Source organism: Lepus europaeus, chromosome 3, assembly GCF_033115175.1.
Source record: "Lepus europaeus isolate LE1 chromosome 3, mLepTim1.pri, whole genome shotgun sequence".
Taxonomy (NCBI): Eukaryota; Metazoa; Chordata; class Mammalia; order Lagomorpha; family Leporidae; genus Lepus; species Lepus europaeus.
In genome coordinates, this window is record NC_084829.1 from 41,924,226 (window position 1) to 42,066,824 (window position 142,599).

The window sequence follows — 142,599 nt, forward strand, 5'->3', positions numbered from 1 at the left end:
TTTCCACTGTTGAGCAGTACTGCGGGAAGAAGCCGTTTGGTGTTGCATAGCATTTTAGTGCACCACGTGGGTTCCAGGCCCCGGGGGCCTTTGCTGCTGGAAGAGAGTGAGGTGTGGCGGCAAGAACAGTGCGGTGAGGTGGAGGCAGTGCTGAAGGAGGCCTGGGCAGTGGGCGGCCTCCTTCATGAGGAGACCGGTGTTTGTAACCCTAAGATGCACAGCAGGGCCACTCTGGGGCTTTGGAGTCTTTGGAAACTGAGTATGTGAGGAACTGGTATGGAAAGACTCAAAGCTGTAGAAAGGCAGGGGCAGAGACAGGTTCCCCAGGGCAGCCTTTTTCTGGCCGCTTTACACTACTAGGTGTTTAAAAAAATACTGCTTTTCTGCACCAAGTCTCCTGTAGAGCTGGTGTGGGATTAAAGGACGAGAATCGGAGAGGAAGGTCAGTCTGACCACAGTGGCCCTACAGTTTGTTCACTAAAGGTGAACAAGACAGAGTGGTTTTTCTTCATCCTGCCAGCACAGATCTCATGAAGAAAGTTTGAGACCTAGCCTTTTTTTTTTTTTTTTTTATGTTTAAGAAGCGCCAATCTCTTGTATTACTCAGATGCATCCTGATAGGACGGAGCCGTGAGCTTGTGTCATTTTAGGCCTGTTGTTGACCTATGACGAAGCCAAGAACCTTCAGGCTCTACACTGGGATCATAGACATTCTGAGGCCATCACCCCTCAAATGGTGACCAGGAGGAAGTTTATAACCATGGCCTGGACGCTAAACCCCATCAGACAACTGCTGACATGAAACAGCGGCACTTGCTATTCTTTATGGGAAGGAAACTTAGATCCTGAAAGTCTTCATCCCTAAGTATGAACAGTTTGATTGGATAAAAATTTACAAATTTGAAAATCAAAACCCAACCAGTATTATAGCAACTTGCAAAAGCATAATTCTGGTTTCTCAAAACGTAATGTGTTAGTTTCAAAGTGATAGTGTTTACTCTTGGTTGGTTTTTAATGCCGTAATGCTGGTTGGGTACTGTTTCATTTACACTGACTTAACTCTCCAAAGTGATACGAATTTAGTAGTCTGAATCTAACAAGTGCCCAAATCAGTAATTGTGGAAGTGCAGGTGCTGGCTTTCATCAGCGCCAATGCAACATTGTCCCCACGGGAAGTCCATTTTGTATCACATCATACTTAGCCTGGGCTACTGAACGCTAGCACAGTAGAACACTTTTAGCTAGTTAAGATGTTAAGCATTAGTAGGTATGGAGAGGCCACAAAAACGAGGGCTTGCCTCGGCACTAGAGTAGCTGTGGTCTCTCAGAGCCATGAGTACCTAGTGGTTACAGTCACAGCCCTAGACGCAGAGAATGGTTATCAAGCATGGAAGATACAAACTAAACTCACAGTAGAATTTAGAAGGTGCTTTTCAGCATCAGTGCTGAGTTTAAAAAAGAATTAGAATAGCAGGGAGAAGCGTACTTACCTGGTTAAAAAACCAAAACCAAAAAGCCTCAGGGAGAAATCTCTTCACCTATGTAATGAGCCCAGTAACTAGGTTGAGGGACCCAGTTATCAGTGTGCTTTATGTGGCGAGCTTTTTAAACACCCTTTGGTGAGATGTCACATGCTCGGTGAAAAACTGAAGGTTGGAGAAAGAGAAGAAACAGGCTGTGCAGAGCCCTGCAGTGAGCACACCACCGACCCAGCCAGCACCTGGGGAACCTGTCGGGGGGCCAAGTCAGAGGCTGCGCCCTCCTTTGCACGATTACCTTTGCATATTACACAGTGCACTGCTTTCCTTCCAATCCTGTGTTCATGTGTTATAGGGGACTTTGCTACACTGCTTCCTGGCATTTTGTGAGAGAGAGCTTCAGAACCAAGGGAAGGTACCACTTCAAGAGGAACCCTTTTTGTCTGACATCTAACCAGCCTTAGTCACTGTTTGGATAAAGACCAAAAGGCTGTTTTTGTGCTCTTGCAACCAGCTGGTAAAGCAAGGCGTGGTCCTAGTGAGGGCCATGGTATACAGTTAGAAAGGGGTGGTCTCCCAGGCTGGTTTGAAAAGGCCAGAGCTGATGTCTGGAACCGAAGAGGGTGGAGAGAACTACACAGTCTGCCTTGAAGAGCAGCTGTGTGATGACCAATCACAAAGACAAAGAACTTGGAGATCACAATGACATCGCAGAACTTGCTGGTAAGAATAATTTGCATTCACACACAGAGATAAGAAATGCTTTTCGAAAGTCTGTGATACCAAGCGTCCTTTAAACACTGTACAGACTCATTTGCCACTTGAAATGACAAAAAGGAATCCTTTCCCTTAATCTTTTCAATCCCATGCAAACCGTAACTGGGTACAAGGCACCAAATTTTAGGAATTGTATAAAATTAGTTCACAAAACTTTATCAATAAGTAAAACAAATTCCATTTCTCCCTCCCTGCCTGCCCACCCCCTTCCCCACCCCCCACCCCACCCATCCCCAACCAAGTTTTCTTCTGCACTACTGTTGACCTCTCGGCCTTACACTGGGGCATGCCCCACTGCCAGCCAACCCACCTCATTGGTTCTTTCTTGGTACTTGGGTGGAGCTGTAAGCATAGCCAGAGTCGGGAACTCATACAATCATTGGCTCCGAAGCCTTGCCATTAAAAAAAAAATAAACTCTGCTATTGAGTCCATAGGACACATTAACATTTTCTACAGTTTCCAATCCTATTAATGACATTGTAAGAGACATCTGGGAATTCCTTCCAGTGTGGCACTGCCCCCGCCCCTCAGCCTAAGAGGGGACGTATCAAAGCGGGCAAGAGTTCTGTCCACCATTTACTAAGAGCTTCGGTTCCTGGCTGCTGAGGTCATTCCTATTGTTTGACACTAGTGTGGATGCCCTCCTAGAGGCAACCAAGGGTGAGGGTCAGGCTGGGTTGAGGTAAAAATCCCTTCTGAGGGCCAGGGTGCTTTCACTCGGCTGGCGACAGCAGCAGTAAACATGCCAGCCATCTGCAAGGGCTCCTGAAGGAGACTCCTAGCTCAGTGCCCTGGGAGAGAAGCAGGCCCGTTAAGGTCCACTAGGAGATCCTGGGGACGACTGGGTAGAATATGGTCAACTCCTAACTGGTTCTTATGTTCTTTTTAGACTGTTTCAATTTAACCTAAGATGCAACTGAGACATTCATCTACTTCAATATGTAAATAAATTAAAGGCAAAGGGACATTTCCCTCCCAACAGCCATCGGCTTATGCAGCAGGGAACTCTTTGAATAAACATCTCCTTAAATACTAACTTTGTAACAGTGTCTAGTGCTGCTGCCGCTGGGTACCTGAGGTGTCTGGGACCGTGGCGAGCACCTTCGCGAGTCGAGTCGGGCTCCGCTGGAGAACGCTGATGTTGGCTTCTATTCCAACTCATTTTACTAATTTGATACATGGGTGCCCAGCTAAGTTAAGCACTCATTTTACAATGTGCTTAATCTGCTTAAGAATCCTTAGAATATTTGGTATAAAACTACTTGTAAAAATTAAGTTTGAAGATCTTTTAGTTTTCCATTACATGCTTGTGTTTTAGTAAGTATTTCCCCGTGGACAGCTTACGAGGTGAAGGAGATGCTCTAGCTTTTCTCCATGTTGTAAGTTCTCTTTTTCTAGAGGAATAAATAATGGGATTCACGGGAAGATGAGGCACAACTTGTAGTTTCCTTTCCCTTTCACTCTCCGTAGTGTTCGGAGTTAACGCGCTTTTCCACTGCCGCAAGAAGTCTTCTCCCAGTCATGCTGACTTACAAACGTGGGTTTTAAGAGAACGGGGTCACATCCAAGCCTCTGGCAGCGTGGGCAGCTGTGACACTTTAAAACAGTGTCCAGGAGAGGCTGAGCCCAGGCAGCGCTTATATAAAGAAGCCTGCAGCAGATAATATAAACCAAACAGCATAAAACATGCCATACGCTATCGCTTCCAAATAAAAGCTAAATATTACAGAAACCTCACAGTGTTGGCAAAAGCAAGTTTAATTTAAAATATAGTCACTCCTTCCCTATCAGGGTGAACTATTTTCTGTCTGAATTTCCTCCATGTCTCAGTGCTGTCTGGAAGGTCCTATGGGAGAGTTCATCTCAAAAGAGGTCAACGGCAACTGCTACCCATCTGGGAAATGTGGCCCGTCAACATGGCTAAAGCTATATCCCTCACTCTTTCGCCTCGCTTTCCCCACTTCCCACCCTGCCCCTAACTCCCTTCCACATCTATTCCCTTCTTCTACCTGAATTCAAACATTAACATGGTACACTCAGTCAAAAGATGAGCATTCATAGTGGTAGGCTGAGGCTCACTGCAGTAAGCAGAGTTCGGGTTTGCGTGCACCTGCACCACGAGCCTCAGGGAAGCGCTGAGAAGTCAGTGGTGTGGATGGGGAGGAGGGTTTTTGTCCAGACTATTTCATTCCACTTAGAAACTAACTCAATCTAAAGTTTCATTTCACTAGCGCTGGAGTAAAGGACAGGGCACTCTTGTTTTTTTCTCCGATGGACTGAGTATTGGTGGAGTTGAGATTTGGGAGGAAACAGGCCAGGGCCATCAGTAATAAACTGTCAGGCAGGAGGGGGTGGGTTCCTCTGTAGTTCCCAGGCCCTAGCAGAATAACATCTCTCGGCACTTGTGAACATGACCATTCCAGCTCTCTAGCGGCAAGAAAGAAGCTGGATGCTGCACCAAGGTAAACAGAGGTGCCAGGCATTGAAGTAAGCTCCTGCCCACCCTCAGAACTGAGTGCTGAGAAAACCTTAAACATGCAGCTGAAGGCCCAGCTTAAACCATACATTTGCTTGCCCTAGACCTGAACCAGGCATCTGCTATAGAACTGGGATAGTCAGGAGCGAGTGCCCTTTGGCCTAGCATACAACCAAAAACACATACTAGTCTATTGCTTCCTTATATGAACTGCCCCTGCTTTAGAATGAAGGGATATTCATGCCAGTCTCAGAAGAATGGAATGATTAAATGACAGCACCAGCCAGAAAGGGTGGCATGTGAAAACCTCCCACTTTGCACAGGGAAATTTGCTCATTCTTCAACTGCTAGCCCCTATACAAGAAGTCTGCAAGTCTTCAACCCTTGAGGGTTACTTCCATCGTGGGAATAAATCCTTAGACTTCACTTCCCACCTTGGAACCAATCCCATCCAGCCGGCTAGCAGTGCAGGGCCCTCCTCACGTGCTCTGTCCAGGGCTCCTCACATCGGGAGGGTTCTTCTGGGGCTCCAAGAAAGTCCCAGTAGGCAGGGGAATCACATACTGGATCCCACTGTCCTGGCTGGACGTGACCAATTTGCTCCCTCTTTTCTCCACCCAGATCCCTCTAAATTCAGAAGCAACAGATGAAAGGATCTTCATAGAAGTTATTCCTTTTGATGTGTTTTATGGTAGGAGGGAATTCCCAAATCCATTCAAAGGAAAGTAATTCCGAATCTCATGAGAGGACATGAATCACCTGGCACCTTCTACTCTAGACCCAGTGAGGCAAACCTAGAAAAGTCGTCTGTTCCTGCAGTAAGCCTTATCTCCCATGAGAGGAGACGTAGACACCTTTAGTTCGAAAGCAATCCAGTCTTTGATGCACGCCTCCCGTTCAGGGGAATGTCTGGGGTCTGCCTTCACCGTTGCTGCGGGACTGCACCTGAGCTTGGAGTTGGGTTTCTGAGATTCTTGCATTGCCCTGCACTGTTCTTTGAGTGTAAAAAAGGATGTAGGCCTGGGTTTTGCACACTTCCTCGACACTGCATACATTCAGCTTTGAGTCATTGCAGTGGACCCAAAAACCTAGGAAACCAAAGGAGAGAAAGAGAGAAAATGACTACTTAACTTAAAATTTCTGTCAGCAGGCAAAACCAGGAGATGAAGAAAGGGACAGAGGAGTTCTGAATAGAGCCAAGCCTTGCTTCCTGGTGGCAGGGAAGGGACAAGTAAAAGAAACCAACAGACTTCCAGTGACCACTGGCTTTCACCACACCAACCCGCCCATGACACTGCAATACCCACTGACTGTACTTGTCCTCATTTTACTCAGGCTTTTCATGGTCCATTAGAGCCTTCAACCAAGACAGCCCAGATAGTGGGGGCTATGCAACAGGAAGAGGACAGGGAGGGGAGGAGCCCTGGAAATGGAGGACAGTGATAAGGGGAAATTTCGAAGCAATAGTGTATTTGTCTCCAGGCTCTGGCCAGCCCACCCTTCTGGGTGATGGGTTCGAGATGAGTGCCCTGCTGCAGGCACACCTGCAGCCCATCTGCCTGAGTGCAGTGGCCAGGAGGCTCTGCTCTGCAGGACAAGAACCAGAAGCTCCTTTGGAGGGGTCCCTGCATCGCTACACTTCCCATAGTAAGGGAAGTTGTAAGGACATGGTAAGTGCTCATTCAATGTCCTCAGCTTCGTTGTAAGCTAAAGCTAATGAGATTCATACAGTATCCCAATGGGGTTACTTCGGTACTACTGTTTCTGCATGACCAAAAAGGAAACGGTCCTGCAGAAGCAGCACAACGGTCACAATAGTAATACTACTGATAACCAATACTGTAGCCTTTACTACAACACCCTCCGACCATTGCTTTAGTAAGGACTATGTCCTGGGGACTGTTCAAAGCATGTGTAAACACATGTCAGTTCCTTTTAATTCTTAGAACAGCCTTGTTACTTAGTGAAATATTCAAAATTTGAATGTAATTTTCTTAATTCTTTCCACTGGGTTTTAATGTATGTACTTTTCCCCTAGGTGACCTGTGGGATGGAAATAAAAGGAAAGCAATGAAATGTGGATAAACCAACCCTTTTCCGTGTCCCCCACCCCACAGAGTAAAGCGCACGCACCTCCCTCTGTGTTGTAGCAATAGGCTGTGTAGTGTCCTGAGCCAAACCCTTTCCCGTGATGCATGACCACTGCGGAGAGATCATAGGCAAAGGTCTCTTTGTCAAGAGAGGAGAGCATGTCCCTGCAGCAGTAAGGTTCCATGGTTAATACCTGGTCAAAGACGACATGGACCCCAATCTTCTCTCGATGGTTACGGCCAGACCACCTGGAACACCAACATACAATCCTTACTGGTAAAAACTGGCATGTGTGATCACAGGCAAAGATAGATGAGACAGGGAACTGATAACACCCAACTTTCCAGCTTTGGTTTTCCCATCAATTAAAGGTGGTAATCAAGGTCCACATATAATTACTTTCCTGTTCCATGGAGAACTCTGAACCAAGAAATTCCTAAACAAGCAACTCGGGCAACCATTTTCTGGTGGTTTCCTGCCTGTGCTGCTTTTTGTTGATTGTTTTATATTTCACTATGAAGATGAAGCCACAAAAGCCCAAGTGAGGCTAGAAAATAACACAGATGCCAGGTGCCAGCTAGACAACTGAACAGGGCCACAAGAACTGAAGTCCAGTTCGCTGGCCCCAACACCAGCTGGCCTTACTGAGGCAAACCATTTCATCTCCATGGAAAGTGCAAGGTTTCAAGGGAATAAACTTCTGCGAAACCCCTCCCTCTTTCCCAACACCTGTGGAGACATTCACCCTCCCCAAAGCGCTGCAAGCGACTATTCCCACAGCTCCCAGCCCTCTGGGAGTGCCAGAGCAAGCTCACCTGAATCTTTTAAGGTGCAGCCGGAGGACCTGAGGTAGTCTGTAGATCATTAACTGCTTTCTAGCTTCACTCAGAACCAGGGGTTTTGGATTGGATTTTCGTCGTTTGCCTGTAAGGTTTGGGAAGGTGTAAGACACAAGTTGTGAGAAGTCTTGTTCTTTCCTAGCTATGAGATAGACAATGTCTTGCCACTCAACATGCATTCACCTTCTCTCTCAGAACTGGGGCCTCAGTTTTGTTTGGGGCAGCACTGTGATTTTCGTTGAGACTGTATTTCTCAGCTTCACACACCTGCATGGGATGGCCATGGTAGTTCTGGCTAAGATGAAAGGGGTGACAGTGTGGCACTCAGGATGGCTGCTTACAGAAGGCTGACTCAGTGTGAGGTGCATCCCTTTGGCCTTTCCACTGTAACTGCTGGAATTCCTCTTGGGTTGTGAGGTGACTCTGTGGATAGACACCTTGCACTGGTTCAGTCGAGTGCAAAGACAGAAGAGCTTGGGTTCCTGATGACCAGACATCTTTTATATAACATAACAATAAAACTATGTCTCATTAAAAAAATTGTTTATTACTTTCAGCAACTTGAAAGCAGAGCAACAGGGCAGGTGAAAATTATCTTCCATCTGCTGGTTCATTCTCCAAATACACACAACAGCAGGGCTGGGTCAGATCAAAGAGGAGCCTGGAACCCCATTCAGGTCTCCCATGTGGGTGACAGGGGCCCAAACACCCAAGCCATCATCTGCTGCCTCCTAGGCTGCATTAGCAAATATCTCATTTTAAGTCACTGTTATTTGGGTGTTATTTGGTTACCTAACCAAATACCTTGATACCTCTGCTTTGAAGTTTTTGCCCTCATCAACTTCCAGAATTGTTCGATGGGTCTAGGATGATATACTGCTGATATCACGGATTTATTAATGAGATATAAATGGACAGTCACTATAGCCTATGTAAATAGAGTAGAAGCATAGTTAGGATTCTATGCCATTAGATATGGGCTTATAAGTTACCATGTACCATAATATAACCGTATAAAACTTATTTTCACTAGATAGGCCTAATTCTATTTCCAGCTCACAGCTAGTTATATGTTAATGGAAAAGTTATTCAGAACTGATGCTCAGTTTTCTCACCAGTAAAATGGGGAATAATGCATTTATTTTAGGCTTAATAAGATAAAGGAGCCAGTGTTGTGGTGCGCAGGTTAAGCCACTGTCCAGGATGCTGGCATCCCATATCAGAGCACTGGTTCAGGTCTTGGCTGCTCTCCATTTGGATCCAGCTCACTGCTAATGCACCTGGAAAAGCAGTGGAAGATGGCCCAAGTGCTTGGGCCCCTGGAACCCACATGGGAGATCTGGATAGCATTTCAGGCTTCTGACCTTGAGCGAACCAGCAGATGCAAGATATCTCTATCTTGTGCTCTCTTTGTGTCACTCTGTATTTCAAGTAATTAAAAAATAAATCTTTAAAAGCAAAGATAAAAAGGAGAATATTATTAAAGGACAGAGTAAACAGATTCTTTAAAAAATATTTATTTATTTATTTACGTAAAAGGCAGAGTTGCAGAGCGAAAGGGAGAGACAGAGAGAAAGTTTTCTATTTGTTGATTCACTCCCCAAATAGCTACAACAGCCAGGGCTGGGCCAGGCCAAAGCTAGGAGCCCAGAATTCTATCCAAGTTTCCTGTGTGGGTGGCAGGAGCCCAGCACTTGGGCATCTCCCACTGCCATCCCAGGCACATTAGCAGGGAGCTGGATGGGAAGTAAATAGACAGAACGTGAACTGGTGCTCTGATATGGGATGCCAGTGTCACAAGCATCACCAAGCACTGGCTTAACCTGCTGCGCTACAATGCCAGCCCCTAAACAGAGTTTTTTTTTCCCTGCATGATTTAACTAGTGGATTATAATTTTGTTTCTACAGCTACTAAATTGTGGGGGAAATGCATTTCTAAATTCGAGCAAATAAATAATGGAAATATTTCTCTTAATTTCTATCAGAAGCCTTCTATCTAGTTCATTTACTGATAACTGCTCTGTTATTAAACTAGTAAATGGATGGAAATATAAAATTAGTGGTTCAGGCCGGCGCCGTGGCTCAACAGGCTAATCCTCTGCCTTGTGGAGCTGGCACACCGGGTTCTAGTCCTGGTCGGGGAGCCGGATTCTATCCCGGTCGCCCCTCTTCCAGGCCAGCTCTCTGCAATGGCCCAGGAAGGCAGTGGAGGATGGCCCAAGTCCTTGGGCCCTGTACCCGCATGGGAGACCAGGAGAAGCACCTGGCTCCTGGCTTCGGATCAGCGCGATGCGCTGGCTGCAGCGGCCATTGGAGGGTGAACCAATGGCAAAAGGAAGACCTTTCTCTCTCTGTCTCTCTCTCTCTCACTATCCACTCTGCCTGTCAAAAAAAAAATTTTTTTTTTTAAATTAGTGGTTCACAGTGGTGCCCGCTAATTGTCCCTGAGCCGTTAACACCGTGGCCCCAGTGTCTGAAGCGCTTGGCATCTGACTCCAAGTCCTGTCTGTACCACTTGTGAAAGGAGCAAATCACTGCAGATGACAGCGCAGAGCTTTCCGTGATAACGAGACGTGGAGGCGCTGCTTCTCATCGTACGCGGCATCAGAATGAGTGCACCCAGGACTGCGGGGCTGCCATCACGAGACGTGGGGGCATGCACAGGAAGAGTTCAGACAGGCCTGGCCATCTTTTCATTCCTAGTCAAGATTTTTTAAAATTATGGTAGCTGTCCGAGAACCCTGGCAGTGACTGCCACCCTCAGCAGAGGGAGTATGCGAGCTGAGATGAAGACCAGATAGGAGCTGGCTTTGTTTCCGTAAAATGAAATTCACAAAGAAAGAGAAATTACTGATCCAAATGAGATTGATCAGTTCTGTCTCCATTTGATTAAGCTGGCCACACAGACAGGCAGAAGACTGACAATTCTGAAACTTCACAAGCAACAGATCAATGCAACTCAGCCCCTCACTACAGCCTCCCCTCCCTGCTATTAGGTGCATCTGCCTAAAGGAACCCTGATACTCTGGTACATCTGGCAACCAGAAAAACAATCCTTTCTTACAAAAACACTTCTCGCCTAATCTATCATATCGAAGAATGGTGGAATTAAAGCTGTTAATATTCTTTTGTCTCATACAAGGAAACAGCTTTATGAGTTACTATTAAAGAAAACAAAACAAAACACAGACACTGCTCTAATAAAACAATTTAACTCATCTGGCTCTGTACCTTAAAATGGGATAAGACAGATGGAGAGATTTCAAATTTTCTTGCTTAATTTATTTTCATTTTATTTGAAAGGCAGAGACACACAGAGATCTTCCATCTGCTGGTTCAATTCCCAAATGCCTGCAACAGTCAGGGCTGACAACTCCATCCGGGTCTCCGACATGGGTAGCAAGGGTACTTGAGCCTGCTGCCTCTCAGGGTGTGCATCAGCAGGAAACTGGATTGGAAGCAGAGGAGGGACTCATACCCAGGCACTCATATAGGATGTGGGTATCCCAAATGACATCTTGACCACTGAGCCAAGGCCTGTCCTAATTTTATTTTAAAATGGCAAAATGGGGGCTGGTGCTGCAGCATAGCAGGTAAAGCCACTGCCTGCAGTGCTGGCATCTCTTACGGGCACTGGTTCAAGTCCTGACTGCTCCACTTCCAATCCAGCTCTCTGCTATGGCCTGGAAAAGCAGTGGAAGATGGCCCAAGTCCTTGGGCTCCTGCACCCGTGTGGGAGGCTGGAAGAAACTCCTGACTCCTGGCTTCAGATCGGCGCAGCTCTGGCCATTGCGGCCATTTGGGGAGTGAACCAGTGGATGGAAGACATCTTTCTCTCTTTCTGCCTCTGTCTCTCTGTAACTCTTTCAAATAAATAAATAAAAAGCTTAAAAATAAAATAAAACGGCAAAAATGCTATCAAATATGACTTGATTTTTGTCCTGATTTTTCAGAGAACATGTTTCCCATAATTTACTATTTTAAAAATTCATGAGAAAAATATATGAGAAGAGTTATTATAATTTTTAAAAAATTTGTAGCCCGAATTTTTATAGCTGTAAATTGATTTCAAGGTCTCTGCACAATTTGTGTGTGTGTTTTTTTTTAAAAAGATTCATTTATTTGAAAAACAGTGACAGAAAGAGGGAGATTATGTATATATAATGGCCACAACAGCAGGGACTAGGCCAGGTTTCCCATATGGATGGATCCAAAGGACCTGGGCCATCTTCTGCTGCTTTCCCTGGCACATTAGCAGGGAACTGAATTGGAAGTGGAATAGCCAGGATTTGAACCGGCACCCATATGGGATGCTAAGGTCAAAGGCTTTCTTTACCTGCTGTGCCACAATGCTGGACCCTGCAAATTTTTATACACCATAAAAACTAGACAGGAGCTTCTACATATTTGCTCTGCCTTTTCTCTGCGCACACTGGGTTAGAAAAAGCATTGATTGATGTTAGTATGGTCAGGGAGAAGGGCCCTGCACATGATGCCCATGTAACCATATGAAAAGTGTTCCACTTTAAAATGAAAGCTATTAGAAAGAATTCCCTTATGACCCTCTTTGAAATGTGAACACTTCAGATATATGAAAAAGGGGGGAAATGCAGAAAATATCCCTGAAGCTGTCACTGAGAAATGTACCTTAAGACTTGTGCTTTTGTAAGAAAACTTTGTACCAACTTTAGCAAAACTTCTGGCAAACTAAATTAATCTCCTAAGTCAGTCTAAAAGCCTGCTTTTCTGACAGTACAGTCCTCAAACACGCTGTGTCACCTGAATTTAGACAACTGTCAGGCTCTACCTTCATGAATTTAAGCAGTACCCCTGTAGCACTATGTAGCTAAGTATTAACATTCTCAGAGTTGCAATTTCAGGAGCCACAGATTCAAATGCCTCTCAAGAAAACAACTAACGTCCATCAGGAGGGGTCAAAGAAGGCCCAACACATAGGCCTTTGTTTTCTTTCCTAATAAAGGAATAAAATCCTTATGCTTGTTTTTCAAAAAACAGGAGAATAAGATGTTGGTTAAAAGATGCTTTAGAGGCCAGTATTGTGGCATGGTGGGTTAAGTCACTGCCTACAACGCTGGCATCCCATACTGGCATCCACTGGCATCCTGGCTGCTCCACTTCCAATCCAGCTCCCTGATAATGGCCTGGGAAAGCAGCAGCAGATTAGCCCAAGTACTTGGATCCCTGGATCCCTGTATCCATGTGGGAGACCCGGATGAAGCTGCTGGCTCCTGGCTTCAGCCTGGTCCAGCCCTGGCAGTTGCAGGCATTTGGGGAATGAAGCAAGACAGAAGATTCTCTCTCTCTTTCTTTCTCTCTCTCTCTCTCTCTCTCTCTCTCCCCCCTTCTCTCTATAACTCCACCTTTCAAATAAAGAAATCGATCTTTTTAAAAAATAAAAAATGCTTTAGAGCCATTCAAGCCAAGTTACTTTGGACTCAAGGGGCAAAAGAAGCATTTTGAACCCAGTTGCACACCCCCACGGCCCACCCCCACCTCTCCACATAGCACTCACTGTTACACTGGTCACAAGCGTAGATTCTCCCTTCCAGGGCCTCTGTCTCTGTAAACTTGGCCAGCATCTCAGTGAGCAGGCACTCCGTCTGATTCAAAGGGACAAATCCCTTTTCTATGCAGTGATAGCGTTCTGGAAATTCCAGGGACAGATCCCAAAAGGGCTCAATGGTATTGGACTTGTAATTGCATGACACACAAGTGACCTAGAGTGAAGAGATTGATTTACAGGTTATAGACCATCTATGCTTCCCACATACATTTTTGCTGGCTTTATACAAGACACATAGCTTTATAGAAACTAAGGGTATAATTTTAAAAACTGTAACATTAGAATAAACATAATTTTAATAAAAGAGTTAGAACACATGACTTCCGGTATACATGTCTAACTACGTGATGCTGGCTGGAAATGAGGAGCCACACAGCACAGAGATCACAGCTCCCTTTCTTCTCTCTCAAACTATGCTCTGCCATTCGACGCTGCAGTGGGACAGACCGCACGCCATCGCGGAATCACAGATGGAGAATTTGCAGGTCCCTGTCCACTTCTGTCATCTCTGCGTTCTGCCTCTTGGCTCTGTCCTTTCACACTGCCCAGCCTGCCTCTCTCTACGCCCTTGTTTCTCGCAGTCCCCACCCGGTACACACAGCCTCAAAGTACTATGATTCTCTCCACTATAACCTTCCCCGGAGCATGTTTCTTTCTAAGGGAAGGGTGTGCAGAGGTAGTGTTGATAAATAGTGCCCTTTCTATGATGGAAAAAAAAAAAAGCCTCAATGAACTCTCTTCCCATTCCACTCAACATTATTTCAAAATCCTAAAAACCAAGACATAAAACTCCAGTAGCACAGTACAGAGGTTTTACACGAATTTCTAAGTTGCCTACCTCCCCCACTTTTAGAAACATTTATTGAGAGGCAGAGAAAGAGACAGGCAGGCACTCCCACCTGCTGGTTCACTTTCCAAATGCCCAGAACAACCAGAGCCACAGCCAGGCACTGGGAACTCAGCTGGGATCCCCCACGTGGTGGACAGGAACCCCATTACTTGAGCCATCACTGCTGCCTCCCAGGGTCCACATAAGCAAGAAACTGGAATAAGGAGCCAGAGACCAGTACTGAACCAAGGTTTTCTGACTTAGGGGCACTGGCATCTTAACTACTAGCCTAGCAGTCAAAAAATTCTTTTTCTGAATCTTTACACAAGGTCTTACCTATGAATCTTTGCTTAGGTCTCTATATGGCTAAAGATCCAGGAAATGGAAAAAAAAAAAAAAAACACAACAACCTGGTGTTAAATTGGAAATGGCATAGAAAATTAATTTTTAAAAAATATTATGTAGGATCTCTGTCTTTAATGTGCTGTACACTGTTATTTAATGCTATAACTAGTACTCCAACGGTAGTTTTTTCACTTTGTGTTGCTATATGGGGCAAACTGTTGAAATCTTTACCTAATATATACTAAACTGATCTTCTGTATATAAAGAGAATTGAAAATGAATCTTGATGTGAATGGAAGGGGAGAGGGAGCGGTAAAGGGGAGGGTTGCGGGTGGGAGGGAAGTTATGGGGTGGGGGGAAGCCATTGTAACCCATAAGCTGTACTTTGGAAATTTATATTCATTAAATAAAAGTTTAATAAATGAAAAAAAAATGTAAAAAAAAAAAAAAAAAGATCCAGGAAATGAAAACGTTAGTAAAGCAGCAGGAGGGAGGCTTGCTTGGGTCTTTGGCATGCTCCCAGCCACCTCCCTTCCTTGCGTTTACAGCAGCAAGAATGCTATTTCAAACTACTGTGGAAACAGGATTACAGGTAAATTCTACTCGATTTCCTAACACGGATGAAAGGATGGCAGGCCAACAATGAGCACTCAATCATATACACCTGTTAATGGTTAGTCATTCACTGATAATAAAGCCGTATGGCCAGTTAAACTAAAAATTTGGCAGGAAAGAAACAACCCAAAAGTTCACCAACAAGGCCATCAGCGAGAGGCACAGTGGCCACCCTCGGTCGGCACTGTCACAGCCAACGCTGCCTACGCTGATTAGCCCAATACTCCGGGAGAGGGCTCACAGGGAGCCCAGTCAGACACCCAATCCTCCCTCTGGTGTGCTGGCCAGTTTTGTGGATGGGGTGGGCACAGACCTACCTGACTGAGCAGCTGCCCGTGAAATATAGTGTTCACCACCTTTAAGACCTGTTTGGTGAGCTTCCTCTGGGAGAAGGGGATGAGGATGCGGCGTGCGGCGCCCTCCGACTCCAGCTCCTGCTGCACTTTGTGCAGCAGCTCGCAGAGAAATTCCTGCGCATCCTGCTGGTCGTAGCCGCGGAAGGCGGGGATCAGGCTCCACACCGAGTGAAGCATGGCGAAGGGCGACACCAGGGCCCACTTCCCCGACCACATGACTCGGAAGAGGGTGTGCAGCTCGTGGCAGAGGGAGATATGCTTCGAGCTGGGCTCCTTGTTCTGGATGAGCTCCAGGCTCCGGCTGATGGAGGCTCCCCCGTTCCAGCAGAGGCCCTCCCGCTCGCACGCCTCGGCCCTGTGGCTGCGCGCCGACAGCTCGGTGGCCGAGCTGCTGACGGGCTTGCCCGAGAGCTGAGCCCTCCCGTTGGTGGCTTGGGGAAACAGGTGCTCGGTTGTGGAAGGGTCGAGGTTCAGGAAACATTCTCGGAACTTCTGCAGGTGGCTGAGCACCTGGAGGATGGAGTTCATGTAGCAGGTGTTGCCCAGGTTGCGCAGGCCCGTGACGCCCGGGGCCACCGCCGGCTGGCGGCGCGGCTTGAGCGCGGCGGCGGGCGCTCGGCGTGAGGTAGGCAGGCCGGCGGGGCCGGCGGCGGCGCGGGGCGCGTGCAGCAGCAGGCGCGCGCTCTTGCGCGGAGGGGCGCTGGCCAGCTCCTCCAGCAGCCGCCGCTTCACCTCGCGCCGCCGCTGCCGCGCCGCCTCCTTCTTGCGCTCCAGCGCCTCCTCCCGCCGCCGCTGCTCCAGCTTCGCCCGGCCCCGGGAGCTCTTCTCGAACCACAGCCGCAGGGTTTTGGCCAGCAGACGCTGGCGCCGGTACCACAGAGCCGTGAGCATCTGCGGCTGTCCCTGAGGAGCGCGCTGCGGCGGGACCACGTCCTCGCCCGCAGCCATGGACCGCAGCGTCCGCCCGCGCCTCACCGGCGGGTCCTGCTCCTGGCCGCGCACGGCCAGCAGGGAGCTTGTCAGCAGCTTCAGGTCCCCCTCCGGGTTATCGTTGAGCACGTAGTCCTCGCACAGGTAGCAGAACACGTACAGGTCCCGGACTTCCATGGCCAGCGGGTGTCCAGTCTCCTCGAAGTGTTTCCGGGCGTGGTCCTCGATGTAGCGGCCGCAGGCCACGTGGGAGCACTTGAGGCAAGCCCACACGGACTCGGTGGTGGCGCACTCCAGGCAGCGCCACTTCTGAGGGTTCAGGATCGAGTGGTCCTGGGCGAGCCGTAACCGTCCTACATGTTTGCATCTATCCATGTCTCAGAGAAGTTGCCACGCTCTTAACCTGGCACGATAAAGTCCGCAAGAAGGAAAAAGAAAAAGAAAATGAAAATACTTTCAGCAAAACTGGTTTCTTAGAAGAAGGCTTGCCACTGGCATTTCACTGTGACTCTTAGTTTCAATTCGAAATTGGTACTTTTGAAAGTTCCTTTGAGAGTTATGGTATTTCAAGTGCCAACAGGAGAGATGAAGGGCCTCAAATAAAAAAGGCAATATTAGGTGGAGTTCAATGCACTCAAAGCAGAGATAACAAGATAAGGTAAAGATAAGCAAAAGCCTTGCTTTATAGAACAGAGTATCATTTTAATGATACTTGGCTAAGCGGAGGTGACTGTGAGCCTCCATTTAAATAACATTTAATGTGTCTTTTGCAAAGAACAATTAAATCTTGTAGAAAGGGTGGACTTATTTTTTTTAAACCTTTAGTGAAAGAATATGCAAGTAAGGAATGAGACATTTTATTTAAGACAAGAAAGGCAGTGGCACTGGTATTAAAGTCTTTAACTACTGAGAAAAAAGAAAGCAACAAATCTTCCATATGACCTATGTGAAAATGTTTTTTAAAATAGTGTTCAGGGGCTAGTGTCGTGTCCACTTGTGATGTGACATCCCATGTCAGAGTGCTGCTTCCAGTCCCAGCTGCTCTTCCAATCCTGCTTTCTTTTAATGTGCCTAGGAAAGCAGTAGAAGATGACCCAAGTGCTTGATCCCTGCCATCCACTTGGGAGACCATCATAGAATTCTTGGATCCTGGCTTCAGCCTGGGCCAGTCCTGGCTATTGCAGCTATTAGGAGAGGGAACTAGCAGATGGAAGATCTCTCTGTCTGTCCGTCTGTCTCCCTCCCGCCCTCCCTTCCTCTTCACCCCATTTCTCTGTCACTCTGCCTTTCAAATAAATAAATAATTAAAACAACATTGGTATATATTGAGCTTTTTTTTTTTTTCTTCCTAACATTTCTTTGGTATTTGTCAGAGAACCCTAGTGGATGGAACCCTAGGGGACAATTTCTCCAAGGGAAATAAGCCAGATGACTGATTTTTAAGAAAGATTCATTCATTCATTTATTTGAAAGGCAGAATGACAGAGAGATGGAGAGAAAGGGGGAGAAGAAAGGAGGGAGAGAGAGAGAGAAAGATCTTCTATCTGTTGGTTCATTCCCCAAATGGCTGCAACAACCAGGTCTGGACCACGCTGAAGCCATGAGCCAGGAACTCCATCTGGATCTCCTATTTGGGTGGCAGGAGCCCAACCACTTGGGCCATCTTCTGCTACTGTCTTCAGCAGGAAGCTGGATTGGAAGTGGAGTAGCAGGGACTCAAACTGGCACTCCAATATATGGGATCACAGGATGCCAGTATTACAGGCAGCGGCTTAACCTGCTGAAGCACAATGGTGGCCACCAGATGACTATTTTATTTTAAAAAAAAGATTTTATTTATTTATTTGAAAGGCAGAGTTACAGAGAGATACAGATAGAGAGACAGACAGAGACGGAGAGACAGAGATCATCCATCTATTGGTTCATTCCCCAGATGGCTGCAACAGCCAGGGTTAGGCCTAGCCAAAGTCAAGAGCCAGGAGCTTCATCCAGGTTTCTCATATGGGTGGCAGGGGCCCAAGCACTTCTACTGCTTTCCCAGACACATTAACAATGAGCTGAATTGGAAGTGGAGCAGCTGGGCTCAAACCAGCACCTGTATGGAATATTAGCATTGCAGGTGGAAGCTTAACAAACTATACCACAACACTGGTCCCACAGATGACTATTTTTTTAAAAAAGCTTTTTACTCTTTGGAATCATGACCTCTTTTTCCCCCTTCAATACCAGGATTTAAAATCCCATAAAGATAGATCCTCTTATTAAGTGACTTTCTTTCACCTCACTTCTCCCCAGTTTTCATCCCTGTGAGCAAATACAGTTCAGTGATTATCAGGTGAGCCCAGAGAAGAGCTAGACCTAGTGTACTCTGAGCTGTCCCTTTAGTTTTCAGATGCCACTTTTGGCCTGTTCTATTAGGAAAACCCACAGAGCAAGCTCATGTACTGCAGGATCAAACTCCAGGTGCTTATCCTTTTCACTGCCCATTCCAGATGGCAGAGCCATGTCTTTGTAAAGGAAACCTCAAACCACGCAAAGGAAAGCAATCTAGAGTATTCCCAGACAAGTCAGGGCATGGTTTTCCTTTGTGAACTGCCAGGATTTAGTTTCTACTATATTATGTAACTAATTATTACCCTTTATTATTATTCCAAATTATTATTTTTATATTGACTTGTTGCTGAGTGCCTTACAAGTCATTTCTCTGGATATGTTTATCCATTTTCTTTCTTTTTTTTTTTAAGATTTATTTTATTTATTTGAAAGGCAGAGTTACAGAGAAGTAGAGACAGAGAGAGAGGTCTTCCATCCACTGGTTTACTCCCCAAATGGTCACAATGACCAGGGCTGGGCTGATCTGAAGCCAGGAGCCAGGAGTTTCTTCCTGGTCTACCACGTGGGTGCAGGGACGTAAGGACTTGGGCCATCCTCTGCGGCTTTCCCAGGCGCATCTGCAGGGAGCTGGATCAGAAGTGGAGCAGCCGAGACTTGAACCACCGATGCCAGTGCTGCATGCCTGGGTTTTAACCCGCTGCACCACAGCGCCACCCCCATCCATTTTCCGACTAGTTATAATCTCCTTCCATAAAGAAATCGGTGTTATCTTTGTTTTTACTCTTTTATAATGCCAGGACTTGTCAGTATTCAGCTCTTAGTAGTGAAAAGTAGTCTGTCAGAAATACCCTCACACACATTCCAGAAGAGTACTGGAACAATCACTTTTATTTACTTTTCTTAGGGCACAGCCAAATCAAAACCTATTTACGTTAAAAAGATGAATGATAAAAAAAGGAATTTTCTTTTTGCTCTTTAGTCTCAATGCAGAGTACAAGTTGGGTACACATGATGCTTACAGTCAGTTACTGGGGACACAAAAGATCTGCAGAGAAAGAACAAAGTGAGTGGGAAATCAAGAGATAGGCAATTCCCAGGCTTCTCACTCAATTTTCCAACTGTAGTCGTGAACCGCCTATCTTTTTCCCCTTAAGATTTATTTTATTTGTCTGAAAGGCAGAGTGACAGAGAGAGATCTTCCATCCACAGGTTCACTCCCCAAATAGTTGCAACTTTCCCAGGCGCATTGTCAGGAAGTTGGAATGGAAGTAAAGCAGTGAGGACATGAAATCAGTGCTCTGATGTTGCAGGCACAGCTTACCCTGCTGTGCCACAACAGTGGCGCGTGTGAGGGTGAGGGTGGTGCTCTAACCACCTATCGGCATCAGAATTTCCTAGGCTACTTCCTGGTTACTATTCCAGAGAATGAATCTGAGTCTGGAGAGGGGGTTCAATCTCCATTTTAATCATGCTCACAGATGATTCTTTTTTTGCATGTTATTCTAATAAACATAAGAGAGATGAATAACTCCTCATAGAAACCAGAGAAACGATTTCATTTCTCAGATTCTTCCATTTAGGGGCTGGCGCTGTGGCGCAGCAGGGTAAAGCCCTGGCCTGTAGCACTGGCATACCATATGGGTGCCGGTTTGAATCTCATCTATTCCACTTCCGACCCAGCTCTGCTAATGTGCCTGGGAAAGCAGCAGAAGACGGCCTGAGTCCTTGGGCCCCTGCATCCACGTGGGAGACCCAGAAGAAGCTCCTTGCTTTGGATAGGCTCAGCTCTGGTTGTTGCAGCCATTTGGGGAGCGAACTAGCAGGTGGAAGACCTCCCCCCTCTCTACCTCTCTTTGAAAGTCTTTAAAATAGATAAAATAAATATTAAAAAAAATTCTTCCATTTAGACCAGACAGACCAGAATAGCTTTCTGCAATGATGGAAATATTCTTTATCTGTGCTGTCCCGTACTGCAGTAACTAGTCACACATGACTTCAGGGTACCTGAAATGCAATTAGTGAGACTGTAGGCCTGAATTTTAAATTTTATCTAATTAATTGTAATCTATGGCCAGTGCCGCGGCTCACTAGGCTAATCCTCCGCCTGCGGCACAGGCACCCCAGGTTCGAGTCCCGGTCGGGGCGCCGGATTCTGTCCCAGTTGCCCCTCTTCCAGGCCAGCTCTCTGCTATGGCCCAGGAAAGCAGTGGAGGATGGCCCAAGTGCTTGGGCCCTGCACCCCATGGGAGATCAGGAGAAGCACCTGGCTCCTGGCTTCGGATCAGTGCAGTGCCGGATGTAGTGGCCATTAGGGGGGTGAACCAATGGAAGGAAGACCTTTCTTTTTGTCTCTCTCTCTCACTAACTCTGCCTGTCAAAAAAGAAAAAAAGAAATCTAAATAGTCACATGTGGCTAGTGACTCCAGTATTTTTTTTTTTTTTTTACTTTTTTTTGACAGGCAGAGTGGACAGTGAGAGAGAGAGAGACAGAGAGGAAGGTCTTCCTTTGCTGTTGGTTCACCCTCCAATGGCCACCGTGGCCGGCGCGCTGCAGCCGGCGCACCGTGCTGATCCGAAGCCAGGAGCCAGGTGCTTCTCCTGGTCTCCCATGGGGTGCAGGGCCCGAGGACTTGGGCCATCCTCCACTGCACTCTCGGGCCACAGCAGAGAGCTGGCCTGGAAGAGGGGCAACCAGGACAGAATCCGGCGCCCCGACCGGGACTAGAACCCGTTGTGCCGGCGCCGCAAGGCGGAGGATTAGCCTGTTGAGCCACAGCGCCAGCCGACTCCAGTATTAAAACAGGATGGGGGCCGGCGCTGTAGCATAGTGGGTAAAACCATTGCCTGCAGTGCTGGGATCCCATATGGTCGATGGTTCAAGTCCCGGATGCTCCATTTCTGGTCTCGCTCTCTGCTATGGCCTGGGAAAGCAGCAGAAGATGATCCAAGTCCTTGCGTCCCTACACCCACATGGGAAGACCAGGAGGAAGCTCCTGGCTACGAAATGGTGCAGCTTCGGCTGTTGCAGCCAATTGGGGAGTGAACCAGTGGATTGCAGACCTCTCTCTCTCTCTCTGCCTCTCCTTCTCTCTTTCAAATAAATAAATAAATCTTAAAAAACAAACAAACAAACAAACAAACAAAAAAAAAAAACAAAAAAAAAACAAGGGCCGGCACTGTGGCACAGTGGGTTAAAGCCCTGGCCTGAAGTGTCGGCATCTCATTTGGGTGCTGGTTCAAGTCCTGGCTGCTGCACTTCCAATCCAGCTATGGCCCGGGGGAAAGCAGTAGAAATGGCCCAAGTCTTTGGGCCTCTGCACCCACATGGAAGACCAGGAAGAAGCTCCTGGCTCCTGGCTTCAGATTGGCGCAGCTCCGGCCATTGCAGCCATCTGGGGAGTGAACCAGCGGATGGAAAACCTCTCTCTCTCTCTCTCTCTGCCTCTCCTCTCTCGGTATAACTCTGACTTTCAAATAAATAAATAAATCTAAACACACACACACACACACACACAAAACCAGGATGGGCTTAAATACACCAGGAATACTTAAAAAAGTAAAATAAAAAGCTCACCACTCAGCTTTTCTTTTTGTTTTCATTCCTTCTATAGATTCAATACTTGCTGAATCAAATTTGAAATTTATAACTCAAACCCTGATACCTGGCAAATCCCCATTTTACCCTCGATGTGTTCAGGAATTTAATTGCTACTGAGATGTTATCATGTGAAATATAGCACAGCTTCAAATCATACAGAGAGAATATTTCTGTAGGGATACAGCAACACAATACCCAGAACTCTACTGTGCTAGAACAACCAAGAGCCAAACCAGAAAGACATGGACGAACTATCCTACACCAGCCCCACGGTGAACGGCCAAACAGAAAGGGCCCTCTGGAAAAGCGTTCTTCCGATTTCATTTTCTGATCTATAAATCTGCTGATCACGCACATCCGTTCCTGCACAACCCTTTCCCATTACAAGTCTGTCGTGGCGACTCACTCACCTGCCATATGGCAGAGCAAATCCATTCAGGAAAACACAGGGCTGCTTTGCACCTCGCCCTGCTGATAAAAAGGTAGGCAGACGAGCTTGTCTAGAGGAAGAACACATCTGACCACGACATGGAAATCTTCCAGAGTGACATGAAAGAAGAAAGCCACCTTAACCAGCACACAAGCTGGTGAATACGGAGAACACAACCTCAGGTATGCTCGGCCCCAGAAACACAATGTGTTTGACTTGCCTCTCAGATGCAGTCTCATCACTTTGATACAGAGCAAGGCCTGACACTCCCTGGCAGAAAGAGAGAATTTATTTGACAGTTTTCCCCTCAATATTCTCAAAAGTCATAATAATGCTAACATTTCCACGTCAAACATACATCACCCAGGCTGGGGGGCCCCGGTATCCAAAACAGATAAACTAGCAGTGACTGGAAAAGAACAGGATGTGTCTGTCAGGGTCTACATCAGCAAGTAGATCAGCACACCTGCACACCCAGGATTGAGCTGCATTCAGGCAAAGTACAGCAGACAAGATATTGGCTTTCAGTTGTTTAACTACCATGTTTTTATTTTAAAAGTCTGAATTAACTGAAGCCAAAACCATAACCAGGATTTAAAATCATTCTACTATAGATAACTATCACTATTAAATGAAATGATAATGGGGGCCGGCGTTGTGGCGTAATAGTTACACCTCTGCCTGCAAACCAGCTGCTCTACTTCCGATAGATACAGCTCCCTGCTAATGTGACTGGGAAAGCAGCAGAAGACAGCTCAAATGCTTGGGCCCCTGCACCCACGTGGGAGATGTGGAGGGAGCTCCTGGCTCCTGGCCTCAGTCTGGCCCAGCTCCAGCTGTTGTGGCCATTTGGGGAGTGAACCAGTGGATGGAAGATCTCTTTCTATCTCTCATCCTCTCTCTGTAACTCTGCCTTTCAAATAAATAAATAAATAAAAAATCTTAAAAAAAAGAAAAGACAATGAAATCTCTCCAACTTTTGCCACTTGTTCTGACAAATTTCTAAATTTATAACATCACCTTTTAAAAAGTCTGCATGAGAGGATTAACCATTAGAATCATCTTTAAAAATCTATACCTTGAAAATATGATTTGAATTGCACTATTTACATTATTCTCAAACAACAAATTTCTTAGGAAATCCTAAATGCACAACTGCATCACCAGAAATAAAATTTCTGGAGGAAAAATCAACAAAAGGAATATAGGGAAAAATAAAGGGACTCTAAGGAGTTCCTATTTTCTCTCTCTCAATGTATTGATTTCTCCCTCAGTTCTTTAACTAAGGACATGGAATAAGCCTGCCCAGTCTTGCTAAGACCAAGTGGCATAAATTCCAGCTTCAGAGAGAGTAGACACTATGGTAACATGCTGACAGTCTTCATTTACATAAAAGAATACTAATTACGTGGTATCATCAACATCTGTGATTCTGCTCACTGCCATATGCGACAGTACTGGGTATTTTAACCCTTCAGTTCACTAAATGTACTCAGAATTCCATCTACCACACAAGCAAAGACTTCTTGAAGAGACACAGTGAATACATTTTTTACAAATAACATGTTAAAAGTGAATTTTCTTTTCTGCTAACACCTTATTTCAAGAGGTATGGGAAAAGATAATTTAATGTCAATATGTAATTATGAAAAAGAATTTTTTAAAAATCAAGGTAGAAAAGACATTAAGATCTAGTTAATAATCCAAAAGGGGAGAGTGCCACATTCTAGAGTATCGTGTAGAACTATAAAAGTACAATGACACTAGCCTTTTGAATTTTCATATTTACAGCTAAAACAAACACAGAAAAGCAGAGGCAGACATTGAGAAGGGAGGGCTCAGGGAAAGAAACTTCAGAAGTGTTTTGCTATGGGGTAGTGGGGCCCTGGGATTGGTGAACAGGCAGTGGGTCTTTGAAGGCTGCTGGATTTTCCCTTTTTCCTTCATTACTACTCTCCTTGAATGTGGGGGTTGGGTAAGTGGACGAGGGCTAACCTCTAGGTCAGTCTAGCTCAGAGGCTCCCTGAGACTCTGACTCTGAGAAGGGCTCCAAAGCCGACCTGAGAGCTGAAAGTCCAAGCAGTAGCTGTTGGCCACAAAGAACAGGACCTACCGTGCTGGGTGTGCCAGAGCTCTTGTGAAGTATGCTTTCACTCATCTGTCATCACTAAGCAAGTGCTGATGTTCAAGTCTACCTAATGCTGGCTTACAGCAGTTTTAAGAATATGCCAACATGGCAATGTCTCACTTGCATTGAGATTTTCTGTCTTCAATGAAAAAGGAGCAGAGTTCATCTAGGACACTGGGCCCTGCACACTGGTTTACCCACGGGAAGGGTCAACCCTGCCTTCCGACAAAAGACAGATGAACTGGCAGAGTACATATGCTTGCTTCACACTGCATAGCAACTTCTCTAGTCATAGGAAGAGCTAGAATTCGGCCTCTGTTCCTTCATTCTCTGCTCTCATTCGTTTGCCTTCTTCCTGGCACTACAATTACTTTCAGTTGTCTTCTGTTTAAAGGGAGAGACAGACAGACACAAGTTTCCCTTTCCTCTAGGCTATCCTTGACACTGCTGCTAGGTTTTAGCCCTCTCCTGCTTAACTTTATTTGTGGCATGAGTCTCGTGCAGCTTCATGTCCCTCATACCTCATTCCTTAACACCTCCATCTCATGCAGACTTTTCTCAAAGGTCACTGGAAATTTTCTTATAATTATTTAGCCTTTTCTCAATTCCCATCCATATTTATTCTGTATTTGACATGCACTACTCATTCTCTTCTGAATTTTATGTTATTATTTTTGAAAAAGATGTATTTATTTATTTGAAAGGCAGAGAGAGAGAGATGGTATCTTTCATTTGCTGGTTCACTCCCCAAATGGCTGAAAAGGGACAGCTAGGCAGCTAGGGCTGGATCAAATTGAAGCCAGGAGTTAGGAACTCCACCCAGGTTTCCCACATGGGTGGCAGGGGCCTAAGTACTTGGGCCATTCTCCACTTCTTTCTCAGGTACATTAACAGGGAGTTGAATCAGAAGCAGAGCAGCTTGAACCAATGCTCCTACATGGGATGCCAGCAACACAGGCAGCAGCCCAACCTGCTGTACCACAATGCCAGCCCCTCTCTTGAATTTTAGGCTACTGTATTTTTTTGGTTTTCTTTCTACATCTATAGTCACACCTTCTCTGTTTTCCTGAAAGGTAGGCTTACCTTAAGGTTCTGTTTTCAGTTGTCTTCACAATGATTTTATCTATTTCTAGAACCTCAAGTATCAGTTCAAGATTATGCATTTTAATCTCGGTAAATATTTTTAAACAATTGCCCTGAGGTATCATTTGCATACCACAAAATTCACTGATTTAAAGTGTATAATTCAATAATTTTTAGTACACTCAGAGCCCCACATAGACTTTTAAAATAAAGTCTTTCCATTTCATTCCAGTGAGGCAGTCTCGGGCTGAATTGTCACACCGTGATACCTGTATTATGGTTCACTACTATTAATGGTGTTCGCAAGAGGAAGGTGTATGTTTTGCACTTGTGTGTTTGGTAGCAGTGATGACCTCACGCTAGGCTACACACATTGTTTCATTCAGGTCTCTGGTGATCCAGATCTGCAGGCTGACTGATGGAGATTAAGGAGAAAAAGCCCAAGTTAGCTGGCCTTCAAGGGATCAGATTTTTTAATTCGTTAAACTAATACTCTTGCCAAAGAAGTCAGGGCCCAAAAGTTAACCATTTTTCCAGGATAGTAGATTGAGAACAAGGTAGCAAAAGAAGATTGCACATACTAAATTTAGGGAAATTCTGAAAATACTAGAAGATCAAACACACACACACACATGCATGTACTCATACACTCTTAGAAACGTTACATTTGACTCTTTGCAGAGAAGTGGCAGCCGAAAGTGGAGGAAAACCAGATTGGCTACCTAAGAATATGAAGGTCCATTCTGCACTGAGTAGTTTCTGCTGCCTACAAACTGGTATTGGCTCTGCATGTTCTAGAGGAGTTTTATAGCGTTGACCTCAAATTGGCACTGGGTGCATTCTGGGATACCCCAGTATTCTTTTCCTATCAGTTTTATTGCTTAGGGTTTGCTTAATACTAGTTCTCTCAGAAGCCCAGAGAATCAGCTCTACTCATTCCCTGGTTAGCAAACCCAACTTCTCTAAGTATTCCAACACATGAATGCTCCAACCAATAGAAGAAAGATGTTACTCATAGGTCAGGGTTCCTTAATACAAGAAAAGATTGTTCTGTGCAATAGAATCCTGATCTGCTTATGTGCTAACTCGTCTCGTTGTTGAAAACCAGCATCATACTCTGTTTTTAGTCACACTGCATATTTGGCCCAGTGGCACAGAAATCGTTAAATGCAGCAGAAATCTCACTTCAGGGACTGGTATTGTGATATAGGAGGTAAAGGCACCACCTGTGACACCAGTTTGAGTCCTGACTTCTCTACTTCCAGTCCAGCTCCCTGCTAATGCGCCTGGGAAAAACAGTGGAGGATGGCCCAAATACTTGGGACCCTGCCACCCACGTGGGACACCCTGATGATGCGCCTGAATCTGATTTCGTTCTTGCCCAGCCCCAGCCATTACAGCCATCTGAGTCAGCAGATGGAAGATTCTTTCTGTCTCTCCTTCTCTGTAACTCTGACTTTCAAATAAGTAAATCTTGAAAAAAAAAAAAGAAAAAGAAAAAAAGAATTTCCTTGAAAGAAAAGAAACCTCAATTCAGCACATGAGCAACTGGGTAAGAGGCTTGCGTGATGCAAATTACTTCCTGTGCCTCATTCTGGTTGGATTACTACATAATACGAACAAGCTTCCATAAAGGAAAAAGGAAAGAAGAGTTTTTATAGAAATAAAATGATTTTTCTCTTAAAAAGAATTATTTTGAGATTGTTATTTTGTGGTTTTCAAATAGAACACGAAGTCAGCTGGGAGGAGGAGCCTTCCAAAAGAAGGTTATGTTCCAAAACAGCAGGTGCATGTCTGCAAACAGGTAGTTCGGATAGCTGAATGTCTGTAAGGGGAAAATAGAGTGTTTGGCTTCATTTAGCATGATCTCCCTGACAAGCTAGTGATAAAGCAAGGACCAGACTAAAGATGTGCTATTCTTTCTTGCCATACAGAAAAATTCTCAAACACTGAGAATCAGGTCTTACTCTTTAAAAATCTGACTGTGGGTATTCTAGCCTGTCCCTGAAATGTGCCTCTCAAATACTACATTCTCTGCAGAAGCTGGTAAACCATAAAAATGTATATTCATGTATATACTTATGTTGAAGTATATATTGATGGGGTACTTTAAAAAGTTCATGGAAAATGGAATTAAAAGGTTATTTTTGACACAAAAATGTTATGAAATCCACATATATTAAATGTGCTTTCCATGAATCTTTTGAAGACTTTTTTTTTTAAAAAAGATTTATTTATTTGAAAGTCAGAGTTACACAGAGAGAGGAGGAGAGGCAGACAGAGAGAGAGGTCTTCCATCCGCTGAGTCACTCTCCAACTGGCCACAACGGCCAGAGCTGCGCCGAACCGAAGACAGGAGCCAAGAGCTTCCTTTAGGCCTTCCCACATGGGTGCAGGGCCCAAGGACTTGGCCATCTTCTACTGCTTTCCTAGGCTACAGCAGAGAGGTGGATTGGAAGTGCAGCAACCAGGACTTGAACTACACCCATATGAGATGCTGGTGCCGCAGGTGGTGGCTTTACCCGCTATGCCACAGCACCAGCCCCTTGAAGATTCTTGTATGTCAAACCTTTTTGAATTGTACCCTTTAAATATGTGTTTATAGGGCAGGCATTTGGCACTGCAGCTAAGATACCACTTAGGATGTCCATATTCCATACTGAAGTGCCTGGGTTCAAGTCCTGGCTCCACTCCCAATTCCAGCTTCCTGCTAGTGTGCTCCCTGGAAGGCAGCTGCGGATAGCTCAAGTAATGGGGTTCTGCCACCTATGTGGGAGATAGGGATTGAGTTCCAGGCTTCTGGCTTTAACCTGGCCCAGTTCCAGCTATTGCAGGCAGGAGTTAATCAGCAGATAGAAGATCTCTGTCTCTATCTATCTTGCAAATACATTTAAAAAGTAGAAAAAAATTTTAAGAATTAGAAAAATGTCTGGCTGGCGCCGTGGCTCACTAGGCTAATCCTCTGCCTGCAGCGCCAGCACCCCGGGGTTCTAGTCCCGGTTGCGGTGCTGGATTCTGTCCTGATTGTTCCTCTTCCAGTCCAGCTCTCTGCTGTGGCCCGGGAAGGCAGTAGAGGATGGCCCAGGTCCTTGGGCCCTGCACCTGCATGGGAGACCAGGAGGAAGCACCTGGCTCCCGGCTTCGGATTGGTGCAGCGCGCCGGCCACAACGCGCCAGCCGTAGCGGCCACTTTGGGGGTGAACCAACGGAAAAAGGAAGACCTTTCTCTCTGTCTCTCTCTCTCACTGTCTAACTCTGCCTGTCAGAAAAAAAAAAAAAAGAATTAGAAAAATGTCTACTTATATAAATTATACTTCAATACATTTGTTAAAATTATATAGATATATACATGTGAATAATTTATCTCTAATGAAACAACAGGTCTAGGCAGTAATTCCCTAAGCTATTTGGTGAAAACTGCTGGGAAACTTTAAAATAGTGAAGAAGGATGACACCGCCCGACTGCCCTAATTAATTTTACACTAAGTATAAAATTACACAACCAGGCCTTGCTGACATAATGCAGTAAGAGGTTCACAGCAGCATCACCTGTACTCTTTCTAAAAGACTTGGGCCTGAGACCAGTGATACCTTTGGGTATAACTATCAGGTTATAAGAGATAATAGGAATATGCTCCCATGGGCTGCAACTAGCCAAATCAACAAATCACAATGGAGAAGACACTGTAGGACCAATGATTTGGGTTCCCTGACAAATAAATGGCCTTAAAAGTGGAAGCTGGCATACCGGAGTGCTGATTTGAGTCTCAGATGCTCTGCTTCCAATCCAACTCCCTGCTAATGCTCCTGGGAAGGCAGCAGACAATGGCCCAAGTACTTCTGCCCCTTGCTACCCAAGTGGGAGACCCGGATAGAATTACTAGTTTCTGGCTTCAGCCTGGTCTAGCCCTAGCCATTGTAGCCATTTGGAGGATGGACCAGTGGATGGAAGTTTTCCTTTCTTTCTTCCTTCTTTCCTCCCTCCCTCCCTCCCTTCCTTCCTCTGTCACTCTGCCTTTAAGATAAATAAAATACATCTTATTTTATTTTTTATTTTTAAGAAAGATTTTTTTTAAATTTATTTGAATTACAGAGAAGGAGAGGGAGAGGCAGAGAGAAGTCTTTCATCCACTGGTTCACTCTCCAAATGGCCCCAACAGCCAGGGCTGGATCAGACAGAAGCCAAGAACCAGCAGCTTCTTCATCTGGGTCTCCCATGTAGTCCAGGGGCCCAAGCACTTGAGCCATCTTCTGTTGCTTTCCCAGGTGCAGTAGCAGGGAGCTGGATTGGAAGTGCAGCAGCTGGGACTCAAACCATGCCCATCTGAGATGCTGGTACTGCAGATGGCAGTTCAACCAGCTACACACCATAGCACTGGCCACAATAAATGTTTTGTAAAAAACAAAGCAAACAAACAAAAAAACTTGGTATGTCGTGGTGGAATGAGAATGCCATGCCAAGATGGCCGCAGGCAAGCTAGCATCAGTTACTCAGCAATGGCTTCGAAACCCACCTGGCAACGAAGCCTGCCTGGCAAGAGGCTATCACTGGATGGCTTCGGATACTGCCTGGCAACAGGCTGTGATTGGTTAGGGCATAAACCTCGCTTGACTGAATTGGCTGCCTTGGCTATTTAAGCTGCTGTACCAACTGAAATAAACGAGTCGCGGGCTGCTCGCCTCTGGCCTGCTTTCACCCGACTCCTGGGGTCTGTGTGGTGACTCTGCGCCTCTTGTCCACACCACGCTTCTCCTCTCAGAAAGAATCCACCACAACAGTATGGAAGCAATATCTCTGAAGTATTTATAGGTAAAATATTATGCTGCATGGAATTTGCTTTAAAATACTCCAGGTGAACAAAAAGGAGCAGAAAGAGAAAAACAAGATCACCAAAACATTTACAATTGTTGAGGCTGGTTGATGGGTACATGGAATTCACTCCACTAGTCTCTTCATTTTAATGTATGTTTGGAAAGTTCCATACAAAATATTTTTAAAGACAAAAACAATATGCTCTTTGATGGTAAGAGGAAGCCTAGGGGTATAAAGCATTCACAAACCAGATAAGTTAGGAGATAGCCTGCATTTCTGTCATCATTTTCCATTCACCCTTGTCAGTTTCTCTCAGTGACCTTACCAGATTTGTATCCACAATTCTGTCTACAAAATTTCAAGTGCTGTCTCCATTTCTGAGGGGCACAAAGCTGCTTTTAGTCAGTCTGTTGAAGTGTCCTTGGTTAAGCTAGTGTTTTCTTTCTTTCTGAAACTTACTCCTCTGCTAAGAAAAAAAATCCCTATTTTTCACAGTTCTGCCCCTTCCTCACTGACTCCAATAATCCTATACCTAAGTAAAAGGTTCAACCTACTTAAGTCTCACTGTAGTCTCAGCAAACAGCACAAAGATTATATATATTTTTAAAAATTTATTTATTTATTTGAAAGGCAGAGTTATAGAGAGGCAGAGGCAGAGAGAGGGAGAGGTCTTCCATCCACTGGTTCACTCCCCAAATGGCTGCAATGGCCAGAGCTGGGCCAATCTGAAGCCAGGAGCAAGAGCTTCTTCTGGGTCCCCTACATGGGCACAATGGCCCAAGGGATTGGGCCATCTTCTACTGCTTTTCCAGGTGCATTTGCAGGGAGCTGGATTGGAAGTGGAGCAGCCAGGACTCAAACCGACGCCCATATGGGATGCCAGCACTGCAGATGATGCCTTTATCCACTATGCTACAGTGCTGGGCCCAATGTTTCATTTTTAAAAATTTGAATATTTTTGTTTCCCTCATCCCATTTACATAAAGATTTCTCACAGTCCACATGATATTTGGTTTCAACTACTAAATCTGGCCCTATAGATCCAACACAATATTCATAAATACCAACAAACAAATTGTTTTCCATTTGAGACTTTGGTATATTTTTCATGGAAACAATGTTATGAATAGCACTTGGTCTAAAAAATCCTGCTGAACCCAAAATGCATCTATAGTATAATACTAGCATACTTGTGCTACCACTATGGCAGCTAACTACCAAATGCATTCTCTCTGAAAAAATTAATTCAAACTTGTAACTTGAGATGCTAAGAATTGCTTTCCCAGCTGCAGCCCAAGCAGTGAAATTGGACCTCCCCTCCTCCCTCTTTCTCCACATGGCTTAAGAGGGCTTTCCACACGTGGTCATTTGTATGGCAGACAGACACATGTACACATTAGAAGCTGACTGCAGAGATAAAAAGGAACAATTTTTGTGAATAGGAAAAAAACCTGACAAGAGTTTACAAATGGATCCTCAGCATTAGATGCTGGTGTTGATTATTCTAGTGGCTGTTCTAAGAAATAGGAATCCCAGGGCCAGCGTTGTGGTGTAGTAGGTTAAGCTGCATCCCATTGGGCACTGGTTTGAGACCTGGCTGCTCCACTTCTGATCCAGCTCCCTGCTAATGTTCCTGGGAAAGCAGCGGATGATGGCCCAAATGATTAAGCCCTTGCTTGCATCCATGTGGGAGACCTGGAAGAGCCTCTAAGCTCCTGGCTTTGGCCTGGCCCAGCACTGGCCATTGTGGCCATTTGGGGGAGTGAACCAGCAAACAGAAAATCCCTCTCTCTCTGTACCTCTGCCTTTCAAATAAACAAGAAAGAAATTTTTAAAATAAAAAAGGGAACCCCAACTTCCTGATGTCCTGCTACTTACATGACAGCAGCACACTCCTGTGACTGCCCCACGACACGCCAAAGCTTATCTCGGGATGGAGACACATCGATTTTGTATGAATGTGGACACAACTTTCAAGAACAAAGATGACAAGTGTCCAAAGAACAGGGCCCAAACTCATAGGAGTTTTTGTTAATTATTTACCAAAGGAGAAAATTGTAGGTGACAAAGAAAATACTCAGACTCTTTGATAGGAATGGGCTAACTAAATAATAAATCAGCCATATATAGAAACCACCAGTTGTTAATTTTTTTTAGAGGCAGGCCTATGTGTACAACAATTAAAAATACATCATGAGACAAAAGCAAAGGGGCAGAACAGTATAGTACATGTGCATCACTATTTTATACACACACACACACACAATCTTATGCAGTGAAGAGGAGAAATAAGAAACTGGTAATACTACATGCCCTGTGAGGAACTGGGGGTGGAGATGAAAAGGAAGCACAGTGGTCAACCTTTGTACTTTTTGGAGAAACATTATGTGTTACCTAATTTTTAAAGAGAAAATGGCAATGAGGTGACTCAGTATTCTGGCAGTCTTAAAAATCCAGGCATCGGCAAGCACAGAACAAATAGGATCTATTATGTTTTCATTAGAAAACATGATTTAGAGATAGGCAGTGTGATGATATTCAGAGTATCCTAGGAATTATATTCTAGTAGCACTAGTCATGGTATAAGGAGCCCCCTGCCCGCTATCGCTCCATTAGCTTATGACTTATGAAGTGCACGCCTCTTCAGCTCACGGAAGAGTGGCAATATAGCAGAACCTCAGTCAGCCAAGTGTCAATCATTTCACATTTCATATCAACCAAGGTACCAAGATAATTTCTACTCTTCTTCCCCAGGGGTCACTACCAAAAAGAGTCAATAGAAGTGAATTCATTGGCAAACTCATTCTCTTCCCTGAATCTCAAGAGATCTTTCTTTCCTTTGTTGACTAACTCCTAACATTATTCCAATTACTGATAAGTAAAATAAATCTCTCAACATCCAACCAAACTTGCTGAAGGAGTTGGGAAGACAGAAAGAGACAAACATAGCAACAGAGAATGATGGGGGAATCAGCTGAATAGTGTGTACTATCCCAGGTACAGAAGGTACTCTAAGAGGGTACTCAAAAGTTCATGGAAAAAGGGAATTAAAAAATAAGTCTAGAGGTAGTGTTTGTGCAGTGCTTAGGATTCTGCTTGGAATGCCCACATTCCGTGTCACAGTGCCTGGGTTTATATTCCCAGCTCCACTTCTGATTCCAGTTTCCTGCTAATATGTACCTTAGAAGGCAGCAGATGATGGCTCAAGTAGTTGGGTTCCTGCTTCCCACATGGGAGGCCTGGGTTAAGGTGCAAGTTCTTGGCTTCTACCTGGCCCAGCCCTAGCTGTTTGGGTACTTGGGGACTGAACGAGCAGATAGAAGATCTTTGTCTCTGTCTGCCTTTCAAATAAAACAAAAATTTTCAAAAGATAAGTTTGTTTTGGTGCAAAACATTTAGTTCTAAGACCCCTTGTATTCATGGATTTCAGACTTTTTTTTGCACCAAATGAAGTTATCTTTTAATTAGATTTTCTATGAACTTTTTTTTTTTTTTTTGACAGGCAGAGTGGACAGTAAGAGAGAGACAGAGAGAGAGAAAGGTCTTCCTTTTTCCGTTGGTTCACCCCTCAATGGCCGCTGCGGCCAGCGTGCTGGGGCTGGCGCACCGCGCTGATCCAAAGCCAGGAGCCAGGTGCTTCTCCTGGTCTCCCATGCGGGTGCAGGGCCCAAGGACTTGGGCCATCCTCCACTGCACTCCTGGGCCACAGCAGAGCGCTGGACAGGAAGAGGAACGACCAGGACAGAATCCGGCGCCCCGACCAGGACTAGAACCTGGTGTGCCAGTGCTGCAGGCGGAGGATTAGCCTATTGAGCTGCGGCGCTGGCCCTCTATGAACTTTTTGATGTCTCTTAAGCTCCAGTGTGAAGTTGGGGAACAACACCTATTCTAAAGACTTGTTCTGAGGGAGGCTCAGATGAGATGTCTGTGTACTCCATGAACTGTGAAAAAAGTTTAACCAAAGTACTGGTCATCCTCATCACCCACCTCTGAAAACAGGGTGCTGGGGCCAGTTATTTCTGCCTCTACAGAGCCCAAGTCAGCCTGGTTAACTGAGCATCTTACAGTAACTGAGTCTCTGGCCTTGATTTTATCCAGATGCTTTCATGTAATAAGGCATTCCTAATAAGATATTCTTAAACAGAAAATTAGATGATACCTTCATGTTAAACATGGGAAAAATCATGATCTTCTACAAGCAAATTGAAGGGCTTTTCTAATATTTCCAATTTTCTTAGGTCTTTAAAATTTGTGCAAGGATAGCAGAAGTCCAATTAAGATGTTAAATACAAGCCCATAACGTCACAAAATGAAGCTGAATTAAAGAAGCAGATTCAGCGGCAGCTCACTCTGCAGTGGGGGTGTGCCCATTGAATGCTTACAGGTCCAGCAGAATGTGCTGTGTGGCAAAAATATAAAAGGAGCCTTCTTTCAAATAAGGCATAGAAGGCATTTCAAAGACATGAACTGTGGATGAACCCTCATCTCTTGTGTAAGAATAAAGCAGAAGTACTTCTGGGAACTCAGCTATAGTGAGCAGGCACAAGAGGTGAGAGGACTGAGTCCTAATTCGTGCAAGGATAAAACTGAAAGAGGGCCAGTACACACCCAGCAATGAACTTCGTAATTTAAGTCCCAAATACTAACCACCTCAACACACATTTTCTCTAAGTTTGTATTTACTTATTTATTTTGATGCTTACTTATTTCTACCTATTTGAAAGGCAGGGGGACAGACAGAGAGAGGAGAACAAGAGATCTTCCATCCACTGGTTTACTCCCAAATGCCCATAGCAGCCAGAGCTGAGCCAGGCCGAAGTCAAAAGTCTAGAACTCCATCTGTTCCTCCCCTGTGGATGGCAGGGGCCCAAGCACTTGGACCATCATCTGCTGCCATCTATGAAAAATGTAGTAGAAACAACAATCCATTGGTTAAAAACACCAAAACCCTGAGGTCTGAGTGACTGCAGAGTTCTGGGGACCCCCAAACTCAATCAAAGTAACACAAGTATAACCTGGGACAGCCAGAGAGAATGTGACTGTTGAGGACTGTCAGCCTGACCACAGACTGGAGGTGAGCAGTATGTAGGGGCATCCTCTGAGCCATGAGTAGGCATCCTCTTTCTATATAGTTGAGGGGATCATGTCTCCCAACTCATATACAACTGCTTGAGAATGGTGCTACCATACAAGTCACTAAAACCATCCAGCAGACTCCCTCTGCATCGACTCCTTGCACAGAAAACCAAAACCGATTTTCCATGTTGCCTGACTTCAAGCAGAGAATGCAATAATCACCAAACTCAAGTACTAGTCTGTGTAACAGTTCTATTTCTCACTGTAAAGGAATCTCCACTCTGATGATTTTGATCACATAAATTAGTTCCCAGGAGAGTGGTCAGCATACCTTTTCTAACAAAATTGAGGCTTTGCATCTTTAGAGTTAAGATTTAGGCCCTACTTATGACTTCACCAAGGTAATGCCATGTGGGAAGGCTCTGAGTAAAAAGCCAGTTACCTGGTATGCTCAGGGGTGTATGATAGGCAGCTCTCAAGATTTCCCCAAGTAGAATACAGTTGGACAGAATTTGGCTGGGGTAACATAATTTACAGTATTTCCATATTAATTTGCATTACACATAGTTAACCATAATTTATTGAACACTTATCATATCTAGACACTGTTTTAAAACTTAGTATGTCACTTATTCCTCACAACAATCTGATGAAGCAGTGATTTAAACAGAACAGATAGGCTTAGAGAAGGAAAGAGCCCTAGTTAGGAAGTACTCTTCCTACATAGCTGAGGGGAGCAAGTCCTCCAATTCATAAGTACAATGGCTTGAGACTGGTGCTATCATTTGAGGGTCTGAGACCATTAGTCACTATAAAACCTCTATAAGGTTGCATTGCTGGTATTGAGCTGAGCTGTAAGATAGATTCCAAGGCTGGTTCTTAACCAAATGTGATTTTCTACTACTTTCCCAGGCATATTAAGCAGAAAGCTGGATCAGAAGTGGAACAGCCGGGAACTGAACCAGAGCCCATATGGGATGCCAGCACTGCAGATGGAGGTTCAACCTATGCCACAGCACCAGCCCCCATATATTTATTCTAGTGTTTAAAGACATCAAATTAGTCCCTCAGTCTAGTTAAGTGATATCTTGTGATATTGCCTAATCCTGTATTAGGTGGTTTCCACATCTTGAGCATAGTGCTCAGTAGGTGAGCCCTCAGTAAATCATTAGGACTAAATTAACTCCTAGTGATAAAGTGCCAAAAAAATACCCTTGGTGGAAGCTGGTATCTTTGAACACCATAGTCCTCATAATAGCACTGAGTTTCCAGTTGGAAGAAACTAACTTGATTTAAACGTGTCACATTGTTGGGAGCCATTAAAAGTGGCATCCTTACTGAGCTTTTATACTTTCTTTGCATGCAAGCAGCACACCATGTGTGTGAGCCAAGTTTTTTTAAACATTTGCCTTTTTTGCCAGCACAGACTTAAATTTGTGTATACTAGGGTGTAGGCATTTGCCAGTATGTCCATATGTAGTGAGGAAAGCATGACAGTCCTGTACAGTGCCCTGCATCAGAGCTGGAACTGAGAAAGAATGGGTTAATGAGCAGACAGCACAGAATTTCAGAAGGTAATTATCTCTTCTTGATGCAAAGTAGTTCAGCTTTCTAGCCAATGAAGGAACTTCATTTAGGACAAGGAGGCAATGCTGAACTAACATGAGTAAAAGATGCCCAGTAAAGAGATGGGACCCAGCTCTTTGTTCTTTGTTTCAGGAGTCCTGGGCAGGGAATGAGTGGAAAACAACATTATAGCCTCTCACAAGGAGCCTGGAATACGGTTAGTAAACCAGAAAAACAACTGGGGCTGTGGGCAATGAGGTGTTCTTTGAGGGAGAGAATCACTGTGTGTATGGCGGTCAGCAAAAGCCTTATGAAAATGGTGGGACCTAAGCTAGACTTTGAGAACAGGGAATGATAGCATGTCAAGGAAGTGAGTGTTCAGGGCACTTCCAAGGAAATGGTGAGTAGACCAGTCTGGCTGGTTAGCTGCATACCAAAAAAGATAGGAGATAATATTGCTAGCTAGTTTGGAATTAGATTGTCTTGAAATTCTTTGGAAAATCTGGTTAAGGAAACTGGACTGGGCCAGGCTGAAACCAGGAGCCAGGAACTCCATCTAGGTCTCCCACGAAGGTGGCAGCGGCCTATGCACTTGGAACATTTTCCACTGCCTTCCCAGGTACATTAGCAGGAAGCTGGATCAAAAGCAGAGCAGCATAGCCAGCATTGTGGCACAGTAAGCTAAGCTTACGCTTGAGGCACTGGCATCCCATATGGGTGCCAGTTTGTGTCCCAGCTGCTTATCTTTTGATCCAGCTCTCTGCTATGCCCTGGGAGGACAGCAGAAGATGGCCCAAGTGCTTGGATCTTTGTACTCATGTAGGAGACCCAGAAGAAGCTCCTGGCTCCTGGCTTCTGCCTGGCCCAGGTCTGGCCATTACGGCCATTTGGGGAGTGAATCAGCAGATGGAAGATCTCCACTCCCAATCCCTCCTTTCTCTGTATCTCTGCCTTTTAAATAAATAAATAGACCTTAAAAAAAAGCCAGAATAAATGTAATTCAATATTTTATTCTTTTGTGATTGAAGATCTTATAGTACTTCTATCTTTTTGGTCTTTTTGTGGGGGTTGGAGAGGAAATGTCTTTCACTTGAATTTGAGTTAATAAATAGAGATCTACATTAAGGGAAGTAAATTTTTGTTATTACTCAATAAATATGTACCCTGTTTATATTCACTTAGTTGAAATAAGTGATGAATAAAATGTTTAAGCACTGTCATGCAACATTATTCTAAAGGCTTCCTTCATGCCCTAACAACATAAGACCTTGAAAAGGACTCCAGTTTGAAACTGAAAAAGTATAAAAACTCCATGTAAAGCACCTCCCATTGCTTCTGTCTTACTAGTTCTCATTGGTATGGGTGACAATTCTCTTAAACCTGTTGTACACCACAGGTTTGAGAATCTAGGCTCCAATAAGGCAGAGGTGGGTGAAATTATCCCATATGGATTTAAGGGACACACAAAAATCAGTCGAAAGATTTCTATATCCTTAAATGTGCTAGGTGATGAAGAGTGGAGTGACTGACAATTCACTGGGAAACCTCAGTTACTGACCCAGTCCAGGCTCTTCAGTGCCTGATTGCAAATGCTTTTAGAACCTCTAACCCACGGAACATCACAACTTACAGCATCAGTTGTTTACCCTCAGGATCGTGTGCCTGACTGAAAGCTGTGCTTCAAAGCCGCTCCCTAGCATCCTATGTGAGTATCTCACCAGATACAGCCAGCCTGGGAAAAGATCAAAATTCAAACTTTGCAGCATGGTTTCTTCTGAATGTGTATCACTTCTGGACCGTTTTCAGTAAAAAATTCCCAAGTCAAGCCATTTTAAGGTGGGGACCATCTATACTTGGTTGTACTTAAAAGAAGAAGGAAAAAAATCATCTAACAGTAGAAACAGGGAGGTGTTGGAAAGATGTTAGAGAGAGGCATCATTCTAAGACCAAGGCACCAGTAAAGTCTTCAGAGTCCCTGCCCACCATCGAAGGGGCAATTCTTTGGTGAGAGAACACAGCTTACTTCTAAGCAGCAGTGTCTTATTTATTTAGTGCTTTCTAGAGTGGCAAAGACTCCAAACGCCTTTTGGAAAGAAGGATGAATAGTTGGAAGAATGACAAATACACATTTAGTATGCAAGGGAGGTTTCAGCCAACTTAAACAAATGCTCGTGCTATTAATATTTTCATTACAGGATTCTGAAATGCAGTCGTGAAAGCCAACTTGATTACAGTTTAATCTTGCTAGGTTACTCAAGTATGAAAAATGGAAGGTTGGGGTGGGCATCTGGCCTAGAAGTTAAGACAGTGGTTAAGGTGGCCCTGTCCCATATTGGAGTACCCAGGTTTAATACTTGCCTCTAGTTCCTGACTCACGCTTCTTGCTAATAAGAATCCTGAAAGGCAATGGGGATGGCTCAAGTACTGAGGTTCCTGCACTCACGTAGGAAACCTGGATTGAGCTCTTGCCTCCCAGCTTTATACCAGTTCATCCTTGGGTCATGGCAGACCATTTGGGCAGTGAATTAATGGATGGGAGTTCTCTTACTCTATTTGTCTCTCTCCTTCTCTGCCTCATAAATAAATATTTTAAAAATACAGACATTAGGAAGTCAACACAAGTGGTTTTTCTTTAATTTATTTGAGGGGCAGAGAAACAGAGAGAGGGAGTTCCCATCTGCTGGTTCACTTTCCAAACACCATTAGTACAGCACCTAGGCCACTGTAAAACCAAACATAATGATAACAAAAGGGGGTAGGGATATCTGGGGCATCTGGCATGGCCAATGATGTCTCTCACCCTACACAGCATAGCACAGGGCAACCAGGAGGAAACTCCCATACTGGGACTCCTACCTTTAGACAGAAACACAGTGAATTGATTCAACATAGGCTGAAAGGAAAAGGATGGAAAAAGAGGTTTGATACACATGGTAACCAAAAGAGAGCAAAGGTGGCTACACTAATGCCAGATTAAAAAAAAAAAAAAAACTTAGACTTTAAATAAAAAACTCTTATGAGAGGCAAAGAGGGCTATTACATAATGATAAAAGGGCCAAAGCTCAGAGCTTATAAATATATAAAACAAATTTTGATAGAATTGAAGGGTGAAACAGATAGCAACACAGTAATAGTATGAGTCTTCAATATTCCATTTTCAATAATGGATAGAATAACCAAAAGCAGAGGATATAAGGAAATGCAGTATGTGAACACCACTATAGAGCAATTGGACCTAACACACACATACAGAACCCTTGACTCAACAATATCAGTACATTCTTCTCAAATGCATATGGAACACTCTTCAGGACCACAGGCCACAAAATAAGTCTCGAGAAATTAAAGACTGAAATTACATAAGATATCTTTTCTAATTGTAATGGAATGAAACTAGAAATTATAATACAAGGGGCTGCCACCGTAGCTCAATAGGCTAATCTTTTGCCTGTGGCACCGGCACACTGGGTTCTAGTCCTGGTCGGGGCGCCGGATTCTGTCCCAATTGCCCCTCTTCCAGGCTAGCTCTCTGCTGTGGCCTGGGAGTGCAGTGGAGGATGGCCCAAGTTCTTGGGCCCTGCACCCACATGGGAGACCAGGAGAAGCAGCTGGCTCCTGGCTTTGGATCAGCACGGTGTGCCGGCTGCAGTGCGCCCGCCGTGGCAGCCACTGGAGGGTGAACCAATGGAAAAGGAAGACCTTTCTCTTTGTCTCTCTCTCTCACTGTCCACTCTGCCTGTCAAAAAAAAAAAAAAAAAAAAAAAAAAGAAAAGAAAAAAAAAAGAAAAAAAGAAATTATAATACAAGGAAAACTAAGAAATCCACAAATGTGTGGAAATTAAACAACATACTTTCTCTTTTTTAAAAAAGTAATATTTATTTATTCATTTAAAAGACATAGAGACAGAGGGAAAGAGAAACAGAGACAGAGAGATCTTCCATTTGCTGGTTTACTCCCCAAACACCTGCCTGCAACAGCTGGGGCTGGCCCAGGCCAAAGCTAAGAACCAGGAACTCAATCTGGGTTTCCTATGTAGGAGGCAGGGACCTGACTGTTTGAGTCATTACCTGTTGCCTACCCGGGTGCACGTTATCAGGAAGCTGGATTGCAGGAGCTGGAGCTGGGACTCAAATCCAGGGAGTTCTGATATTGGGATGTGGGCATCCCAAGTGGCATCTTAAACATTGTGCTAAATACAAACTCACTTGTATGGCAAAAGTGTCAAAGTCACAAGGAAAATTAGAAAATACTCTGAGATAAACTAAAATGAATACATACCAAAACTTATGGGAAAAGCAATGCTAACTAGGAAGTTTGTAGTTGTAAAAGCATGTGTTAAAAAACAAGAAAGATCTCATCTTAACTTTACACACTAAGAAACTAGAAAAAGAACAAGTTACAGGGTTGGCATTGTGGTTTAGTGGGTAAAGCTGCCATCTGCAACCCCGGCATCCCATATAGTGAGTCCTGGATGCTTCACTTCCAATTCAGCTCCCTACTAATGTGCCTGGGAAAGCAGCAGAGGATGGCCCAAGTGCTTGGGCCCCTGCACCCACATGGAACACCTGGAAGAAACTCCCAGCTCCTGGCTTCAGACTGGCCAGCTCAGCCATTGTAGCCATCTGGAGGAGTGAACTCGTGGATGGAAGATTTTTTCTCTCTCTTTCTCATTCTGCCTTTCAAATAAATAAATAATTTTTTTTTGACAGGCAGAGTTAGACAGTGAGAGAAAGAGAGACAGAGAGAAAGGTCTTCTTTTTTCCATTGGTTCACCCCCCAAATGGCCGCTACGGCCAGTGCACTGCGCCGATCCGAAGCCAGGAGCCAGGTGCTTCCTCCTGGTCTCCCATGCGGGTGCAGGGCCCAAGGACTTGGGCCATCCTCCACTGCACTCCCGGGCCACAGCAGAGAGCTGGCCTGGAAGAGGGGCAACTGGGACAGAATCCGGCGCCCCGACTGGGACTAGAACCTGGTGTGTTGCCGCCACAGGCGGAGGATTAGCCTATTGAGCTGTGGTGCCGGCCACAAAAATCAGCATTTCTATATGCTAACAATGAAAAATTCAAAAAGGAAATTAAGAAAACAATTCTCTCTACTGTACCATGGAATAAGCTTACCAAAGAGTAGTAAAAACTATAAAATACTGCTGAAAGAGATGAAAGAAACAAAAACATGTAAAGAAAGAAAAGTATGAAGACATCTTGTTTAAGGACTAGAGGACAATATTATTAAAATGCCCATACTACCCAATGGAATCTACAAATTCATAAAATTCCTATCTAAATCCCAATAGCATGTTTTGTAGAATCAGAAATATTCATCCTAAAATTCATATGGACTCTTAAATGACCTCAAATAGCCAAAATGATTTTCAAAAGAAAAGAACCAAGTTGGAAGACTCATACTTGCAGATTTCAAAGTATATTATAAACTACAATAATCAGCATACTAAGGTAGAGGTACAAAGAAAGACAGATCAATGGAATAGAACAGACTCCAGAAATAAACTCTGTGTAAATACATAGTCAAATGATCTTTGACAAGGTTATAACCACTCAGTGGGAGAAAGAATAGTCTCTTTAACAAATGGTGCCAGAAAATTGGATACCTAAATGTAAAACGATTTGGTTGGCCTTTACCTTAAGCCATATATAAAAATTAACTCAAAATGGAAGGAAGACCTAAAGATAAAAACTAAAATTATAAAACTATTAGAAGAAAACACAGGGGGAAAGCTTCATGACATTGGATTTGACAATCATTTCTTGGTTGTAACACCAAAAACATAAGCAAGAAAAGCAAAAATGAGTAAATGCAACTATACTAAACTCAGGACACAATCAACAGAGTGAACAGGCAACCCAGGAATTAGGAGAAAATATTTGCAAATCATATATCTGATAAAGGATTAATCTCCAGAATACACAAAGAATCCCGACAACTAAACAACAAGAAATCAAATAGCCTGATTTTTAAAAAATTGGCAAGAGGGTGGGTATTTGGCACAGTGGTTAATATGCTCATATCCCATATTGAACTGTCTGAGTTCTAGTCTTGACTCTGCTTCTAATGCCAGCTTCCTGCTAATGAATACCCTGGGAGGCAGCAGATGATGGTTCAAGTACATGGGTCCCTGTCATTCACATGGTAGACCTGAACTGAGTTCCTGGCTCATGGCTTTGACCTGGTCCAGCACTGGCTGTTGCAGGCATTTGGGGAGTTAGCAATGAAAGATTCGCTCTCTCTCCTTTCCAAATAAAGTGAAAAATAAATAAAATGTCTCTAAAAAACTGGCAAAGTACTTGGATAGATATTTCTCCAGAGACGTTATACAAGTGGCCAACAAGCAAAAGATGTTCAGAATCCTAATCATCAGAGAAATGCAAATCAAAACCACAAAGAGGTATTACTTCATATTCATTAGGATGGTTTTTATCCAAAATACAGAAAATAACATGGGTTGGTGAGAATTGGAGAAATTGGAACCTTTGTGTTCTGTTGGTAAGCCTGTAAAATGATGAAACTATATGGAAAACAATGTAGAGATGCCTTAAAAATTTTAAAACAGAACTACCACATGATCAAGCAACCCCATTACTGGGTTATAGTCAAAAGAACTGAAAGCAGGGTCTTGAAGAGATATTTACATCAATATTCACATCAGCACTATTTCTAAGAGCCAAGAAATGAAAACAACTGAAATGTCTATTAGTGAACAAATGCAGAAACAAAATCTGGTGTTGTGTGTATGCGCATGTGTGAATGAAATATTATTCATTGTAGACAAGGAAAGAATTTTGACATGTTACAACATAGATGCACCTGAGGACATTATGCTAAGTCAGTCACAAGACAAATACTGTATGATTCCATTTATATAATGCTGTGGATTGAATGTTACTCAGAATTCACATGTTGGAAACTTCATCCCAAAGTCACATGTTAATAGTATTAGGAGGTGCAGCCTTTGGAGGATAATTAGGATTGATGAGGTAATCAGGATGGGACCCCGTGATGGCATTAACAGCTGTATAAGAAGAGGAAGAGAGACGTGATCTAGTACACTTGTTCTGTCTCATCTTGGGATGCTCTCCATCAAGTTGTCATGCAGGAAGGAGATGCTCACTGGATGCCAGCACCATGGTCTTAAACTTCCCAGTCTCCAGAACCATGAGCTAAATAAACCTTTGGTCTTACACATTTTATAACAACAGAAAATGGATTAAGAAACAGGCATTTGGGGCTGGCGCTGTGGCATAGCAGGTAAAGCCACCACCTGTAGTGCCGGCATCCCGTACGGTTACCAGATTGAGACCTGGCTGCTCTACTTCTGATCCAGCTCTCTGCTATGGCCTGGGAAAGCAGTGGAAGACAGTCCAAGTGCTTGGGCCCCTGTACCTATGTGAGAGACCTGGAAGAAGCTCCTGGCTACTGGCTTCGGATCACCCCAGCTCTGGCCATTGCAGCCATTTGGGGAGTAAACCAGTGGATGGACTATCTCCCTCTCTCTGTGTCTGCCTCTGCCTCTTTGTAACTCTGCCTTTGAAATAAATAAATAAATCTTAAAAAAAAATAGGAATTTAACATAGTCAAATTCACAGAAACAAAAAACAGAATGATGGTTGTCAGAGGCTGGGGAGAGGGGGAAATGCAGAGTTGTTTACTGGGCATAGCATTTCCAATTTGCAAAATGAAAAAGTTCTGAAGATCTGTTTGACAGCAATGCAAATACACTGAATATTAATGAATTGTATACTTGAACATAATTAAGATTAGTAAATTTCATGGAACATATTTTTTACTACAATAAAGAAAGGATAGAGTATTAACATTTGTCCAACACAAACAAGACCTGTAAACCTGAGTTTACAATCTCATACAGAAAATGAAAAATAAACACAGAGAACCTGGATAGGTAAGCCATCTCATGGTGCCAAGGTAAACATAAAAGCGTTACCAAGAAGCAGGCTAAACTATAGGTCAACTAGCATGTCCCTGAACATGCTATCAACTGGTAAGATGGTATCACTGGGGAGTTTATTCTATTCCAAGGTAATTCACCCTAACCCCAAACAGAATCTAGCTCCACCACACCAGATGAATAAATTTGCCAACTACTAATCTTCAGGCCAGGACTTTCTTTGGTCAGAGTAAGATTCATATTGGTTTTGTTCTTGGGAAACTTAGGTTTTTTATTAAGAGATTTCATCTCTGCAGTGTTCCTGGTGTTAAAATGTTCTTTTTTTTTTATGGTAAAGACAGTGGATGGCAGTTTACATGCTGTGTGTGTGTGTATCCATGTGTGTATTTTACAGATCCATGCAATTACAAAAATCTGGGAACCTCTGTTTCAGATAAAGTCCTCTTAGCACAAAGCTTTGGAGAGCCTTTTAATCTTATAATTCTACAATTGTAAACATCACAAATCTCTAGAGAAGAGCTTCTCTTTGGTGACTGTCCACAGCAGGGTTGGGCTCTTCTGCTCTATTTTTCTTTTGTATGGTACTATTTCCCCATGAAAAGTGCTTTTATTATTTCCTTTTCTGTTCCCAATAACTATCTAAAATAGTTAAGGCAGACACTTAAAATCTGTCATTTACAAGAACACACCATCCCCTCTGGATTTTTCCTTCTGAAACACACTGGCCTGTGGCTCCACGACGGTGTGATTGAAGAGAAACTCCGAGGCGTGGCCCAAGGGCTGCCCACTTCCATTTTTCCATCACCAGTGACAAGTATTATTAATAAAAAAGACAGTACATCTTCAAAAAAAAAATCTGTCATTTATAAATGAACTGAGAAGTAGTATAGCAAGCTCAAACCAAGCTGCCTGTGTTGAAATTCCAGTTCTCTCCTATTAGCTGTATGTGACCTGCAGCAAGTAAGAGTTCCTTTGGGCCTTCGTGTCCTCATCCATAAGATGGGAAGAATAATACTTAAGGTTTAAGGACTTGAAATAATATGAGCTCCAACACTTCTGCAGCCTCTCTCTCAAGCATGTTTACTGAAATTCTCTGTTTTACCGTCCCAAGTAGTTACTGTGTGCTAAGTTGAACAGAGATAACTCAAGAAGAATTTGCAAAACAAACACTCAGAAGATACACCAAAGCACAATTTCAAAGGATACCTCATCACTGTATCATTACGGCCTTGGAGAAATCACAGTGGCAAATAAGCCTAAGGCTAATTGAGGAGACCCTGGATCATTGCTTTCTTTCTGAGGATGGCAGATACAAACTATGCCACCCCCTGTACACGGAGTCTGCAGCTACAGATCATGGGTCAGTGTGTGTAGCTGGCAGGGGATCTGCTGGGCAGTGACTCATCTGCATTCAGCTACAAAGGATCAGGAGTAGCTCTCTGCAACAGTGCTCCTCAACTGGTTATTTATTTTAGTATTAAAGTGACAGTTGGCCTCAAGGCATATTTACTCATATGCATAAAAATAAAAATGGAAAGGATCATACATGAAGAGAAAATACACAGAGGGCTTAATAAATTGTGCATTGAGCCACGTGACATGTTATCTCTCCTTTCAACTCTGTATTTCACTGTAGCCAAGTCCCTTACAAGTGCTCAAGTTAGACAACTAAGTTTTATTAAGTCTGAGAGCAGGAATTTTTTTGGTTTGTTTTTCACTGTATCTGCTCTTCTTCCACAAGGCCATGTAGATCTGGAAAAGCTGACAGCACTGGCTCAGTCCTGAGACGTCTAAGCCAGTTTGTGCACAGCTCTCCCCTCCCCCTCCGCCAATGGTCATTGGTCCAGTCAGTCGTGCACATGACGCAGCCTAGGCTTGCCAATCAAACGGACAGCAAAGCCACAATCCAAGTGTAGGGTACAGGACTTAACTCAGCAGTAGCATCAGTTGGTTTTCTTTTCCACATGAGTTGAGGCTATTCTGGTTCTTTGTAGGCTGACTAATTTTGTATCTTGGACATTTTGAACATTATAAAACTCTGTCTTGGTTAAGCCATATTAAGAATGTTGATATTGTTGTTTTGGTAAACCTGTTAGAGTCAAGTCACAAGTTCCAATCAAACTTCTGTGTGTAATTTAAATACTGGTTCCACATTCAAAGCTTTGTTGAGCTATTCAGATCTATCTGGCATGAGCGCTACCCAGTGGCCGGGTAGTGATCAAGCTTATAGCTTCATTCTCAGTCTTTTGGGATCGCTGTTTAGGATCAGATCCACACATGTGTTATCTGAAGGTGGGCCCAGAAGTTTGCAAACAATTTAGGAGGTCTCTTTCCTGAGCTTCTCTCTCTCCACTTTTTCCTATGTACATTTCACTTTCCTGGAGCTTCCTTTTTCTGTCATCCAGCCAGAAAGCTAGGGCATTAACTACAACTGTATAATATTTTTGGGGCTAGGAGAAAGGAGGATAGAGAAAAAGGAAAGTAACGGATCTCTGCTCCACCCTTTTAGGACCATAGACTCTCCAACTGGAAAGGAAGGTTCAACTGCCTTAGAGTTTCCAGCATTCACGGGCCCCTACTGCTGTCACTGCAGCTATCACCACAAGATTGCCTGGGCACTGTGGCACAAGAGAGAGCAAGGTTTCCAGGGGAGGAATTCCTCTCACTCTCCCTGAGTGTTAGAAGTCTCCTTTCAAACCCAGACTAGGACTCCAGGGTTTATTCTGAGCTCTCTATCCATGTTTGGTGCCCACTTCCAGGTCTGGGTTACCTTGAGTCCAGGACAGGCGACAGTAAAGAAAAAAGAGGAGCAAACAGCTGGACTGGAAGTGCTTCAAATCCTGGTCTCCTCTAACCCACCCAAGAATATTTCCTCTTCAGAGTTCCCAAACTGCTATGACGTGTGTTCTGTCTGCGTTCTTAGCGGCATTCTGTGGGAGAGACTGAGTAGGAGGGGCTGACTCTTTTTTTTCTCTTTCATTTAAAGATTTATTTATTTATTTGAAAGTCAGAGTTACAAAGAGAGAGGGAGAAACAGAATCTTTTTCTTTTTCATTCAAACTAATTGTTCTTTCTTCCTTTTTTCTAAGATTTATTTATTTATTTATTTGAAAGGCAGAGCTAAAGAGAAAGAAAGAGAGATCATCCATCCGATGGTTCACTCCCTAAATGGCTGTGATGGCCAGGGCTGGGCCAGGCCAAAGCCAGGAGCTTCTTCGGGGTCTCCCATGTGGGTACATGGGCCCAAGCACTTGCGCCATCTTCCGATTCTTTCCCAGGTGCATTAGTAGGGAGCTGGATCGGAAGTGGAGCAGCCAGGACTCCAACCAGCACCCATATGGGATTCTGGCATCATAGGTGGCGGCTTTACCCACCACACCATAATGCCAGCAATCGTAAAATGGTGACGTGTTATCTGTGGTGCTATCTTAAACTCTTAGGCCATGGCCCCATCGCCACCTTACACAGTAAGCTCTGGTCCTAAGCACAGCCTGGCTTACTAGAAGTCAGGTGAACAAATGGCCCAATCACAAGCGTCAGCTCCACCCCCATCCTAATGAGATTTGTTGCTCCCACTTCCCTACCCCCTGCAAGACTAAAACAGGACATGCTTCCCAGCACATGTGCTCTCTCTCGACCTCCCCTTCTTTCTCCCCTTTTTCGCCCTCTCTCTCTAGACCCCCCCCTTTTTTGCCCTCTCTCGCCCTCTCCCTCCAGCCTATTGGGTTTCCCTCCACCCAACAATAAACCTTTTCCCTTACTCTGGTGTTTGGTATGTTTTGTGGTGCCTTTAAGCCAGCTCAACAGCTTCTCTGTCTTATCAAGAACAGAAACTTCCAGGAGCAAAATCTTTTAATATAATGTTTTATAAAATAACAAAATCCATAATTCTGTGGATATTTTTAGCATGAAGATTGAGCAGGCTTGTAGGTTAAAAAATTTTGGTTTACTCCGCCGTGGCTCACTAGGCTAATCCTCCGCCTTGCGGCGCCGGCACACCGGGTTCTAGTCCCGGTCGGAGCACCGATCCTGTCCCGGTTGCCCCTCTTCCAGGCCAGCTCTCTGCTGTGGCCAGGGAGTGCAGTGGAGGATGGCCCAAGTGTTTGGGCTCTGCACCCCATGGGAGACCAGGAGAAGCACCTGGCTCCTGCCATCGGATCAGCGCGGTGTGCCGGCCGCAGCGCGCTACCACGGTGGCCATTGAAGGGTGAACCAATGGCAAAAGGAAGACCTTTCTCTCTGTCTCCCTCTACTGTCCACTCTGCCTGTCAAAAATTTAAAAAAAAAAAAAAACCTTTAAAAAAAATTTGGTTTACTGAAAAATATTAAATAACTTGTACAGATATTACTAGCATGTAGCAAAAATCATGAAAGTGGCACAAACATGACAGAAGCAATCTGAGAAAGTGTTCTACAAGATAAAAGCCACTGTGTTTTTCCAATGTTACTTTTATAAATGTAGTTCTAGTCTTATAACAGCATTATTAATTTTAATTATAAGATAACAGAAAGTAAACTCCATATGAAATTGCTTACATGATTTGTCTTCTGTTAATTGACCTTCTACTTGTTCCCCTCTGTCCATGACAGTCTATAGAATACTGGGGAAAATAAGAAGTGTAAGGAAAATGGCGCAGTTTTATCTATGGCACCATCTACACCCTGACACTATCCCAGGCTCTAGCCCCCACTGCCATTGCTGGAAGCCAGGTGGCTACATGGCCCAACCACCGGGGTCAAGCTCCACCCTCATCCTAATGGGATTCGAAGCTTCTGCTTCCCTGCCTGCCCTCTGGCAAAGTTTTATAAGGACCTGTTCCTGAACACGTGGCTCACTCTCTCTCTCTTGTCTCCTCTCTCGCCCATTCTCTCTTCTCTCTTGCTCACTCTCTCTTCTCTCTTGCTCTCTCTCGGCTCCTCTCTCCTCTCGCTCTCATCTTCTCTCTTGCTCCCCTCTCTCGCTCTCCTCTCTCCTCTCGCTCTCTTACTCTCTCTTTTCCTTCTTCGCCCCTTCCCTCTGGTCTGCTGGGTTTTCCTCAATAAACCCTTTCCCTTACTCCGGTGTTTGGTGTGTTTTGTGACGATCTTACAAAAAGGGTATGAAAGGACCTGTGAAGATGAGTCTGTGGCACTGAGAAAGGACAGAGGAAGAAGGGCGTGTGACAGTGAATGCAAAAGGCCATGATTCAGAAGTTACCCTCTTCTAGAAGTCTGCCTCACTTAGCCTACAGTGTGAGAACTCCTCATTAGTATTCCTATAATACCTTCTTCACACCCAACACTATGGCATGTGTAACTTGAATCCCTAGTTTCCTTTATCCACCAGATTCCACTCTGAGGTCCTTGAGACCACACTGCTGTCATCTGTAACCCAGGCAATGCACAGAGACTTACACAGTGCATCAGTAAGTGAGCACTTGGAATGAATGAATCCTTGAAACACTATTTGGTTCAGTCATGGCCTCTCTCAGTAGAAGCAGTTTGCCCGCCTGTTCAGCTACTTTCATATCAACCAGGAATGCAGCAGACATCTTGAAAACTGAGGATAAGGACAAAATGTAAATGGGGTGTGTGTCTTAGCACGCATAGTGGTAATGTGTGTGCGGGCGGGAGCAGTTTCAGGATCCTAAGGGCTTCATCCATATCTAGCTTTGCATTGCCGTCCCATTACTCAGGCATTCTCCTGCCTGCTGAACAGTCAAGTCTTGTCTCTAGAGAGCTCCCAGAACCAAGACCATGCCATGATGGGAGACTTTTCCCCTTTCATAATGGTGTAATCAGTATTGCCTCTTCCCCAAGGCTGTAGTAAAAGAGAGATTTGCATGATAATACGTATCTAAACTTGCCTGCTCCAGCTGCTTTGTTCTCTTAAATGAAGTCACAGTGTTCAGATTCTGAAGTCACTATGTTCCCTGTCTCAGTGAGCAAGACTCCTTCCTCCTTACCACCTCCTGTATCCCAAATGCTACTGATTCTTCCCTAGGAACTGTGGCTCTATTTTTCTCCATCACATCTTTAAAAAACATATACATTTTAAAAATATTTATTTTCATCTACTTGAAAGGCAGAGGGACAGAAAGAGAGAGAGAGAAGAGGAAGATCAATCTTCCATCTGCTGGTTCACTCTCCAAGTGCCCACAAAAGCAGGGCTGGGTCAGGCCAAAGCCAGAAGCCTGGAACTCCATCCAGTCTCCCATGTGGGTTATAGGGGCCAAAGCACTTGAACTGTCATCTACTGTCTCCCAAGATGCATTAGCGGGAAGCTGGATGGGATGCGGAGCCGACATCCAACCAGCACTCTCCATCGCATTTGTCTAGGAGGGTCCTATGTGTTCAGACCCCCTGATCTCTCCGACCGCAGCTCCCATTATCCCTCACTGATCCTTCACCAGCCACACCGGCCTCCTCACTGTTCCTGCAACCACCTAGGCAAGCTCTCATCTCAAGACCAGTGCAGTTGTTTCTTCTGCTCTTCCCTCAGACATTACAAGAGCTTCCTCCTCACTACCTTCTCAGTAAAGCCTTCCCTGGTCACTCTTCCCAACCTCACACTTCCTTATGCCCCCATTCCTTCCTGATTTGTTTTCCTCCCAGGAAATTTCCACAAATTTAGTCTTTCTCTCCCATTAGAAACAAAGGCAGAGAGTTCTATTTTTGTCACAGCTGTATCCCAAACACCTGGAACAACACCTAGCAGGAAACAGATGCTCAGTCATTGTTTTCTGAATGAACAAAAACACTTCCATCTCCATTGTCACTGAGTTAATTTAGACTCTCATCAGTTCTAGTCCACATTATTCTAACAGCCTTTTAATATGTCTTCCTGCATTCAGCTTAAAACCCAAGTGCCGGCCGGTGCCGTGGCTCAACAGGCTAATCTTCCGCCTTGCGGTGCCGGCACACCGGGTTCTAGTCCCAGTCGGGGTGCCGGATTCTGTCCCAGTTGCCCATCTTCCAGGCCAGCTCTCTGCTGTGGCCCGGGAGTGCAGTGGAGGATGGCCCAGGTCCTTGGGCCCTGCACCCACATGGGAGACCAGGAGAAGCACCTGGCTCCTGCCTTCGGATCAGCGCAGTGTGCTGGCCGCAGCGAGCCGGCCGTGGCGGCCATTGGAGGGTGAACCAACGGCAAAGTAAGACCTTTCTCTCTGTCTCTCTCTCTCACTATCCACTCTGCCTGTCAAAAAAAAACAAAAAAAACAAAAACACCCAAGTGCCATTTCTGGTCTGATCCTGAATACCTCTCTAGCCTATTCCTCTTTCCTTATGCCACAACTAAGCTCCAGCAGTTCTGAATTATTTTTAAATTGTTGTACTTATTTACTTCAAAAGGAGAGACAGAACTCCCAGCCACTGGTTTATTCCCAGATACCTGCAACAGCCAGGGCTGGACCAGGCTGAAGCAAGCAGCCGGCAACTCAATCCAGGTCTCCACGAGGGTGACATGAACCCAAGTACCTGAGCCATCACCTGCTGCCTGCCATGGTGTGCATTAGCAGGGAACTGGAATTGGAATTGGTGCCAGGACTTGAACACGTGCAACAATTTAAGCACTGCGCCTAATGCCTCCCCCAAGTGTACCTTTTATGTGCTCTCAGAGCACACATGTGTATTTCCCCTTACTCAGAATCTACCATGTGGCACCACAGTCAGCTGTTTACTTGGCTGTATCTCACTTATAATGAACTTGAGACAGATATGGTGCCAAGAACACAGCAGGTAATTAATAAACTTGGTTGATAAAAGACAGTAAATCAACAAACAACTTTCTATTTCAGTGTCTTCTTTGGCAAGTTATTTTTATATCTAAGATTGCTTTCAGGGCCAGCACTGTAGCATAGTGGGCTAAGCCTCCACCTGTGGTGACAGAATCCCATGAGGGCAACAGTTCGAGTCCTGATTGCTCCTTTTCCGATCCACCTCTCTGCTGTGGCCTGGGAATGCAGTGGAAGATAGCTCAAGTGCTTGGGCCCCTGCACCTGTATGGGAGACCAGGAAAAATCTCTTGGCTTCTGGCTCTGGATTGGCCCAGCTCTGGCCATTGTGGCCATTTGGGGATAGAAGACCTCTCTCTGTCTCTCCCTCTCTCTGTTGTAACTCTACCTCTCAAATAAATACATAAATATTTAAGAAAAAATGTTAATTTTGGTACAAAAAAATTGAAATCCATGCATAGTTTTTCCTAATATACATTTTCTAAGAACTTTTTGAAGATCCTTCATATGCATAAATTTCAATTTTTGTACATCCAAAAAAATTCCTTACCTTTAATTTCACTATCCATGGGGCTCTGAGTATCTGCATACATGTTATACTGTGTCTTTCTTTTTTAGAAATTTAATATATGTAGGATTTTTTTTTTTTTTTTTTTGACAGGCAGAGTAGACAGTGAGAGAGAGAGACAGAGAGAAAGGTCTTCCTTTGCCATTGGTTCACCCTCCAATGGCCGCCACAGCTGGCTCGCTGTGGCCGGCGCACCGCGCTGATCCGAAGGCAGGAGCTTCTCCTGGTCTCCCATGGGGTGCAGGGCCCAAGCACTTGGGCCATCCTCCACTGCACTCCCGGGCCACAGCAGAGAGCTGGCCTGGAAGAGGGGCAACTGGGACAGAATCCGGCACCCCGACTGGGACTAGAACCCGGTGTGCCGGCGCCGCAAGGCGGAGGATTAGCCTGTTGAGCTACGGCACCGGCTTATATGTAGGATATTTTACTATACATTTTTATTTCATTCTTTTTTAAAACTACCATAGTCTATGATATGGACTGCATAATTTATTTTATTTTTTTAAAAAGATTCATTTATTTATTTGAAAGTCAGAGTTACACAGAGAGAGAGAAGGAGAGGCAGAGAGAGAGAGGTCTTCCATCTGCTGGTTCATTCCCCAATTGACTGCAACAGCCAGAGCTGCACCAATCCAAAGCAAGGAGCCAGGAGCTTCTTCTGGGTCTCCTACATGGGTGTAGGGGCCCAAGTCCTTGGGCCATGTTCCACTGCTTTCCCAGGCCATAGCAGAGAGCGGGATTAGAAGTGGAGCAGCTGGGACTTGAACTGGTGCCCACATGGGATGCCAGAACTGCAGGTGGCGGCTTTATCCGCTACACCACAGCGCTGGCCCCTGCATAATTTATTTAACTAGCTCTGTTATAAAAATAAAATTTTGCTATGTTCAGTGTTTCATTATTTTTTTTTTATTTTTTATTTTTTATTTTTGACAGGCAGAGTGGACAGTGAGAGAGAGAGACAGAGAGAAAGGTCTTCCTTTTGCCGTTGGTTCACCCTCCAATGGCCGCCGCGGTAGCGCGCTGCGGCCGGCGCACCGCGCTGTTCCGATGGCAGGAGCCAGGGGCTTATCCTGGTCTCCCATGGGGTGCAGAGCCCAAACACTTGGGCTATCCTCCACTGCACTCCCTGGCCACAGCAGAGAGCTAGCCTGGAAGAGGGGCAACCGGGACAGGATCGGTGCCCCGACCGGGACTAGAACCTGGTGTGCCGGCGCCGCAAGGCGGAGGATTAGCCTGTTGAGCCACGGCGCCGGCCAGTGTTTCATTATTATAAACAGTACACCATGGATACTGTTGGACATATATCATGGCACAAGTGCGCAAACATTTCTATAAGATAATTTACAGAAAATGAACTGCTGTGTCAAAGGATAAATGCATTTAAAATTTGGATAGTTATCATCAAATCACCTTCCAAGGTAACACTAGTCTCAATCCCCACTTCTTACTCACTACCAGCAGTATGTTACAGGGCATGTTTACTCAATACTGGGGATTGACATATCTTTAAGTTTGTTTCAATATGACATGTGAAACATTATGTATTTATATATATATATATATATATATATATGTAGTTTAATGAACTCAAATTTCTGAAATAGTGTAAGATTTAATTAAAGTACATTCAAATAAATGTCAAAAAAACCAAAGGAATACAGAAGACATGTCAGATATTCATATCTTTAGGTGCGAATTCTCACATAATATTCTTTAGATTTACAAATTTTTAGTGTGGTCATTTGGCACAGTGGTTAAGACATCGCTTAGAGTGCCTGCACCCCTTGTCACAGTGCCTGGGTTTGAGTTCTCGCTTTCCTCTCCATTGCAGCTTCTTGCTAGTGCCCACCCTGGGAGGCAGAAGGTGACGATGCATGCACTTGGGTCCCTGCTATTCACACGGGAGACCTAGATTGAGTTCCAGGTTCCTAGCTTTGGCCAGGCCTGTCCTGGTTGTTGTGAGAATTTGGGGAGTGAACCAGTAAAGGAAGATCTCCCTGTCTCTGCTTTTCAAGGAAAAAGAAACTTAGTAATTTTCCCTGAGTTCAGCATTCTAACATTCCCTTGTTCTGGATATTGGCATCCCTAGTCGTCTGTTGAAAACTGACATCTTCTTTAGCTTCAAATTCATGTTACAGTCAAGTCAATTACCAAGGCCTACTAATCTGTGCTCAAAAAATGGGAGTACCAGACCCTGGTCTAGGTTCTTATTACCATAGCTCATTTAAGGGAATGGATTCAGAGGTCTCCCTTGGTTTTGCTGTGGCTTTTTTTAATTTGAAAAGCAGACACACACAAACACAGAAAGAGAGAGAGAGAGAGGGAGAGAGAGAGAGAGAGAGACCACATGCACAAGAGAGCAAAAGTTCTTCCATGCACTGGTATACTCCTCCAATGCCTGCAACAGCTGGGGCTGGACCAGACTGAAGCCAGCAGCCAGGAATTGAATCTGGGTCTCCCACATAGGTGGTAGGGAACCAGACACTTGAGCCATCACTGCTGCTTCCTGTGGTCTGCATTAGCAGGAAGCTAGAATCAGAAGCAGAGTCAGGACTTGAACCCATGCAGTCTGATATGGGATGTGGGCATCCCAAGTGGTGTTTTAACCACTGCACCAAACATCCCCTTCCATTGCCTTGCTTCTTGAACTTTGTCACCCTCCCCATTTCTACTGCTATCCCTTCCCCTCAAAGAAGGCCCTTAAAATTGCATGTTTACCTTATTATTGCTTTACCTGCTAGGTATCTTGATGCCTGCTACCTTCTGCATCTACTATAGTAAATTTTAATTATTACTGTATTAAACAAAAACAGCCTTTTCATCCTACACTGTATTGTTCCCCTACTTAAAACCCCCAAAAGCTATCTAATATCCCATAAGTAGGTGACAAAGGTATAACAGAAAGTACATTTATTTTAGAAACCTACCTCAAATCTGGCATGATTTTATACTAGTTGTGTGACTTTCGTTATTTATCTTCTCTGAATTTGTTCCTGTATTCATTAAAATGGAGTATAATTGTGTGTGTGTGTGTATATATATATATATATATGCCTCAGATAGTGACATGATTACATGAAATGATTTATATGATAGTGCCTAGAATTTAGAAAGTGCTCAAAAAGGTCACTAATGAGAATGATGTGAACGAATTTTGTAGACCCCAGTAGAATTTGAAAGGAGTTTTAAATCAGAGAAAAGAAAAGACTGAGTGTCTAACATAATTTCTGGTATGTTGCAAGAGCTTGACAATAAATATTAAACACTGGGCATCCAATAAAACACAACATGTTCATCTCCTCTCCCTCTCAATCCTCCTCACCAAATCACAATTAGTGGATAAAACAGGGCATAAATTCTTAAGGACAGAAAGAATTGGAGAAGTGAACACAAGAGCAAAAGAGAAGTCTCATGAAGATTTTGGAAGCTGGAGCATAAATAGAAGAATGGAAACTAACAGACAAGAGCATGCTAAAACATAAACGCTACCTACATCAAGATGAAATTAACAAAAAACAAGCTGGTTAGAACTTCAGGACCTGGAAAGGCTCAGGAAGTCGAGGTTCCACATCCTCTGAAGGTGGACGAAGATGCAGGACCAAAACCAGAGTTTGGTTGGAGGCCTTCATTAGAATCCCTCACAGGCCACCTCCTAGCATGAATCAGCCAAATGATCGTCTCCCACTTGACGGAGAAGCCTAGGATTTAACTTGGCCCTGAGACACTCTGGTCTTTGGTCTACAGGCACAGCTGAGAAGGGGCTGCCTAGCAGGCAGAGATAATGAATGCTCTTAAGTCATATGGTTTTTCTGATTAAAAAAGCTCCTTTCACATCTTCAATGATGGGAAGGCCAAAGTGTTTGCCAATTAAAAATGTCTTTTTAAAAGAGCTTCTATTAAAATGTATCTTAAGATTAAAATAGTAGTTAGAAAAAATTTTTGGCCACTTGCCTTTTGAATGTCAGTTTTCTTTTCCATTATATTCTAATACTATTTCCAACTGCCTGAACTTAGAAATGGGTGAAGTTAGTGAGTGATAAGACAGACGTCTAGCTGGTGAGTACAAGTCTGACTGCTGTATTAGTTAACTTTCAAGTCATTATTAAGTGACTCAATCTAATGAGCCAAGTAATCTCTTTCTGTATGAAAGCCTATTAAACAAATTACAGGGTCTTGGGAGCAGCTCACCAGGCAAAGAAAATCTCACACATGTAAGAACATTTTTCTTCAAATATAAAAAAAAAATAGAATAAACTTAACATTAGTTGGTATTCATTTTTCTTTAAATTTCTTGACAAAACTGGCACTAACTTTGAAGACAAAATAAGATTAATGTAATCAAAAAAATGAATGGATAGGCCCATGTTTCTTGTTTTATTGGGTTTCCATATAAGATAGGAAAAATTTAAAATCAATTGATACTTTTTCTGAATCAAACATCACAAAATTTCAAGCCACACCATCCTTGGCACTCTACCACTAAGAAACACCAGGCAGGGGTCAGAGCTGTGGTGTAGTAGGTTAAGCCTCCGCCTGTAGTGCCAGCATCCCATATAGGTGCTGGTTCATGTCCCGGCTGCTCCACTTCCCATCCAGCTCCCTCCTAGTGGTCCTGGGAAAGCAGTGGAACATGGCCCAAGTCCTTGGACCCCCGTACTCACATGGGAGACCCAGATGATGCTCCTGGCTTCAGCCTGGCCCAGCCCCAGCCATTGCGGCCATTTGGGGAGTGAGCCAACAGATGAAAGATATCTTATTTTCTGTTTCTCCCTCTAACTCTGCCTATTAAAAACAAAACAAAACAAAACAAAAACAAAAAACCACTCATAGTATAACATAAATGCTGTCCTGAAAGTCCTTTTCCAAAGTTGGGAACATTCCAAGTTTGGTACATATCAGAGGGAGAAGACAACACGATTTGCTGTCCCAGTGGGGGTCACTGTAATGTTCTGATGTAGAAACAAACTGGAGTGTTTCTCATAGCATATCCAGTGAGAAGATAATCTTACTGTACAACACTGAAAATCTTTTTTAATGTCCTCAATAAGGAAAATAGCTGGATTTTCCTATCTGCTTTTTTATTTAGTATTATGCAGTCTTTGGAAAACTTCATCTCACACTCATGAGAGAATGAAGACGGAAAAAGCAAATAATGGGGGGGGGGGGGCAATGCTATAGTGTAGTAGGCTAAGCCTCTGCCTGTGGCACTGGCATCCCATATGGACGTCGGTGCTAGTCATGGTTGCTCCTCTTCCAGTCCAGTGTTCTGCTGTGACCTGAGATAGCAGTAGAAGATGGCCCAAGTGCTTGGGCCCCTGCACCCACATGGGAAACTGGGAGGAGGCACCTGGCTCCTGGCTTCAGATCAGCCACTGTGGCCATCTAGGGAGTGAACCAACAGAGGGAAGGCCTTTCTCTCTGTCTCTCTCACTCTCTGTAACTCTAGCTGTCAAATAAATAAATAAAATATTTAAAAAAAAGATATGCACACTAAGAGCCATAATTTTAATCAAAACACAGAGGGGATTCTCAAATGAGAGAAAAGTTGGAAAAGATATAGGAAAATATCACTGACCACTGAGACATTTTATCAATGCACTTGTTACTTATGAAACTCCCTTTCTAAAAATATTTACTTATTTATTTATTTTCATTTTATTTGAAAGGTAGAGAGAAAAAGAGAGTGAACTCCCATTTGCTGGTTCAATCCCCAAGTTCCTGCAACATTCAGGGCTGGACTAGGTTGATACCAGGAGCCAGGAACTGGATCTGTGTCTCCCAGTCGGGTGGAAGAAACCCAGGGACTTGAGCCATTACCTGCTGCCTCTCAGGATGCGCATTAGCAGGAAACTGGATCAGATGGGCAGCCAGGATGTGGACAGTGATAAAGGATGAAGGTATCCCAAGCTGCAATTTAACCTCTGTACCACATACCACCTCGAACCTCCCTTTTTTAAATTTTTTTTTTTTTATTTTTGACAGGCAGAGTGGACAGTGAGAGAAAGACAGAGAGAAAGGTCTTCCTTTTTGCCGTTGGTTCACCCTCCAATGGCCGCCGCGGTAGCGCGCTACGGCCAGCGCACCGCGCTGATCCGATGGCAGGAGTCAGGTGCTTATCCTGGTCTCCCATGCGGGTGCAGGGCCCAAGGACTTGGGCCATCCTCCACTGCACTCCCTGGCCACAGCAGAGAGCTGGCCTGGAAGAGGGGCAACTGGGACAGGATCGGTGCCCTGACCGGGACTAGAACCCGGTGTGCCGGTGCCGCAAGGCTGAGGATTAGCCTTGTGAGCCGCGGCGCCGGCCTCGAACCTCCCTTTTTAAAAAATGTATTTGAAAGACAGAGACAGAGAGATAAACAGGGAGATCTTCTTTAGCTTGTTCATTCCTCAAATGCTTAGAACTTCCAAGGCTGGACCAGGCTGAAGCTAGGAATTCAGTCTTTGTCTCCAACATGAGTGGCAGGGACCCAAGTACTTGAACCATCATCTGCTGCCTGTCAGTACAGCACATCAGCAGGAAGCTACACTGGAGGTAGAGCCAGGACTCAAACCTCGGCATTCCAATATTGTACACAGGGTTACCAAGTGGCATTTTAACCCCTGCACCACCCTGCTGCTACTTTAATGGTGTTTAATCTTTACTACACGAGGGGGAATTTAAAAACAGTACAACACATCAGCAGGAAGCTACACTGGAGGTAGAGCCAGGACTCAAACCTCGGCATTCCAATATTGTACACAGGGTTACCAAGTGGCATTTTAACCCCTGCACCACCCTGCTGCTACTTTAATGGTGTTTAATCTTTACTACACGAGGGGGAATTTAAAAAAATTATAGAAAACGGGAGACTGGCATTGTGGCAAAGTGGGTTAAGCCGCCACCTGCAATACCAGCATCCCATATAGGCAGTGGTTCAAGTCCTGGCTGTTCCACTTCCAATCCAACTCCCTGCTAATGCACTTGGGAAAGCAGCAGAGGATAGTCCAAGTGCTGGGCCCCTGCACCCACATATGAAACCCAGAAGAAGTTCCTATCTCCTTGACTCACCCTAGCTGTTGCAACCATCTGGGGGAGTGAACCAATGGATAGAAGACCTCTCTTCCTTTCTCTCTCTCCGTAATTCTTCCTTCCAAATAAATAAAATAAATCTTTCAAAAAATTTATGCAAAATGGAACTAAAAGATAATGTTCATTTTCCGTGAACTTTTTGAAGCCCTACCTATATCAACAGGAAGTGAATTGCTGTTTGAAGAAAAGAAAAGTCATTCTTCTGGCAAGCCAGACTCAGAACAGAAACCACACACTATAATCTTTTCTAGTGCCTATGCAAATGTCAGTTGTTAACATACAATTACTTTTTAGACCATCACTTATAAGTGACATTCTAATTTTAAGACCCACAAGTCACCTTTCTCCTGGTTTTCTTCTCTTGCAAAACTTTCTGCTGACTGCTATTCAAATATTATTTAAGAGGACAAAAGAGTCATTTCCAATTACCAATCAGTTCCAAACTGCTGAGCAGTTCAGTCTTTCTGGCTGCATGTTGCTATGAATAGCAGCTAAATGGTAATCTACAAATCAGGCCACGCTAATCCCTTCTAAACATGTGTTGTTCCTTAGATAGTGCAGGTGATTTCTGTCTTTACATATGATTCATAATGAAGCAAAAAAAAAAGTTTTATTCACTGAAGTACAGTCAGGAAAAATATTCATGAATGATAGTCTCATGTCCCCATTCTTCCCATACTTAAGACACATTACTTGAAATTTTCTTTCCATTGACAAGCAAAAACAAATTAGTGGGGCTGTCATTGTGGCACAGCAGGCAAAGCCACTACCTGTGACTCCTTCATCTTGTATGAGTGCTGGTTTGAGTCCAGATGTTTCAGTTTCAATGTAGCGCCCTGCTAATGAGCCTGGGAAAGCAGTGAAAGATGGCTCAAGTGCTTGGACCCCTGCCACTCACATAGGAGACCAGGATGAAGCTCCTGGCTTGTTGCTTCAGCTAGGCCCAGCTCCAGCTGTTGCAGCCATGTGGGGAGTGACTAGTGGATAGAAGATCTCTATCTCTCTGTGTGTTCTCTCACTCTCTGTTTGTAACTCCAGTTACAAAATCGGAGTATCTACCTCACAAGTGGATGACAGGACTAAATGGGATCAGGAATGAAGAAATGAGTAGGGGGCCTGTGCTGTGGCGTAGAGGATAAAGCCGCTGCCTGCAGTGCTGGCATCTCAAATGGGCACTAGTTCAAGCCCCGGATGCTCCTCTTCTATCCAGCTCTTTGCTATGGCCTGGGAAAGCAGTGGAGGATGGCCCAAGTCCTTAGGCCCCTGTACCTGCATGGGTGACCTGGAAGAAGCTCCAGGCTCCTGGCTTGGTATTGACCCAGCTCTGGCTGTCACAGCCATTTGGGGAGTGAACTAGTGGTTGGAAGATCTCTCTCTCTCTCTTATTCTCTGCCTTTCAAATAAATAAATAAATCTTTAAAAAACAAAACAAAACAAAAAAGAAATGAGTAAAGTACTTAAAATATTGCCTAGCATACAATACTCAGTAAATGTTAACTTTCTTTTTTCATATTAGTCTTCTAAAATAGTCTACCTATAGCCATCACAAATAGCATAGTTCATAATATCTAATAGCAATGCAGAATAATACATGAAGAAAATTAAAGAGATAACTGTTTTAGGGCCCTTCCTTCTTCTTTTTAAAGTTTTACTTATTTATCTGAAAGGCAGGAGAGAGAAAGAGAGAGAGAGAGAGATAGAGAGAGAGAGAGAGACATAGACACATAGAGAGAGACAGAGAGAGATATCTTCCATCTACTGGTTTACTCCCTAGATGGCTGCAATGGCCGGGGCCAGGTCAAGCCAATGTCAGGAACTCTATCTGGGTCTCCTGTTGAGGTAGAAGAGGCCCAATCACTTGGGCCATTATCCTCTGCCTTCCCTGGCCCATTAGCAGGAGTTGGATGGAAAGTAGAGCAGCCAAGACTAGAACTGGAGATCACATGGGAAGCTAGCATCACAGGAGGCAACTTACCTTTTATGTCACAACTCTGGCCCCAACCCTTCCTTCTTAAAATATGTAACTGTCTGTACCACCTAAGAAAGTGCCGGCAAGCCATGGACAGAGTATCAAAGATACTTTAAAAATCATTGTTGGAGGCTAGTGCTGTGGTGTAGTGGGTAAAGCTGCTGCCTTCAGTGCCAGCATGCCATATGGGCACTGGTTCGAGTCCCAGCAGCTCCACTTCTGATACAGCTCTCTGCTATGGCCTGGGAAAGCATTAAGATGGCCCCAGTCCTTGGGTCTCTGCACCCATGTTGGAAACCTAGAAGCTCCTGGCTCCTTTCAGATCAGCCCAGCTCCGTTGCTGCCATATGGGGAGTGAACTGATAGATGGAAGACCTCTATCTTTCTCTGCCTCTCTATAACTCTGCTGTTCAAATAAATTAATAAATATTTTTTTAAATTGTGATTTTTATGCCAAAAGAAAAAAAATAAACTCAAGAAGGCTTGTCCTTCAAAAGAGATTGATAGGAATCCTAGAAAACTTGACATCACCCTCTAGAAGTGAGAGAATTTGTAAATTTTGCTTTGATGCAGATACTTTTACAGGTAAGGTGAAAATATTATAGTATCATATACACCATAAGATGCGCGGTAAGAGCGTGTGACTATTCTAACACATAGTGCAGCACAATTTTCTGAGAAAAATGAAGCTTGAAACTGAAAAGAAAAATCTTCATGAAAAACTGTTTATCTATTTATTTGAAAGTCAGGTTAAACAGAAAGAGGAGAGGCAGAGAGAGAGAGGTCTTCCATCTGCTGGTTCACTCCCCAATTGGCCGCAACAGCCAGAGCTAGGTTGATCTGAAGCCAGGAGCCAGGAGCTTCTTCTGGGTCTCCCAAGTGGGTGCAGGGGCCCAAGGACTTGGGCAATCTTCTACTGCTTCAGCCACCAGGATTAACCTTATTTGAGACTCTTAGATTATTATTAACCTTCTTTGAAACTTGGATTGTATTAGAGGAAGATTCATGTATGGATGGTTGGTACATAAAAATGCTAACTGGGGAGTGGGTGATGTGCAAAGTTAACACTTCTTGGGATGACCACATCCTATATGGGAGTGCCTAGTCTGAGTCCCTGCCCCTCCACTTCCTATCCAGGTTCCTGCTAATGTGCCTGGGAGGCAGCATATGATGGCCTAAGTGCTTGGGTTCCTACTATCCACGTGGGCGATCTGGATGGAGTTCCTGGCTCCTGGTTTCAGCCTGGCTCAACCCCAGCTGTTGTGGGTATTTGGCGAGTGAACCAGTGAACAAAAGATCTCACTCTCTCTTCCTCTCTCTGTCATGCTACCTTTCAAATAAAAAAAAGAATCTTTAAAAAAATGCTAACTTGAATAGAAATGCAAATTATAGTTAAAATTTACTGAATATTTATTATGTTATTAATCTTCAACTTCACTATGAGATAGGCATTTTATTGTCCCCATCTTATATCCAAGAGAGATTAACACACTTAAATGTTAACAGTGACTGGTCAAAACCAGACTGGCTTCAAAGCCCACGTTTTCAAGCACTTTGCAAAGAAAAAGACTGCATAAGTACATCTACTCTGGGGGCTAAGATTCAAGTACAGGGTCTTGGTTATCTATAATGTTTGAAATACTGGGAAGAAGACTGTGTGGATTTGCATCACTAAAATTTTTTTATAATTTATAAACTAAATCTTTTATTGGGTTTCTCTGGCATTCTATTTGATTACCACCTGACACACATCTGCACTTGCTCAAATGAACAGGATCCCCATGGTGAGCCTAACATCAAAGCAGCTGGCAGTATTTGGAGAAAAAGGAGTGGATAATTACTCTCGACAGGTCATGACAGACAGCGTCCCTATCCAACCATCAAAAAGCTTCCAGACCTACCCTAGATCTGTTTCAGCATTCTTGCTAGTGTCCAGTTCTCACTTTATTTTCATATATGGCTGTGTTCCCCCTGTTAGCTTGAGTTATTCATGGCACCAAAAAATTTACATGGTTAAAATGAAAGCAGGTGGTGAAAGTTCCAAATAGAGATGGGATAATTACAAATTGGCATAGCAAATATTATTTTTGAGTAGTTCCCATTAGTAACATTTTACTATTATGCTTTTATTTCTTACCCATTAAACAAGTTTTTTCCATCTTCTTCCATATTATTCCACAGCCATTCATTAAGTTTCCTCTTCTCTGTTACCTATGGGAAACAATCTGTAAGCTTGAGCTACTACATGGCAAGAAAAAAGCAAGTTTGCGAATTCTCATTATAAATTCAGAAAAGAATTCGTACATCACAATGCAGTAAACTCCTTAAAAGTCCTCAAAACAGAAGTAAACGTTGGGGGAGAGCTAATTTTTTTTAAGCTTTGGGTAGACTGATCCATACATGGAAGTATTAAAAGATTTATTCTCTGAAAAAAAATGCACTCTTGCATTTGTTTTAGGTTTTAATGATCACAAGTTGATTTTGCATGTAACTTGAAGCTGTCAGAAAAAAAAAAAACTACCTTAAACTCATGGTAACTTTTTGAGTATCAAAAAGTAAAATTCTTTTTGCATAGGGGAAATACATAATAATGCAAGACGACATGAGGTGTCCTGTGCTGAGAAGGCTCATAATCTTTATGGAAGAGCATGCTTTTTTAAAAGCAATCTATAGTCTATACACAGGACATTAAATATTACTCAAAGATGGCTAGTTTATGATTTGGATAAATTATACGTGCAATCATTTTTAGGTTTCAGACACTTTACTCAGGAAAGCAGGACTCGATAAAGCTTTAGATTGGTATGCTTGGCTGCCATGGAACAGGCTAGAAAAAGCTCTATTTTGTCATCCTAACAACTAACACAAGAATTTCTCTTGGAAGAAACTTTCTTTGTGAAAATGTGTTCCCTCAAGATGGGCCCCCCACTCTCATGTCCAGTCCCCTTGGAGTGGGTGGTTCACTGCAGAATGGCTGTCAAGATCCCAGAATGGTTGTCAAGAAAGGGAAATTGCTCTGCATTAGACAAGGGGAAGAATTTGTTGTTTTATCTCTGAAAGGCACAGGATGAAGAATGATGAGGAGAGGGGAAAAGAGAGAAGAAAAGCAGAGTTAGTATAATGGAGCAAAGCTGGGATTAGGTGGGGGTGAAGCTCTCGGGTCAGGGAGGTCTGAAAACATTGTAAGAATGGGGAGCCTTACTAGGGAAGCTGTCTGCAGCAATGCACAGTGAGGCTCACCCCACCTCCATTCCCCCTTTCTTCAGTTAAGTATACAAAAATCCACAAATGCCCTGTGAGAAGAGTCTTTCTGAAAATCAGAGAAGGAAAAAAAAATCCAATTTTCATATCTGGGTGCACTGTGATGCAAATCAGTGGCATAAGGAAAGAAAGCTCAGGCCCAGGAGGCATAAGAGATTGCAAGATCATGAAATCCAGGGAGTATACAAACACTTTTAGGAAAAGTTTACAACTGCAGAGGCAGTTTTACCCAGGAAAGCTAAGCTGACATTACACTGAGGAGTATTTCACATCCACAAAGTGCCCCATTTGCTATCCAGATGACCCTACTTTCCACTTAAAAATTTTTAAAAAAAATTTTTAACTTAATTACACATAAATCCAAGCTATTTTAACTAATCTTGGATGTGCCCACAAAACTGACTACAATATCCAGTTCTATAAAAAAATAATACCTAAGCTATGTGACCACATAGAATTTAGGCTTAAAGTGCTATGAAACAGTTATTACTTTGAAGAGGAATGACTACAATAATTATAATGGTGATTTTGAAAATTGGGAAATTGTAAGCTGGCTCAAATCTGAAAACTACTACTAAGTTCCACACATTCAAATATTTTTCATTCGGGTCCCATGCTTATCATTTAAACCACTGCAATATATTTTAGAATAGGAGGAGGATGGAACTACAGATACATAAAACAAATCACTACAATAAGTAGGAACAAACTATAAAAGGATCAATAAAGTCCCCAACCATCAGGACAACATATTTCAAGCCTACCTATTAGTGAAACCTGCTGAACTCCAGTTTGTAGGCAAGAACATAGGATGTGGAGGAAGAGACCAGTTATCATCATGATGTCAATTTACTAATACCAGACCTTACTAAATGTTCTCTGTTTTCTAATTGACTCTGTAAGTATTGGTATAAGTATTAAATGGGAATGCAGGTAAATTGCTAGCATTACTGCCTGGCACATAGCTGATAATCAACAAGGTTTGGTTTTCTCCCTTTATCTTCCTACCTTTAGTGCAATTTTCAGGGCACGAACAGGAAAAAAAGCTATTCTCGAACCCCTACCCAACTATTCTGTCAAATAATAATAGCAATAACGATGATGATAACTGTTAACATTTACACAGTTTTTTATGCATGCCAGACCCTTATCTAAGTGATTTTTACATGTATTAGCTCATTCAATCTTCACAACTGTGAGGTAGATACTATTTTTATTCCATTTGACAGACAAGGAAACAGGCAGAAATAAATTCCTAGAAAATAAGTTCAGAGCTAGGATTCAAACACAGGTTTCTGCTCTTAAGAAATACCAGCACTAGGGCCGGCATTGTGACATAGCGGGTTAGACCCTCACCAGAGACGCTGGCATCCCATATGGGTGTTGGTTCAATTCTCGGCTGCTTCACTTCTCATCCAGCTCCCTGCTAATGGCCTGGGAAAGCAGCGGAGGATGGCCCAAGTGCTTGGGCCCCTGCACCCATGTGGGAGATCTGGAAGAAGCTCCTGGCTCCAGGCTTCAGCCTGGCCCAGGCTTAGCTGTTACGGCCATTTGGGGAGTGAACCTGCAGATGGAAGACCTCTCTCTCTTTCTCTTTCCATAACTCTGCCTTTCTGATAAATAAATCTTTAAAAAAAAAAAAAGAAAAGAAAAAGAAAAACCAGCACTGAGGACTAATGTGAAGGTGACAGCAGCAATGCCCTTATTTATTTATTTGAAAGTCAGAGTTACAGAGAGAGAGAAGGAGAGTCAGAGAGAGAGAGAGAGAGAGAGAGAGAGAGGTCTTCCATCTGATGGTTCACTCCCCATTTGGCCGCAACGGCCAGAGCCTCGTCAATCCACAGCCAGGAGCCAGGAGCTTCTTCTGGGTCTCCCACGTGGGTGCAGGGGCCCAAACTGTTGGGCCATCTTCTATTGCCTTCCCAGGCCATAGCAGAGAGCTGGATAGGAAGTAGTGCAGCCGGGACTCAAACCGGTGCCCAGATGGGATGCCAGCACTGCAGGCAGCAGCTTTACCAACTATGCTACAGCGCCAGCCCCAGCAATGCCCTTTTTTAAAAAGCTCTCTAGTATTAATATTAGAGGAATGTAGGTAGGAATTGTTCAGGTTTACCAAGTAGAATAGATGTTATTAAGTATATATATATGCAATTTACATATTTTAAAATATAGTTTATGTATTTAAATATATTTTATATATTGGGGGCAGGTATTTGGCACACCTGTTAAGGCACAACTTGGGATGCCCACATTCCTCATCCAAGTGCCTGGCTTTGAGTGTTGGCTGCACTTTCTTTTTTTTTTTTTTTTCTTTGACAGGCAGAGTGGACAGTGAGAGAGAGAGAGACAGAGAGAAAGGTCTTCCTTTGCCGTTGGTTCACCTTCCAATATCCGCTGCAGCTGACGCGCTGCGGCCAGCGCACCGCGCTGATCCAAAGCCAGGAGCCAGGTGCTTATCCTGGTCTCCCATGGGGTGCAGGGCCCAAGCACTTGGGCCATCCTCCACCGCACTCCTGGGCCATAGGAGAGAGCTGGCCTGGAAGAGGGGCAACTGGGACAGAATCCGGTGCCCCGACCGGGACTAGAACCCAGTGTGCCAGCGCCGTAAGGTGGAGGATTAGCCTATTGAGCCGTGGTGCCGGCCATTGGCTGCACTTTCAATCCAGTCCTACTGATGCACACCTTGGGAGGCAGAAGGTAATGGCTCAAGTCCTTGGGCTGCTGGTACCCAGATGGAGACTGGTTTGAGCCATGGGTACCTGACTTCATCATGCCCCAGCCCTGGTTATAGTGGGCATTTGAGGACTGAACCCATGGATGGAAGATTTCCCTGCTTGTCTGTCTGCCTCCCAAATAAATAAATAAAAATTTTCACAGTGCCTAGTATTTACTGGGTACTTAATAAATACCAATGAAGAATAAAGAGACTGAATATTAAACATAGATAAAATTTTCAGGCTGGTGCCGTGGCTCAATAGGCTAATCCTCCGCCTTGCGGCGCCAGCACACCGGGTTCTAGTCCCGGTTGGGGCACCGGATTGTGTCCCGGTTGCTCCTCTTCCAGGCCAGCTCTATGCTATGGCCTGGGAAGGCAGTGGAAAATGGCCCAAGTGCTTGGGCCCTGCACCCCATGGGAGACCAGGATAAGCACCTGGCTCCTGCCTTCGGATCAGCGCGGTGCACCGGCCGTGGCGGCCATTGGAGGGTGAACCAACGGAAAGGGAAGACCTTTCTCTCTGTCTCTCTCTCACTGTCCACTCTGCCTGTCAAAAAAAAAATTTTTTTTTTCAAGTCAACCTATAATTTCCATGCACATTCTAAGAAACTAACACAGTAGGCTTATCTCCTACCACTTATCTACTCTAATTTTACTATCAGCAAGGCCTTGCTTGATTTCTTTTCCTTGTCCTAATCACATTTTTGGCTGATCTCAATCTAGAAGTATACATAGCAAAATGTCGAAAAAGTCTGAAGTATACAATTAAAAGATTCATGCATAAAGAAGAGCAAAACATACTGTCATGGCAATTCATGGATTCCAAATCCAAAGTGCTTCTACTCATGTTCCCTGGGTGTCTCAAGCCAGCCCCAAAAATAGGATCATAACCTGGGAAGGTCCATCTAATACTATTTAACTGGTTTAGAGTAGAAACACATTCTTATTGCCATTGCGAAAGAACCAAAACTGAGATGCTCAAAACTGAGATGCCTTTTTGCATTTGGGTAGAAAATCTGTAGGAATAATTTTTCCCTACTTTGAAAAATTTTTCAAAGGCAGAGAGAGACAAACAAGATCTCCCATCTGCTGGTTCACTCCCCAAATGCCCATAACTTGCAGAGCAGAGCCATGCCAAAGCTAAAGCCAACAGCCAGAGATTCAGTCTGGGTCTCCCACATGGGTGGCAGGGACCCAAGTACTGCTGCCTCCTAGGATACACATTAGCAGGAAGCTGGAATATGGAGTGGAGCTAAGACATGAATGCAGGCACTCTGATAGGGTATTCTGGCATCTTAATCACTATACCAAATGCCTGCCCTAACAATGACATTTTAAAGCCAAAGGCATGTGATTTTTTAAATCATAAATGATCAGTCATACCTAATCAAAGCTAAAATAGGTCAAAAGGCTTACAGGATACTAAGGCAGAGGAAGCTCAGACAACCAAAATAAGAAAAATTTTACATGCATTCACTGGTTAATAAGGAAACCTCATATAAAAGTTTAAGGAGGCCGCAATCAGTAATTCAATTAAATCTCTCTTGGCTGCTAAATTAGGAAGCTCAGTATAAACTGGTAAGAAGAGAATTAGTCTAGGTATCAGGAAGACTAGCTTTTCTGACATACACTGGCACTAATGAGCTTTGTCATCCTCAGTCCCACTCAAATTTAAAATTCTTTTTTAAGATATTTGTTTTAAAGATTTACTAATTTATTTGAGAAGCAGAGTTCCAGGGAGAGAGGGAGGGAGGGAGAAACAGAGAGAGGGAGATCTTTCATCCACTGGTTCATTCTCCAAATAGCCACAACAGCCAGGACTGGGCCAGGCTGAAGCCAGGAGTCAGGAGCTTTTTCTAGGTCTCCCTTGTGGGTGCAGGGGCCCAAGCATTTGGGTCATGTTCTGCTGATTTCCCAGGTAGGGAGCTGGATCGCAAGTGCAGCAGCCAGGACTTGAACCGGCACCCATATAAGATGCTGATGCTGCAGGTAGCGATTTAATCCATTGCGTCACAGTGACGGCCCCTTAAATTTAAAATTCTGAAGTTTGTTCATGTCGCCCAAAGTAAATAATAACAAAAAGGCACATATAATATTTTACATTTCAGTGCACAACATAAACAGCATGAACAAAGCCTCAAGACCATTGATCTTAACTGTTTCAAGATTCAAAATTAGTTTACTAATTAGTTTATTAATTAGAATTATGAGTTCTACCTATTAACAGCTTTCAATAATGGGTTAAGTGGAAATTCATGCACAGAAACTGCAAAACAAATTCATGGAATCCTGTGAGACATACATGGTGTGAGGACTGCATTATTTACATTTATTTACACTCTGACTGTTGTTCAGAATAACCTAGGTTATAATAGTGCTGTCCACTTGCCAATTAGATTGTTTATAAAATATTTATCAAAATGTTTCTTTTCAATGGACACTATGAGAAACAACGACTTGATCAGCCCTTGTCCTGACTGTCGAGGAACAACTTTTATTCCTTTTAGTATTTTTTTTGTTCTACTTAACACCACTGGTTGAACTCTTAATACACAATTATTCTTAGGTGTTTTTTTTTTTTTAAAGATTTATTTATTTTGCTTGAAAGTCAGAGTTACACAGAGAGGAGAGGCAGAGAGAGAGAAAGACGTTTTCCATCCGATGGTTCACTCCCCAATTGGCTGCAATGGCCAGAACTGCGCCAATCCGAAGCTAGGAGCCAGGAGCTTCTTTCGGGTCTCCCACATGGGTGCAGGGGCCCAAGGACTTGGGCCATCTTCTACTACTATCCCAGGCCATAGCAGAGAGCTGGATGGGAAGTGGAGCAGCTGGGACTCCAACCGGCGCCCATATGGGATGCTGGCGTTTCAGGCCAGGGTGTTACCCACTGTGCCAGAGCGCTGGCCCCATTAGGTGCTTAAATTTAACTGAAAAGTGATCCCTGTTAAATATAAGAGTGGGAATAAGAGAGGGAGGAGATGTACAGTTTGGCACATGCTCACTCAGACTTATCTCTAATGGTAGAGCTAGAAACGGGTCAGGGAATTCCAAATCAATCCCATCAAGGTGGCATGTACCAGTGCCATCTTTCTAGTCAAAGTGATCAGTTTAAGTTCATAATTGATCATAATGATAGGATTAAGTGTCAAAGGGATCACATAAATAAGACTAGTATCTGCTAATACTAACTGATAGAATTAAAGAGGAGAGAAAGATCCAGCATGGGAAGCGGGATACACAGCAGACTCATAGAATGGCAGATGCCCTAAACAGCACTCTGGCCTCAGAATCAGCCCTTAAGGCATTTGGATCTGGCTAAAATGCCCATGAGAGTTTCTCAGGCATGGAAAGCCAAGACACTGTGGCAAAAACAAACAAACAAACAAACAAACAAAAAACCTAAATGAAAGATCTCTGTGAGTGAGATCCCAGTGGAAAGAATGGGCCATCAAAGAAGGAGGTACCTTTCTCTGAAGGGAGAACTTCCACTTTGATTATGGCCTTGTCTAAATAAGGTCGGAGTTTGTGAACTCAAGAGGCTTCCATAGCCTTGGCAGCTCATGACAAGAGCCTCAGGTGATTACTGATGTCATAAATAAGAGTGTCAATTGTTAAATCAACAATGGGAGTCACTGTACACTTGCTCTCTGTCCTTAATGTGTTGTACTATGAGAATTAACTGTGAAACTACTACCCAAACAGTACTTTATACTTTGTGTATCTGTGTAGGTACAAACTGTTGAGATCTTTATTTACTATAAACTAAGTCGATCTGTATATAAAGATACTTGAAAATGAATCTTGATGAAGAATGGGACGGGAGAGGGAGTGGAAGATGGGATGGTTGTGGGTGGGAGGCAGGTTATGGGGGGAAAAGCCGCTATAATCCAAAAATTGTACTTTCGAAATTTATATTTATTAAATGAAAGTTTTAAAAAAATGTTTCTTTTCTCTCTTGTGGTGCAGCAGGTTAGGCTGCCACTTGCAACCCTGGCATCCTATGTTGGAATGCAGGTTTGGTTCCCACCATGCCACTTCTGATGTAATTTCCTGCCAATGCACCTGAGAGGGCAGTGGAAGATGACTTGGGTATTTGAGCCCCTGTCACCTATGTGGGAGCTGGATAGAGTTCCTGGCTGCTGACTTCAACCTGGCCCAGGCCTAGCTGTTGTAGTCATTTAGGGTGTGAACCAATATAGTCATAGAAGGTACTTCTCTCTTTCTGTCTTTGTCTCTCCCTCTCTGTGTGTCAACTTTGTCTTTTAAATAAATAAATCTTTAAATAAAATGGTTCTGTATTTTAATTAATTTACTTTTTTCAAAAAATTTTAAAATTTTTATTTATTTGAAAGTGTTACAGAGAGAGGTGTGTGTGTGGGGGGGGTCTTCCATCCACTGGTTTACTCCCCAAATGGCTGTACGGCTGGAGCTGAGCTGATCCAAAGTCAGGAGTCAGGAGCTTCTTATGGTTCTCCCACATAGGTGCAGGAGCCCAAGGATTGGGCCATCTTCTATTGCTTTCCTACACCATAGCAGAGAGCTAGATGGGAAGAGGAGCAGCCGTTACCAGAACTGGTGCCCATATGGGATGCCGGTGCTTAAGGCCAGAGCTTTAACTACACCACAGCGCTGGCCCTCAATTCTTTGCTATTAAACAGAAATGTGAAGCCGGCGCCATGGCTTAACAGGCTAATCCTCTGCCTTGCGGCACCGGCACACCGGGTTCTAGTCCTGGTTGGGGTGCCGGATTCTATCCCGGTTGCCCCTCTTCCAGGCCAGCTCTCTGCTATGGCCCGGGAAGGCAGTGGAGGATGGCCCAGGTCCTTGGGCCCTGCACCCGCATGGGAGACCAGGAGAAGCGCCTGGCTCCTGGCTTCGGATCAGCACGATGCACCGGCCGCAGCGGCCATTAGAGGGTGAACCAACGGCAAAAAGGAAGACCTTTCTCTCTGTCTCTCTCTCACTATTCATTCTGCCTGTCAAAAAACAACAACAAAAAAACAGAAATGTGATCCACAGGTTTATGAAGCTGTTTAAAAGGCATAGTACATGTCACAAAGGACAGACTAACATATATGCTGGCCAAATGGATCAATGATAGAATTAATTTTTTTTTATTTGACAGAGTTATAGACAGAGAGAAAGGTCTTCCTTCCGTTGGTTCACTCCCCAAAAGGCTGCAACGGCCTGAGCTATGCTGATCCAAAGCCAGGAGCCAGGAGCTTCTTCCAGGTCTCCCACATTGGTGCAGGGCCCAAAGCACTTGGGACATCCTTCATTGCTTTCCTAGGCCATAAGCAGAGAGCTGGATCAGAAGAGGAGCAGCCAGGACACGAACCAGTGTCTATGTGAGATGCCAGCACCACAAGTGGAGACTTATCCCACTATGCCGCCACAGTGCTGGCCCCAAACTTCAATTTTAAAAATGAATTCTTTGGGGCCGGTGCCATGGCTCACTTGGTTAATCCTCTACCTGCGGTGTCAGCATCCCATATGGGCGCCAGGTTCTAGTCCCGGTTGCTCCTCTTCCAGTCCAGCTCTCTGCTGTGGCCCTGGAGGGCAGTGGAGGATGCATGGGAGACTGGGAGGAAGCACTTGGCTCTTGGCTTTAGATCGGCGCAGCGCCAGCCTTTCTCTCTGTCTCTCTCTCTCTAATTCTGCTTCTCAAATAAATAAAATATTTTTAAAAATTTTAAGTTTACCTTAAATTTTACTTCTAAGGCAACATGGTTCCTAACAACTATATAAAAATATATTAAAATATATTAAAAACTTCATGTGGGACCTGACGCTGTGATGCTCTGGGATAGGCTGCCTCCATGATGCCGACATCCCATATGAGCACTGGTTGGAGTGCCCAGCTGCTCTACTTCCAATCTGGCTCCTCACTAATGCACTAAAGCAGCAGATGGCCCAATTACCTGAGTCCCTGCCACCCAGTGTGGGAGATCCAGATGGGAGTTCCAGGTTTCTGGCTTTGGCATAGCCCAATCCCACCATGGAGATATTTGAGGAATGAACCAGCAAATGGAAGATCTCTCTCTGTCTCTCCCCTCTTTGTAACTCTGCCTTTTAAATAAATAAGTAAATCTTAAAAAAAAAATAGACTTCATGTGGCATTTACCAAGGCTAACTGTAATTTTATCATCTCTACACTTCTTAATTTTTGTATTAGAACAAAGCGTTTCATATTGTTTTAGGGTTTTTAAGATTTTTATTTATTTGAGAGGCAGAGTTACAAACAGACAAAGGGAGAGACAGAGAGAAAGGTCTTCCACCCACAGGTTCACTCTCCAAATGGCCGCAATGGTTGGAGCTGAGCCAATCTAAAGCCAGGAACCAGGAATTTCTTCCAGGTTTCCCATGTGGGTGCAGGGACGCAAGCACTTGGGCCATCTTCCACTACTTTTCCAGGCCATAGCAGAGAGCTAGATGGGAAGAGGAGCAGCCATGACCAGAACTGGTGCCCATATGGGATGTCAGTGCTTAAGGCCAGAGCTTTAACCCACTATACCACTTTCAAAAATCTATATATAGTCAATGTAGATGAGAACTAACTACTGATTAAAGTTATAAGACTGATAAAAAACACCAAACCAGCAACACCAAATTCCATTTAGTTTGAAGAACAGCAGTGTCAACAAAAATCACCTTCCATATAACATACACCAGAGTAGTTATTTCATTAGTCTGCTAAAAACTAATCCTGCTTTTTACATGCCCAACATATAATAAATATTATTAACTGGTAGAGTTTAGTTTGCCAGCATATATTCAAATCAATTTTTAAACATTAATTCTGTCATTGCCAAGCATTCCTTATAAATACTATACAATTTTGTGAGCATGGAACAGCAGTTTTAGTGGGGAGAGAATATAGATGAACATTTATTATACTCCTACTAAATACTAAGCTGTGTGAAATATTTTCCCATACATTTGCTCAGTTAGTTCTCACAATGAGTTAGTATCAGTGGCGTTTCAGACAAGGCATGGAAGGTCAGGTTAGTAACGATTAGCACAGGATCTCACAGCAAGGAACAGTAGCATCTAGGTAATTGCTAGGCCCAAGATAATTATGTTGCATGAGTGTAATTCTAACAAGCCTCCATCAATGGCAAGGAACATGAGGGTTAAGTAGTTCTATGCCTGTGGTAGAGCTTAGTTGGCACTTAGCTTTGCTCAAGAAGTTGCAGCTTTGCTGCCACCTGGGAAAACCAGCATCCTACATCCTACATACTAGTTATTCCAACTAGTTCAAGTCCAGGCTATTTGGCTTCCAATCCAGCTTCCTGTTAATGTGCCTGGGAGGCAGCAGATGACAGCCTAAGTACTTGGGTTCCTGGCACCCACTTGGGAGATCTGGATGGAGTTCCTGGCTCCTGGCTTTGGCCTAGTCCAGTTTCAGCTATTGTAGGTATTTGGGGAGTGAACCAGTGGATGAAGAACCCTCTCTCCTTGTCTTTTTTTCTCTCTCTCCTTTCACATAAAGAAAACTCCCATTTTAAAAGACCTAATATTTGTAAAATAAATGCTTTACAAAGGCTCTAATGGACATTACTGAAGATACAATAGGGTTTAAATAAACTGATGGACTATCAGGCAGTGAGAAGCTAGGACTGTAAGGAAAAGATCTAAAGCCTATCGAACATTCCAGCTAAATGTCTAGCAGAAGCAACACAGGCCTCGATGATTCAGAGTAGTCAAAGACAGAAGATAAAAACAGATTTTTTTTTAAAAAATTTTTTTGACAGGCAGAGTGGACAGTGAGAGAGAGAGAGACAGAGAGAAAGGTCTTCCTTTGCCGTTGGCTCACCCTCCAATGGCTGCTGTGGCTGGCACGCTGCGGCCGGCGCACCGCGCTGATCCAAAGCCAGGAGCCAGGTGCTTATCCTGGTCTCCCATGGGGTGCAGGGCCCAAGCACTTGGGCCATCCTCCACTGCACTCCCGGGCCACAGCAGAGAGCTGGTCTGGAAGAGGGGCAACCGGGACAGAATCCAGTGCCCCGACAGGGACTAGAACCCAGTGTGACGGCGCCACAAGGCGGAGGATTAGCCTATTGAACCATGGCACCGGCCTAAAAACAGATTTTTAATAAAAAATTACATATTATCATAAAGCAATACCAAGTTCCTAGCTATGTAAACACTCCATACTTTTTTCATGTATTTCATACAGTTATTGTGGAGTTAGGATGTGTAAAGTGCCAAGAAGGGTCAAGGGTACAAAGTAAGTGCTCAATAAATATTAGCCTATTTTTTTAAAGTATTATTTTGTGGGGCTGGCGCTGTGGCACAGTGGGTTAAAACCCTGGTTCACAGCGCTGGCATCCAGGTGCAGGGGAGACCTGGAAGAAGTTCCTGGCTCCTGGCTTCGGATCAGCACAGCTCCGGCCATTGCAGCCATCTGGGGAGTGAACCAGTGGATGGAAGACCTTTCTCTCTCTCTCTCTCTCTCTCTCTGCCTCTGCCTCTCAAATAAATAAATAATTTTTTTTAAAAAAAGTATTACTTTGTGCAAAAATATACACACAGAGAAAGACTGAAGGCCTTTCATGATTGAACTGTTTGCCTTTCCAGTTTAGAATTTAAAATGTATTAAAGAGAAGTAAAATCTCAACTTTCTTGATCACAGGAGAGTAGACACCTGGGGAGGGCAAAGGAAGGATCACACAGGGACTTCTATGAAATGGTTACTCTAATTCTTGATGTGCTAGTCAGCAACATATACATGTGTGTTTTTTTTTTAAAAAAAAGATTTATTTATTTGAAAGTCACACATACAGAGAGAGAGAAGGAAAGGCAGAGATAGAGAAGTCATCCATCCGCTGTTTCACTTTCCAGTTGGCCGCAATAGCCAGAGCTTCGCTGATCCGAAGCCAGGAGCCAGAAGCCTCCTCCAGGTCTCCCACAAGGGTTCAGGGGCCCAAGGACTTTGGCCATCTTCTACTGCTTTCCCAGGCCATAGCAGAGAGCTGGATTGGAAGTGGAGCAGCTGGGATTTGAACCGGCGCCCATATGGGATGCTAACACTGCTTTTCCCACTATGCCACAGCACTGACCCCCTCTCAGTTATTTCAAACTATGTTTGTGACAGCTTAGCTCAGTCATGGAAAAGTTTCCATTTGGGTTCCACTCAATTCTAAGAGATATTATTTTTCATTGTGGGTTGGTTGCTATAAACGGTGACATTGATTCACTGGGAGTACCACTTTCAGGCCATGAATGTTATCTGGAGTTTGTAAGGAAATTCAAAGGGCTTCTCTTCCAATGTGTTCATTCTCCAAATAAGGGAACACTAGACCTTTAGACTGCAAAAAGCAGGCTTTCCCAACACGTCTTCTGGCTGTTATGTACTACTCACCAATATGACATAAACAAAGGGGCAGAGCCCATTCTTCAATTTCCTCATAATATTGTCTAGAGAGAATGTGAATTTACACCATCAGGATCTATTGAAGATTCAATATGTACCCAAAAAGACATTAGCAGCTACATAGGAGCCCAGTGCTTCAGTCACCAAAGGCAGGTCATAAACACTTGTGAAAGCAAATTTATTCAAAAGTATAAAGTGGGTTTCCGCTCTCCAAGAGGTTTACATAGACAGGAAAACAGTCAAAGAATTCCATATCGACATGTAATGAATTTCAGTGGGGTTCTGGGCAAACTGTACAAAGCACAAAAGATAGAGGGAAGGAAAAATAAGTACAAAGATTTGTGTAAAAGGTTAACATGGAGGAAAGGGTCTTGGAAGACAAGAATTGAGAACTGAGTTTTGAAAAACTGGTAAAGAAATAATTCTAGGAATCAATCATTTCAAAGAAATGTTGAAATTTTCACAACAAATTGCTTCCCTTCTGCACAGTATTTTAAAACTTCAACAAGTATACCAATTTTACCAATTTGTTCTAAATAATTTTACATGATGTAATTGTATTCAGGAAAGAGTTCCCACTGGCCCCAACAAAGAACATTTGGAATCTACTGAGAAGGGAATAGTAGCAGGACATAGGAACTTTTGAAATGCTCAGTATAGATTCTGAATTTACAAGGCCTAAAGCCCAACAGATTATTATCAAGCCCCTTCTATCAGATTCTATTTGCCTCTCAATCAGAAAAATTACTTGTAGCTTAGACAGCACCTTTCTTAGCTCCTCTAATAATGACTCTGTCCTTTGTTCTAGACCCTGTCTAGCGTACTTGGGCCTCATTCCTTTGTAATCATAACCTCTACTCTACCTCCAATGGCTCTACTCCCAACCTGTGTGGACTGATGGTCCTCTTCCCCACTTAATGCTATATAATTGTTCAAACCTGGTTAATGCCACTCTTCGGATCATTGGTTACTATTCTCACTCTGTCTTTTATGACCTTGTCTAAATATGATCAGAGTCGGCAAACTTGGAAGGCTTCCATAGCCTTGGCAACTCATGACGACAGCCTAGGGTGGTTACTGGTGCCATAAACTAGAGTGTCAATTTGTTGGGTCAACAACAGGAGCCACTGTGCACTTGCTCCTCATGTGGGATCTCTGTCCTTAATGTGCTGTACATTTTGATTTGATGCTATAACTAGTACTCAAACAGTATGTTTCACTTTGTGTGTCTATGTGGGTGCAAACTGTTGAAACCTTTATACTAAATTGATCTTCTGTATATAAAGAGAATTGAAAATGAATCTTGATGCAAATGGAAGGGGAGAGGGAGCGGGAGAGGGGAGGGTTGCGGGTGGGAGGGAAGTTATGGGAGGGGGAAGCCATTGTAATCCATAAGCTGTACACTGAAAATTTATATTCATTAAATAAAAGTTTAAAAAAAAAAAAAACAAACAAAAAAAAAAACAAAGAAAACATCTTGGAGCCAGCACTGTGGCTATTGGGTAAAGCTGCCGCCTGCAGTGCCAGCATCCCACACGGGCTTGATTCCTGGCTGCTGCTCCACTTCTGATCCAGCTCCCACCTAATATGCCTGGGAAAGCAACAGAAGATGGCCCAAGTCCTTGGGCCCCTGCACCCACATGGGAGACCCGGAAGAAGCTTCTGGCTACTGGCTTTGGCTTGGCTCAGCTGTTGCAGCCATCTGGGGAGCGAACCAGTGGATGGAAGATCTCTCTCTCTCTCTTTTCCTCTCTCTAACCCTGCCTTTCTTTTTCTTTTTTTTTTTTTTTTAATATTTATGTTATTTATTTGAAAGACAGAGTTACAGAGAGAGGTAGAGACAGAGAGAGGTCTTCCATCCACTGGTTCACTCTCCAGATGGCTTCAACAGCCAGAGCTGCACCGATCCGAAGCCAGAAGCCAGGAGTTTCTCCCAGGTCTCCCATGCAGGTGTAGGGGCCAAAGGACTTGGGCCATCTTCTACTGCTTTCCCATGCCATAGCAGAGAGCTAGATTGGAAGAGGAGCAGCCAGGACTTGAACCGGTGCCCATATGGGATGCAGGCGCTTCAGGCCAGGGTTTTTTTTTTTGACAGGCAGAGTAGATAGTGAGAGAGAGAGACAGAGAGAAAAGTCTTCCTTTGCCGTTGGTTCACCCTCCAATGGCTGCTGCAGCCGGTGCATCGTGCTGATCTGAAGCCAGGAGCCAGGTGCTTCTCCTGGTCTCCCATGCGGGTGCAGGGCCCAAGGACTTGGGCCATCCTCCACTGCCTTCCCGGGCCATAGCAGAGAGCTGGCCTGGAAGAGGGGCAACCGGGATAGAATCCGGCGCCCCGACCAGGACTAGGACCCGGTGTGCCGGCGCTGCAAGAAGGAGGATTAGCCTGTTAAGCCACGGCGCTGCAGGCCAGGGTTTTAACCCACTGTGCCACAGCGCCAGTCCCTCTAACTCTGCCTTTCAAGTAAATAAACAAATCTAAAAAAAAAAAAAGTTCCTCCAGCTTTATGAAAATAACAAATTACTATGTTCAATTATTACATTCATTCCTTCATGTTCACAGATGGAGCGACTTCTTTTTTTAAGATTTATTTTATTTATTTGAAAGGCAGAGTGAAAGAGAGAGGGGCAGAGAGAGAGAGAGAGAGATCTTTCACTGGCTGGTTCACTTCCCAAATGATCACAATAGCAGGGGATGGGCCAGGTCAAAGCCAAAAACCAGAACTCCATCCAGGTCTCCGGCATGGTGGCAGAGGGTCCAAGTATTTAGGTCATCTTTTGCTTCTTTCCAGGCACATTGGCACAGAGCAGGGTCAGAAGCAGGGCAGCCGGGACTCAAACCAGAGCTCTGATACAGGATACAGATTTCACAAGTGGTGGCTTAACCCACAGCACCACAACACCAGCCCTAGAGTAATTTAACTTTCTAAAAAGATGCTAGAAGATGGTCTAAGTACCTGGTCTCTTGCTACCTACATGGGAGAAAAAGATGAAGCTCCTGGCTCCTGCAGCCATTGGGGATTAACTAGCAGATTGAAGCGCTCTCTCTCTCTCTCTCTCTCTCTCTCTCCTCACTCCCACAACTCTGCCTTTCAAGTAAATAAACCCTTAAAAGCATAAATAAATAAAAAGATGCTAAGTTTTGCTAAATAAATTTAAAAATTCAATATCATCAAAATTATAACAAGACTTTTTTTTTCTGGGGCTGAGGAATAACTAAATAAACCTGAACTATTCGTGGGAGAGAAAAGGTCCACAAACAACTACATCAATCTTGAAGAAGAGCAGAGAGGGATTCCTTGCTGCCATCTATTAAGAAACACCAGAATGATGGTATGAGACTAAACATGGTGTGGCGGAAGACCTCATCTAAGGTGTCTAGAAATATGTGGAGCACCATGGATGTCATACTGACTGAGTAGTACTAGTGGCAGTGAGAGCACCAGGGCCAACTATGCCTAAACACATCCACAAAAACAACTGTGTCCCCATTGAAAACAGCTGAGACAAGCGGACCAATGATACAGGATAGAAAAGTGAGAAACCTGATCTACCATAGGATGCTTCCACAAATCAACCAGATAGTTCAGCCAGATTAGTAGTGAGTGGTGGGAAGTCAGGTTCTACAGACGAGGAAAAATAAGGCTGGATCCAAATTTTATACCACATCCAAAGACTGCTCCACGTACATTAGAAACTTAATGCAGGTTAGGGGTGGTGAGTGTGTAACTGGCCTGCCTATTATTGAGTTTAATACATGGCTCTGTTCCTGACTTCAGCTTCCTATTGATGAAGATCCTGGAGGCAGTGGTGATGGCTCAAGTGTCTGGATCCCTGCCACCCACACAGAAGATATGGATTGAGTTCCAGGCTCCCAGCTTTAGCCTCAGCCAGGAGCTATCAGGGCATTTGGGGAGTGCACCTGTGGATGGGAGTTCCCTCTCTGTCTACATGTGCCCCTCTCCCCGGACCCTCATCTCTGCCTCTCAAATGAGAAAAGTAAAGCCATAAAGACCAAAGAAAGAAACTTGGAAAGATGTTCTGGGTGACCTAAGTTCACCAGCTATCTAAGACAAAATATCAAAGCTAAAAAATGATTGGTTTGTGACATCAAAATCAAGCATTTCTTTTGAATAAAGAACACCACAGGGCCGGCGCTGTGGCTCAACAGGCTAATCCTCCACCTGCGGCGCTGGCATACCGGGTTCAAGTCCCAGTCAGGGCACCGGATTCTGTCCTGGTTGCTCCTCTTCCAGTCCAGCTCTCTGCTGTGGCCCGGGAGTGCAGTGGAGAATGGCCCAGGTGCTGGGCCCTGCACCCGCATGGGAGACCAGGAGAAGCACCTGGCTCCTGGCTTTGGATCAGTGCAGTACGCCAGCCACAGCGGCCATTGGAGGGTGAGCCAACGGCAAAGGAAGACCTTTCTCTCTGTCTCTCTCTCTCACTGTCCACTCTGCCTGTCAAAAAAAAAAAGAACACCATGGACATGGACAAAATTAATAGATGACACCCCAGAGGATGATATTTGTACAGTCCAAAACTAAGCAAGAATTATACACATTCTAGTATTTAAAAAAATTCTGTAATTCACAGAAGAGAAAAAGCTAACTAGAATATGACGAAATGTTCAAACTCACTAGTAATTTGAAATTAAAATTAAGATGAGACATTAATTATTAGAATGTAGACAATGCCAAGTGTTGGGGAATTTATAGGAATAGGATGTTGTAGGTTATACACTGATACAACAAACAAGCAGCCTGACAGGCCACAGTGGTGCTCGTGGGTCTGCATCCCAGAGAAATCCTGAAACATGGCCATAATGGACATGGGCAAGACTGTTACTGGTAGCCTAGGTGGTCATTGCTCTGGGAATGGATGTGCATCATAGAATATTATGCTGTAGTTCAGATAGATTAAATCTACAACTAACATGAATAGATCTTAAAGTATAATGTTTAGTAAAAATAATAAAAACCAGAATAAGATCTACAGCATTTTTACAAATAGAATTCTATAGCCAAATTCTACAATAGTGTGGTCTAATGAGAAATTCTGTAATTAAAGATACATAAAAAATCATTAAGTACTTTACAAAAAAGCATACAGAATCAGACACATGTAAAACATATCAGAAGGTGCAAGGATGGGGTAGGAAAATGAGCATGGCAATGAGTGCTGAACAGAGAAAGGCCTGTCTATATCAGTGCTAGACCATACCTAAATTATGGCTGTACAACATCCAAATTCAGAATAATATTTTCATCCATGAATGCATTCATTTCTTCAATAAAAATTTATTGACTATCTCCTAAGTGCCAAGAATTGTGCTTACATAAAAACTTTTCTGCTATTTTGCAGAAATAATTATATGTCTTAACTGGAAATAGAAGAGGAAAATAATTTAAAGATAAATGTATATATGTACTATCATTCTTTTAATTTTTATTGATTTATTTTAAAAGGCCGAGAGAGAGAGTGAGAGAGAGAGAGATGGACAGACATCTCCCATCACTGGATCACTCCCCAAGTGCCTGAATTAAAGCTGACCCAGGCAGAAGACGAGCCAAGAACTCAGTCCAGGTCTTTCACATGGTGGCAAGGACAAAGTACCTGAGCCATCACCTGCTGCCTCCCAGGATGCACGTTAGCAGGAAGCTGGAAATGGGAGTTGCTGGGTCTCACATTCCAGGATGTGATATGGGCATTCCAAGGTGGGGTCAACTACTACACCAAACTCCTGTCTCAGAATCATCATTCTTAAAATACTTTCATAAAATGTAAATATATTTTGAAATTCTTTAAATGATGAGTCAAGGCCAGCGCTGCAGCTCGCTAAGCTAATCCTCCGCTTGCAGCGCCGGCACACTGGGTTCTAGTCCTGGTCGGGGCGCCGGTTCTGTCCCGGTTGCTCCTCTTCCAGTCCAGCTCTCTGCTGTGGCCTGGGGAGGCAGTGAAAGATGGCTCAAGTGCTTGGGCCTTGCACCCTCATGGGAGACCAGGAGGAAGCACCTGGCTCCTGGCTTCGGATCAGCACGATGCGCCGGCCGCAGCGGCCATTGGAGGGTGAACCAATGGCAAAAAGGAAGACCTTTCTCTCTGTCTCTCTCTCTCTCTCACTGTCTAACTCTGCCTGTCCAAAAAAAAAAAAAAAAAAAGATGAGTCAAAATAATAAAAGAATTAGCCCTACATAAATCACTGTCACATCTCAGCACACAGGTACAACACCTTTTCTTGAGGCTTTCAGTGGTGAAACATTGCTTTTGGAGGAGAAATTTTTCTGTTTTATTTGTTCTATGCAATCTCCCCCACCCCCTATTTATTTCAACTGCTCAGGAACACTTCTCAACAGATTCTTGTACTCTAAAGGATTTCACAAGCAGACTGCTGGCTGCCAGCGTAGGTGTTGTAGCTAATATGCTCATTACGCCACACTGCTAACAAAAACTTATTAACACATTCAGTGCAAGTGACACGTGTACTCCACATCCCCCAGGCACAGAAAATGACATTTTAAAATAGAATTAACTGTTCCCCCTCCCTTTTTAATGTCTCATAATGAAAACGCCACAAATCGTAAATGTTAATTAGTATACATGGCAGTGTTTCAGGTTTTTTTTTAATTTTTAAAAGTTTTTATCTTCATTTTTTTTTAAAAAAGGCAGAGACAGAAAGATCTCTATCAGCTGGTTCATTCCCCAAATGCCCACAATAGCCAGAGCTGAGCTAGGATGTGCTAAAGTCAGGAGCTCACAACTCAATTTGGATCTCTAATGTAGGTGGCAAGAATCCAGGTACTTAAGCCATCATCTGCTGCCTCCCAGGGTACACATTAGTAGGAAGTTGGATCAGAAGCAAGGGAGTGGGGCCAGCACTGTGGTGTAGCTGGTAAGACTGCTGCCGGCGACATCAGTATCCCATATGGGTAACGGTTCAAGACCTGGCTGTTTCACTTCCCACCCAGCTTCCTGCTATTGGCTTGGGAAAGCTCCCCACTCCTGGCTTCAGATCAGTCCTGCTCTGGGCACTGCAGCCATTTGGGGAGGAAACCAGCAGACGCATCGTGCTGATCCGAAGCCAGGAGCCAGGTGCTTCTCCTGGTCTCCCATGGAGTGTAGGTTCCAAGGACTTGGGCCATCCATTGCACTCCCGGGCCATAGCAGAGAGCTGGCCTGGAAGAGGGACAACCGGGATAGAATCCGGTGCCCCAACTGGGACTAGAACCCGGTGTGCCGGCACCGCAAGCAGAGGATTAGCCTATTGAGCCTCGGCGCCAGCCTTATCATTGATTTTAAAACCCTACCAGTTGGCCCCAGCTTCCACTATATCCTTTCTGTCCATTCTCAAATACCTCATGAATGCAACTCTTCTTTCTCAGGCCATCCTCCTTCTGCTCCCTTACTACAGAATATTGCTTCATGAAAATAATCTCAGTTAACTAGCCTACCCTCACATGCTTTTTAAAATTAAACTCTATACATAGATGAGTAGATGGAGTAGTAAGTGAATACTTATCTACCAGAAAAAGGAGCATTTTTATCCCAGTTCTTACATTTTACAAAACTAAGAATCTTTTTTTAAAAAATATTTGAGGGGCCAGTGTTGTGGCACAGGGGGTTAAACTGCCATCTGTAATGCCAGCATATTTGAGTCTGGGCTGCTCTGCTTGTTTCTTTTTCTTTATTTGAAAGGCAGAATTACAGAGGGGGAGAGAGGGAAAGACAGAGAGACAGAGATTTTCCATATCCTGGTTCACTTCCCAAATGGCCACAACTTCTGGGGCTGGGGCAGGCTGAAGCCAGGAGCCAGGAACTCCATCTGGGTCTCCCATGTGAGTGGCAGGGGCCCAAGCACTAGGGCTATCTTCCACTGCTTTCTCAGGTGAATTAGCAGGGAGCTGAATGGGAAGTGGAGCAGCCGGGACTTGGACTGGCATCCACACGGGATGCTTATACTACAGGTGGCAGTTTAACCAGTTATGCCACAATGCTGGTCTCAATGCTCTGCTTCTGATAGCTCCCTGCTTACACACCTGGGAAAGCAGAAGATGGCCAAGTACTTGGGCCACCCACAAGGGAGACCAGAATGGAGTTCCTGGCTCCTGGCTGGCTATTGTAGTCATTTGGGGAGTGAACCAGCAGATGGAAAATCTCTTTCTCTGTCTTTCCCTCTCGCTCACTCTGCCTTTCAAATAAATCTTTAAAAAGAGACAGACAGACACAGACAGACAGATGGAGAGAGAGATCTTTAATCTGCTGGTTGACTTTCCAAATGGCTGCAACAGCCAGGGCTGGGCCAGGCCAAAATCAACAGCCAAGAACTACATCCTGGTCTCTCACATGGATGATAATGACCCAAGCACTGGGCCATCTTCCACTGTCTCCCCAGGCACGTTAGCAGGGAGCTGGATCAGAAGGAGAGGAGCCCAGACTGGAACTCACATTCAGATTTGGGATGGCAGTGTTGCATGCAGTGGCTTAACCCACTGTACCACAGTCCAACTCCCCCCGCCATGGAATATTCTAAACACAAATGTTCCATAACATTATTTTCATAACTTAACAATAGATATCTTTCCACATCAGCAAAAAGATATATTTTGTATTCTCAACAGATAAATGGTATTCTACTATGTGACCCATCACACATTATTTATCTTTAAGTCTCTAAATGACAAACTTCTTTTTTTTTTTTTTAACTATAACAAATAGCTAAGACATGGAATTGCAGGGTCTCAGGGTATATACATTTTTTTTTCAAAGATTTTATTTATTTATTTGAGAGGCAGAGTTACAGACAGTGAGAGGGGGAGACAGAGAGAAAGGTCTTCCTTCTGTTGGTTCACTTCCCAGATGACCACAATGGCTGGAGATGTGCCGATCTGAAGTCAGGAGCCAGGTGCTCCTTCCTGGTCTCCCATGCAGGTGCAGGGGCCCAAGCACTTCGGCCATCTTCTACTGCTTTCCCAGGCCATAGCAGAGAGCTGGATTGGAGGAGGGGCAGCCGGGACTAGAACTGGCACCCATATGGGATGCCAGTGCCCCAGGTGGAGGATTAACCTACTGCACCACAAAGCCAGCCCTCTCAGGGTATATACATTTTAAATTCCAACAGACACTGCCAAATTTACCTCCAAGAAAACTTGTATTCCTGCCAATAGTATATGACAGTTCCAGCTCTCTCACATCCTCATCTACTACTGGCTATCACTGGCTTTATAAATCTTTGTCAATCTGAAAGGTAAAAGTGGTAATTATGTGTTTTATTTTATATTTATTTAAGTGATTAAGATTATTGAATTCACAGCTCAAATAGATATTTTATGGTTCATTTTTAGTTTAACTTTATATTCAGAGGACCAACTCTATGTTAAGTACAGATTTCAACAGTTTACACACACATACAACAGATAGAGTACAGTTTAAGCATAAGTTTTGCAGTTAATTCTCATAGTACAACTCATTAAGGATGGAAATTGTCCTACATGGGGAGTAAGTGCACAGCGATTTCTATTGGTCCTTTAACAATTAACACTCTTATTTATGACATCAGTGATCACCCGAGGCTCTTGCCATGGCTGCCAATCAAATAGATTTTTAATTTATTATTATTTGTAGGGTAAGCTGAACTGCACATGGAGAAAAAAATTCAAGAACCACATTACAAGTATAACTGGAAGTGGCTGGCGCCGTGGCTCAATAGGCTAATCCTCCGCCTGCAGCGCCGGCACACTGGGTTCTAGTCCCGGTCGGGGTGCCGGATTCTGTCTTGGTTGCCCCTCTTCCAGGCCAGCTCTCTGCTATGGCCAAGGCAGTGGAGGATGGCCCAAGTGCTTGGGCCCTGCACCCCATGGGAGACTAGGATAATGCACCTGGCTCCTGGTTTCGGATCAGTGCGATGCGCCGGCCGCGGCAGCCATTGGAGGGTGAACCAACGGCAAAAGGAAGACCTTTCTCTCTGTCTCTCTCACTGTCCACTCTGCCTGTCAAAAACAAAACAAACAAGTAGAACTGGAAGTCTGCTAATGTTTAACCAATTTAGGATTTGGGCATAGAGAAAACAATAACACTAACCACAATCGGGAATAATATCTTCATTAAAGAACACTAACCTTCCACTTGAAAGGCATTATTTTGTTTTGTTTTTTTAAAGGCAGAGTTACAGAGCGGCAGAGGCAGAAAGAGAGAGAGAGAGGTCTTCCATCTGCTGTTTCACTCCCCAAATGATCTGAACTAAAGCCAGGAGCTTCTTCTGGGTCTCTCACATGGGTGCAGGGGCCCAAGGACTTCGATTATCTGCTGCTTTCCCAGGCCTTAGCAGAGAGCTGGGCTGGAAGTGGAGAAGCTGGGACTCCAACTGGCACTCATATGGGATGCTGGCACTGCAAGTAGTGGTTTCACCTGCCAAGCCACAGCCCTGGGCCTGAAATGCACTGTTACAAGATCTTCAAGCTAGGCCATACATTTTTTTTTTTTTTTGACAGGCAGAGTGGACAGTGAGAGAGAGACAGAGAGAAAGGTCTTCCTTTTGCCGTTGGTTCACCCTCCAATGGCCGCTGCGGTAGCGCGCTGCGGCCGGCGCACCACGCTGTTCCGATGGCAGGAGCCAGGTGCTTATCCTGGTCTCCCATGGGGTGCAGAGCCCAAACACTTGGGCCATCCTCCACTGCACTCCCTGGCCACAGCAGAGAGCTGGCCTGGAAGAGGGGCAACCGGGACAGGATCGGTGCCCCGACTGGGACTAGAACCCGGTGTGCCGGCGCCGCAAGGCGGAGGATTAGCCTGTTGAGCCACGGCGCCGGCCACTAGGCCATACATTTTAGACACATTTCTATAAAGAGTATATTCGGGGCTGGCACTGTGGTATAGTAGACTAAGCCTCCAACTATGGCAGTGGTATCCAATGTGGGCGCCAGTTCCTGTTCCAGCTGCTCCTACTGATCTAGCTCTCTACTTATAGCTTGAGAAAGCAGTGGAAGACGGCCCAAGTCCCTACACCCATGTAGAAAACCAGGAAGAAGCTCTTGGTCCCTGGCTTCAGATTAGCTTAGCTCCGGCCATTGCAGCCATTTGGGGAGTGAACCAGTGGATGGAAGACCTTTGTCTCTCCGTCTCTCTGTCTCTAACTCTACCTCCCAGATAAATAAAATATATATTTTTTAAAGTGTACACTCAATTCCATTGTCCTGTACTCACTTTTTTTTTTAAAGGTTTTTTATTTATTTATTTGAGAGGTAGAGTTACAGACAGTGAGAGGGAAAGACAGAATGAAAGGTCTTCCATCTGCTGGTTCACTCCCCAAATGGCTGCAATGGCCAGAGCTGCGCCGATCCAAAGCCAGGAGCCAGAAGCTTCTTTCTGGCTCCCACGTGGGTGCAGGAGCCCAAGGACTTGAGCCATCTTCTGCTGCTTTCCCAGGCCACAGCAGAGAGCTGGGTGGGAAGAGGAGCAGCCGGGACTAGAACAGGTGCCCATTTGGGATGCCAGTGCCGCAGGCGGAGGATTAAACTACTGCGCCACAGTGCCGGACCCTGTACTCACTTTTTATCTTTGCTTATAACATACCTCTAATCAGTTAGCTTACTGTTATTTTACTTTTTTATATGCAATATTGCTTATTAGTTTGCCCTTTTACTACTTCTAGATGTTAAGTTATAAGATATAGTTAGTTAAAAAAAAAAAGAGTACAGTTAGTGTCTAACCATGATCATTGGATATAATTAAGATAGCTGATGAAGGTGGTTATTCAGAACACAGAAAAAGGAGAGTAAGAGAAGTATGTTAGCAGTGCTATTCGTAGGGATGTTCAAGGCATTCTGGTTTATAAGAACAAAATAGTACAGTTTCACATACTTTATGAACTGTACATAAATGAGATGACCTCTATTCACAAATGCTGGCTCACTGTCAATGACTTAAATGTCCACGATTATACTGCTATCAGCAATGACAGCTGAACAGAGAGCTATTCACATATTTTCTTACCTGATTCTTTGTGGCCACCTCCAGGTAACAATTTTTGTCAGGGAGAATCTAATTAGCCCTAACAGGGACTTTGACCTTATTATCCTGATAAATTAGTATCCATAACTGCAAAAATAAGTATCACAAATCATCTGGCATTCTAGAAAGGCTTTTGGCTCAAAGCTGGTAAATCAGTAAATCTCTATCTACACTTCTTTTCATTTTTCAGTGAAAATTTATATTCACAAAACTAACTGATGCTTGAGATTTTATTTCAAAGTCATACGGCCCATCCAAGTGAACACATGACAGATCCTACACATCTTTCCCATGTCAGAGATGGAAAGAAAGAGATAAAGCAGCAGGCAGGAAAGAGCAGAACACCAACGTAACAAAGTGTTAGCCAAGGTCTGAATTATCTTTGGGACACTCCACTGCATTCTGAAAAAGCTGACACAATGGCAGAGCGCATCCTTCCTTTGGAGAGATAGGAGCGTCATGTGAAAGATCTTCCTAACTCACTCGCAACAGTGCCACCCCCCACCCCCACCCCATAACTTGCTGAGCAAGAGAAGCTCTGCTGGGTTCTAAAGACAATGACTGGAGCTCTGTATTCTGAGAGGTAGCAGAGAAGACCAGCTCCCTGGGCTCTAAACTCCGCCAGACTGCCCTGCTAATCCTCTCCAAATCCTACAACGTGGGAGTGGGGGTGGGGTGGGGGGCAGAACAGAAAGCAATCCCAAATTGAATCAAGGACAGTAGCTGTGGGCTACAGAAGGTTACAACACTCCTACTTGAATGGGGGAGGCAGATGATGGAGAAGGGGAACGACGTATACAAAAGCCTTTCGAGCACATCTTCAAAAACACAATACAAAAATGAATTTTATCCCCGATCCTTCTGATGTGCTAACCAACATCTGGCCCCCAGTCATGCGCCAGCCCTGGCTGCACGGAAGGCACAGAGAAGCAGGCATTTTCACACAGCAAGGCTGGAAGAGACGCTACTAGAGAGTAAATCACTAATTAGCTCCGTAGAAGACAAAGAGAGAAAATACCTGTCACAGAACGCTGTTTACAACTTGACACGTAATAAAAACAGGCCTGAAAATTTCAGCACCCCTTACTTTCCAGACTTCTATTAACATGTGAATGGAAAAGGACCCGTGTCATAGTTGCAAAAAACTGCCCATGTCTCAGAAACAATAATGCGTGACTACAAAGAATGCTTTCCAAATAATTTGTAATTTTTTCTCATCCTTGTGAAAGGGAAGATTTTTAATTATTTCGATGAGCTTTAGTAAGGAGTTATATTTCATAGCTTTGATAATCACTTAAAAGGGGGCGGGGAAGCCCACAAGTGCTAGAATTAAATTTATCAGAATTCAGCTTATATTTTTTTCACTTAAACCTTGGACAGCCCTTTGCAGATCACATCTTTATCAAGTGGATAGACTATCATTTAAATGAAGGGTGCATCAAGGTTCTTAGATTCTTATTTTAAAATCTTTTAAAATAACTTAAATTTATCATTTAAATGAAGGTTAAGGATGACAGGAGATGGGAAGGGGGTCAGCTAAATTTCTTTATATTATAACAAATGAAAAGGCTCCCCAAATTTAGGGTTATTTTGGGGGGAGTTAATAAAATGTTACAATATTTCTATTTGGACCCTCACCATGAGGCAATCCTATTTGTATTAATCCCAGCCAATGTTCTTAAAGCAATATATTTAGCACTTTGATCTTTTCAGGCTCCTTGAAAGGACCTAAAAGATCTTCAAAATATGTGTTTCCTCTAAATTTTTCTTGGTCATGTGTTGAAAGGACCTGTGGCTTCTGTTTCTCACACAATAATACCCAGACCTCATGGACAGCTAGCATGTCCCACCAGAGGGATGCATGACCACATGGTTTCTGCTGATAGGAGAGGCCTATAAACCCTTTATTCACTAGTGAAAGAATCTTTTTCAGATCCTGCTGAAAGACGGCAAACCACAAAACCACAAGATGCACTCTAAATCCAATCTTGAGATTTTTGCTTCAAGTGCTTGATTAAAATCAAACATACGTCAAACTTCCTGTTTCTTCCCTTTTGGAAAAAAACAAATTAAGGTTTTCATATGTATTTTCTTTAATTTAACTTGTTTAAAAATACTCAAGTGAGAAAATGATAAAGCAAATGGGCAAAATGGAAACAACTGGTGAATCCTTGCATCATTTCTGTAGCTTTTAACTTTGAAAAATTGTGGAAAAAAAAAATCCAAAGTCACTGGGTCAATGCTAGGAGTACAGGTTCGAGTCCCAGCTGCTTTGTTTCCTAACCAGTTCCCTGTTAATTCATCTGGGAAAGCAGCAGAAGACAGCCCAAGTACCAGGGCCACCTGGATGAAGTTCTGAGTTCCTGGCTTTCAGCCATTTGGGGAATGAACAAGAGCTAAAAGATCTCTCTTTCTATCTCTCCCTGAGATCCTCTCTGTCACTCTGCCTTTCAAATTAATAAAAGTATAAAACTCTAAAAAAAAAAAAAAACAGATTTTGTTCCATTTTTTTTTCAAAATAGCAACAATCTTTCAACTGCAAACCTGTCAGAGATTGTAACATGTACAGGTTTTCTAGCTAGAAAGGTAGACAGGTAATCTGCAATAGAGTAAGTCATTTTTAAATTGGTTTGGGGTTGTTTTGTTTTATAAATACAAACTTGAAATGGAAAAAATAGAAGCATTCTAAGAACTCTGATATAATCTTTGCATTATACAAAACCCTTATGGGTGTTTGTCCCAGGAATTGGAAAAAAAAAAAAAAAGTCTAGAAAGGAATGGAGCTATTAACTGAGGTTAATAACAGAATCAAAGGGATACCTTGAAGACTGGCAAACAGGATCCTCTAAGAGATGAACTAACCAGTACTACTGAGGGCATGACCTCACAAGAGTTAAGTGGAAGCAACACCAGAGCATAGCCTCTGCCAGCAAAATGCCAAGGTTCAAACCCCATTCCCACCACTTGGCAGAGTTCTATTTTTGAACTAAAATAAAGATTACATGTATCATTGGGATAACACCTGACCCCAGAATAGCATCATTTGTACAAAAGATTATCAATTATTAAACAAGTAGTTGTAAAAATATCTGAGTATCAGGGCTGCCATTTAGTGCAGTGGTTAAGATGTTGCTTGGAGAGAAAGCATTGGGTTTATTGATTAGAAATCTGACAGGGCCGGCGCCATGGCGCAGTAGGTTAATCCTCCACCTGCAGTGCCAGCATTCCATATGGGCGCTGGTTCTAGTTCCGGCTTCCTCTTCCAATCCAGCTGTCTGCTATGGCCTGGGAAAGCAGTAGAAGATGGCTCACAGCTTGGGCCCCTGCACCCACGTGGGAGACCAGGAAGAAGCTCCTGGCTCTGGATCTGCGCAGCTCCGGCTGTTGCAGCCATCTGGGGAGTGAACCAACGGAAGGAAGACCTTTCTCTCTGTCTCTCCCTCTCACTGTCTGTAACTCTACCTCTCAAAATAAATAAATAAAAATCTTAAAAAAAAAAAAAAGGAAAACTGATTGGCATGGTGGGTAAAACTGCCGTCTGTGGCACCAGCATCCAATTTGGGCACTGGTTTGAGTCCTGGTTGCTCTACTTCTGATCTAGCTCCCTGTTGGTGGCCTTGGAAAGCAGTGGTACATGGCCCAAGCATTTGGGCCCCCGTACTCACATGGGAGACCCAGAGGAAGCTCCTGGCTCCTGACTTTGGACCAGCCCGGCTCTGGCCATTGAGGTCATATGAGGAACAAACCAGCAGATGGAAGAGCTCTCTCTGTTTCTCCCCCACCCTCTTTGTAACTCTGCCTTTCTTTTCTTATTTTTATTTTTATTTATTTTTTTATTTGATAGGTAGAGTTATAGACAGTGAGAGAGAGACAGAGAGAAAGGTCTTTCTTCTGTTGGTTCATTCCCCTAATGGCCGCTACGGCCGGCGCTGCGCCAATCCGAAACCAGGAGCCAGGTGCTTCCTCCTGGTCTCCCATGCGGGTGCAGGGACCCAAGCACTTGGGCCATCCTCCGCTGTCCTCCTGGGCCACAGCAGAGAGCTGGACTGGAAGAGGAGCAACCAGGACAGAACCGGGGGTGTCAGCACCACAGGCGGAGGATTAGCCAAGTGAGCCACGGCGGCAGATCAACTCTGCCTTTCAAATGAGTAAATAAATTTTAAAAAATAAAATAGAAAACTGCTAGGGAGGGCAGCATCCCATATCAGAGTATCTGCTTGGAGCCCTGGCTTCACTTTGAATTACTGTTTCCTGCTAATGTACATCCTGGGAAGCAAGAGGTGATCATTCAAGTACTTTGGTCCCTGACACCCATGTGGGAAAACTGAATTGGGCTCTAAACTCCTGGCTTTGGCCTGGCCTAGTTCCAGACATTGTGGGTATTTGGGGAGTCAATCAGTGGGGATAAGAACTCTGTGTGCCTGCCTTTCAAGTAAAGTACAAATTTGTTTTAAAAAATTTATTATTTATCTAAAAGGCAGAGTTACAGAGAGGTGGAGGCAGAGAGAGGGGTCTTCCATCTGCTGGCTCACAGGCCTCAACAGCCAGACCTGGGCCCATATGAAGCCAGAAGCCAGGAGCTTCTTCTGGGTCTCCCACGTAGGTGCAGGGACCCAACGACTTGAACCATCTTCTACTGCTTTCCCAGGCCATAGCAGAGTTGGATTGGAAGTGGGGCAGCCAGTACTTGAACTGGCACCCATATGAGATGCCCGCACTGCAGGCGGCGGCTTTACCTCCTCTACCACAGCGCCGGCCCCCAAGTGAAATACAAATTTTAAAAAGTGTTTTTTTTTTTTAATCCCATGTGGGAGTACCTGGTTTTAAGTACCAGTTCTGATACCCAATTTAGCTTCCTGCTAAAGTGTATCCTGGGAAACAAGAAGGTATTTTGGTCCCTGTCACTCACATGTCACCCATGTGCCACCCACAAGGAAGACCTGGATTGAGTTTTTGGCTCCTAGTTTTGACCTGGCTCAGCTCAAGCAGTTGAAGGCATTTGGGGGAGTGAACCAGCTGTTGGAAGATCTCTCTCTGTTTCTGTTTCTCTGTCCATCAAATAAACAAAAATTTTAAAAATTAAAGAAATGTCTGAGTATAACCTTCAGCAAATGAATCTCAGGAACCCTGTATTTCAGTAGATGTAAAACAGGAATAGTAATAGTACCTTCCTCATAGGATTGCTGTGAGGAGTAAACGATTTACAATTTGCAAAGTGTTTCATCAGTGTCTCAAACAGAACACAAGCGTTATATGTGGATTAGCCATTATCATCAAGTTTATGAAGAATAATGTCCTACCAATACCATAGTAAGCAGATACTTTCTTTACTCAAAAATTGAGAATGGGGCAAGAGAAGAAATACAGATAGAGCATTATGTGTCTGCAAGTGGACAGCAGACAGACTCTCCAGAGAGACCATCATCAAGTGCTGAGAAAGATTATCTACAAAGGCTGCCACAACACTGCTTAAGATTTATAGGAAAACAGGATAAACTTTTATCTACCTGGATGATTTAAGTAGGATAGTGACTGAAGTTGCAGGATAAACTAGAGGTTCTGTCAAGATCTCTTTCCATCCAAAGACCCTACGATTAACCAGAAAAATATTGAATTATGTACAACCTACCCATCCAAACCTGAAAAGATAAACTAAAAGCCCTTTGCTTTGCACACAAGATTTTAGACAAGATAAAGTTAAATTGGGTAGAATTTTACTTGATCAATAAATGAAAACAAAGCCTGAATTTGTCATTAGAGTCTTTACTGAGAAACAGTATTATCAGAATGAAAAAAAATCCATTTTTGGTTTTAGAAATACCAATTGAGAACTAACCATTCACAACTAGAATCAGTGGTTCAGCACATATTGGTTCCATACAGGAAAAAAAGGCAGGACCCATTCTTAGTTGACCTTATATTGTCTTCCTTTCCATTATCAAATAATTTATATAAAGATACCAGGTTTAAAACAATTCCATTATTTAAAATGGCAGTACCATACATGCATAATACAACCTAGTACTAGTGTCAGACCAAACACATCTACAACAGAAGGGAATTTGCATATACATTTCACAGAAACAGGTGTCTCATATCAAAGTTACTTTTTATCTTGAAAGTTAACATTTTCAGATTAATCCTCTTAAAACTTAGCAGCAAAACTACTAATTTTTAAAAATTCCCTGTTAAATTTCCAAATCAATCTGGTCACCTTGAACACATACTTAACAGAATCCATGAAACAAACCATGAACTAAATACTATGCCATGTACAGAGTCAGCAGCTGAATCCAGAAAGCATATGATTCTAAATTATTCACAAAAATCAATAACCAGTGTTTGATATCCACAAATCAAAACCGAATTTTTGCTAACTGTGCTGCAAAGCTAACTTAGCTATTTATACAAACACCCACAAAACAGTAAAATTTACACAACTCTGATGAAAAAAAAGTATGTGTGTGCTTCTGAATATAAACTAATAAAATACTCCAAATATATTCAAGAGCAGTACATTTTTAACCTAAGTAAATTATGTGCTATTCTTTGTTTCCACCAAATGCAAAGTAATATTTTCAGCTGAATGTAAAAGCTTCAGAATAAAAATCACTAAAATTAAATTCCAAGTAAGAATAACCTAAATTTTGTCCAAATTTCTTATCTTCCTTCTAATTTCCAAGTGTCCTAAATACCAAATGCTTTTAGAAAAATTAATATTAATTAATACATCCTTCTTTATTTACAACCATAAAACAAGGGGGCAGTGGAGCTGTCCAAGCCTCCACTCAGACAAGGCTTGCAATCTTATAGGGAATTTTCTTCATAAAAATTTCTCACAAATTCATTATTTAACCTAAGAGATAAGTCCATCACTCTAAAATTCCCCACCAGTCCACAATTCTCCCTCTCATTCCATTCTGCTAATTCTACTATGGTGTGAGACGTCCCACACAAAGCTAAAGGCAGCTTAGGAACTCAATACCCTCACAGCCCTGATTTAAATCTCTCGCCCAGTAAACTTCCCTGGTTGGTTATTTGCCTTTCTCTGAAATGAGTTTTCAATATTCTCCAGCCACTGAAAACAACTCAGCAGAAAGCTGGTTGATTAATCGAAACAAAACAGATTCTCATCTTTCTCCATCCCAACAGCAGTATGTTCTCCATGGAAGATGAAAACGCTGTCGATAAAGCACTCAGCCCAAGCGCCTGTCAGGTACAATGCTGCTAAAATGCCAAAACTATCACACTACACAGGCGCCCTGTAAATAAACACAGCCCGTTCTCCTATTATTACAACACTAGTGAAATGCAGAGGTTTTCAACACCCCAGGCTGATGCTTGATCATTCACACAGGAACAAAATCAAATCAAAATGGGTCTCATGTTTTCAAAGTGGACGTGAAAGTCGAATCAAAAGCAATTAAAGGTGGAAGCGGATCTAAGATTCCTTGAAGAGAGAAAGAGGTTTCTGGAATTTCCTACTTTTAGGGACAAAAGGACTCACAGTTTCAACACACAGTTCCCAACAAAGAATTCCTTTCCTGCATCCCTCCCACCCCCGCCTCCGCCCCTACTTTTTAGCGTTCACCCCTGCCTCTAGGTCCCCTTTCACTCACCATGGTTCCTCCTCTTCTGCACAGGGGCTCCCCTACACTGGGTCCCTCACGCCAGCCTTCCGGCCCTGACCCTCGCACGCCTTCTGGAGCCTCTCCCTGCCACACGCACGTTCGATTCCCGCCCTGCGCGCTCTACTCGAGTTCGACATCCATCAGTGTCCCTTCACCCGGTTGTCCGCCTCACTCCCCCACCTCGTCCTCTACACGCGGGGGCCCATCTCTGCCCTGCCCCTCTGGTCGACTGCGTGTAGCCCTCTCCCCACCTCACTGTTTTGTTTGTTTGTTTTTTACCGTGGATCCCGGGGAAGCTTTTCCATTAGCGTAATTCCCCAGTTACCCTGGTCCCAGACGGCCATCACTTCTTGCACCTTTACTCTGTCGGCTTTTCTGGTCCCGGAACTGTCTTACAAACGCCCATCTCTCATCAGCCTCTCGCCCTTCCACTGGGCTCTTACTCCTGCCCCTACCTGGTTGCAGTCCAGGGTCTCATTGGCCCTCCCTCACTTTCCAGAAGGTACGCCCACTGCCCACCTCCTACCCCATGCCTCTCTCAGACCCTCGCCAGCGGTCCCCGGCCCACCGCCGGTCCTTCAGCTCATCGCGCTCTGCTCTAGTTCACACCCTTGTCACGTCTGGCTCTTAATCACTCTCTCTCTCCCTACCCCAACTACTGCTAACCCGGGGCTGCCCCTCCTTGTCCTTCGCTTCCAACTCCCACCCCGGCACCCCTCACCTCGGTACACCCCCGCGCTTCCACCTACCCCGGAGCCCGCCGCCCAGCCCGGATCCTCCCAGCCCTGCCCGGGCTTCCCTGACGCCCACCCTGCTGTGTGCCTCCTGGGCTGGCTTCTCCTCACTCCTGCTCTCCCTGGGTCTAACCCTTTCTCCCCTTAATCCTCATCTCGTTCTTAGCCCGGGTCCCCTCAGAAGCCCCCAAGCCTCCCCTCCGCTCTCGCCTCAAGGCTTGTACCCCAAACCCAATCGTTGCCCACCCCGCCAAAACGAAGGGCCCGCACGCCCCTACTCCCGCCGGCCCCCGCCCCGGGCGCCCCCGGCCCGCCGGCGCCGCGGTCCCGCCCCCTGCCCGCCGCTCCTCCCGCCCGCGAGGCGCGCACCGCCTTTGTCGCCCCTCACCCGGTGTGTGAGGATTTTGCTTCTTTAAGGGGGAGGGCTGGAGTGCCGGAGCCTCCTGTCCCCGCCTCCGCGTGTTAGAATGGGCTCCCGGGCCGTCGCGGCCTCCCCGTCCCCGTCCCCCACCCCCCGGAGCTACCCCCTCCGCTGCCTGCCCACCGCCTCCGCCCCCTCCCCGGGCCCCCCTCTATTTACCGCCATCATCAGCACGCGCGAGCTGTCACCAGGGCGCGAGACAACCGAACAGGCCCCGCCCCCTGCCCGCCCATTGGCCCGCCCGCCGGAGCCCCGCCCCTCGAGCCCCGCATTGCGCCAACGGCGCAGCGCTGGGCCCAGACCCCGGCACCGACGCTCTCCAGGAGGGTTCGCGCCCTGGGCGCAAAGTTTAGGGTCAGCCAGAAACGCGCGGCCGGCTAGAGCCTGGCGTAAGGGGCGGCGGCGTAGACCGGCGTTGTGAATCGCGGGACGAAGTTTGGTTGAAGCACAGGAGGGTAAATAAGAAGGTTTCCAGACAAAGAGACTCTTAAAGGTACAGAGTCTTATGTCCGCCCTTCCTCCTTAAAGGGCCAGACTCCCGAGACCATCTCCGCCCCCTTCTCCCCTGCCCGTCATTCCGGGGTACAGTACGGGAGTTGTACACGTACCCTTCGTGGCCCACCTTTAACATCTCTCCACACTGTGAAGGGGCAACGCCTTCCTCACTACCCTGTTTTTGTTTTGTTCTGGGAAAATACTTGCTCTTTCTTTAACGGTGTCGTTCCCAAAGAATCAGCCAACGGCACTGTGGAGCTTCCTCAGACAGCGTTTGTGAAAGTTACCATTGGCTCCCGGGCGGGCGAGCACGTGTCGGACTTATGCCACTGATGACCCAGGCGGGATTCAGCTGTTTTATGGAAATCCCTCTGAGGACCAGGACTTCGCCGGAAGTTCAGCAGATCAGGGGCTTGGGAAATAAACCCGACTGAGTCGGGAGTGGCCCCTAAGGACTTCTAGGGGAATGGGGATGGAAACGGCACAGCAGCTCGTTCTACAAAAGGCTCTCTTCCTGGTCGGTCTCTGACATAAATTGCGGGGTGCAGTGTCACACCAACACTGTTGTAACCGGACACATGGGAAGGCAAGTGATCATATAAGGACAAGTAACAGAAACATACATGATCAGCTCCAGTCGCTCAAGGCTACCATATGTAAGTATGACAGGGAAGCACCAAAGGACAACAAAGGAAGCAGAAACTGCAGCGGCTGGGGCCGAGTTAACAGTGAAAGGCCTTCTGAGGGCAAAGAGGTCTGAATGAAGGGGAGAGTGTGGAGCGGTTTGGTTTCCTTTGGTCAGGATTTGTCCTGTGGTTCAGGAGCTCAGAGCACTCCCTTTGTTGTCTTACAACCATTCAAAGTTCTTACATTGTAACTCCTCAATTGTCTACTTCCCAACCTCTGAGAAAATTCTTGAAGAAGAGATCGTATCAAGGTGCTTTGTTCAGTGAAGAATTTTGCTGGCAGAAAAGTCGTTCAAGGGGAACAAATTCTCAGTGCTTTGAGCATGTTTGTAGATCAGTGGTTCTCAAAAGTGTGGCTAGGGAAGGGAGCCCTGAGGATACCCGAGACCCTTTAAGGCAGCCACTGAGATCAAAACTGTTCTCTCTGGGATGACATTTGCACGATGGTAAAGTTGCTTCTACCTTAGCACAAATCAAGGCCATGATATAAAACGTACTATCTATCTATATATGATATAAAACGTATTCTCGACTGACACTGTAAAAACATGTATGTTTCACTTAAGCAGGCCTGTGAAACTATGTATTTTATTTATTTATTTATTTATTTGACAGGCAGAGTGGACAGTGAGACAGGGAGAGACAGAGAGAAAGGTCTTCCTCTTTGCCGTTGGTTCACCCTCCAATGGCTGCTGCGGCCAGCGAATCGCGCTGATCCGATGGCAGGAGCCAGGTGCTTCTCCTGGTCTCCCATGCGGGTGCAGGGCCCAAGCACTTGGGCCATCCTCCACTGCACTCCCGAGCCATAGCAGAGAGCTGGCCTGGAAGAGGGGCCACCAGGATAGAATCCGGCGCCCCAACCGGGAACTAGAACCCGGTGTACCGGTGCCACAAGGCGGAGGATTAGCCTATTGATCCACGGCGCCGGCCAAAACTGTATTTTTTTAAAGATTTATTTATTTGTTTGAAACGCAGAGTTACAGAGAGGCAGAGGCGGAGACAGAGAGAGGTCTTCCATCTGCTGGTTTACTCCCCAGAAGGCCACAATATCCGGAGCTGGATCTGAAGCCAGGAGCTTCTTCTGCGTTTCCCACGTGGGTGCAGGGGTCCAAGGATCTGGGCCACCTTCTACTGCTTTCCCAGGCCATAGCAGAGATCCGGATCGGAAGTGGAACAGTTGGAACTCAAACGTGCCCATACGGGATGCTGGAACTGCAGGCAGCGGCTTTAACTCCTGGCTTCAGATCAGCTCAACTCTGGCTGTTGTGGCCATTTGGGAGTAAACCAGCAGATGGAAGACCTCTCTGTCTCTGCCTCTCTCTGTAACTTTCATAAAATCTTTAAAAAACAAACAAACAAACAAACAAACAAAAAACTGGCAGTCATATTAACAAACAGGATTTTTCTTTTTTATTTTTTTTAAACTTTTTTTTTTTTTTTTTTTTTGACAGGCAGAGTGGATAGTGAGAGAGAGACAGAGAGAAAGGTCTTCCTTTTGCCGTTGGTTCACCCTCCAATGGCCGCCGTGGTAGGTGCGCTGCGCCCGGCGCACCGCGCTGATCCGATGGCAGGAGCCAGGTGCTTCTCCTGGTCTCCCATGGGCTGCAGGGCCCAAGCACTTGGGCCATCCTCCACTGCACTCCCTGGCCACAGCATAGAGCTGGCCTGGAAGAGGGGCAACCGGGACAGGATCGGTGCTCCGACCGGGACTAGAACCCGGTGTGCCGGCGCCGCAAGGCGGAGGATTAGCCTAGTGAGCCACGGCGCTGGCCAACAAACAGGATTTTTAAAATATACATAATGAAATGTGTCAACATTCAGGAGATAAGCAGTACTGTTCAAATAACCTTTGCATGATGCTACAAAATCATGCATCAATAAAAGATCCATTCAAAGTATAAAATATTAAGACATTTATTTTGATATAGTTTGATATTCCACATACTGCAACCAATCTCCAGTGGAGTTTTAATGCAGTATCAAAGGCTATCCAAAAGATTATCAATACACTCCTCCCCTCTTCCAAATAATACACATCGATGTGAGGTCAGACTTTGTTCATATTCTTCAGCCAAAACAACATATTACAAGAGATTGAATGCAAAAGCAGGTATCAGAATCCAACCATCTTCTATATACCAAACATTCAGGATATTTGCAAAATATAAATACCACTCATCACTAAAGTTCGTCTAGAAAGTTATTTTTCAATAAAAGTATTTTATGTCTGTTAACATGTGATGAGGTTTTTTTTTTTTTTTTTTTTTTTTTTTGACAGGCAGAGTGGACAGTGAGAGAGAGACAGAGAGAAAGGTCTTCCTTTTGCCGTTGGTTCACCCTCCAATGGCGCGCTGATCCGATGGCAGGAGCCAGGTACTTATCCTGGTCTCCCATGGGGTGCAGGGCCCAAGCACTTGGGCCATCCTCCACTGCACTCCCTGGCCACAGCAGAGAGCTGGCCTGGAAGAGGGGCAACCGGGACAGGATCGGTGCCCCGACCGGGACTAGAACCCGGTGTGCCGGCGCCGCAAGGCGGAGGATTAGCCTAGTGAGCCGCGGCGCCGGCCGAGTTTATTGTTATTCCACTGGTTCACTCCCCAGATGACCACAACGGCCGGAGCTGCGCCGATCCTGAAACCAGGAGCCAGGAGCTTCTTCCAGGTCTCCCACATGGGTACCCAAAGACTTGGGCCATCTTCTACTGCTTTCCCAGGCCATAGCAGAGAGCTGGATCAGAAGAGGGGCAGCAGGGACTAGAACTGGCGCCCACATGGGATGCCAGCACTTTAGGTCAGGGCATTAACCCGCTGCACCACAGCGCCGGCCCCACTTTTTATTTTTAAAGATGTATTTATTTCTTTGAAAGGCAGAGTGTTAATGAGAGAGAGAGAGGAAGAGAGAGAGAGATCTTCTATTTGTTGATTTACTCCCCAAATGGTCACAACAGCCAGGCGCTGGGCCAGACTGAAGCCAGGAATTTGGAACTCTATCTGGGTCTCTTGGTGGCTGAAACCTAAGTTCTTGGGTCATTATCAGCTGCCTTCCCAGGTGCATTAGCAGGAAGGTGGATTGGAAGCAGAGCAGCTGTACTCAAACAGGCACTCTGCTATGAGATGCTAGCATAGCAAATGGCAGCTTGCCGAGCTGCACAACACCTGGCCCTTTCAATGCATCTTAAAAACATCATGAGGTCGTGAGAACAAGTTTGAGAATCATGAGTTAAATGGGAATAGAAAGAACAACTACCAAAAAGGGTGCATTGTAGCTTCAGAGTTAATAATTAGGTGGTTCATCAGTGAGGACTGGAAAATAGGATCGGGAATTGGACTTTATTTTTTTTTAAAGGTTTATTTATTTACTTCAAAGGCAGAGTTGCAGAGAGATCTTCCACCTGCTGGTTCACTTCCCAAACGGCCACAACAGCCTGGGCTGCAGCAGGCTGAAATCAGGAGCCTGGAGCTTCCTCTTGAGTCTCCCACGTGGGTATAGGGACCCAAGGGCTTGAACTATCTTCTTCTGCTTTCCCAGGCGCATTAGCAGGGGAGGTGGACTGGAAGTGGAGCAGCCAGGTCTCAAACTGGCGCCCATATGGGATGCCAGCGTCGCTGACCCCTGAGCTTTATCTTTAAAAACACAACTGCTTAAGAATGCAACACAATATACAGCATTATAAAATAGTTCCAGGAGGCCTGGTGTTGTGGCATAGTAGGTTAAGTCATCACCTGCAGTGCTGACATCCCATGTGGACACCTATTCGAGTCCCAGCTGCTCTACATCTGATCCAGCTCCCAATAATGTACCTGGGAAAGCAGCAGAAGATGGCCCTAGTGCTTGGGCCCCTGCACCCACTTCGGAGACTCAGAAGAAGCTCCTGGCTCCAGCTTGGGCCGCTGTGGCCATTTGGGGAGTGAGCAGTAGATGGGAGACTTCTGTCTATCCCTCTCTCTCACTCTGCCTTTCAAATAAAATAAAAATCTTTAAAAATTAAGTTTGGGGCCGGCACTGTGGCGCAACGGGTTAACGCCCTGGGCTGAAGCACCAGCATCCCATATGGGTGCCGGTTCAAGACCTGGCTGCTCCACTTCCGATCCAGCTCTCTGCTATGGCCTGGGAAAGCAGTAGAAGATAGCCCAAGTCTTGGGCCCCTGCACCCGAGTGGAAGACCTGGAAGAAGCTCCTGGCTCTTGGCTTCAGATTGGTGCAGCTCTGGCCACTGCGGCCAATTGGGGAGTGAACCATCAGATGGAAGAAAGACCTCTCTCTCTCTCTCTCTGCCTCTCTTCTCTCTGTGTAACTCTGACTTTCAAATAAATAAATAAATCTAAAAAAAAAAAAATTCAGTTTGGTGGGGGTGTTGGGGCACAGTGACTTAAGGCACCCCTTGTGATGCTCACATTCCATATGAGGTGACCTGGAATTGAGACTTGCTTCTGCTTCCATCTTCCTGCTGATGTGCATCCTGGGAGGCAGCATATGATGGGTCAAGTACTTGGGTCCTCATTACCCAGTAGGAGACCTGGATGGAATCCCTGGCTTCTAGCTTTGGCTTGGCCTAGCCCTGCTGTTGTGGGTAATCAGGGTGTGAACCAGCAGGTGGAAAATGTTTTCTCTTTCATATAAATAAAAATAAGCTTACATATTTCTATATTCCAGAGATGATACATACAAAATGTTCATTGGTTTGGTTACAACAAATACTCCTAAACAATATTTTCTGTGGACCCTCTATCCATTCTGCTCATTCTCTATTACAAAAGCACGGTTTGTGTTGTAGAAGAATTATAACTTGCTACCTAGCAGCAATGACTGTAGAACCTGCCATCTTTTTTTTTTTTTTTTTAATTTATTTTGCTTGAAAATCAGAAGTCAGAGTTACACAGAGAGAGAAGGAGAGGAAGCAAGAGAGGTCTTCCATCCGCTGGTTCACTCCCCAACTGGCTGCAATGGCTGGAGCTGCACCAATCCAAAGCCAGGAGCTTCTTCCGCATCTCCCACACATTTGCAGGGGCCCAAGGGCTTGGGCCATATTCTACTGCTTTCCCAGGCCATAGCAGAAAACTGTATCAGAAGTGGAGCAGCTGGGTCTCGAACCGGTGCCCATATGAGATGCTGGCACTGCAGGTGGCAGCTTTACCCGCTATGCCACAGCGCCGGCCCCAGAACCTGCCATCTTAAATGTTCTAACCAAACACTACTATCTCCAGTACCATTAAAAAGACACAAGAGCAGAGAGGGCATCTCCTTGTTTACAAAGCACTCTTTGTATCTATTCTCCTTAACCCTAGGATATACAGAAGGCAGCATCATTATTCCCACTACACTGATGAGACCCAGAGGAGCCAACTTGATTGCAGTTACCTGGCAAGTTTGGGCCAATGCTATGGCTGTCATGCAGCCACCTGTTCTCCTAAAGCAGTGTTTCCGTTCCTTTTGCAGGCTGCCTCAGTACAACTACCACCTCCACATAACCAGTCTCCCCTTTCCTACATGACAAATGATTTCCAATAGTGAATTCTGGCTTCTGAACAACGTAGGTTATATAAATGTGGTACCTAAATTCTCCTTTTTTAAAGCTTCCACAGAGAATTCAGAACATATATTACCCTTAAATTGTTCTATGCTATCTGATGGGCACGGATGTGTTGGGCAATGGAATAAGGAATGCAAAAGAATTAGAGGGGCCGGTGCTGTGGCATAGTAGGTTAAGCCTCCGCCTGTGGCTCCAGCATCCCTCATGGGCACTGGTTTGAGTCCTGGCTGCTCCACTTTTCAATCCAGCTCCCTGCTAATGGCCTGAGAAAGCAGTGGAAGATGGCCTAGGTGCTTGGAGTCCTGCACCCACGTGGCAGACTCGGAGAAGCTCCGGGCCTCTGGCTTCCAACTGGCCTAGCTCTGGCTGTTGTGGCCATTTGGAGAGTGAACCAGTGGATGGAAGACCTCTGTGTGTAACTTTACCTCTCAAATAAATTTTGTTTAAAAAAAGAGTTAGGAATCTGCTGTAGTAGTTCCAAGAATTTTTTTAATTTGCTAATTCAAAGAAGCACAGAACTATTTCTTTGCCATCAATCACCTAGTCTGAAAAATAAAAATATATACTTCTATCAAATTCTATTGCAACAGAATAATTTTCAGATCCCATGGAATGTGTCAGAATGGAAGAGTAACTGAGGCCTCAAAGCAAACTATGAGAGTTATACATATTTACTGCTACCCATTTCTAAAAGGAAGGAGCAAGCAGAGGGCATCTTCCCAGAAACCATCTGACAGGCCTGAGGGACTGATTATAAAACGCAGACAGGCATCTCCTGCCTAAAGCCCACATACAGGGTCTAGCAGGAAGAGGAGTGATGGGTGTTGAGATACAGCAGATAGGCCGCTGCTGTGGACACCTGCATCCCTTGCTGGAGTGTCAGTCTGAGTCCCTCTGTACTTCCAATCCAGCTTCCTGCTAACACAGGCAGTGGCTGATGGCTGAGGTGCTTAGGTCCCTGCCACCCACTTGAGGGACTCTTCTGGGCTCCTGGCTGCAGCCTAGCCCAGCCCCAGCTCTTGTGGGCATTTGTGGAGTGAACCAATGAATAGAAGATTTCTCTGTCTCTGTGTCTCCTCTCACTGTCATGCTGCCTTTCAAATAAAACTTTAAAAAATTATCTTTAAGTTTTTAAAATTTATTTGAAAGGCAGAATTAGAGAAAGAGAAAGGAAGACAGAGAGCTTCCATCTGCTGGTTCACTCCACAAATGGCTGCTACAGCTGGGGCTATATGAGCTAAAGCCAGGAGCCAGAATCTTCTTTCACATGTGTGCCAGGGGCCCAAACACTTGAGCCATCTTCTGTTGCTTTCCCAGGTGCACTAGCAGAGAGCTGGATTGGAAGTAAAACAGCTGGGACATGAATCATCATCCAAATGGGATGCCAGCACTGTAGCCAATGGCTTAACCCACTAAGCCACAATTAAAAAAAAAAAATTTTTTTTTAAATAAAAGGCAAGAGAAAATCTTGCTCAGAAGCCAACTGGACTGATTTCAAATCTGCTTAACTCTGTCTTTCTGCTGTTTCCTTTTCAGGACCTGTTCTCTCTTTAGGGACTCTTTTTTGGATTGCAGATATTTGAGATATTGTAATGAAACCTATAAATCCCATTCCCCCAAAAAACTGCACATACACACAAAATTCCACGTCCACTCTCCAGGCTTTTCAGGCTCCTGAGGCTCTCTTCTGGAGCTGATTGTTAGTGAGGTTAAGGTCTGCTGCTTTACAATCCTAGTCTTCTTACATCCCAGCATGAACACAACTCACACTCCCTCCATGAGCAACGGTGGAGACTCACCTTGGGGAAAAGCCCACTTCCATAACTGAGTGCTCACAGGCCAAAGACATCAAACCCCCAGCTGTCTGACACAAGCAGCTGCAGCCATCCCACAGGCAGTAGTGTTTGGGGCTGGTCACCTCAGATGCCCAGTGAGCAACAGAGTTGGAGAGGGAGGCTGTGGCAAGTGCAAGGCAAAGTTGACAGTTACAGGTGTGGACAGGAGATAGACAGCAAGGGCCTCCATCAGTACTGCCGGGCTCTACACTGTCAGCGTCCTTCGAATGTCCAGTCACCTGGCCTGCCATATACTAGTGTTTTAAAGAGGGAGATTTTTGATGCTTGGAACATGTGCCCAGGTGAGGATTTCTAGCCTCTTCCCTTACTCTCCAGTGCTAGAAAAATTCCACCAATCACCTTATCCTGAAGCTTCAGGGCAAGCTGGGTCAGGGCAGATCTGGTGACTGGAAGGAATGGTCAGTCTCTAGGCATTTCCTTCAGCGTGGCAGTGACATCGATAGTTGGTGGGGGAAATGTGATTACCTGGTACTCAATTATCTGAGGGAATCCTGGGGGAGGCAGGATGGGAACAGGGTAGAGAGAATCAGAGCACACCAGGAACCAGCCAGGACAGGAGCAATCAATGATGCAAGAAACAGACTAAATACAAATTGGACTAGAATGGCTGCCAGCATTTGCTTTCCAGTTGCACAGACTCAGTCACTTGCATGTATCACCTGAACCATAACTTAATAAATCTCTTGAAAAGGATTAAAAACAAAGAACAAACAGAAAAACCTTACCCTGCTCCTGAGAAACACAGTCTGATGTAGAAGATAGAAGATAAGATGCCAGCATTTGCTTTCCAGTTGCACAGACTCAGTCACTTGCATGTATCACCTGAACCATAACTTAATAAATCTCTTGAAAAGGATTAAAAACAAAGAACAAACAGAAAAACCTTACCCTGCTCCTGAGAAACACAGTCTGATGTAGAAGATAGAAGATAAGATTTTAATCAAAAGATATGCATCTCCACTCACTAGCTGATTTTAAGATATGTGGACCAGCACTGTGGTGTAGTGGGTTAAGCTGCTGACTGCAATGCTGGCATCCCATATAGACAGCTGTTCAATTCCTGCCTGTTCCACTTTCAATCCAGCTCCCTGCTAATGGCCTGGGAAAGCAGAAGATGTCCAAGTGCTTGGGCCCCTGCCACCCACATGGGAGACCTGAAAGAAGCTCCTGGCTCCTGGCTTTGGCCTGGCCCATTCTTGGCTGTTGTGGCTATCTGGAGAGTAAACCAGCGGACAGAAGATCTCCTGCTCTCTGTCTCTCCCTCTCTCTCTGTAACACTGCCTTTCAAATAAAATAAATATTTTTTAAAAAACAAAAATCTATTTTATTTAGGGGCCAGCATTGTGGCACAGTGGGCTAAGCTGTTGCTTGTCACACCAGCATCCCATTATCAGAATGCCAGTTACAGTCCTGGCAGCTCTGCTTCCAGTCCAACTCCCTGTTAATTTGCCTGGGAAAGCAGCAGAAGATGGTCCAAGTGCTTAGATCCCTGCCACCTACATGAGAGATCTGGATGGAGTTCTAGGCTCCTGGCTTTAGCCTGGACCAACCTCAGTCAGCCATTTGAGGAGTGTACCAGCAGACAGAGGCTTCTCTCTCTCGCTTCCCCACCTTGCTCTGCCTTTCAAATAAATAAAGTTTAAGGCCGGCGCCGCGGCTCAATAGGCTAATCCTCCGCCTCGCGGCGCCGGCACACTGGGTTCTAGTCCTGGTCGGGGCGCTGGATTCTGTCCTGGTTGCCCCTCTTCCAGGCCAGCTCTCTGCTGTGGCCCAGGAGTGCAGTGGAGGATGGCCCAAGTGCTTGGGCCCTGTACCCCATGGGAGACCAGGATAAGCACCTGGCTCCTGCCTTTGGATCACTGCGGTGCGCCAGCCGCAGCGTGCCAGCCATGGCGGGCATTGGAGGGTGAACCAACGGAAAAGGAAGACCTTTCTCTCTGTCTCTCTCTCTCACTGTCCACTCTGCCTGTAAAAAAAAAAAAAAAAAAAAAGTTTAAAAAAGATAGGTGCCGGTGCTGTGGCATAGTGGGTAAAGCTGCTACCTGAGTGCTGGCATCCCATATGGACACTGGTTCGAATCCCGTTGCTCCACTTCTGATGCAGCTCTCTGCTGTGGCCTGGGATAGCAGTGGAAGATGGCCCAAGTCCTTGGGCCCCTGCACCCATGTGGAACACCCTGAAGAAGCTCCTGGATCTTGGGTTCAGATAGGCGCTGTTGCGGCCATCTGGGAAATTAACCAGTGGATGGAAGACTCTCCTGCCTCTGTCTCTCTGTAACTCTGCCTTTCAAATAAATAAATAAATCTTAAGAAAAAAAATATTAAAAAAATATCATTTATTACATAATTGTAATGACTTTTTCCTTAAATTCATATAAATAGTCCTCAACTTCAACTTTGATTCAACCTGAACTTCCAAAAATTATACACTATTATACCCATAACTAGTCTTGAAAGTCCCCTTCAGACATGTACACAAAAGCTAGGTGACATCTGGGCCCTTCCCAACAGTTACAAGTTCAGTTTAGTCAACTTTGCTAGGGGTGCCGTATCTGTGGAACTATTTAAGAAATACACTGCATCACCTGCATCAGGGTCAACTGTCCTAACCCTGAGCTGCAGGTGCATGAGAACCAGGAAGGCCGAATTTGGTGAGGGATGCAGAGCTGACTTCCTAGTGTGACTTGTCCAGCTAAGCTCACAGCGCCTCTGGATCAGCCCTCACTCCGAGTCACCTCAGACCAAAGGCCTTCGTTCCATAAAAAGCACTGTCAAAGGGCATTCCTGGATGTATCTAGGGAGCTCCACACAGCAAAAACCCACTAACTGGGTCCCCCTATCCATATTCTCCTTCATCTTTTAGTTTTAACTGGGCTCATGACGACCCAGATGCAAGGTTCCACGTCGCAGCGTAGCCTTCCAGCTAAGTGTGGCACCAGCACTTGAATCGCTCCAGGTCACATGCTCTAAAAAAGAAGCCGCTCTCTTCCCTCTTTCCCAGGGGAATGTGGACACAGAACCGAGGAGTCTGCTTTGATCTTGTGAGTAAGGATAACATCCTAGGGATAGCTGAACAACAAGTTAGAAGGAAAACAAGTTCCTGATGACCTGGTACAGTTAAATCTGCTCTGGGCCATCTGATTACCTGTGTACTAGCAGAGGAGAGAGAAAGAAACTTTGACCTAGTAAGAGCCACAGTCCTTTTGGTTCTCCATACAACAGAGTTCAGCCTGTGGCTTAACATAATCACGACAGAAGGGAAAGACGTCAACAGGAGAGCTCAAAAGACTCAGCTAACACCCTAGGAAAGTCAATTCACAGTTTCCGGCAAACAGGTCAGAAAATGACAGGCATCAAACAAGCTGTGCGTCTGCCTCCATCTCCAGGACACAGCCCCAGCCACATCCTTTGAGTTAAGGAAGAGATTTTTATTCCTGCATGGCCCAAACACGAAACGCAGCATGTCTGCTGTGGGTCCACCTGATTTCCCCATCAACACTTCCCCTGTCCTACCTCTTCTCCTAAAGCAGGAGAGGTCCAAACTTCTCCAGTCTTCATAAATAACATTCCTGAGGACAGGCCAAATCCAGTGAGGCCTGGGGCAAAATGGCTGTTGGGGGGCTGTGTGAGGGTCAAGGGTGGGGAGTCCAGAGTCCCCACAAAGGCCACAGCTGGGAACTGGAAAGGAAGAGAGGCCTCCATGGCTGCCCTAGATTTCTGGGGTCCAGAGACCTGAGGGCAGCACCTCCTCCTGTAGAGTACCTCTGGTGACAAAGCTCGGCCAGCAGCTGCCAGCCACTAACGAATCCCAGCCACCGGCACCTGCTGCTGCTTGCGGATCTTGTTGAAGAGTTCCATGTACTGGACCATGGTGTCTGCTGGGCCATAGACTGCGTCGTGTCTGTTTCCAAACACTGCAGGAATCCCTGGTGTATGGCTGCCCAGGAAACTCTGTAGGAACTCAAGCAGCAGGCTCCAGCAGTCACTAGCTACCACGCAGGGGCCGTACTCCACCTGGGGACCAAAAGAACAGAGAATGAGGGTAAGGGAAGGCAAGGACAAGGTCTGCTCTCTTGCCCTCCTGCCCTCTGCCTCTATGTCCCCCAACCCTGAGTCAAAAACACACACCTGCCAGCACACTGTTGTCCACAGGAAATATTCAACACACCCAGCACTGTTCCCATTAAACGCCATCCTGGAGGTTGTCAACCCGCAGCCCTCCCTGTTAGCCCCATGGGCAAATCTGGGTCCCTTTTGTCTCCGGGCTCTGCAGACTCTGCTGTGATGCTTGGTGGGGATTCAAGGAGAGCTCAGGAAAATTCTGAGACATACAACAAAGAGAGAAGGGAAGAAAAATGTGTGTAGGTAGGAGGAAGGCAGGAGTAGGGCTGAAGGAGTAAGCAGAGGGCAGAGTAGACATATATCCTCATGAGCCTCTTCCAGACCAATCTTTACTTCCAAGGCAGATATAGCCAGGGCTCTGCGCCTAAAAGAATTTCCCAAGCAAGGCGGCAGTGGCCAAGAATACATATCTCAGGTTTTCTTGTTCCTCTCTCCTAGTTCTTCACTGGGGTCACAAGGAGAAACTGTTGAGTGTGTTTGTCCCACAAGGGTGGAAGTGGAGGACAAACGGTCCCCGTTGGGTCTCAGCAACTCAAGGTGTATCCCAAGCTGAAAAGAGTTAGGGAATCTTTGCTGCAGAGGTTTCTGAGCAAAAATCACCGCTAATGCCCTTTTCTCCACCTGGGATGCTTCCTAGACTGACCCATCCCACGTCTCTAGGTTTTTAGCCCCTACCTCAGTGCAGCTCCTCCCAGAAGCATCACAACCGAGTCAGCAGTTACCGCTGGCCTGAATTCCCTGAGCAAAGCTGTGCTCCACTTATGGCATTTCTTGGACTAACTTCAAAACAGTTTTCTAGCCTTGTTCTCTTAATAAATCATAGATTTCCGAAATGCAAGCACTGTAAGCTTACTTGTTTTTTAATCTCAAATAATGCTGGGTATGTGGTAGGCCATGGACGTCCACGGGTCCCAGGGCCAGCTGCCACCTTACTCCCTCTCTGCCATTTTCAGTATGTATATTTAGGCTCAAGGATGAAGTCTTCTCATACAGGTACCCCTCTGCACCACAAGACAGAGCAGCAGCATATCAAAAGGAAGGTGCATTTTCACTCCACAACTTTTGAGACCCATTTCAAAGTAACAATAAGGAGGCTGACATTCAATGTGATGAAGGAGTCACCTTCCAAAAGTGGCTCCAAACGTTGTCCTGGTCTGCTGCAGGTCCTGCCATGGCTCCTGCACCTCATCACCCACGTGTCTCCCTCAGCTCTCCCTTCCCTTCTCCAGCAAGTCAGGCATCCTATGCTTTCTACCTGCTGTGCACCCAGCTTTCCATTTCCCATGCTGGGCTACCGATTCCATAACTGATGAAAGAAAGGGTAAAAGATTCGTGGAGAGAAAGCCAGGAGCTTGGAATCAGGGGTCAGGCAGGCAAAAACATCTGTTTGAACTGGGCTGGCCTGGAAAGGCTTCAGAGCCCTTTGCTGCGCAGCCCCTCAGCACCACCTGCTCCCACGTCACCGAGATCTTACCTCCACAGAGATGCCCCGGGCACTGGGACCCATTGTCACAGTGCCCACCTTCACCAGGAAGTCACAGTACTGGTAACGGGTGCCCCGAGTCTCAATCTTGCTGGCCTTGGCACTCTGGAAAAAGCCCTTGAGCTTCACCATGAGCACATCAAAGTTGGTGTCAGCAATAAGGCAAGGGCCATTCTCAAAGAGGGCGAAGCAGCTCAACGGGTACTCCGAGTTGTGCATGACATACATCAGCTTCCCGGCCTGACCTGCAACGGACGGAGACCTACTCATCACCCAGACTTTCGCTGGCAGACCCAGGCTGGGATCAATGCATGGAACAAGGCCAGCTGGCAAGCGGGTACTACTTTACCAGTCCTGCAGAAGTGTGTATGTGGGGAGTGGTTCCCCTCACTTCGGTGGCTCACAGAGGGATGCTTAGATGACTAACAGCTCACACAGAAAAAAAAGCTCAAACAAAACGTACATATGTTCTTTAGTATCTGAGGGTATTTCACAAAGATTGTAGAAAATAGAATCAGAAAATAAGCCTAGAGGCCAGTGTTGTGGTGCAGTGGGTAATCCACCTCCTACAACACTGACATCCATACTGTATTGCTAGTTTTGAGTCCCAGCTACTCTACTTCTGTTTCAATTTCCTGCCAATGTGCTTGGGAAGGCAGAAGATGGCCCAAATACTTGGGCCCCTGCCACCCACGTGGGAATCCAGAATGCAGCTCCCAAACCTGGCTACTGTGGTCATTTGGAGAGTATACCAGTAGATGAATGATCTCTTTCTGTCATTCTTTCAAATAAATAAGCATTTTTAAGTCCATTTTGGTGCAAAAAATTTTGAAATCCATGCATATTTTTTCATCATATGCTTTTTTGGGGCTGGTGCTATGTCACAGTAGATAGTAGATAAAGCTATTGCCTGCAGCACCAGCATCCCATTTGGGTACTGGTTTGAGTACCAGTTATTCCACTTCAATCCAGTTCCCTACTAATGCACCTGGGAAAGCAATGGAAGATGGCCCAAGTGCTTGGGTCCCCACACACACATGGGAGACCCAGAAGAAGCTCCTGGCTTTTGATTGGCCTAGCACCAGCCGTTGTGGCCATTTACAGAGTGAATCAGTGAATGGAAGATCTCTCTGTCTCTGTAACTCTGCCTTCACATAAAATAAATCTTAAAACAAAATATGTATTTTAGACTCTTCAAATGCATGTCCAAACTCATTAAGATTATGCATTGAATATATACAATTAAATATATACAATTGTTTGTCTATCACTTACACCTCAAAGCTTAAAAAAAGTTCTAAAGGCAGAAAAACCAAAATATCCCCAGTCTAAGAAATAAAAGACATGAATGAATAAATTTACAAAGACATCTTGCCATGTGTTCAGGAATACACAAAAGCAGGAGGACTGCTCATTAATGCTCGTGAATTCCAAGGCACGTTCCAGCCGTCCTACATACCCATCTCACTGACCTTGGCTTCCAAGGGTAGAGGCAGCTGTATGATAAGTCTCACAATCCACACAAAATGTTCCTTGCTTCTCTGCCCCAAGCATCTCCAATTTTCGGGTGAGGAGCTCCACGGTCTGCTGGACACTCTTGCCCTCGGCCACAGGCATCTGGGACACACTGGGAAGGAGAGAACCACACTGTCAGTACCCAGACACACCCACACACTCACTTAGCCATTCTATCCACAGAATTGTGGCTCAGCCAAGCCAGAAGCTACTTTAGAGATCACCGACCCTACCCCTCCCTCACGTTGTAAAGATACGGAAATAGAAGCCGACAGCCCCGATGGCTCCTCTAACAGCTAGAGTCCAGGTCTCAGGACTTTCACATCGGGGCAATAAACATCTTTCACACTAGCATTTCCCAATTGTGGCACGTGTGCCAACATTCAAGTGAAGATTCTAGGTGGCACAGCCTGGGCATTCAGCAACACTGAGTTATATAATGAGAAAAGCACTTTTTTTGCAATTCTTTCAGTTTTGACTGTATAAGGAGAAAGTCTCACTCTGGGGTTCATAGGTTTGTAACAGCTCTTTGATCTTAAACCGTAGCTACACGTGGACGGAGGTTGGTGTGCTACAGTGCTGACCCAGAACACTCTCAGCACTGCAGAAAGTTCTAGCTGACAAAAAGGACAAAGAGAAAGCAGGCCTCAAGGTTATAATTTGGGGGAGCCAGAGACAATGGCATTTATAAGAATTTAATAAAACAACAGAACAAAACAATGTGAGTCCCAGGATTTCCTCTGTAGGTGAGAAAAGCTGGCTCTCCCTTTAGACAGGTAACAACTACGAAGCACGAACTCCACGCCAGGCAGTGTCCTAAGGTCTTTCGATGAACTGGCTCTCACATCCTCACCGTAACCCTATGAGAAGTGCTTCTATCAGCTTGTTACAGTGAGGACTCGAAAGTCTAGACGGCAGATAACTCACACAAGGCACACAGTTAATGGGGGTATAGCCAAGATTCCAAGGCAGGCACCTCAGCTCCATGTCCATGCTCCTAATCACTACACTAGACTGCCCCTCTAGGGATGTACTTGTGTGCTAAAACATTTCTAAGAAAAAGAGGTAAGATTTAAAAAAAATAAGTAGGTGCTATTAGGTTTAGTAAAAGTCATGGAGACAGTCGTTTGGATCCATCAACTAAATGAGTCTATATGGAAGGGCCCCACTGCAGCTCAGAACTGGCACCACTTGATCAGAAAAGCACTGACAACGCTGATACTGCACGGCCGGATTCTCAACTACAGGGGGACTTCAAGAAGTCTTTGGAAAGATGGAATTAAAAGATTTTGGTGCCAAAATATTTGAAACCCATGCATAGTTTTTCATAATACATACTTTCTGTGAACTTTCTGAAGTACTTTCAGAGAATCCCTGAAGCTATAAGGGAGAGAGGTCCTAGGATTCTGAAAAAGTTGATAAGGGTGCCCCCAGGAATGGCCGGCAACAAAGCCAGAAACTTCATCAGGTCTCCCACGTGGGTGCAGGGGCTCAAGCACCTAGGCCATCTTCTACTGCTTTCCCAGGGAGCTGGATCAGAACTGAAGCAGCCAAGACTTGAACTGGCACCCATAAGGGATGCTGGTGCTGAAGGAGACGGCTTAACCCACTGTGCCACAATGCAACTCCCAGGGAACCCTTTCCCTAGGCTGCTTTCTCTATTGCAAACACAGATGCTTCCAGGATCTAAGCCTCTGTGCTGCAACTTTTTTTTTTTTTTTTAGATTTATTTATTTATTTATTTGAAAGGCAGAGAAAGAGGGAGAGCGAGAGAGGGAGGGAGGGAAGGGTCTTCCAATCGCTGGTTCCCTCCCCAGATGGCCGCAATGGCTGGAGCTGCACCGATCCAAAGCCAGGAACCAGGAGCTTCTTCCGGGTCTTCCATATGGGTGCAGGGGCCATCTTCTGCTGCTTTCCCAGGCCATAATAGAGAGCTGGATTGGAAGTGGAGCAGCCAGGACTGAACCAGCGCCCACATGGGATGCCGGCACTGCAGGCAGTAACTTAATCTGCTACACCACAGCCCCAACCCCTGTGCTGCAACTTTTCCACCTCCATTCCACACCTGCACCCTCACTCTGCAGGGTTTGGGAGGATTGTGGTAGGGGAAACAAGAGTGCAAGCCCCAGAAATCTGCAAAACCCCTGGCTACTGGGAGAAATTGTGTTCCCTCCACCCCCAACTACTTTTAAAAGAGAAGCCTAGGGGGCCAGTGCTGTGGCGCAGTAGGTTAATCCTCCGTTTGTGGCGCCGGCATCCCATATGGGTGCCAGTTCGAGTCTTGGCTCCTCCTCTTCCAATCCAGCTCTCTGCTATGGCCTGGGAAAGCAATAGAAGATGGCCCAAGCACTTTGGATTGGCGCAGCTCCAGCCATTGGGACCATCTGGGGAGTGAACGAGCAGATGGAAGACCTTTCTCTCTGTCTCTCCCTCTCACTGTCTGTAACTCTACCTCTCAAATCTTTCAAAAAAGAGAAAAAAAGAGAAGCCTGTAACTCCTGGCTTCAGATATCCTGGCCTCCAGGCCTCTCTGATGAGATGCTCACAACCAAGACTTAAAAAAAAAAAAAAAAAAAGAAAGAAAGAAAGAAAAGAAAAGAAAAAAGGTGCAGAGACCCAGCACCTTGGAACTAAGGTCTCCAAGAGCACTGGGTTCATACCCTTCCCCCACACCCCATCCTCTTCCACCTGGGTTTAAGAACATGTTCAGAGATTTAAAAGTCCATTGGGGGCCAGTGCTGTGGCGTGGAGGGTAAAGCAGCTGCTTGTAGAGCTGGCATCCCATATGGGTGCCGGTTTGAGACGCGGCTGCTCCACTTCTGATCCACCTCTCTGCTATGGCCTGGGAAAGCTGGAAGATGGCCCAAGTGCTTGGGCCCCTGCACCCCCATGGGAGACCTGGAAGAAGCTCCAGGCTCCTGATGGGCCCAGCTCCAGCTGTTGCGGCCATCTGGGGAGAGAACCAGCAGATGGAAGATCTCTCTCTGCCTCTGCCTTTCTGTAATCTGCCTTTCAAATAAATAAATCTTTTTTTTTTTTTAAAGTGCACTGAAACTAGATCAACCGCATAAACGTAGTAGGATACAGGTCGTGAGGAAGCAAAGTGTCTGGAAACCTGATCTCCTAATTCCCAGTAGTTTCCGTTTTGATCCTGTGGACTCGAATGAGAACCAGATACAGGCTGACTATTGGGTGGCTACAGGTAGGGGGAGGCGAACACACACACTCCGCCTCGTTGCCTATCTCCTTCAGCTCTAACCCTATCTGCGGGTGGGTTCTAGTCTGAAAAGCCCTATTTCCGACCCCGAAGTCCCACTTTCAGCACTAGGATTTCAAGGGCAGAAAGACCTACCAAGAAAAAGAGAAGGGGGCACACACCCATGAATAAGGTTCCTGCGATAAAACCTTTTCCTTGCTTCCTTCCAGGAGCAATGGGGGCGCATCAAGGCCGGAGACTCACGGCCAGGGCATTTTGCTCAGCTCCCGGAGAACGGCGGACTTCAGTCCCCGACCCTCCTCTCGGGGCCACTCCAGGTTCCAAGGGACCTTCATGTCCCAAGTCCCACCCCATAAAACCCTTTGTGATCCTACCAGGTCACTCCCATAGCGTCCAGACAGGAAGGCGGCACGACCACACAGCCGAAACGCAGCGCTCTCCCAGAGCCCACAAGAACTAAAAGCCCCTATCGCAGGCTGGGGTCTCGGGAGGGGCACCGGAAGTACGTAAAAACAGAGCGCCAGCGGCGACTCTGGGTGACGCCTCCAGTGAGGTCATCGGCCCGATTCTCAGCCCCTCCCCTCGGCTTGCAGTTCCGGAAGTTTCCGTTTGGTTGGCCACCCTGGGCCTAGATCCAGAAAGCTAGGAAAGCGTGGCCCCGGCTGCCACCATGTAGAGACGTCAACGTCAAAGGCAATGACTTTGTTCCGGGCTCCGGCTCCAGGACTCGGGAGTTCCCTGCGGGAGTGCAGTGGTGCTGGCTGCTTTTCTGGCCTCCGCACGCGTGGGGGCGCTGTGAGCGCGTGGCCTCTCGGCGCAGACCTGGGCGTTCATTGCCGAGCGCACATCCTGGGCTGTCGCCGTACCCACGTGTGAGTTTGCCGGGCCGCATTTTCGAGGAAAATGCCGAAATTCAAAGCGGCCCGTGGGGCCGGGGCTCAGGAAAAACACGCGCCCCTGGCCGAGCAGATCCTGGCTGGGAACGCGGTGCGGGCAGGTGCCCGGGAAAAGCGGCGGGGCCGCGGAACCGGGGAAGAGGAGGAAGAGTATGTGGGGCCCCGGCTGAGCCGGCGGATTTTGCAGCAAGCACGGCAGCAACAGGAGGAGCTGGAAACCGAGCACGGCTCCGGGGACGGGCCCGCCAAGCCTCGGGAGCGCGCCACGCGGCTGGGTGAGCGTCCGCGGGGAAGGCAGCAGTTGGGTCGGGGGGCGGAAGGCCCACAGGTGTCCGGCAGGGGAGTACCTTGGAATCAAAACCGGCTTGCACGTTGCTCTACCGAGAGCAGGGCAGATGGGAGACCGAGCCCTGCAGGCCCACTCCCTGTTTTTAGTGCTCCTTTCGCCGCGTCCCCCAAGTTAGGCCAATAGGAAGTGATGGCTCAGGCCACCAAGTTCTCCTAGCATTTGTCCAACGGTTTTGTAAATATGGGATGCTCGCTACCGGCTTTGCACGATGCTGGGAGTTTTGATGGATTGCGTGCAGAAATAAACAAGATATAGCTCGGGACCTTACAGTCTAAACCAAGAGAGAGACAATTAGAGCAGTAAATTCCATGGGAAAGAAAGTCTCGTTTCTCTGGAAACGATAGCATTCGTGTAGGGGTCCGAGTTGCCCAGCCTGTAAGCTGAGACCTGAAACCGAATGTTCATAACAGAAAAAGCAGTGTTGTTTTGGGGCCAAATGGAGGGAGAGATGATTGAAAAATGCTGTTTTCTCATAGGGAAGAAGCATTGACCTCTGAGTTGTTTAACCGACTTCTCAGAGCTTATCTTATTTGTATGAAAAGCAGTATTTGACACAATTGAACCCTGGTAGTCTTCTGGCTACAGTATCTTTATCTGAAAGGCAGAGAAAACTTGCTTCCCCTAATCTTCCCAAACGCCTGCTGCCTGCTACGGCCAGGGCCAGGCCAGACCAAACCTGGAACTCAGTGCCAGGTGGGTAGCAGGGACACAATGACTTGAGCTCTCTCCTGTTGCCTCTCAGGGTCTGTGTTAGTGGGAAGCCTGAATCTGCAGTGGAACCAGGATTTGAACCCTGGCATTCAGTTATGGGATGTGGGTTTCCTAAGCTGTTTCTATTTTTTTTTTTTTAAAGATTTATTTATTTACTTGAGAGACACAGAGAGAGATCTTTTATCCACTAGTTCTCTCCCCAAATGGTCACAATGACTGAGCTGGGCCGGGCCAAATCCAGAGCTCCATCTGGATCTCCTTGGCTTTTGCAGGCATTTGAAAGTTCCTGTTCAAGTTTCATGATTTAACTACCATCTATTTAGTAAATGTTACCTACTTTTTATTCCAGCCCTGATCTCTTCCAAGAAACTCAAAATTTTTTTATCTGTTTATTTGAAATCTTGTATCCACTGGTTCATTCCCCAGACGGCGGCAATGGGCAAGGCTTCATCCCGGTCTCCCCTGTGGGTGCGGGGGCCCAAGCGCTTGGGCCATCTTCTGCTGCTTTCCCCTGGCAATTAGCAGGGCACTGGGTCAGAAGTAGAGCAGCTGGGACTTGAACCGGCTTCCTATGGGGTGCTGATGTCACAGGCAGCAGCTTCCTTCACTTGCTACACCACAACACTGGCCCCTGAAGCCCAAATTCTTATATTCAGCTGCTATTGGGCATCTCTCATTTGACATGTGAAAGACATCTCAAACTTACCATGTCCAAAACAAACCCTGACTTCCACACCTGGTCCTCCCCTGTCCTTGGTCTCCCTCCCCGTCTCCATGTCTTCTTCGTCAGGAAGTTCTGATGACCACCTCCACCACCTTAGAAATGCCATCATATCCAAGCCGCCATGTTCTGCGCTCGGGTTATTGCGGTACCCTCCTAACCACGATTTTGTTGCCCCTACAGCTACAGGGTTCTAATAGTGTACAGTGCCATGTGTGATCTATCTCTATTACCGTCTGACCGCCGCCTTCTTTTCCTTTGCCCTCTACTCCACCATACAAGTCTCATTGTTCCTTGTAAACATGGGCAGTTGGAGCCTGTGCCTGGCTGTTCGTTCTCCTGGAATAGTCTGCTCCATTGCCTGCAGGCTTGCAGTTTATCTATTTGAAAGGCAGAGTCACAGAGAGGCAGAGAGAGGTCCCATTTGCTGGTTCACTCCCCAGGTGGTCACAACAGCCAGAGCTTAGCCGATCCAAAGCCAGGAGCCAGCAGCTTCCTCCTGGTCTCCCACACTAGTACAGGGGCCAAAGGACCTGGGCCATCTTCTAATCTTGTATTGCTTTCCCAGGCCACAGCAGAGAGCTGGATCAGAAGTGGAGCAGCCAGCACTCGAACCAGCGCCCATATAGATGCCAGCACTACAGGCAGTGGCCTCACCCACCCCGCCACAGTACTGGGCCCCTCTGTACTTCTGACTTCTCTACTCTGTGTTTTGTCTTAGCACTTCTCTTCTTTCAATCCAATATATTTATATATTACGTCTATTTATGTCTTTCTCCTCCAGTTAGAATGTAAGCTCTGTGAGGTCAACAATTTCTGTTTCTCTTGTTCACTGCTAACCTTCCAGCACTCATAACAGTGCCTCTCATGTAGCAGCCACTCGATGTTCACTGGGTAAATGGACTCATGAATGATGGTGAGGTCGGTAGGTAGGTGCCAAACCTGCAAAGCCCTTGGAGAGCAAGCCCAGAATTTAAAGCCATTCTTTTTTTTTTTTTTTTTTTGACAGGCAGAGTGGATAGTGAGAGAGAGACAGAGAGAAAGGTCTTCATTTTTGCCATTGGTTCACCCTCCAATGGCCGCTGCAAACGGCGCATCTCACTGATCCGAAGCCAGGAGCCAGGTGCTTATCCTGGTCTCCCATGGGGTGCAGGGTCCAAGGACTTGGGCCATCCTCCACTGCCTTCCCGGGCCATAGCAGAGAGCTGGCCTGGAAGAGGAGCAACCGGGATAGAATCCGGCGCCCCAACCGGGACTAGAACCCGGTGTGCCGGCACCACAAGGCGGAGGATTAGCCTGTTAAGCCACAGCACCGGCCTTAAAGCCATTCTAACAGTGATGGGAAGCTGTGCGAAGGGTTGGAGTGCAGAACTGACCAGATCAAATGTGCATTACTGGCAGATTACTTGAGCTGCAGAGTGAAGAGTGCAGTGGAAGGAAGTGAGACAAACATTAAGGGATTGCGGAGTTAACCCAGGCAAAAGATGCTGCAGCTGGAGGCTTAGCCTGGGCTGTGAAGGACTTGAGGGACAGTCTGTGAGGTGACATTCCGGGGAGTAGGAGTTGGTAGTTGATTGGAGGTTGAAGGTGAGGGCAGGGCATGAGGCAGGACTGCCTCCCGCATTCAGTATTGAGTCCGGGATGGTGCCGGGTACCAAGCTTTGGAGGACTGAGCAGTGTAGACCGTGAGGGAAGGGAACGAGTTCTCTTGATGAAGGTGGAGTTTGAGGTGCCTGTGAGTCTCCCCCAAGCAGCTGTTCCACGAGGCACCTGGAATCAGCATCTGGAAGTAAGAACGGAGAAAAATGTCTGTCTCCCATCCCAATGGAGCTTTAGAATTTTTTTTTAAAGATTTATTTGTTTATTTATTTGAAAGGCAGAGTTAGAGGCAGAGAGAGAGAGAGGTCTTCCATCCACTGGTTCACTCCCCAGAGGGCTGCAGTGGCCGGAGCTGCACCGATCTGAAGCCAGGAGCCAGGAGCTTCTTACAGGTCTCCCACATGGGTGCAGGGGCCCAAGTGGCTTTACTTGCTCTGCCACAGTGCCTGCCCCTAGAATATTTTTTTAAAATTCATTTTTGGGACTGGCGCTGTGGCATAGTAGGCTAAGCCTTTGGCCTGCAATGCCAGCATCCCATATGGGCACTGGTTTGAGTTCCAGCTGGTCCACTTCTGATCTAGCTCTTTGCTGTAGCCTACATAAGCAGTAGAAGATGGTACTAGTCCTTGGGCCCCTGTACCAGTGTGGGAGATCTGGAAGAAGCTCCTGGCTCCTGGCTTCGGATCAGCTCAGCTCCCACCATTGTGGCCATTTTGGGAGTGAGCCAGTAAATGGAAGATCTCTCTCTTTGCCTCTGCCTCTCTGTAACCCTGACTTTCAAATAAATAAATAAATCTTTTAAAAAATTTTTCATTTATTTGGAAGGCAAAGAGAGAGAGCGATCCTCCATCAACTGGTTCACTCCAAATGCCTGCAACAGCTGGGGCTGGGCCAGGCCAAAGCCAGGAACCCAGCACTCTGGGTCTCCTGCTTAGGTGACAGGGATCCAACTACAGGAGCCATCACATACTGCCTGCCAGGGTACACCCTAGCAAGAAGCTGGATCGGAAAAGGAGGTGGGACTTGAACGTTAGCACTCTGATATGGGATGCCAGCATCCCCAGTGACAGCTTACACCCACCACACTGCATCACCTGCTTCCCCCCATTTAGCTCTTGTCCTGTACCTGCCTTTGTTCTGAACGACCTGTTCACATGCAGCGTTTTATCTCTCCACTTGGGTTATTAGAAACCTTTCTAGATGCCCAGCCAGGCGTAGCCTTCTAAAAATCAACTATTCAGCTGTTGCCCTCTTGGAATCCAAACCCCACTGCCTGGCTTTCAGGACCTTCCCATCCAGCCCTGTTCCTTTCTACTGCCTAACAGACACTCAGAACCAAGCCCTTCCTCCAAGACACCTACCTCAGTCGAACACACTCTGCCTGCTCCCACTCCTGCAGAGCCTGGCTGCAGCGCTCATCTTGTGAGTGCCTGTGTGCTGTCCTGACCCCTCACTGAGACGGGGCAGCAGTGGTGACGAAGGTGCGGTCCAGACCCCTGGGATTGCTGGTGTTATGCAGATGGCTCTGTGCTTCAATGACTTCATCTGCTTCTGGGCACACCTTCTTCTTGGGGTTACAAAGCCTAAGCAGTCAGAGAATGTCAGGACAGTTGGCTGCTGCAGAACTGCGTAGGGTGTGGTGACTATTATTTATTGGCCTTGCTGGCTCTTTGTCTCATTTTACATTTTGTTTCTCAGGGGAGATTGCAGCCAGCGCCGCAGCTCACTAGGCTAATCCTCCGCCTTGCGGCGCCGGCACATCGGGTTCTAGTCCCGGTCGGGGCACCGGATTCTGTCCTGGTTGCCCCTCTTCCAGTCCAGCTCTCTGCTATGGCCCGGGAGTGCAGTGGAGGATGGCCCAAGTGCTTGGGCCCTGCACCCCATGGGAGACCAGGAGAAGCACCTGGCTCCTGGCTTTGGATCAGCGCGGTGCGCCGGCCGCCTCGCGCCAACCGCAGCAGCCATTGGAGGGTGAACCAACGGCAAAAGGAAGACCTTTCTCTCTGTCTCTCTCTCTCACTGTCCACTCTGCCTGTCAAAAAATAAATAAATAAATAAAAAATTTTTTAAAAAAAGGGAGATTGCAAGCCTCTGGGGACAGGAAGACTGTCTCATATGTTCTGCTTCACGCACCTGTATTGGTTACGTGTACATGAGGCCTGTACTGTATCATGGTTAAAGTAAAACTAAGTCCCTCACCCAGGGGCAGGCCTTGTGGTGCAGCAGACTAAGCTGCCATTTGGGATGCTTGCACCCCACATCCAAGTGCCTGGGCTCAGCTCCCCGCTCTGCTTCCCTCCAGCTTCCTGCTAATGTACATCCTAGGAGGCAGCAGATGACGGTCCCTGCCACCCATGGGGAGACCAGGATGGAGTTCCTGACTCCTGGCTTTGGCCAGACAAGCCCATCTTCTGCTGCCTTCCCAGGTGCGTTAGCAGGGAGCTGGATTGGAAGTGGAGCAGCAGGGACTTGAACTGGCGCCCTTATGGAATGCCGGCATTGCAAGCAGTGGTTTAACCCAGTACGCCACAACACTGGCCCCAACTCTCTCTCTCTCTCTCCCTCTTGCTCTGCCTTTCAAATAAATAACAATAAACTTTTTAAAAATCTGCCTACTCCTTCCCCTGCTCATCCATTTACCTCCCCTCTTCTAGGTCCTGGAGTGCCACAGGATGGGTCAGACGATGAGGATGAGGAGTGGCCCACCTTGGAGAAGGCTGCCACGATGAAGGGGGTAGACCACCATGCAGAGGTGGTCGTGGACCCTGAGGATGAGCGTGCCATTGAGATGTTCATGAACAAGAACCCTCCTGCCAGGTAGGGCTGGGCACTTTGGTAGTAGGCCCTGGAAGAAAGCTCCCCTAGAGAAACAAAATGCCCTGGCAGTTCCCTATTTTTGGAGAAGGCCTGAGCATTGCTAGTTGTGGGGGACCCCTAGACAGAGGTGGCTCATCCATTCCAAGAATGCCTCCTCCACTTCGACCAGTTCTGGAACTGCCCGGATTATCCAGGGAAACAGCTAGAAGCCCTTTTTATGTCTGGGAGGTCCATCCCATTGCACCTGGTCCTGATACACTCGGCCTTTAGTGGTCAGATAAACTTCCATGCATAAGTCCCTTTCGCGTGCTAAGCTGCATTTGGTCTGGGGTTTTTCCACCTCAGCACTATTAGTATTTGGGCCTGGGTGGTTCTTTTTTGTGGAAGCTGTTTCATGTGTTATAAGATGTTCAGGAGATCTATACCCTTTCAATCGCAAATTCAAGTGTGATAACCAAAAATAACTCCATATATTGCTGAATTTCCACCCCTCCTCGTGAAAACCACTGTTTATTCTCCTCTGTAATAAATGCTAGCTCCCCAAATGTGCAGGCATTCAGGCTGCCTGTGGTCAAATATGTGAGCCTGTATTTTAGCCCTGGGGAGGGTAAATCTAGGATAAGGGCCTCCCCCTGGTCCATTCTGATCCTGTGATATTAGTATGTTGTCATCTTGGTTCTTTAGAATATTTTGGATTAATACATCTCTCATTGCCAATTATATTGTAAAAAGATGAGGAAACCGAATGATGTTTGAGAGTTCAGAAAGAAGAAAGGCACCTGTCTCCCACATTGACATCCAGCAGCTGACACAGATGTGACAAAGTGCGTCCCTGGGCTTGTGTGCTTGTCCCAGAAGAGAGCCTCTCAGGGTCTCACCTTGCACCTCATCCTGCTGACTTCCCAGAGAATTCTTTTTATGCAATTTAAAAAAAAAAAAAAAGAAAAAAAAAGTAATGATTCATTGTGTTTGAAAGGCAGAGCAACAGAGAGAGATCTTCCATCTGCTGGTGTACTCTCCAAATGCCCACAATAGTCTGGGCTGGGCTAGGGAGAAGCCAGGAGCTTGGAACTCCATGTGGCTCTCCTACTTGGGGGGCAGAGGCCCCAGTATATGAGCCACCACACCTGCTGCCTCCCAGACGTGTTAGCAGGAAGCTGGATCAGAAGCAGAGTAGGGGCCAGTGCTGTGGCATAGTGGGCAAATCTTCCATCTGCAGCACTGGAAACCCATCTGGGCACCAGCTCAAGTCCCAGCTGCTCCTCTTCTGATCCAGTCTCTGCTATGGCCTGGGAAAGCAGCAGAATATGGCCCAACTGCTTGGGCCTCTGCACCCATGTGGGAGACCCAGAGGAAGCTCCTGGTTCCTGGCTTCGATTGGCTCAGCTCCAGCCATTGAGGAGTGAACCAACAGATGGAAGAACTTTCTGTCTGTCTCTCCCTCTCTCTGACTGTAACTCTACCTCTCAAATAAATAAATAAAATCTTTAAAAAAAAAAAAAAAGAAGAAGAAGAAGAAGAAGAAGCAGCAGCAGCAGCAGCAGAAGCAGAGAAACCAGTACTGAAACTCAGACACTCTGATATAGGATGCGGGCATCAAAAGGGGCATCTTAACTACTGCTCCAAGTGCCCACCCCTACACAGATTATTCTGATGAACCTAGCAGAATGCTTTTCCAGCCTGCAGTAAATAGAAGGGACAAACTTCTAGAAACAAGGGATTATGCAATCTTGAGAAATCTTCAGAAATCAGGCCTAGAGCTGGCATCGTGGTATGGCAGGTGAAGCCACCACCTGTTAATGCTGGCATGCTGTATGGGCACCATCTGCTCTGCTTCCCATCCCGTTCTCTGCTAACACACCCGAGAAAGCAATGGAAAATGGCCCAAGTGCTTGGGCCCCTGCCATCATGTGGGAGACCTGGCTGGAGTTCCAGGCCCCTGAGGGAGAGGCCTCCCCCCCACCCCCACCCCGGTCCAGGTTCTGGCCTGGCCTGTCCCAGCCGTTTGGGGAGTGAACCAACAGATGGAAGATCAATCTCTTTCTCCCTTTGTACCTCCCACCTTCCCTCTAACTCTGCCTTTCAAATGAATCTTCCCCAAAAAAGGGGCTGGCGCTGTGGCGTAGTGGGTAAAGCCACTGCCTACAGTGTTGGCATCCCATATGGACGCGGGTTCGAGTCCCAGCTGCTCCACTTCCGATCCAGCTCTCTATTATGGCCTGAGAAAGCAGTAGAAGATGGCCCAAGTCCTTGGGCCCCTGCATCCGCATTGGAGACCTGGAAGAAGCTCCTGGCTCCTGATCAGTGCAGCTCCTGCCGTTGCTGCCAGTTGGGGAGTGAACCATCAGGTGGAAGACCTCTCTCTCTCTCTGTCTCTCCTTCTCTATCTTTGAGTTTCAAATAAATAAATAAATCTTTTTTTAAAAAAGGTGTGTGTGTGTGTATATATATATATATATATAGAGAGAGAGAGAGAGAGAGAGGCATTTGACCTAGTGGTTAAGACCTCTCTGTAAACCATATCCTTTTTTTTCCCTTCTTAGCCCATATCCTTGACCCTCGCTTCTTATGGTCATTTGTGCTGGAAGGCAGCAGCACATGATGGCTTAAGAAGCTGGGTCTCAACCATCGGATGGAAGACCTCTTTCTCTGCCTCTGCCTCTTCTGTAACTCTGCCTTTCAAATAAATAAAGCTGAAATATATATATATATATATATATATATATATATATATATATATATATATGTTCTTACAAAAGAAGTTGGGTCCCTGCCAACATGTGGAGGATCTAGATTGACTTATCAGCACCTAGCTTTGTTCTATCCCAGCCCAGGCCATTGCAGGCATTTGGAAAGTTAATCAGTAGAGAGCATATCTCTCTCTCTCTTTCAAATATATATATATATATATATATGTATGTATACATGTATGTGTGTATATATGTGTGTGTGTGTATAAAACCAGTGGGATTTTTTTTAGATTTTATTTATTTTATTTGAGAGGTAGAGTTACAGATAGTAAGAGGGAGAGACAGAGGGAAAGGTCCTCCTTCTGTTCGTTCACTCCCCAAATGGCTGCAATGGCTGCAGCTGGGCCTATCTGAAGCCAGGAGCCAGGAGCTTCTTTCCGGTCTCCCATGTGGGTGCAGGGGCCCAAGGACTTGAACCAGCACCCATATGGGATGCCGGCGCCACAGACGGAGGATTAACCTACTACACCACAGCGCCAGGCCCAGACCAGTGGGATTTTTAAAAATGACTTCTTCAAAGAAGCAGGCCTAGACCCACAGGAAGTCAGCAGTGAGAGGCTGCGTGGCTTGGGGGATTCATAGCGTCCTGTAAGGACCTGCACTTGGAACATGAACCTGCTTCCCCCTTGACAGCTGTGAGTTGTGGGCTTCTCTGGGCTTCAGGTCTCACATCTGCAAAGGAGAACAAAAGCGCCTCCCATAGGTGTTGACAGACAGTGTGACTTAATTTCCAGAAGATCCCACGCTGAGGGCCTGGCATTTAGGGGGTGCTCGGGAAACAGGAGCAGCTGCAAGAACCCTTCAGCCGCCTCTGAAGGCGCAGCCCAAGGTGATGGTGACTCAGCAGAATATGCTTGATGGGCATGATTTAAGGAGGCTGAGGAGACATCGTCAGGTTTTAATGTCAGTAAATTCAGATGGAGGGAAGTTTGCACATCTCCCCGATGATCCCAGTACGCAGAATCTTGGTAGATCATTGGTAGGCAGCACTTACTGCATGCTAGCTCATACCATAAATGACATGCATATGTTAACTTAATGCTGTTGGAACCTTACAAGGTTGATGCCATTACGATTCTGTCGTCTGTCGTACAGACGGGAAAACTGACGCATAGAGAGGTAAACCATACAGCCAAGGTCATCCAGGGAGCGGAAGAGCCAGGATTTGAACCTGGCTGGCTGACTGCGGATTCATTCTGTGCCCCTCCAGGACTGCCAACCTTGTCCTTAATGGGGTGACTCCATTCCTATGTTTTCCACAGCGAGGGTGGTAGGCAGATGGGTACAGAAGGCCACACATCCAAGGGGCTGACGGTCTGTCAGTGCTCACAGCAACCATGAGGTCCCTTGGGGCTTCCTGCAGTGACCAAGTGCCCCTTCCCTCCTCTCTCGCTCTAGGCGCACCCTGGCCGACATCATCATGGAGAAGCTGACTGAGAAGCAGACGGAGGTCGAGACGGTCATGTCAGAGGTGTCGGGCTTCCCTATGCCCCAGCTGGACCCCCGGGTGCTGGAGGTCTACAGGGGGGTCCGGGAGGTAATTCTGGGATACCCTTCCTGGGGCTGTGGGCTCCTGCCTCGGGCTTTGCTGCATAGGGCGGAGAACCAGACTGTGAAAGTTCAGATCCTGCTCTGCCTCTTAGTGACGTGGTGGTCTTGGGTCAGCTACTGGACACTCTGGTCATTTGGAAAGCGAGCATGATAATAGCACCTCCTTACAGGCATGCTGTGAGGATTGAGTTAGGGCATGAGAGCACCTGCCCAAGCATTGCGTGTTAGTGGCCGAGACGATGGTGATGTTTCCTCCCTCCTCCCCAGGTGTTGTCTAAGTACCGCAGCGGGAAACTGCCCAAGGCCTTTAAGATCATCCCTGCGCTCTCCAACTGGGAACAGATCCTCTATGTCACAGAGCCTGAGGCCTGGACTGCGGCTGCCATGTACCAAGCCACCAGGTGAAGTGGATGAGGGGTAGGGTAGTCTTGAGTCTGCAGGGGAGGGCTGGGCGTGGAACATACAGGCTTTCCCTTTCTCTATCAGAGCACTCTTTTATGCTGCTTTTTTTTTTTTTTTTTTTTTTTACTTTTAAAGATTTGTTTATTTATTTAAAAGGCAGAGTTACAGAGAGGCAGAGGCAGAGAGAAAGAGGTCTTCCATCTGTTGGTTCACTCCCCAAATAGCCACAAAGGCCAAAGCAGAGCCAATCCAAAGCCAGGATCCAGGAGCTTTTTCCAGGTCTCCCACATGGGTGCAGGGGCCCAAGCACTTGGGCCATCTGCTGCTGCTTTCTCAGGCCATGGCAGAGAGCTGGATTGGAAGTGGAGCAGCTGGAACTCAAACCTGTGCCCATATGGGATGCCGGCACTGCAGGCTTGGCTTTACCTGCTACGCCACAGCGTCCACCTCATTGCACATCTTTATATATAATTTTCATAGCTTTTCCTGTTTCATATTTTGGGGCCAAGTTTTGGAACCCCCTGTGATGAGTTTTAAAGGGAAAGGCTATGGCTACCAACATAGCCCTGGAATGTCAGAATAATCTCCCCATTCTGGCTCCCCAGGCCTGCTCATGTGCCTTGTGACAGTAGAGTAGAAATGAGCCACCAGGGGGAGCAGAAGGTGAGCAGCCATCAGTCTCTCCCAGAGACGGACAGTATTCACACTTAACCATTTGGGTACACCCTGTTGCCCCTCCTGGTCCCTCTCTAAGCTGACTTGGATGTTGCATGTCCACAGCTCCTATACTTTTTGCTGCAAGAATGGTTCTATATCTTACTTTGAAATATTTTGTGGGGCCAGTGTTGTGGTGTAGTGCTTAAAGCTGCTGCCTACAATGCCAGTATCCCATGTGGGCACTGGTTCATGTCCTGGCTGCCCCTATTCCTATTCATCTCCCTACTAATGCCCTGAGAAAAGCAGTAGAAGATGGCCCAAGTGTTTAGACCCCTGCACCCATGTAGAGGACCCAGATGAAGTCCCTGGCTTCAGCCTGGACCAGCACTGACCATTGTGGCCGCCTAGGGGAGTCAGCCAGCAGGTGGAAGAGCTCTCTCTCTCTGTTTCTCCCTCTCTCCCTGTAACTCTGCTTTCAAAATAAATGGTAAAAAAGAAAATCTCTTTCCTACACTATCCATAGTAAGATATATAAGATATATATATATATATATATATATATATATATATATATTTTTTTTTTTTCCCCTTGAAAGACAGAAACAGACTCAGATCTCCCATCCACTGGTTCACTCAAAATGCCTGCAAAAGCTGAGGCTGGGCAAGATAAAGCCAAGAGCTAGGAACTCAGTCTAGGTCTTGTACATGAGTGACAGGGACTCAACTACTTGCGTTATCACCTGTTGCCTCCCAGGAGCAGAACCAGGACTGGAATCCAGATACTCCCATGTGGAATATAGGCAACCAGGTGGCTTTTTTTTTTTTTTTTTTTTTTTTTTTTTTGAGAGAGAGACAGAGTTACAGAGAGGTCCTCCATCCACTGGTTCACTCCCCATATAGGTACAATGACTGGAGCTGAGCTGGTTTGAACCCAGGAGCTTCTTCTGGGTCTCCCACATGAGTGCAGGGGCACAAGCACTTGGGCCATCCTCCACTGTTTTCCCAGGCCATAGCAGAGAGTTGGATCAGAAGTGGAACAGCTGGGATATGAACCAGCGTCCATGTTGGATGCTGGAGCCCCAAGCAGAGTGTTAGTCTCCTGTACCACAATGCCAGCCACCTATGTGGCATCTTAATTGCTATGCCAAGTACCTGACCCCCAAATGATGTTTATTTTTAAATATTTTCTTTATTGGAAAGGCAGAGTTAGAGAGAGCGCTTGATGTTGTATCTGTTGGCTCACTTTCCAGATGGCCTCAATGATCAGCATTGGGCCAGGCTGGAGCCAGGAGCCTGGAACTCCTATCTAGGTTTCCCCACATAGATGACAGGGGCCCAGGCACTCGAGCCATCTTCCCCTGTTTTCCCAGGCACAATAGCAGGGAGCTGGATCGGAAAGGGAGCAGCTGGGACTTGAACTGGCCCTCAAATGGGATATAGATGTTGCTGGCAGTGGCTTAATCCACTGTGCCATAATAGCAGCCTCCACCCAGTGATACTTAAAGGGGCAAGTAAAGACCTATCATGTGACTCGGGGACTTCCCCTCACCCTACTAGGATTTTTGCTTCTAACCTGAAAGAACGCATGGCCCAGCGCTTCTACAACCTCGTCCTGCTCCCCCGCATACGAGATGACATCGCTGAATACAAACGACTCAACTTCCACTTGTACATGGCGCTCAAGAAGGCCTTGTTCAAGCCTGGAGCCTGGTTCAAAGGTGGGCACCCAGAGGCAAGGAAGGAGTGAGGGGCTGGAGCACCTGCAGGTGAAAGCAGACCTGTTGCGGGAAGTGGGTGTCTCTCCAGCGCTGGCCCCTGGGGCTGGTGCGGGTGTTCCCTGGTGTACCTTTCTCTCACCCTGGGCTGAGAGTGACTACCCTCTGCCTGTCTCCAGGGATCCTGATCCCCCTGTGCGAGTCAGGCACTTGTACTCTCCGGGAAGCCATCATCGTGGGCAGCATCATCACCAAGTGCTCCATCCCTGTGCTGCACTCCAGGTAGTGTTGGTGGGGCTCGAGGAGGACTGTGCAGTGCACATCCAGAGAGCCAGGTGGCCGGGACTTGGGGAGAGGGTAGCAACAAGAAAGAGTAGAACAGCTGTGGATTTGTGGCTGGTTGAAGCAGTGGGTGTGTCATTACTTCATTAGAAAGTAAGTTCCACTAGAAGAGGATCCCAGCGCCTGGCATATGGCAGGTGCCCAGTAAATAGTTGAATGAGTAGGGCACACAGGAGGAAGTGAGGTGGGGGTGCAGATGTCAGCATGTTTGGACATTCTAGTTGGATCCTGGGACAAGTGTCTAAGCCAGAGGTAGAGGTGGTAACTGCAGTCAGAAAAGGATGAAGTTGGGAAGGTGAGGAGGCCTGAGATGGCCCCCTTGGGAACACCATTAAGGGCCAGCAAAGGGAAGAACCAGGCTCCCTCCTCCAGCGTTTCCCCAAGGACTAACCCTACCACGCCACCCCTTCCCCCAGCGCGGCCATGCTAAAAATCGCCGAGATGGAATACAGTGGTGCCAACAGCATCTTCTTACGACTGCTGCTGGATAAGAAGTATGCACTGCCCTACCGCGTGCTGGACGCCCTGGTGTTCCACTTCCTGGGGTTCCGGACAGAGAAGCGGGAGCTGCCTGTGCTCTGGCACCAGTGCCTGCTGACACTGGTCCAGCGCTACAAGGCAGATTTGGCCACAGATCAGAAAGAAGCCCTCATGGAACTGCTCCGGCTGCAGCCCCACCCACAGCTGTCGCCCGAAATCAGGCGGGAGCTTCAGAGCGCAGTCCCTCGTGACGTGGAAGATGTCTCCATTACCATGGAGTGAGGAAGACAGTCACCTGCCCTGGTCCAGTGGACATGGGAGGACACCAGGTCCCCTGGGTGACTGAAGGTGACACTGAGCTTTTTATGCCTGAAGACCAGGGCAGTGACAAGGTCACAGGGCATCTGTGGCTCCCAGGCCAGGCAGGGCGGCCTGAGGGTCTGTTTGGCTCCCTCTGTTCTAAGCCTTCGTCCCTGCTCCCTTGGCGAGCTGATGGATGCACAGCCCAGCGTTCCCACTCCCCAGCTGGGGCTTGGTTTAAGTATACTTTCTCTGCCTGTTGTGTCAAGTCACTGGGAAGCGGGTAAAAACAAAGACGGGTATTTATTGAACCTGCGTTCTGCTGCAGCTGATGAAGGTCTTTCTACTTCTCTGTGGCTGGAGGTGGGAATTCCTCTTCCCTGTTGTCTCGGGAGTGGAATCTTCACCCCCGTTTACACAGCAGCCGACCTTAACCTCCCAAGTGTATCTCCAGGCTGCGTGCCTCCAGTAGCCCCCAGGGGCACATGCTCTGCCTTCCTTCCCCTTGAATGAGTGACACTGTCTCGTTAGTTGGGTAGAAGGCCAGCAACAGGGTTGTTCAGAAGGTAGTGGTTTCTGGGCCGTGGATGGAACGACTACAGAGGGGAGATGGGTCTGCAGATGAGGTGGGGTCAGCACCAGATAGATTCCCTTCCTAAGTTTTTAACCAATTAAAGCTTTAGGTCAAGAGCTGGTATTGTGACACCAGCATCCCACACTGGAATACCAGTTTGAGTCCTGTGTGCTCCACTTCCAGTCCAGCTCCCAGCCAATGTATCTGGGCAGGCAGCAGAAGATGGGCCCTTGCTACCCATGTGGGAGGTCTGCATGGAGTTCCAAGCTCCTGGTTATGGCCTGGCCCAGCCCTGGCTGTTGTGCCCATTGAAGTGAACCAGTGGATGGAAGATCTCTCTGTTTGATGCCTTTTCAAATAATCTTTAAAAAAAAAAGATTTATTTATTTTATTTGAAAGGCACAGTTACAGAGAGGGAGAAGCAGAGGCAGAGAGAGAGGTCTTCCATCTGCTGGTTCACTCCCCAAATGGCCACAACAGCCAGAGCTGGGCCAATCTGAAGCCAGGAGCCAGGAGCTTCTTCTGGGTCTCTCACATGGGTGCAGGGGCCCAAGTACTTGGGTTATCTGCTGCTGCTTTCCCAGGCCATAGCAGAGAGCTGGATCAGAAGTGGAGTAGCCAGGACTTGAACCGGGTGCCCGCATTATAGGCAGTGGCTTTTTATCTGCTATGCCACAGCGCTGGTCCCCTTTCAGATAAATTCAAAAAAAAAAAAAAAAGAAAAGAAAAGAAAAAGAAAAATAGTGGCTGGCAAATTAGGGCTAAAAGTATTTTTGTATGGCTCATGAACTAAGACCGATTTTTATATTTTTAAATCATTGCAGGGGGGATTTAAGGAGCAGTATTTTGTGACAGGTAATAATTACATGACATTCAAATGCCAATGTCGGCAAGTTCAGTTGGAACCTGGCCACACCCACCATTGACGTTTCCTGTGGCTGCTCTACTCCAAAAAGTTCCTTAATCTTGCTGTAAACCTTGTTACTTGCTTTTAAAAATCTGTCTGCTCCAACCCAATTAATGCATTGGAGAACAATTTGATAGTAGTACAAACTTTAAAGAAAATTTGTTTCTGCCCTTTCAATTTTTATTTATTTTCATTTTATTTGAAAGGCAATGTGACAAAGAGATCTTAGATCCATTGGTTTGTTCCTGTAAATGGCTGCAACAGCCAGAGCTGGGCCAGGCCAGAGCCAGGAGCCGGGAGCTCCATCCAGGTCTCCCACATGGGTATCAGGAACTCAGGTACTTCAGCCATCATCTGCTGCCTCCCAGGGTGCATCGGCAAGCAGGAGGCTGGACTGAAAGCAGAGTAACCACAAGTCACTCCGAGATGGGGTACTGGCATTGTAAGCCTCAATTTCACCAGTAATCCGCACACCGGCTCCAGTATGGACATGTGTGTTAGGTACAGATTCCTTGTTGAGAAATACTAGGTGAATGGAAAATTGCATCCAGCTGAGCCACGCAAAATTAACACAAAACACATCTCTAATGTCCCAGCTAGCCCAGGCCACCTCCTGTGTTGGGGGCCGTACCCTCCTCCATCTTGGAAGAAAACTGCCAATGCATGCCAGTGCTGAGGCACAGAGCTGCCTGTTGTGCCAGCATCCTGCATGAGCACCAGGTTGAGTCCCAGCTGCTCCATTTTCAGTCCAGTTCCTTGCGAATGTGTCTGGGAAACTGGGATAGTCTGATGCTTCAGCCCCTGCAGCATCAGGGCCTCCACACAGGAGACCCAGATGGAATTCCAGGCTTCTGGCTTCAGCCTGGCCCAGCCTGAGCTGTTGTGGCCATTTGGGGAGTGAACCAGTAGATGGAGGATCTCTTAACTCTGCCTTTCAAATCTTTTTAAAGATTTATTTATTTGAAAGGCAGAGTTAGAGAGAGAGGTCTTTCATCTGCTGCTTCACTCCCCAAGTGGCAACAACGGCCAGAGCTGGGCCAATCCGAAATCAAAAGTTTCACCCAGGTCTCTCACGTGTGTGCAGGGGCCTGAGCACTTGGGCCATCTTCCACTGCTTTCCCAGGAGCATTAACAGAGAGCTAGATCAAAAGTGGAACAGCCAGGACTTGAACCTGTGCCCATATGGGATGCTGGAACTGCAGGTGGTACCTTAACCCACTATGCAGTAGTGCCGGCCCTGCCTTTCAAATCTTAAGCTAGCTGCTATCTTCCTGGCACCTCCCTACACAAGCAGACTGTAGTTCTTAAGATTAGTTGGAAGGCAGAGCAACAAATCTCCATATGCTGGTACTTGGGTGATCATTTGCTACCTTCCCAGGCCCATCAGCAGCAAGCTGGATCAGAGAGTAGCTGGGACCAGCACTGGCACTCCAGTGGGATTTGTGGTGGTGGTGGTGGTGGTGGTGGTGGTGGGGTCCCAAGTGGCAGTTTCACCCCTTGTGCCACAACATCTACCCCTTTAAACAGTGTCATTAAGGGTTGGGTTATGCCTCAAGCCCCTTTTCCCCCAGAAGCCCTGTGGGTTTTGTTAGTTTTGGGTGGCTGAGTGGTTTTTAGGAGCACGCACAAAGTGGAAGTTACTATACTTAGGGCACATGCTGTATGGCACAAAAGCCTAAATGTTTACTACGCAGCCTTTGACAGAAAAGGCTTGCTGAGCCCAGCTTGTCCTCCGCCTTGGCACCCGCTTCCTCACCTTGTGCAGTCTAGCAGTAGGCTTGGTAATATGCACAACACCATCCCATCCAAGAAGCCAAAGCCAGTTTCATTCCAGAATCCTTTTATTAAGGTAGCATGATGGTCCTGGGCCACCAGCCTGAACTTTGTGGCCTTAGGAAAGACCTGTGTCAACAGGGTTTGCCTCCCTCTCCAGATGGGGCTCAGCCACCTCCGCGGCAACCCCACTTCATCCTCCCTGCTGGAGGACAGAGCGGAGGGAGAGGAGGACGTGGCCCCAACCCAGGCTGTAGCAGCTCCTGGGCCACAAAGCTCTCTAGCCAGTAGCAGAGGGGAAGCAATCAGCAACCACCAGGGTCACCACCACTCGGGGACACAGGCCCCACTGCACCCTCTTACAGCTGTACTCAGAACAATTAATAAATTAAAACGACCTGTTCCTTCAGCACCAAACCCCTCAATCACACAGGAGAAGCTGAGCGGAGAGCAAAGCAGGAGGGGCTCCCCCTAGGAGCAGCTGGGAGCACGGATTACACAGAGACCTCCAACGTGTGCGGGGAGGGGCCGTCAACTGTTGGCCCTCAGTCTATCAGAATGCCCGAAGGACCCCAATCCAAATGCAGTGACTCTAGAAAGGGTAACACCTTTTGAAGGCACAGGGGCGTTTTGGCAGTTGAGAACATGAGCTCCCCCAGGAGGGGGTTGGGGGGCTCGGAGAGGGATGCTGGTGCAGAGCTTTTACCTGTTTCAATGTCTGAGCAACCTGGCCCGCCCGGCGAGGAAGAGGAGCTGGGGAGGAAGAGGAGCTGACCAGTCACCCAGACACGTGGCTGGCCGGGCCCCTTAGTGCACACTGCGGGGAGAGGTGGGACCTGACCCCTTGGGCTTGGTGAGGGGGGAATGGGAGCCCCCTCGGGCTTCAGGTGTGGCATGGATTGTTCCTGGAGGCAGGGAGGGGGTGGCGGCTGCCCCTCTCCTGCTTGGTGGCCACTCGAGGGGGCCTGTCCAGGGCTACAGGTGGATGGCTGTGACATCTGTGGGAGTGCTGGTCTGGCTGGGCCCCTGGCTGCTGGAGCCCCGGGGGGCTTTGGGTGCTGGGTTGGAGGTGGTCTGGGAAGCTTCCCTGAGGCTCTCCCTGAGCGCAGCTTCAATCTGCTCCTGGCAGGCACGCAGGCAGTCCTGGGGAAGAGATGGGAGAGGAGGAGAGGTGAGGAGGGACCACTTTCCCACAGCACCTGACGGCAGGTGCAGGGAAAGTCACCTCCAGGCAAACAGGGAAGTTGGGAGGTTAGGCCACAGCCCAGCCCGGGGAATTGGTCTTCATTTCTCAGAAACCAGCAAGAGGATGTGGCAAGAGGGTGTGAGAGCAGCCGTACATCTGACAGCAGACTCTCACCCTGCTCCAGCACACTTGGCAAGAAGAGGACACCCAGGGACAGTGTCCTCCACCCCCCCCCCAACCCCTGCCAAGGCTCTTGCTCTTCAGACCAAGGCCTCAGAGGCCAGACCAGAGGCTCAGTCCAGATTGGGGTATTTGCTTCCCTCTGCTGGAGGCCCAGGGAATAGCACTGCCCCGGACTCACCACTTCAGTGCCTGTGATCCCTGCCAGCAGCTCAGTGAGCTCATCGCCGGATGTGGAGCAGGCACCCAGGCCTTGCACTGCGGCCCCAATGCTGCCTGTTGCGATCATGGACGGCGGGTACATGGCAAATGTGTAATCTTGCGAAGAAGGAAGAGGGAACCATGAGACAAGATAAACTCAGGGGTAGCAGCCAGTGTGGACTTCCTACTCCTCTAAGTGCCAGGCAAAACGAGACAGCAAGGGGCTCCGTGCAAGCCCCAGAGCAGGGTAGGGAAGACGCTGGCAATGCAGGAAGGCAGGAGAGCACTGGTGCTGGGCAGGCCCAGGGTGGTCCTGGCCAGGCAGCAGGGAATGGGTGAGATTTCCCTGCTGTGAAAACACTGGGGCCGAGACCTGGGTTCTGCTCCCAGCTTCCTCACCATGAGGCCCCAGACGGGTCACTTCTTTCTGTACCTCCAGTGTCCCCAGCTGCGTGCTGGGGGGTCTCTGAGATCCTGTACAATTCTGAAAACCATCTGCTTTTCTACACTGAGACTGGCGGCTTAGAGGGGACCATAATTTTCACAAAGGACTTTGGACAGGGGTGCGAACTGGGGTCTCTTTAGTGACCCCTCTCCCTCCCAGGCCTTCTGAATTTCCTGATTTGGCCACAATATGTGCACGGCTCTTACCTGTAGCACAGAGGGCCAAAAAGGTCTGGGCGTGTTTTTTGACCAAGGCCTGTCGGTCACTGGGCAGAGAGAGCCGGTGCAGGATCAGGGCCAGGAAGTCATGCGCCACCACAGCAGCCAGGTCCCACTTGAGCTTCCCCAGGACCAGTGCCTCCCAGTCCTAGAGGGTGGAGAAGAGGCTGGGTCAGTGGCTGGAGGAGGGGAGGGTGGCCCACCAAACTTCCCAAGTTCAGACTTCTCCAGTTCTGCCTCTGGTCTTATGGAGGACCCCATGCTTTCTGTGGTCGATCCCTTTTGATCCTGTTGAGTTTTCCTTAAGGGGCCAACAATCCAGGCCCTCTCCTGACTTCACTCAGGGCCCTGTGCATTCTAACCAAGGTGAAAAGACAAAACCAGCAGCTATCACTGGCATTACCATGAACTTGGGCTTCCCCGGATGAAGTAGAAGGGACTCAAAATGCATGAGGCCACTCCAGTGACACACCCTCTGAACCTCTTCCAGGGTTCCTCAAAGGGGAGGTTGCCCAACCCAACCACATCCCCTTGGTGGGACATCAGGGGTGGGTTCCAGGTGAAAGCACCCCACCCTTAGACTCTCAGGCAGGCCAAGCCAGACGGGGTGAATTCAGATGACCTCCGAGGGAGCAGACCCTTCCCCGCCTACACACCTGTGCCAGGTATGGAGGGAGGCTAGGAGCCTCACCCCAATCCACGTGTCTGGGGTTCCCAGACCTGGCCCCATATGTGAGTTGTACACATGAGGATTTCTTCATTGTTTTATCTCAGGAAGGAACTCGTGGGTTTGACTTATTGAGGCAGAATAGCAACCCCACCCGACCTCTTCCAGGCCCCAGCCTAGGAGTGAGCCTCAGTCAGCCCCAAGCCTCTCACAGTGCCCCACAGAAAAGAGCCTGGGCTGGAGCCAGAAGAAGACAGAGAAGCTAGGATTCTACCCCAGGGCTTGTCCTAGTAGCCAAACTCCCAGTTCTGGAGTGAACCAGAAGCACCTACTCCCCAAGGAAATATCTGGAAGGCAACTGGGAGTGGGGCCCTCCCTGGGGAGAGGCGTGAGGTCCTGTATGAGGGAAGGTGGCCCCCGTTCCCTGTCTCCAGGCAACCCCCGAGAATCACAGGCCTACTTGGCAGAGAACACACCCCAGGGAGCCATTAGCTGCAGTGGCTTACGGCAACCTGGCCTCGCTGGAAGCCAAGGCTCCACTCTCGTGTGCCCAGTACACTGCTGAGCGGCAGCCCTCCCTGCTTCCCCAGGCCTCGACCTCCCCTGCTGCACAGATCTGGGCCGACTGGGGTTCTCCGAGGCCCCTCCCAGGAAGGCTGGGCTGTGCTCTCCGCCCCTAGCTCAGGGACACAGAATCAGAGAAGAGCCCTCTTGGCCTGCTCTAAAAAAAATAAATAAATAAAACGCCCATCACACCCCGGCACACACACCATCCCCGTGGTTACACCAGCAGGGGGGTCCTTTCGATCTCCCAGCCCCAACCCCTCCAAAACGATCTTGCTCCCTGGCCCTGGACACCGGCTCCACCTTCAAAGTGGCCAGAAACTACCAGATTCATCACAAAGAGCTGTGAGGCCTCGCGGACTCCCAACTCCGGCCTCCTGCTCCCATCTCTCAGAGCTACTTGGCAGGAAGAGGAATCCAGTTCCTCGACTCGCAGCAGTCGGGGGCCCCAGTACCCTTGCTGCCCCGCCAGCCAATCACAGCAGCCTGCTGGCTGCCCTCCTCCCCGGGAGATGGGGCCCAGAGACTCCTCTCAGGGTCAGGAGAAGACTTGGCTGGCCACGGAGCAAGGTGCCAGCTCCCCCCACCCGCTCCCCCAGCCCCCTAGGAGATGATCCGTGAGCCCTAAAATAACCTCTTCCAGATCCAAACAGCTCCCCCGCCTCCTCCCCAGGCCAAGCAGAACCGATGACCAGTGGAGGGGGCCCGGAGAGCCACTTCCCAACCCACAGGAGTGACAGCAACTCCCCACAGGGTTATGAAAGACCTTGGTCAGAGGGCCGGGCCGGGGGAGGGGGCATCGTTATCACATGGGAAGCAGCTGCAGCTCAGCTCCCTGCCGGTCCCTGGGCAAGGGCCTTTGGCTAAGGGGGAAAGGCAGAGATGTGTCCACCAGGCCCAAAGCAGCTGCTCCAGTTCCTCAGCGTGAGGACAAGGAAGGGAGGGTTAGGGCAGGCGCTGTCTCCCTGGGGACGCGAGGGGAAGGAAAGAAGGTGGGAGGAACACCTCCTCAGAGCGGCCAGGGCCTGGCTTTAATCTGCTCCGGGAGGCTTTTCTATCACAAAGTCCACAGGAGGAGGAAAAAAAAAAAGCAAGCTCACCGCAGGCAGCCCCCTCCCCCACAGGAGCACATTCCACACCCCCAGTCCAGTGGGGGTGTGCAGGCATGCCCTGTGCTGCCAATAAATAACTCATGGTGACTGTGTAAACCCAGAGGCGAACTACTAGTGAGTGCAGACATGCAGCTTCACTTGTTGCTATCTGGGGGAAAGACCAGGAAGCAGTGGCACCCCCTGGAGGCCAGGGCAGAAGCCACCCTGACCACCACACCACACGGCCCCATCTGCAGGACCACCCTGGTTCCTTTCCCGAAAAGCATCCATATGCCTTGCCCCTTCCCTCCCCAGGGCAGGGCTGAAAAAGCCTCTGGAGTCTTGGCTTTCCTTTCCCTGGGAAGTGGGGAGACGGCCTGTGCGGGGTGGGGGGTGGGGGGGACGCGGCTGGGAGCTGCACACGCACCCGCAACTGGCGGGGAGACACAGCGTGGTCGGTGTAGATGCACAGTTTTTCGATGGTCAGGGGCGTGGTCTCGCGCAGCTTGGAGGCCAGCAGCATGCAGACCGCACCCAGGAGCTGCAGCTGCGCCTTTCGGGTGGGGACGCAGGACAGGTAGCGATCCAGGTAGTTCATGGCCAGGGGGAAGACTTCCTCCTCACAGCGCTGCTCCTCGCACACCTGGGGGAGCACGAACTGTCACGGACGGGGCAGGAGCATGGGAAACACGGCGGCAGGAAGAGGGTGGGGTGGGGTGGGGGCGCCGAAGGGAAGTGGAATGGGGCGCACGGCCACGAGAGAGGGTAAGCGGCTTACAGTGACAAGGACCAGTAACGGGAGGATGCGCCCTCCCCACGGCGACGCCCCCCCCCGTTTCCTCTGAGTCGCCTCCTCCCTCGGCCCTGGGGGGGGGGGGTGGCAAAGCAAAGGCGCCCTTCCTTGGGAGGAATCCCAAACAGTGATTCCCCTCCCCCACGGCGAGGCGAAGGGGCAGGAAGGGTCGCCCGTGGCTGCCAGAGAGGAGAGCCTTGCTCCCGGCGACCACCACCCACCGCACACACCCAAGGGGAAGGAAGGAGGCTCCTGCCGCCGTCTCCTTCCCCGTCGGGCCGGAACGGGCGCGCCACCCCACCCCCAGCCAGCACCCCGCGACACACGCAGGAACCGAGAAGACCGGGCGGGGTGGGGGGTGGGGGGAGCAGGGGCCGCGGAGGGGACGGCCGGCTCGAGCAGAGGCTGGGCCAGGGTGCCCGTAACCGGCCGTGCCGGTCGGAAGGAGCATATCAGGGTCAGGGAGGGGACGGGGACACCGCGGACACAGCCGGAAAGGCCAGGCCCCGAGGGTCGCAGCCGCCGAAGCATCTTGCAGAGCGGCGTGGGGCCCTAGATGTTCCGACAGGGCGGCCCCCGCAGGTCCAGCGGTGGGGGGCGGCGAGAGTGGGGTGGGGTGGGGGGCGTCCGGGCGGTACCTCCAGCATCCAGTACGCCAGCATCTTCCGCATGTGCGGCTTGATCTCCCTCTGCACGCACTGGAAGTAGGAGGCGCGGGGCACGTAGCGCTCCTCCAGGCGGAGCAAACTCTGCAGGACACGCTGGTCCCCCAGCAGTCGCGGGTCCGGCCCGGCCCGGGGCGCGTGCCGGGTGCCCTCGCAGCACAGCAACTCCATTCTCAAAAGACAGCGCACGGGCGGCGGGCAGGAGCGCGAAGTGGCGAGCGGGGACGCGGGCGGCGGGCCGCAGAGCGTGGCGCGCGGGTCTGGCGCTGGCGCTGGCGCTGGCACTGCGCGGTGCAGCCCCGGCCCGCCCGCCGCCCGCGCGCGCGCCGCTTCCCTGACAGGCGCCCCGCCCCTCGCGACGATGTAGCAACCGTGGAATGCTCGGACGTCGCAACGTTCCAAGGGGCGGGGCCG

The 142,599-nt window shown here is 46.4% G+C and overlaps 4 protein-coding genes across 9 annotated transcripts; 1 reads left to right on the forward strand and 3 right to left on the reverse strand.

The window, feature by feature from the left end:
• Positions 1-2,495: 2,495 nt before the first annotated feature.
• On the reverse strand, positions 2,496-98,920 carry USP49 (ubiquitin specific peptidase 49). Of its 5 annotated transcripts, none has more exons than XM_062186099.1 (7): positions 98,888-98,920; positions 64,727-64,800; positions 15,353-16,724; positions 13,196-13,400; positions 7,639-7,747; positions 6,866-7,071; positions 2,496-5,820 (listed from the first exon to the last, which is right to left on the reverse strand). In XM_062186099.1, exons 3-7 carry the CDS (start codon positions 16,694-16,696, stop codon positions 5,630-5,632), a joined length of 2,055 nt encoding a protein of 684 aa, XP_062042083.1. In that variant the 5' UTR covers positions 16,697-16,724; positions 64,727-64,800; positions 98,888-98,920; the 3' UTR covers positions 2,496-5,629. The 5 variants fall into 5 exon arrangements, with proteins under 5 accessions (XP_062042083.1, XP_062042084.1, XP_062042085.1 ...); XM_062186100.1 differs by lacking the exon at positions 98,888-98,920 and adding an exon at positions 98,696-98,780; XM_062186101.1 differs by lacking the exon at positions 98,888-98,920 and adding an exon at positions 98,677-98,724.
• A 5,800-nt stretch (positions 98,921-104,720) lies between these two features.
• On the reverse strand, positions 104,721-118,143 carry MED20 (mediator complex subunit 20). Of its 2 annotated transcripts, XR_009865495.1 has the most exons (5): positions 118,006-118,143; positions 114,372-114,526; positions 112,891-113,144; positions 111,423-111,615; positions 111,221-111,308 (listed from the first exon to the last, which is right to left on the reverse strand). XR_009865495.1 is itself a non-coding variant. In XM_062186104.1 (4 exons), exons 1-4 carry the CDS (start codon positions 118,017-118,019, stop codon positions 111,093-111,095), a joined length of 639 nt encoding a protein of 212 aa, XP_062042088.1. In that variant the 5' UTR covers positions 118,020-118,143; the 3' UTR covers positions 104,721-111,092. The 2 variants fall into 2 exon arrangements, 1 of the variants encoding a protein (XP_062042088.1); XM_062186104.1 differs by lacking the exon at positions 111,423-111,615 and having other exon boundaries at positions 104,721-111,308.
• A 73-nt stretch (positions 118,144-118,216) lies between these two features.
• On the forward strand, positions 118,217-134,582 carry BYSL (bystin like). The gene is made up of 7 exons (XM_062186106.1): positions 118,217-118,802; positions 124,562-124,724; positions 128,873-129,011; positions 129,293-129,426; positions 131,642-131,802; positions 131,979-132,081; positions 132,558-134,582. Exons 1-7 carry the CDS (start codon positions 118,535-118,537, stop codon positions 132,901-132,903), a joined length of 1,314 nt encoding a protein of 437 aa, XP_062042090.1. The 5' UTR covers positions 118,217-118,534; the 3' UTR covers positions 132,904-134,582.
• Positions 134,583-136,202: 1,620 nt separating this feature from the next.
• CCND3 (cyclin D3) lies at positions 136,203-142,438 on the reverse strand. The gene is made up of 5 exons (XM_062186107.1): positions 142,159-142,438; positions 141,155-141,370; positions 138,394-138,553; positions 137,723-137,859; positions 136,203-137,318 (listed from the first exon to the last, which is right to left on the reverse strand). The coding sequence occupies exons 1-5, from the start codon at positions 142,354-142,356 to the stop codon at positions 137,151-137,153; spliced, it is 879 nt and encodes a 292-aa protein (XP_062042091.1). The 5' UTR covers positions 142,357-142,438; the 3' UTR covers positions 136,203-137,150.
• Between the last annotated feature and the right edge of the window lie 161 nt (positions 142,439-142,599).

Coding starts and splice junctions, on each gene's coding strand:
- USP49 (XM_062186099.1), bottom strand. CDS start 16,696: ATGGATAGATGCAAACATGTAGGACGGTTACGGCTCGCCCAGGACCAC. Junction 7,748..13,195: donor CGCTTGTGACCAGTGTAACA/GTGAGTGCTATG, acceptor CAAACCTTACAG/GCAAACGACGAAAATCCAAT. Junction 7,072..7,638: donor CTGCACCTTAAAAGATTCAG/GTGAGCTTGCTC, acceptor TTGGTGTTCCAG/GTGGTCTGGCCGTAACCATC.
- MED20 (XM_062186104.1), bottom strand. Junction 113,145..114,371: donor CTCTACCCTTGGAAGCCAAG/GTCAGTGAGATG, acceptor CGTCCGTTGCAG/GTCAGGCCGGGAAGCTGATG. Junction 111,309..112,890: donor CCCGGGGCATCTCTGTGGAG/GTAAGATCTCGG, acceptor TTTGGTCCCCAG/GTGGAGTACGGCCCCTGCGT.
- BYSL (XM_062186106.1), top strand. CDS start 118,535: ATGCCGAAATTCAAAGCGGCCCGTGGGGCCGGGGCTCAGGAAAAACAC. Junction 124,725..128,872: donor AACAAGAACCCTCCTGCCAG/GTAGGGCTGGGC, acceptor CTCTCGCTCTAG/GCGCACCCTGGCCGACATCA. Junction 131,803..131,978: donor GCCTGGAGCCTGGTTCAAAG/GTGGGCACCCAG, acceptor GCCTGTCTCCAG/GGATCCTGATCCCCCTGTGC.
- CCND3 (XM_062186107.1), bottom strand. CDS start 142,356: ATGGAGTTGCTGTGCTGCGAGGGCACCCGGCACGCGCCCCGGGCCGGG. Junction 137,860..138,393: donor TTTGGCCCTCTGTGCTACAG/GTAAGAGCCGTG, acceptor CTTCTTCGCAAG/ATTACACATTTGCCATGTAC. Junction 137,319..137,722: donor GGATCACAGGCACTGAAGTG/GTGAGTCCGGGG, acceptor TCTCTTCCCCAG/GACTGCCTGCGTGCCTGCCA.